A 144,179-nucleotide genomic window follows, 5' to 3' on the forward strand; every position below is an offset into this window, starting at 1 on the left:
AATAGCATAGTAATGGAGATGGATAAAATGGCAAGCTTAAGCATTAAAGCATGGCTCTTGGTTGGATTTGCATTCCATAGCCAAGAGTGTTGATGTAGGCTCTCACTTCTCACAAGCTTGGAGAAGGAGGTGGTGTTCCTTAACTTTCACCAAGTGAGAATAGTTCCACAAAATGAGTGTGTGTGTGTGTGTGTGTGTGTGTGTGTGGTGTATATTCCCCTAGCACTCCCCTTGCTTGCTTGGGGCGAGTTGCAACTTTTCCACATGCTGCAAGCTCATTGGACCCCTCTCCCCCTAGCCAATCACATGCAACATGCAGTCAAGTACATGGGTAGTCTTTTGACAAGTGTCCTCATTACCCCTTAGAGAGAGAGAGAGCTTGAAAATATCTAGATATTTGTTGGATGGAAGTAGAAGCTCATTGGACCCCTCTTTAGCCCAACCAATAGCATTCAAGCACACCATGTGGTTAAGCTTACTGAGAGTCTGACATGTGTCGCATGTGCCCTTTTAGAAAAGGGGTGCCCCTTGGGTGAGTGGAAGGTTAGGTCAAAGATTCCCCTAACTTTGCGACTTTTATGCATAGGAAGCGTCTCAAGCAACTTCCTTATTAAGTGTGTAGGGTCTCTTTTTTACTCAACCATCTTACCCCCCATGCACAAGAAGCTTCTCAAGCAACTTTCTCATTAAGTGTGTAGGGTCTCTTTTTGACTCAAGCATCTTACCCCCCATGCATAGGAAGCTTCTCAAGCAACTTACTCATTAAGTATGACAAGTACCTCAAGTACCTTGGTCATCAAGCATGACAAGCACCTTAGGTAGAGTTCCCACCTCAAGCTCATCCCTAGCTTGCCTAAGGTCAAAGGCAAGTTTAGGTCGGGTTCCCACCTCAAGCACAGCCCTAGCTTGCTTAAGGGTCAAAGACAAGTTTAGGTCGGGTTCCCACCTAAGCTCAGCCCTAGCTTGCTTAAGGTCAAATGACTTTTAACACTAACCATTGAAGGTCTTTAATGAAGCTTACCCTAAGGTCTTTTAAGCTCCATTAGATGCACATTGCTCTTTGATAGACTACCTCCTTTTGGACCCCTATTGAGATGTAAACATCTCTCCTCTTGGTCCCCTGCTGAGGTAAGTCTAGAAGCACTTATTGCACATTGCTCTTTGATAGACCATCTCGTTTTGGACCCCTATTGAGATGTAATCATCTCTCCTTTTGGTCTTGTGTTGAGATATGTCTAGAAGCACATGTCTCTATTCTAACTCTTGTTCCCATTTATCCTCCCACATTAAATGATTAGTTGAATATGATAAAATCATTTGGTAAAGTTAGATATTATATTTTATGACATTACCTCTCTCTTGAAATGATAGTCGTCCTCGACTATGAGGTAGAGAAGATAAAGCCTAGTCATTAGTCCATGTTTCTTAGCGGGTAGAGGATCCCTTTTTACCTTACGACATCATTCCAAGATGGATGACTAGTCCATTTGGTGCTTGGGAGATGTAGCTGCTACAAGCATGTCTGCTCTTTAGTCCATATCATACTTCCAAAGTAGAGTGACAAGTTCTACTTGGTGTTTGGGAGACGTCGTCACCACAAACATGATTCTAAGCAAGCATACTTTTAAATTTGTGCATAATAAAAAGAGAACTAGTCTTATAAGACAAAAACATTTTTCATATAAAATGCATTTTCATATGCTTACTCTAGTGCACATTGACAAGGTTCATATTATCCTTAAGCTAGGTTCTTTGCATCCATCTAGCATCTTTAAAAGAATAATTCTTAAACTTAATAAGATATCGTCGGATAATCTTATCGTTTCTTAATACCTTGTCTTCGTGTCATAGGATGGACTCAGGTTAAAGTACTTCTTCTTGATCTTTGATTTTTGGAGGGTCTGCAACAACTATTGCTTCTTTTGATGGCACTCCTTTGTAAGTCTTACATAGTCTCTCATGGAAAACATGGTGCATGAGCCAATGGTTGGGCAACTTGAATTGATACGCCATCTCATTGATTGGCTTAAGAATTTTAAAAGGACCATAGTATCTTTTTGCTAGTTTATCATCATACTCTTGGTGGTCCATAGGAATCTTGCCCGTAGTATGCCTCAGATAAGCCTTGAGAAACTTTAGCAAGACCCAATCATTTTCCTTAAAGACTAAGGCTCTTCTGTGCTTATTAGCAGCAACCCTTTTTGCCTTTCCTGTGAGATGGATATAACCCCTTTAATATTTGGAAAAGATTCTTGTAGGTCTCAGCTATATTCATCAACAAAACGAAGATCTTCCCATATACTTTAAGTAGTAAGGGACTTTTGGATCTTCCTTCTTTAACCTCAAAAGGTACTTTCCCCATAGAAGTATGTACAATATCATTGTACGCATACTCTATAAGAGGTAGGTACTTCTATCATTGAGAACATTGATCTACTTCCATGACATAGGCTTTTAGTAGATCAAGAATCGTTAGATTAATTATTTCACTTTGGTTGGATGATAGGCCGAAAGAGAAATTTACTCTACTTCCTAGATTCTCAAAGAGACCCTTCTAGAAATTACTGGTCATTCTAGGATCTTTGTCCGACACTATGGGTGTTGGAAATCCATGATGCTTGAAAATTTGAGATCTGAAGAGGGTTGCCATTTGATGTGCCTTAATAGTCTTTTTGACAGGCATAGAGTGTGTTTACTTGTTAAGCCTGTCGACTAAAACAATTCAAGTTGCTTCCCTTGATCAAATTTCAAATTTTGGTATACCACGCATTTTGGAACATACTCTTGTATGTTTACTTTTCATGGTAGACCAACAGAAATACATTTCTACTTCTTGAAGAGTAGATTATGGATTCCCTCTTTGCCCCACATAAGGAGAAGTATAGGATTCATACATGACTTTCTTATTGTATGGGTGAGTAACACATAGCCTATTGCCATTTGGAAGAAAACCATCCTTCAAGGTGAATGGTTCTTTTTTTATTCCCTATTGCAAAGGCTGTAACTACGTACTTAAAGTCTCGGTCAGTAGCAAACTCATCTATCATAAAAGATAGATCATTGTGAGTTGCCATAGACACCACATTTACCCTTAGTCATTGTGAAAGTGCATCAACCACTTGATTGTGCTTGCCAACAAGGTGAGAAATATGAAATTTAAATTGCAAAAGAAAATTTGCCCACCTCATTTGTTTGTCGGAGAGCTTGGTTTGGATCATGAAGTTCTTAAGGCTTGGTGATCCATTTGTAGGATGAATGGAGTCCCCAAGAGATAGTGTTTCCACGTGTTTAGGGCATGTAGAATAGCTAGTAGCTCTTTTTTGTATTTGCACAATACTCACTTATCAAAGTCAAGTCTTTGACTCTCATATGCTATGCCATGCCCTTCTTGAAGCAAAATAGCTCAAAGGCAATCACCACAAGCATCACATTGGACCTCAAATGGCTTTGAGAGATTTAGTAGTGTGAGCATATGTTGAGAGATAAGATTCTCCTTAAGCTTCTTGAACTTTTGCAGTCCATGAATACTTAACGTTCTCTTTTTTTTTAAAGTCATGTAATAGGCTTGCTATTAGCGAGAATTTTTTTTAATGAAGCATCTATAGTGTGTACACATACCTATGAAGCTTCGTACCTCCTTTAGATTCCTTGGATTAGGCCATCCTTTTATTATCTCTAACGTTGTTGGATCCATACGGGTGCCATCTTTAGAGATAATGTGACCTAAATATTGAATCTCTTGTACAAAAATTCACTTTTCTTTTGATTAATGAAAAGCTTATTCTCTCACACAACTTGAAAGATTACCTGGAGGTGTCACTTGTACTCCTCAAGAGAATTTGAATGGCCTGAAGATTTTTGTCCATCGTGAGTTTAAATGCGTATGGAGCATTTGTCAGGCCAAAATCTGGGACTTATCATATAGATCTTCTACCCGCGGCATGGAAAATCTATTTTTGATAGTAATCTTATTTAGTGCACTATAGTCGACACACATGGAATATGTGTCAGCTTTATTTTGTACTAAAAGCAATGGTGAACAAAACGGAGAGGAGCTAGACCTCACCATCCCTTTTTCCACCAATTCATGCACTTGCCTAATGATCTCCTCTTGTTGAGCTTGTGAAACTCAATAAGGAGGCTTGTTAGGTGGTGAGCTTCCTGGTAGGAGCTCAATTGCATGGTCATCATCCCTCATTTTAGACGTAGCTCACTAGGGATGTCATCAATGAAAACATCTTGGGATCCATTTAGGAAATTAGACAACTCTAATTCCTCTTGATTCCCTTTGTTGCAAGGATGTGGTGTTCCCCGACTCATTAGCATCTATGTACATCCTCTTTTCCCTGTAGGTGAAGTAGATTCTCCTTCCAAGGAAATTCATGTTGGAAGCCATGCGGTTAAACCATGGTGCCCCAACGATAACATTCTCATGTTTGAGAGGGGAGATGAAGAAATCCTTTTTCAGGAGAGAGGGATGGGTCAGGTCGATGCTCGGTGTGCAGGTTGACTAGTAAAGATCTGGCCCACCTTTTCATGGAATGCCCAGTTATAAAAGGCCTCGTAGGGAAAGTATGCAAGTGGGTCCAGAGAACATGGAAAATTAGTTTTTTCAAGACTGAACTATGCTTTGGAGGTAAAAGCTCAGGTAGTCCTGCACTCCTCGTCAGCACTCAGATTGTTAGATACTTCTTCTTTCATAATGTATGGCAAACAAGGAACCGCCGGGTTTTTGAAGGAGGATTTGAGGTGGCAAGCTTTGCAGAAATTATACAGGAAAGCAAAGTGCTAATATGGGCACTCGGGTGCAAGCATCATTCGGAGGATTGGTCTAGGACTACTTGTGCCTTGTTGTCAGCAGATGGAATACCTGGGACAAGGGCAAACCTTGGCCATCGGTAGGAGTGGCTGCCCTAATAGCCGTTGTAATTATGATTCCTAGATGTTGTCATGGCTTAACATGAGCATGACAAAACCTTGTAATTTTATCGGGTGCTCAATATAATTCACTCATAATTGTGAGTTTTGGAAAAAAAAAAACCTTTTTGTCCACATACCTTTAGACATGAAGCCTTAATTTTCCAATTAAGGAAGTAATTGAGACGTCTTGTCCCTTGATAGCTCCATTAACTTTCAATGCATCTCCCATCTCGTGGGCTTGTATGCCTAGCTTGGTGGTCAACTCCGGGGATATGAAGTTGTGAGTTGAACTAGGGTCAAACCAAATAAAGGCATCATGCTCTTGCATCTTTCCCCAAGCATAGGAAAGGAGAAATCCTTGGCAATGAGCATCCTCTTTTGGAGCTTCAAACATAGAGGCTCTAGGAGTCTCATTGCAGGAAATTCTCTTGGTGCAAGGACGATAACCATGGCCTTGCTCCCCACACTTAAAACATTTGTGGTCCTTCAAAAAAAACTTCTAGCTCTTTAGGAGAGAGTTTATATTTACCTTTGTAAACTTCCTTCTCCTTGGACCGATTATTGTTGTTGTTGAAATAGCCTTGGTAAGAATTTTGGGCATTGGTTTTCCTCTTGGCATCACTTTTGTCTTTATTTTCCATGGGCTTGACATTCGTCTAGCCCCTTGTTGGAAATTGATGCACGAAGCAACCATGGTGTGGTGGATTATTCTGGTGATAGAACCAAGCCGTTGAGAGTTGACATACTCGGCCATCTCTTTGGGTAATTTTGGACAGAATTGTTGCTTTTGCTCAGCAAAGTCTATCTTTTGAAAGATAGTAGCCTTGAGATGTAAATCCCAAAACTTGTCCACATATTTGTGGATAGACTCATGAGAGAGAATCTTTAAACTTCACCATTTGGTAAGCACTTTGTCCTTTGCATCACTTGCAAGGAATTGCTTCATGATGGAAACTCATAGAGTTTTCCATGTCTTTGGGGCTTCGTCGTTGCCACGAAAGCTAGCCCACCATTGACGAGCCGATTTTTGGAAGTGCATAACTACATGGAGTAGCTTGGAGGACTCCGTGAAGCCCTCGTCTCCAAAGGCCGCATCACATTGTTGGATGAAGGCCAATACTTTGTCGGTAGCACCAAAGGTGCCATCATAGGTGAGAAAAGAGATACTCTTTCCTCCCTCTTTGAACTTCTTGACCTTTTTTGTGACCTTCTCCATGCAGGGTAAGATTTGCGATGTCCTCCCCTCTTGTAGTCTCTAGGAGAATAACTATTGCTTTTGTCAGAAGAGGAGGAAGGTGAAGAAGAAGGAGAAGAGGGTGAACTCTTTCTTGCCCTTTTCTCTTTTGTTTCCTCTCTTCATTTTTGAAGTGACAAGGAGAAGGACTATGGGTTAACCATTTCCTTTTGGAAGGATTTGGCGATCATATAATCCACCATCTTCGTGGAGCCACATATTCTGAGGAACTTAGCGATTCATTACTTTCTTGTTCTTTGGATTCCTCCTCTCGTATGGAAGAGAGTCTTCTTTTGGGGGTCTCATCAAGAGGCCTCCTAAGCTCTCTCTCTCCTCTAGAGAGGAAAGGAAATCCCATAAGCACGAAGTTGTTGAGTAACTTCGGCTTGCAAAGCGGGGTTGCCCATTGCTTGTTGCAACCTAGTGACAAGATAATTAACAAACATGGGGGCATCATCATAAGCACCTTCATGTGCAAAATCAAAGTTATCAATGTTCATTCTAATCTCTTGGTTATTGTCAACCAGGTTAATTAAACTTATGTGTTTACTTAGTGTATGCTTTGGCAATTCAAAACATTAGTTGCTACTCCTCTTAGCCTTTGAAAATAGGCACTTAAGTATCTACACCCACAGCTCAAATTGGTTAATTATAGAGAGTAGTGGAGTGAGTCAACAAAACCGATAATAGATCCCAGTCCCACTTACCCTAATATAATTAACAAAATCAACCATTAATAGGCTACTTAAGGACCTCTCTTCTTAAGCAAGAAAAGAGAAACCAAATGCTTTGATACCTATGTAATGGAAATAGCCTATGAACTTTGAGAGTAGCGAAATTAGGAAATTAGGTGAAGCATTTTTGAGAGATTACTTTGTGAGCATAGCGGGTGAACTTAATTGATGGTAGCAATATAAACATGGTACTTAGTTAACTTGGCATGGACGATACTTTTGCAAGAGAGAGAGTTTAGAGAACATGACAATAGTTGAGGACCGGATTCATATGGAGCCGGTCCCCCCTCCAATAGGCATTTGTATTATAGTTTCTCCCATCAAGAGAGACTCGGTACAATACAATCTTTGTGTTCCTTGTGACCTACGTGATGCAATGAAGATGGAAAGCTTCATGCATCACAAGCATAACATAAACTTGCAAAAAGCATTAACTATCCCAAGCCTCAGTCCCAAGGCCTCAAACACCTTTAAAGGTGGATAGAGCTAGTGGGGAATGAGGGTAGGGAAGAGGAAGAAGAAACATTCCATAGGAGAAAGAAATAGTTCCTCACTTATCATTACTCTTCTTGCTAGCATACATAATAGCATAGTAATGGAGATGGATAAAATGGCAAGCTTAAGCATTGAAGCATGGCTCTTGGTTGGATTTGCATTCCATAGCCAAGAGTGTTGATGTAGGTTCTCACTTCTCACAAGCTTGGAGAAGGAGGTGGTGTTCCTCAACTTTCACCAAGTGAGAATAGTTTCACAAAATGAGTGTGTGTGTGTGTGTGTGGTGTATATCCCCCTAGCACTCCCCTTGCTTGCTTGGGGCGAGTTGCAACTTTTCCACATACTGCAAGCTCATTGGACCCCTCTCCCCCTAGCCAATCACATGCAGCATGCAGTCAAGTACATGGGTAGTCTTTTGACAAGTGTCCTCCTTACCCCTTAGAGAGAGAGAGAGCTTGAAAATATCTAGATATTTGTTGGATGGAAGTAGAAGCTCATTGGACCCCTCTTTAGCCCAACCAATAGCATTCAAGCACACCATGTGGTTAAGCTTACTGAGAGTCTAACATGTGTCCCATGTGCCCTTTTAGAAAAGGGGTGCCCCTTGGGTGAGTGGAAGGTTAGGTCAAAGATTCCCCTAACTTTGGGACTTTTATGCATAGGAAGCTTCTCAAGCAACTTCCTCATTAAGTGTGTAGGGTCTCTTTTTGACTCGACCATCTTACCCCCCATGCACAGGAAGCTTCTCAAGCAACTTCCTCATTAAGTGTGGAGGGTCTCTTTTTGACTTAGGCATCTTACCCCCCATGCATAGGAAGCTTCTCAAGCAACTTCCTCATTAAGTATGACAAGTACCTCAAGTACCCTAGTCATCAAGCATGACAAGCACCTTAGGTGGAGTTCCCACCTCAAGCTCAGCCCTAGCTTGCCTAAGTTCAAAGGCAAGTTTAGATCGGGTTCCCAGCTCAAGCACAGCCCTAGCTTGCTTAAGGTCAAAGACAAGTTTAGGTCGGGTTCCCACCTAAGCTCAACCCTAGCTTGCTTAAGGTCAAAGGACTTTTAACACTAACCATTGAAGGTCTTTAATGAATCTAACCCTAAGGTCTTTTAAGCTCCATTAGATGCACATTGCTCTTTGATAGACTACCTCCTTTTGGACCCCTATTGAGATGTAAACATCTCTCCTCTTGGTCCCCTTCTGAGGTAAGTCTAGAAGCGCTTATTGCACATTGCTCTTTGATAGACCATCTGCTTTTGGACCCCTTATGAGGTAAGTGTTTAATGAAGCTAACCCTAAGGTCTTTTAAGTTCCATTAGATGCACATTGCTCTTTGATAGACTACCTCCTTTTGGACCCCTATTGAGATGTAAACATCTCTCCTCTTGGTCCCCTTCTGAGGTAAGTCTAGAAGTGCTTATTGCACATTGCTCTGTGATAACAATGTGAGGGCTATGTGTATATCAAGGTGGCTTGTATGATCAAGCAATGGGAGACATTAACATAGGGAGATTACTAACTTCTCTAGAGCAAGGGCTCGACAGTCAGATGTGCAAGCTTCACATTATATTTCAAAGCCCACCTATACCAAAGGTATATTACTTGACAGAGCCATTGGACCCAAGAGAGGTAGGCGCCCATGTCTATGAGGGCGACCACGACATTGACGAAGGCTCCATCAAAGGATTAAGACTATTCTAGCATGATAGTGGAGACGTCCAATACGAATATTTACGAGGGCCGAAATTGCCGATGCTCTTCAGCCACGACCAATGCAATACTTTCCTCGATGCCGGGCATCCTTTGGCAATGATGATGGTTTTAGTTTTACACTTTACTTTACTTTCATTTTGTACCCAAACATTGTTTTAGATCCACCAAGATTGTATCAGTTTGGTCTCATAGGTCATTTTGGCCTTTTGAAGACTAATATAACATTTCATTTCATTTCTCTCTCTCACTCTCAGAACGATGATGAAAAAAAAAATGGAAGGTTTTGAGGCTAAGGTCCTCACACACACACACACACATTGTGCAGGTCAGTAATGGTGCAAGTTCTCTCTCTCTCTCTCTCTCTCTCTCTCTCTCTCTCTCTCTCTCTCTCTCTCTCTCTCTCTCTCTCTCTCTCTAGGAACATTAACTTCACAAACTAGTAATCTTTACAATTTGTTTATTTTTTTGTTGGCCAATCAATTGCTAATGTTGCAAATGGTGACGTAATTATCGATAGAATTATTAGAGTTGTAGAAGATGTCTGCACGAAGAAATAGTCCATAGCTAGACAACTCTGGAGCTTCACTTGGCCTCCACTCACTTTTGTACGCAAATGACTCTCTCTCTCTCTCTCTCTCTCTCTCTCTCTCTCTCTCTCTCTCTCTCTCTCTCTCTCTCTCTCTCTCTCTCTCTCTCTCTCTCTCTCTCTCTCTCTCTCTCTCTCTCTCTCTCTCAACGAGGATGAAAACGATTCTGATGAAAACATCGAAAATGAAAATCTCCGCAAATTAGACACTTTGTTCGTGCAATTTCACCCATCCAAATATTTGACCTAATATTTAGTTGGGTTGAGAGGAGCCAGTAAACAAGGGATGGACAAAATCGACCTGAAGAGCGCTTTCTTTAATGCTTGCAACACATGATAGCTCTAGGTTGTGACGAGCCAGTCGACGGCTCCGCTATTTTTCTACAGATTTGAAGAGCGCTTTCTCAATCGCTTGGAACTCATGACAAAGGAGATCAATTAAGCAGGATATGGGTACAAAGGACATGAGGCTTGATCGCAGTGAATTTAACAAAGGGGTCATCCGCATTAACAGAGAGGATGCCCCCTTGCCAGCTTGGTGCCTAGAGCATGTTAAAAAAAAAAAAAAAGAGAGGTTGTAATTTCATATGTTTGACCAAGAATGGGCATGATGTATTCAGGTAAGGGATCATCTGTTAACTGAGAGGACCCCCAATTGCTAGCTTAGTGCACTATCGATATGCTTCCCAAGAATGGGAGAGATGATTGTTCCAGGTCAAATTTTGCAAAAAATTGGGGTGATTTTATTATGCCTGACCGAGATTGGGTGAGATTATTTGGGGAAGGGGTCATCCGCTTTAATGCAAAGGAACCCCCATTGCCAACTATGTGTTTTTCCTTTGGGAACCTCCCCTTTCATGGCCAACCATTGTATCTATTAATGCGAGCCCGTCCCTGTCCAATGCGAGTTAGAATGATATAACAACAGCTAGCCTACCCCTCAGCTCACATGTCATGCATGCTTTGCCATACAATGTACTAATCCTATTGAGCTCTATCATATTCTAATTAGTATAGAAGCACATCTTTTTTAAAACAAATCATGACTATGTGAAGGCTTGATTATTTAGCTATGCAATTTCACAAACAACTTACAAAAGGAAACGATGTGCAACAAGCCACCATACGTAGCAAACAACCAAAGAAATTGACTTACTTCTGTATGGTTTGGTCATTTGTCAACGAATGAAACTATCTTACTTTTGAATGGTATAGGAAATAATGCTCAAATCACTCTTTGGGATGAAGAAGATACTTATACACACAGACGTTAGGATGCACAAACTACTCAAGTTTTATAATCTAAATTTTTCATTTTTGGCAAATTTCTTGATTTTGCAGCCTTTATGCTCCCAAGAAATGAAGGTGAAAGGCAATGAAATCTGGTTCTAAGGATATTTTCTAATTTTATATCTTGAACTTCAATTCATAAATTGAACAAATTTTTTGATTTTAACATCTCCTATAAGGAAAAAGGGTTATTCGCTCATATATGGATATGTGTATCAAACTCTGAGTGAAGAAGCGCAATTTGGGACCCCTGTGCACACTCACATTTATCCACAATTCAACCGAAAGATAGATTGGATACATCATCGCATGATGTACAAAATGTTAGCCAATCACAATTTGAGAGGTAGGATACCACTAATGATGTGGAGGTTGGGCATAGACTTTTTTTTGCCCGGTCACTTGATTTGGATTGTTAGGTGGATAAAGATACCAACCTACTATATGCAAGAAAATAAGATTAAGAAATGACCCAGCATAGATAAAAAAACTATAACCAAAAAGATTGCTTATGGCAGAAGCAAGTCTTGTGTAAAGTAAAACTTCTTTATCTACACTCCATATTTATTCACACAATAACCACCCTCATATATATGTAACTTTAAGATTTAGATACCTTTGTCCTCTCATATCTCATGCAAAATCTACAAGGTATGATTCAGCTAGCTCAAGCTCAACATCATGTTCTATCCTTAGATAATGTCTGTTCAGCTCTTGGCATGCATGCCCTAGGCCTCCACATCCAGCAAAAATATCTAAAATAGCATCCTTTATCTGTAAAAGTCCACATTAACCATCTGTGGAAAAAAAAGAATCTGAAAAATATCTCTTCCACAATAACAATTTTTTTGAAACCACAATGAATAAATATGATGAGTTTCTATCTCATCTAGAAAACATAGGAGACCTTTTTGTGCCACCTCAAATATAGTGTCCATCTACATAAGTGTGTGGAAATGGACCCTTGTTTCTATTCTCTACAATGAAATTTCTTAGACGATTGAATAATTTTTTTTGTGACCTCTTCACGTGCCTCACCATCAATTAGAGGAAGATCACAATTTTCTTGATAGAACGTAGTTAGTGCCAAAGTATACACCTACAATTACACTTATGCGCACCAATCTATAAAATACCACATATGTTGTCAATGAAGATTGGCACTTAATGATTAAAGAATGAAGTTAAAGGTTCCTACTAATTTTAAAATTAGGTGTACTTCCTTATCTTGAGACTTTAAAACCAATAGCGAATCTCCTTCTTGCTTCTTGTCAATCACCAAAAATTGACAGCTTACACGCACATGGAAAGATGGGATCTGTGATCAAGCTATCAATTAAGGAGCATAAATTTCTTTAGGATATTTTTCTCTCGATAATACATCTTCAAATATTTTTAAAAGAATCTCTCCTTTGTGCACACGTGATATTCATGCTTTCACACAATGATTCCCATCCCAAACTAGAAAATTTTCACCTTTGAGATACTCCCACTATGTTCCCTTGATTTGTGTCTCAAAGCTCTCATGTTGAAGAACCCAATTTGGCCCAAACTTTTGAAAATCTAGCTGTGTCACATCAAAGTAAATAGAGCTTCCAAAGCGAGTGAGGGAGACCAAAAAAGGGGCAGATGCATCAACATAACCATGGTTATCAAAGGAAACACAAAATTTCTCAACTTGGCTAGAGACCGTCTAGATTGCTTCATTAGGAATCAATCTACACAAAGGGATCAATGGATGAGAGTAGTTGTGCTTCACAATGAATATTGAAAACACATCATCTAACAATCCTAAATCAAGTGATTGTCCAAGAAGCCGTCTATGCCCAACCTCCACATCATAGTGGTATCTTGCCTCTCAGATTGTGATTGGCTAACATTTTTTGTAGTGGAGATAATAGTTGGGCATTGGGTGGTGATAGCATGGCGGTAGTTGGTTGCTCCCTATCTTGATCATCTCTATTGAGTTGTAGATGTGCAGGAGTCTTAGATTGTGCTTCACTCAAAGTTCAATACACATATCTAGATCTGGGTGAATAACCTTTTTTTGCTATAAGACATGTCCAAATCAAATATGTTTGGTCAATCTGTGAATTGAAGTTCAAGACATAAAATAAAAAAGAGACGTAAAATCAACCTTTATTTATATTCATTGCCTTTTGCCCTTGTTTCTTGGGAGCAATATCTTGTTTACAAAGTCTACAAAACCAAGAAGTTTATCAAAAATGAAAAATTTAGATTGTAGAACTTGAGTAGTTTGTGCATCCTCACATTTTGTGTGTATGAATATCTTCTCGATCCCAAAGAGTCAGTTGAGCATTATTTCCTAAACCATACAAAACTAAGACAATTTCTTATGTTTTGAATCTTTGTGGACTAAGATGTGATTGTGGTTAATTGTAATGAAATATTTCATCATGTGTTTTAAGTGGAGAAAAGATCGCGCAAATGAACCATTTAGCAATAAAAGCTCGTTGAAGTAAACTCGCAAAAAAACATCCCCTTATAGGGGGCTTTGTTGACAAGAGTAAAGATTCTAGCCAAAAGTATTGGCTATAACTCCTCCCTCACTTGTTCAAGGAGCGCCCCGGCTATAGGTGAGCTTGTAGGGAAGATCTGCAAATGGATACAAAGGACCTGGAAAATAGGATTCTTCATGAATGACTTGATCTTAGGAGGGATGATAATGAAAATCCAAGTACTAATTATCTACACAGCTGCTAGATTTTGTTACTATAAGAAAATCTGGAAGGCCAAAATTTTTTGAGTGTTTGAGAATGATATCTAACAAAAAGCTTTCACAGAGATTGTACAAGAAAGTGGGGAATTGATTGTCTCCATTGGTAAAACGAAGGACTGGGACGAGTGGTATAGGGCCATCAATGCCTTACTGCGAATTGTGCTAACCATAATAAGGGTAGTTGTTTGCCTCTTGTTGAGGCCAAATAGCTTATTGATGTTTTACGGAATCCTTTAAAGGCTCGACAAGAGCTTGGGGCTACTTTGTACATTTATTTTGGAGAATACAATACTCCCACTCACAATTGTGAGTTTGGTAAAAAAAAGGGATTTTAGTTTCCAAACTTTTTGCAGCAGAACTCCTCATTGCCTATGCCATTAGTTCCTCTATATTGTAATTGAGAATTAAAAAGTTTTCACACTTCGTGATTTGATCATTTGTTTGGCATGCTAAAACATTCATTAGAGGAGAAGAGACAAAGATGTACAATTTGTATTTAAATATTTTCTCATGCATACAATACAATTTTTTTTTGATAAAATTGCATACATGTAATATTCATTCATTGGAGGCTTTCTTGTTATCAAATCCATGATCCAGTTCCTTGAGCTCAGTCATAGCCCCTATGCATGAGAATTGCCCTCTAACCTCTTGGCACAATTTCTTCCAGATGGCATGGAGATGTTGCACTTTCCTACAAATTGCTAGCTAACTTGGATGCCTTTATTATTGGAGTAGCATAAATAGTGGGTAAAGACCAAGGAAGAAGATCTTATCACCAAGTGTACTAAGGCGCTCTGATTGGTAGCTTCCTCTCGAACACAATGGACAAGGAGACCAAGTTTGTACCAATAGCTACACATGGGTGTGCTTCCTCCGACCAAGTAGTATGTCATTCCCCGTGTATAGGGTAGGGGTCTCTCTCTCTCTCTCTCTCTCTCTCTCTCTCTCTCTCTCTCTCACACACACACACACACACACACACACACACATATGACTCACTTTTTTTCCCCTAGACCAATTATTCGAAACTAAAGTGTGGATAGTTAAGGACCAAGGTATCTTTATTACACTTTAGCTCAATCTACATATGCACAATGAATTTTTTCTACACACACACAAACACCCAGTCACTTTGTTTATGTAGGGGTTGAACACCTAGTAACTCTACTAGAAGCCTTTTAAAAGGCTATCCAAAACTCTAGATTTTTTTAAAAGGTATAATTTGCATGGGACTCTCTCACATAGCTTCTAAAATCCGCTAAACTTGCATACTTACTATCTTTACCAACCTGTGTATAATTTTATTTCTCTCCTATCTCGAGGGGGTCCACTATTAAAGAACCCTATAATATAACATGCGTTCGTAGGGTACTTAACAAACCCCTATATTAAAATGTTGACATGAATAGATTGGCCCCTCTTTTTTTTATGAATTAATGGGACTGTCTCCAACATGGATTTAAAAAGTCACACTTGTTAATAAATCTCTATACTCACGTAGTATATTAAAAATCCCTTTAGTTGAGCTCGTGTGGTATATTAATATGATACGATGGACCTCCCAAGCCTCCTACTTGCATGGTAGTTAGAGCGCCCTTTGAAAAATTCTACTACAACCCACGAGTAGCATCTTTAATCCTACCCTTAACACCTATCTAAAAATACTTCAACTAACTTTCTATTATTAAACTTCTAGCTTAGGTCTTAAGGTTAGTACATCACACATGTAGGCCTTTCTATGCTATTGGCCTCCCCTTTATCTCCATCCCTTCTCTTACTCCTCTTGCACCTCCTCCTACTATCAATAAAAGGATGGAACTTACGAAAACCTCCCAAGTATTTCTAATGCCTCAATTCTTGGCCTATGCTTGCAATTGTCGTACCTTGCCTACTTGGATTTCATTTTGTCATCATAATTAGTTGTGTCTTAACTACATAAGGATGGCCTATTGAAACTTCGCCATGTACCTCAAGTGGCCTAGGCTACCCTCCCTCTTACTTTCTTACTCAAGCTAGCCCTTTGTAACTCCAATGATAGCCTTAGGTGTTGTTTGAGCCTCGTTATGCCCACAACATGAATGGAGAAGCATATGATACTCCGTTCTCTTATGCACACTGCCTAATTAAAGAATTTTATTGTATTGCCTTACTATTTACCAGTGTCTATTGCTCAAACTTGCTATGTGGCTTTAGCCATGATTTCACTTGCATATACTAATGATGCACATTAAATTGAGCCGTTAGCCTGATTATAGGCCTTTCAAATTATTTCCTTACTATTTACAATTAGTTCTATGTTAATACTGGTCTACTTCTTAGCTTGGTTATCTGACAACTTATAGCTAGATTACACTAGCTTACTTGTGCCTCTTTAAATTGGAAGATTAGTATGCAATTAGTAGCACTACTTTAGTTAGCAATCCAGTAATTTGGTATTACAGAGGCTCCTATTAAGTCATGGCCTACCCGTTATCTAAGTCACAAATCTTAAAAGGAATTCTTTAAATCTTAGGACACCATATAACATGACTATTAAACGTTTAATTTCATGTTTGGGCTTTGCTAAAAAATGAAAACATCAGCTCCATTATTTCTAACTAGGATTCACTCATGGTATTCACCCATGTATTCATACCTAGAATCAAGATCTTCTTAAACATGGTATCATACTTGTACGTTAAATGCTTGTTTTACTCATAAATCTTCGTGTGCCACACACATCTTTTTTGTAATGTTGACTTGTAGGCAAGGTCTTCTATAACCAATCTTGGTTAAAAGCAAAGCTATTTGTCAATATAATATTAGTCCTATGGGACATGGTCCTTGGTTATTAAAGATTGGGTTGGGGGTCCTATGTCAGAGAATCTAACACTTACTTTTAGATTCAGTGGAATTTAACTATGAAAGGAGAGAGGTAGCAAGGAGACCATAGGTTGTGTCGGGCTGATTTCTTTACACAAACACACATTAGAACACTTAAACCATGCACATAATTCAAAGAGAATAACCAATTAAGATTGACAACTCGATGAGGACCGGGTTTGCTTGGAGCCAGTCCCCCCTCCAAAAGGACTTGTATTATAATCCTCTCAAAAGAGAGCTTTTGTCACAATACATGTTTGTGCTCTTGATGAGCCTTGCTTAGATCAAGAAGATGGTGTTCTTCAAGATTCCATGGTATAACCCTCCTTCCCAAACCCTAAACACCCTAGCGGGGAGAAAGGAAGTGCTTGGAACGAGGAAGATGGTGGAAAGAAGTATTTTTCAAAAAAGAAAATTGATATTCCATGTACACTTGCTCATGGGCAAGCTCTTACCATAGCTTAGTAATAGAATAGTAGAGATGGAGAAGAAGAAACTTTCATTTGCTTGTATTCACATCCATAGACAAGAGCTTGAGCATGGAGTCTGTCTCTAGAGAGAGAGAGAGAGAGATCTTTGCTAAACTTGGGCCAGAGAGAGTGTGTGAGAGGAGCAAGAGCCTCAAAAATGCAACGAGCCCTCTCATATATAGCTATGCAAGAGTGCAACTAGGCTTGAATTAGAACGTTTCACACTTGACCAATGAGATGGTAACACCTCCTACTGCAACTCAAGCATGCTCCAACACTTGGTTGGGTTTTCAAGCTCTCTACCCGTGGGAAAGATCTTTTGTAGCATGCAGTTGCATGGTAGTTAGCATGTTTCAGTTTGCATGGCAAGGAGTTTCTATATGTAAAGGCTTTGAATTAATCAAATCATATAGCGTTATTTTTACTCCTGATCTCGCTCTCTCTCGTATACTCTCTGCTCGTCTTCTTCTACATCCCTTTTTTCATGGCTTGATCTCGGCACCACCCCCCATAGCTGTTGCTCGCTCCAACAACTGGTATCAGAGCTAGCGATAGCTCCTTGGCAGTTCGGTGCTTGCTGCAGCAGGTGGTTCGTGTTGTAAGCCGACAAATCGGGCCTCTCAAAATGCTGCTAGCAAGTGGCAATTCCCAGGCTGATCTTGGCAAACCCAGAACCTTCACAAGGTGCTGCTCCAGGAGTTACACATAGCGACAAGCTCTCAGGCGGGAAGGAAGACTAACAAGCGGCAGCCAGGCGAGTGAGCAGTAAAGGCAGAGAAAACGCATGTCCTTGCCAGATTCCAAGCTAGGTGGGTCTAATCATGCTTGCGCTTGGAACAGGAGGGCGACTTTAAAGGGAAGGTAATCAATATACGGCGTTTCAGCACACCATCGCCTACAAGGTGCAGAGCCCAGGAGGGCGCATATTCTGACACTGCATGCATTGACGCTGCTGCCCGCTTCTCTGCAAAAAAATTTGCTAACCTTTTGTAGCTTTTCACACACATTTTAAAGTGGCCAATCTCTTTTGAGTTTTGATCTCTTCGACCAATCACCCCTTGCACCGAAGCCTCGATGCCGAGCTTGATGCTCCTTCAAGATGGCTACGGTACTAGTGTGCATATGCAACATAATGGCAGCCTTGGCTACTTCTTCTCGGGGTCCTCTAGCTCCACCATTACTCTCTCTCAGGAAGCTACTGTTCCAACAAGCTTGAGCCCTCGTGTCGCGGAGCAAAAGTTTGTTCGAAAGAATGAGATTAATGTGCACAAATCTATAGTGCATCCCAAAACAGAATCCAGAATACTATTTGGTTGCAATCAATCTCGTCCTCTGCAACACCAACAGATGGTATCAGTCAACTAGCTACTGCAGACAAAGTTGCAATATGCTTAGAAAGGTTGTCAATGCAAAGACGTCGACAAAACAAATGTTTTAAAAGTTTCCTATCACAGTTTTTTTTTTTGTTTTCAATTTTGTCTAGTATTAACACAACCATATAGTTTTTGTTCAAAGCCTTGTTTTCTTCATCATATGTCAGTCATGCCATGATAACAAAACTTTGTACGGGTTATAGACACTGCCACCACATATGAGTGGTAAGACCTCCCAATTTATCAGTTTTTGTTCTTAAGGCCCATTTTTGTTGCACTCTCATGAGGTTATTGGGTACACCATAAACCCAAGGTTTGGCAGTGAACCAAAAACTCCAATCAGTTTTGGTAGCTAACTTTTTTGGCCTACACCCTATCTGTTCAAGGGGGGGTTATTGTCCTAGCACCAGGTTATGGATAAACCATAAATCCTTGGTTGTGAGAGAACCTAAAACTCACGGTTGCCGAGTACACCAAAAACTCGAGGTATCATGAGATGCTTGTCCAGTTCGGGCTTGAGGGGGGGATTGTTAGGTATGTCAAGCCCGTGGGCATTGTCCCCTATAGCATGCATGTTAGCTTCAGTTAGAGCTCAAGTCTTGCATGGAAAGTTTGACTATTTATATACTGTAAGGTTGTTTTCACTTTAATCAATTCAATCAAAGCATGTGGTTTTTTTTTACTGTGCCGAATTCTCCTCTCTCTCTCTCTCTCTCTCTCTCTCTCTCTCTCTCTCTCTCTCTCGCTCGTTCAATCCCGCTTTTGCACCTTCTTTCTCGCCATGGCTTGCTGCAGGTGGTATCCTCCATAGCATGTGCCCAACACACTTGTCCTTCTTGCCTTGCATGCTAGAAACCCCCCGCTCCCCCCCTTCTTGGGACTCATCCTGGGAAGTGGACACACACACACACACACACACACACACGTACACACACACATGCACGCACTTGTTTAAGTTCACACAAAGCAAGCATGTGCTACCTTAGACATGCGGCCTTAATTTCAACTCATCATTCGCGCTTACTCCATAATCAATTTTGAGTTAGATACAAAACTTTTCCCTCTCCAGGCTAGAGAGAAAAAAATACTTGCCTAATGTAAAATTTTCATTTTGATCACTCTAAAATATCTTTAAGTGATCAAAATGAATTTTTCTTATTTTTTGAGTAATTTAGATCTATCAAAATATAAATTTGATAACAACAAATAATATCAACTAGTCTCATGGAACTCCTAGGAGAGCAATTGTGGCTCATTGGATTAAGCTTGCTAAATAAGGCCACGTGGCAAAGTGATTTTCCTAATTTTGATGAAAATAGGCTATAATTAGGGGGTCGCACACTTTCTCTCATCCGTGTATACGATTAAAGTGGGGGCATTAACTTGGGGAGCACACATAATGCCAATGCTTACATATCCCAGTTTGTAATGTAAATATCTTAGGTCGACAATGAAAGCCCTAGTTTTATTTACAGGACCCAAATTTAGATCCCAAAGTGGGCATCAAGGACTGATCATGGCGTCAGTTGGAACCCAAGGAATCTGTAAGGGTTTCATAGATGATACTCTATTTTTTTGTGAGGGTATCATGTCACCAAATTTAATTTTGATTTATTTAAATTATTTTTCTCTCTAGAATTGGCCATTTCAAAGAGAGAGAGAAAAAAAGAGCGAAAGGATCAAGATTATGATGATGGTTGTAAGGTGCATCTTGGACCTCTTATAACTTGACCATAGCTCTTGAGTTATGAGCCTTAAGGTTGAAACGGGTTTTGAATGCTTCCAAAAGTGTGTGGAAATTCCAACTAAAAGGGAGATGTTGGCTAGCTTCAACATGGCTTGAGGACCCCTAATTATCCATGCACACACATCTCGTAAGGAAGAGTGGTGGATACTCCGCAAGAGGAAAGTAGTGGGTAAAAAACTAAAGGATAGGTTTAGAATTGAGGACCCCTAATTATCCTTGCACACACACCTCGTAAGGAGGAGTGGTGGATACTCCTCAAGAGGAAAGTAGTTGGTAAAGAACTAAAGGAAAGGTTTAGAATTGTTTGAATTGCCAAAGAAGACCTAGTGAGACTATTTTCAAAATATCTCATGATAGAGAGCCAATATTTAAACCACTCAATGGACCAAAAATGATGAGATCTACAAATTTTGTGTCAAACATTTTTGAATAGAGGAGCAAAAGAGGGTAAAAAATGCAAATTATTGTTGCACAAGAGGCTGATTGCATCATGCAAAGCAAGGCTTCTTCCTCTCAAAAGTCTCACTCTTTTCCCTCTCGCCCACCAAGATCTCCATAGCTACTATGCTCTACTACGGCTCTCTTTGAGCTCTACGCATATATGGTGTCACATTTCATGTTCTAATAATGTCTACTAGTTTTTACACGAACATCTTTGCTCGCTAGTCTTAGAGAAGACAATGGAGAAGTTGTTTGTCATGCATGGAACTCTATAAGTAAAACTCTTTGAAAGAGAAGCATGCACATGTTTTTGAAGAGTTTTGTGTTTTTTTTTTTGTGATGCTTTTACAAGAGGAAGACGAGATGTCACGGAAGGAAGAAGATAACACTTCTTCAAAAGGAGGTCTCCATAAGTCTGTGTTTCTTATTAGAGAATGCCAAAACTATTGGCTTGATCAAAGAAGGCCATTATGTTATGTTGGAAAAATGAAAAGATCACCTTATGGGCACGTTGATGTATCATGATCGATTTAGCTTTGTTGAAAGCTTCTATAATATAAAAGACCCTATGGGGGAATTGTCCATTTTGACCCTCAATATTGCGTCATGTCTCTTTCTCTCTGTCTCAACAATTATGTAATTATGTTATGGATCTCTACTTATGGTTATGTTCAAGTGATAGTGGCAATCAAATTTTGTTACATATCACATCGCGCTCGCATGCGCGCGCGCGCACACACACACACATGCATACCTTGTATACATGTATAACATATGTATGGAGGGGGTGGTCAAACTCCAATCAATACTAGTCACACCCAAATTTGAAGTCAGACACTAAGACTTAGCATTAGTAATAGGACATTAGGCTAGGGCGCCTAGCAAGAGTGAAACCTGGCTATTATTTGTAGCAATACCAAAACTTAAGCAGGGCTTTCCAAAAACATTTTTCCTAATTGAAAAATAAGGACATAGTTCAAACTCTTCTAATTTTTACTTCAAAATTTGAAGCACTACCCAATAATTACACGAACTTGTCAAATTTTGTTGGTTTTCTTTAAGGCAGGCTCTAAATCTATACTCCATATCCTATTAGAAAAGCTTCAAACTCATGACAAAATTTTCTCTAGATTCCCAATCCTCTTCAAGGTGATAGAGGAAACACCTAAGCTTTTGGAAAATGGAACATCCCAAGGATCAAACTCAGACGCACGTCTAAAACGACCTTCCATTGCTAATGTACACCACTCAAGCAAATTGCCACGCTGTGTACGTTGGCCTAATTTTGATTAATAGAAAAAAGAAATCAGTCTGTACCTCTACTACGAAGTCACACTCTCCCCCATTGTGTTGCCCTTTATGGCCCTTCTCTACTGGCTATGAAACAATGTGCCCAAAGAGTTCGAAACAATGTGCTATCTCTCTCCCTGCATCATTTTTATCCTTCTCCTTTTCCTTCTTAAATGAAGGATGCCTCGCATCTTAGTTGATTCCACCTCTTTTTTGATAAATAAGATGAGGGGTCACAAAGGCCCGTTGAAGTTAAGGGGGGATGGGAGTAAGCAAGAGATGCAAATTAGCAGGGAAGGCAAGTGCTTGCACATTATCAAAGTACATTAAGGAGTCTTTCAAAGTATTACCGTAGTGTGTACAATTAGTTCTATGTTACTATTGGTTTACTTGCTAGCTTGGTTATCTGACAACTTATAGCTAGATTACAATAGCTTACTTGTGCCTCTTTCCAATTGGCAGATTAGTATGCAATTACTAGCACTAATTTAATTAGTAATGCATGAATTTGGTATTACATAGGCTCCTATTAGGTCATGGCATGCCCTTTATGTAAGTCTTGTATCTTGAAATGCATTCTTTAAATCTTAGAACACCATATAACACGACTCATAAATGTTTAATTCCATGTCTGGGCTTTGCTTAAAACTTAAAGGATCACTTCATTATATCTAACCACCTTTAATATGTGGTATTCACCCGGGTATTCATACCTAGTATCAAACTTTTCTTTTAAAAGGTATCATACTTGTACTTTAAATGCTTACTAATAAATCTTCGTGTGCCACACACTAGTTCTTTTTTATAAGGTTGACTTGCAAGCCAGGTGTCTTATACCAATATGAGTTATTTTTTAAAGCAAAGCTATTTGTTAGACAATAGTAGTCTTGTAGGACACGGTCCCCAGGCTAAGATAAGGCCAAAGCTAAGTTTAGTGCCAAAGCCAAGGCTTTCCTACAGATAGGGCTAGGGGTCGTATAAGAGGAGACAATTCGCTAGAGACTAGGCACGTTCAGAGCTTTGTGGATTTTATAGTGGTATCAAAGCCTCAACAACTCTTGTTGGCTCTAGCTCTACGCAAGAAGTCTCACCGGTTCTATTTTTAGTACTGGAGCTCATGTTCTCTCTCTCTCTCTCTCTCACACACACACACACACACACACACACACACACACACACACAAACACACATACACACACACACACACACATGCACGCACGCACGCAATGGGACCCAATTCTTACCAGGGGGAGGGGAGTCATCCTTGACCTATTTTGTTTGCAATGGGATTAGTGCTGGAACCGATAGTGCTGCCAGAGGAAGGTGCTAGTGAAGGACAAGAACGACAAATTAAACATGTCAATTTCTTGCCTTCTATACTTCAAGTTTACAGTAGATCTATTGGATAGTAGAGCACTATACTATTAGTCTTCAGTTTCATAATTTTCTATTGATGATCAAAACGAGATTTAATTGCTACTGAATTTTCATATGTAGGTCATCGACTAGATGTTGTCCAAAACAGCAACTCTTACATATAAAAAAGATGATTGCCTACAGTTGCCGGCTGCCCTGCGCGTGGCTGTCGCTGCCCTTGCCGAGGTCTCAATCGCCATCTCCCCTCGCTACTCCTCGACCTTGTGCCGCTCGAGCTTTACTTCTCCTCTGCTCTTTGCCTACTTCGACGCGAGACAGTGGATCTGGCTTATTCGGTATTTTTTTATCATTTTTCCCAGCCGGGTAGCCCTTACTAGTAAAAATTCACCGGTCCAGACTTGCCAATTGCTATTTTGGCATTATTAGTTTTGGACATTTAACAAAGTCTTTAGTACTTCGTGCTTTGATGTTGTCTTTGCAGCTCCTTACCTGTGCACTGAGTTGCTGCTGGCGCGCCATTTTGCACACGACGGTATCTCTGTCTGAGAGTCGCGGGCCTCCAGATAGCTCAGGAACTACTTGCCTCCTACCCCAGTGCCCGCTTACAGGGTCGTTCCAATCTTGATGCTGCGGCTTGGGCGAACACAATCTTCTGGTGCCCAAGTGTATGTCTGTTCTCTATCTGTACGCATGCATGTGTGTGTGTATATATGTGTATTTGCGTGCATATGTCTGTGTATTTGTCTTATGCCCATTTGAGTATGTCGATCTGTCAAGCTCAGATTTTGTGCAATTATAGTTTATCAGGTTGATGGATGCTCAGAGTTAGATTTGGAGGCTTAGAATGAGCTCATAGTATTTTTGTGGTGGACCGCTTTTATTTAGTGAATGCCGCACTGCTTGTCATCCCTTTTAGTTCACTTTTGCTTCTGTAGATTATTTGCCCAGATATTTACTTCTTTTGAGACGATGATTGCATATGTTGCAGCGTACGAGGCCCAAACACAACTTATGAGGTGATATGATTGCATTCTCTCTCTCTAAGTTACCTGCTGGGAACAGGCTGAGGAGCAGGGTGGGCAGCACATTCGACCATGACGTCGTTGAGCAGGCCAAAAAGAACGGGTACGCCTGCCGCTAGCTGGGATTTTGCAATTTTCTCGCCATTTAAAAACACACTAAGAGCCGGGCGGCTACGTCCCGTCGAAGGTGATTTTTTGAGTGAAACCAGGATCCCACCAATTTCGAGGGAATGCAAACAAAAAAGTTGGCCTTTTTATGTGATTTGACGGAGAGTTAATGGATGCATTCTCTCTGCATGCGACCATGCTCTAAACCCCATTATTCAACCGGTCACCAGCCGAGTACCGAGTTACTATGCAGAGTCTGCAGACTACAAAGAAAAGTGCAGAGAGAGTGCCGCAGGTGCTTGAACTGTCGTGATAGACACCTTGCGGCACAAGGGCGCACGAAACCTGCTGCCTCCCCCTCGTCATCAGCAAGCAGCACGCACATCTCTTCAGGCTTCAGCTGCCTACCTTGTGCTCATCAACGGCAGCCTGCAGGTTCTATGTAGCATGCATTTTTGCCATGAGGCTTGCGCCACTGGACCTTCCTGGTTAGTGCTGCTATTCACATGTTGATGGCCGCTCGGCGCTCGCTCTCACAGTCGACTGATGGTTGATGTGCAGAGTTAAGGTCCAGGGTACTGATTGCAGATGCTTTATTTTACAGAAACACTTAAAGCCAATTCAATCGCTTAGGAAACTCATCACTGGTTATGAATCCAAGCTGTTGAAAGTAATTTAGCCTTGATTGTGTTACAGGTAATTTGCACTACAACTGGAAGGCTCGCTTCAGCCTTCTCCTTGACAATCCACCCGTGCATCAAGGCACAAACTTGCACGAATGAACGACAAAGCGACAGATTGAGGGAGCAGTGAGCGAGCCATGTAGAAGCCTTGTGAGCAACAGAGCAGATGGCAATAGTCAAGCAGGTGTGTGAATGTTTTGGGGAGTATAAGGATAAAAATAAAAATAAATGATTTCTACACACATGTACATAATATGTACGTATACACATGTACATGTGGTTATGTAAATATGTATATATATATATTTCTATGTATGTGTGTGTGTGCCTCTATATATTTGTACAGTATGAGGGATGAGGTGGATGTAGCTAATAACTCTAATTGACGTGGAGCTACATGTGTGGAGAGTAAACCATGATATGCAAAAGACTAGCCTAGCGATCCATGGTACGATTGTTCTTTCTTTAGATGGGGATGTGGAGCCGGTTTTGGAGTCAGTTTCCGCAGACTACTTTAATTCTTTTGGTTCCATGTACAACAGACACGGTTGACAGTCTATTTGGTGGCTTCCTATAGCACCTTGTTATTGTCTTGCAGGGCTTTGGTGTAGGGTCTCTTGAGCTTGCCATGTTAGTTGTAGTCTCAGTATTGGTGTGCCTTTCTGTCGGATATGTTCTCGATTCACTCTGAGAGTGGGGTGATATTCTCTTGGGAAGTCTTCCAGATAGAGGAAGATCAATAGCAATTTTTACTTGTAGTTCTGATTAAGTTCCTTGAGATAGAGTTTGTAGTTTATTCATGCCACATGGTGGTTGTTGCAGTTCTTTGGTTCTTCGTCACGGCACGATTGATTTCTCAATGGCCTTGGTTGTCTACACTCTTTGGACTTCCCCTAGCAGCTTAGAGATTCTGGCATGTGGTATGTGATTGTAGGTGCAGATTTTCTACTCTTTTCCCAAGAGGCCTTGTGCCCTCCGAGAGCTCAAGGGGGTAGCTTTGTGTAAGGTGCAACGGAAGTGAATGTTGATATTGCTCAAGATGAGTGCTCCAAACTACTGTGCTCAAGGGTTCCTTTTACTCACAGAAGGGAGAGCCTTCCGTTCCTTTAGTGAGAGAGTGCAATGATCACAAACAAAGTGAATGCTACGGTGAATGAAGGTGCTGAGAGAGAGAGAGAGAGAGAGAGAGAGAGAGAGAGAGAGAGAGAGAGAGAGAGAGAGAGAGAGAGAGAATAGAATATTACACCAGACGGTTCTCAAACCCTCCTCCAAGGGTCCCCCCTCTCTATGGCGAGAGAGGTCTATGCTATAGATTGCACAAATCTAGTACATTGGTCTAGATGCAATGGACTTGCCGACGATGTCGACGACAATGATGACGAGGACGAGGATGAGCTGAAATATGAAAACACTAGGGTTGAAATGCTGAAATCTGCAAAACGCTGACTTTCTGCTCATCTGTGACACTGTGTCGGCGAGGACAGCAATGCGTCGAAAACGCAGATGCTGAAATCTGCGGACAGGAGACTGAACCTGGAAACGTTGGCTGACTCGACGGTACGACGAGGATCTGCTGTAGGTAGGTGAGATCTGCGAGGCTAAGGGCCGTATCTGTTGTGACTAAGTGTTGAAAACTGAAAACATTGATGTGCTGGGATTGATCTGACGCTGGAATTTGCAAACGCTAGGCTAGGTCTGCAAATTGAAAAACCCCTTACTGGATTTGTTACTGATGAAAACGCTAGGCTGAATCTGCTGCTGAAAACGCTAAGGGAGGAAATTTCCAAAACGCTATCTGCTTCTGTTGGTTGAAAACGTTAGGGCCTCCTGGCGGTCTTGCTGAGAAGGTGCACTGCAAGTTGCTGGAACTTCTTCTGCCTCTTTTGCTAAAAAGTGCTAGCGCTAGGTTTCTTTTATAGTGCCTTAGCAATTTGCCCTACTCACTTTTCCAACAAAAGTCACTTATTAAATAATAAGTGAAAAATGTGTATTTTGGGAAAAAGGGTTCTATGTATTGCAAAATGCTCATGATGGGTACTGAATGTCATGCTGATGATCATGCTGAGTGCAACCAAAGGATATGCAACTACTCTAAGTGCCTGGACATGCACGGCCTGCTCACAGGCTCACAAAGGTGCCTGAACACTTCCTAAGCTAACCTGAATCCTAGACTTGAGATAGCTTGTCTACATGCACATAGGGTTAGATGTGCACGTGACATCCCCTCCTTTTTAAAGTGAAGTACTGGTACCGAGCTGCATGGCTTCCTTGTAATCCGCCAACAACTCCTGGAATCCTGCGAAGAACTCTTCGCCGGCCCACTCTGATACGTGGGTCGTGCGATATTTGAAACTTCATGAAGGTCTGCAATGCTTGCTTCTTTGGACCGCGTTGAAAGCGACAAACTGATCTGTTGCGGCTTCTATGCGTGAACTGTGTTTATGGACGTAGTCCCCCTTCGTCAAGAATCTCCGAGGAGAAAAATTCCTGAAACCACTTCCAACACAAAATCATAATGATACCCATTCCATGTAGAAAAGACTTTTCTTTCTAAATGACTGGGCATGTAATGCAGATGAACAAAGTGACGGAGTGCCAAACCGTTCACCAAACACACGCAAAAAGTGTGATCAAAACTTGACTTTTCGACGTAAACCTATCAACTGTGGCAAATCACAACGGAAATGCCGATGCTTGATGGACAATCTTGCTTGTGCTCTTTCTGAGACTGTGTCATGCCAAGGAAGAGACATGTAAAAGCGATTGACAAAACGGACAATCGGTAAACAATGTGAATACCTTGAATGCAAACTTTTTTTCTTTTCGAGAGTGATCCGCATACACCCGTGCTCATTCGTGAGTGAATCATGTTCATTGTACAATACGACATGCCTATGAAAAGGTGTCACGTGCACATCTAACCCTATGTGTACGTGGACAAGCTACTTCATTACATGGGTTCAGTTCAATTCAATCAGCCTAGATTAGGAAGTGATTTGGCACTTTTGTGAGTGTTCGCAGACCGTGCATGCCCAGGCACTTAATGTAGATGCATATCCTCTGGTTGCACATAACATGATCATCAGATTTCCATCAGAACCCATCAGGAGCATTTTCCCTATTTTTGACATTTTTCACTTATTATTTTTAAGTGACTTGTTGGAAACTGGGTAGGGCAAATCCACTAAGCATGTATATAAGAAAACCCAGCGCTAGCACTTTCTGGCAGAGGAGGAAGAAGTGCATAGGCAGATGACTTGCAGCAGGCATCTCTCTCTCTCTCTCTCTCTCTCTCTCTCAAGGAAGAACCTTGAAGGCTTGGCGTTTTTCCAACAGAAAAGCCAGTGTTTTCAGCATTGATCCACCGGCCATTTTCAGCAAAGCACCACAGCGTTTTGAAGACAGCCAAACCAGCGTTTTGTAACAGCATCAAATCAGCGTTTTTGCACCTGCAGCATCTAGCGTTTTTGAGCAGCAAAAGCAGCTTTTTGCACTAGCAAGGGCAGCGTTTGCAATAGTAGAATTCAGCAGATAAGGAATAGCCCAGAAGATAGCATTTTCAGCCGTCGTCGTCGCCATCCTCGTCGTTGCCGTCGTCTTTATCCACTTTCTTTGTGATCACTTGCACTCTCTCATTAAAGGACGGAAGGCTCTCCCTTCCCCAAGTAAAAAGAACCTTGAGCACAATTTGGAGCACTCATCTTGAGCAAAGTTCAACATTCACTTCCGTTGCACCTTACATTGGTATCAAAGCTTTGGCAGTGTTCTGTATCACTCAAGGAAAGAACCACAAGAATTTTTTTTGCTTGTTGCGGTCGCATGTAACCCAAGTTCTCTTGGGCGTGTCGATTCCTAATCGTGTTTTTGAAGAGTGGCAGGAAACCCCATTGGCACGCGGTTGTAGTTCTCGCCATCTTTCCACCCGCAGACAGATGGACAATCTGAGATTGCAAATTCAGTCGTACTGGATTTATTGAAGTCTTACATCTCGGATCACAAGACTCAATGGGAAAAGTATTTGCCCTTGGTGGAATTTGCCTACAATAACACGATACGCTCTTCGACGGGGAAGGCACCATTTGAGATTATTAAGGTGCTCCAAAGGTTCCACCCTTCTTAAGCACGAAAGATATGAAGCCGACCAGTACACGAGGGACTTGGACACAACTTTTGCCAAGGTTCGGGAGGCTTTAGAGAAATCTCAAGAAAGACACAAAAAGGTAGCAGATCGACACCGTCGCGATTTAAAACTAAAGGAGAACGATTGGGTGCTCTTACGTTTTGGGAAGGCACGCCTGAGAAAGAAAAAGGGAAAGGAAACGGCTTTTTCCAAAGCTTAGCATGAGATACTATGGACCTTTCTAGATAACAGAAAGTATCAATGATGTCTCCTTTAGACTGAAGCTACCCGATACTTGGAGAATTCACAATGCTTTTCATGTGAGTTCCTTGAAGCCTTTTAAAGACGATGTGCCCGATGATGGGGAGCGAGATGAGCAACCCACCCGAAGTGGAGGAAAGCGAGGAGATACTCGTTCCAGAACAGATACTGGCACATAAAGATAGAAAGATAAAAGGCAAAGTGATAAGGCGGTTCTTGGTTAAATTCAAGAACTATCACGCATTGGATGCGAAGTGGATGGAGGAGGAGGACCTGACAGATACTCCTCAGATTGTGAACCTTTACCTTGAAGCATTCGGTTTAGCATAGTCTACTCCGATAGAACCCCGATTTCAGCATGGGTGCAGCGGGCTTGCACAAGAGGGGAGTCACTCTGCTCCTTTGTCAACAGATTGCCCCGATTTTTGATAATAGAGTCACTGATGTCATAGTAACAGGGAATGGCCGTTTTCAGGTCTCCGTTCCCCGTTCCCATTCCAAGTTCCCGTTCCGAATCCCCGTTCCGTGTTTCAAACGTGAGTACCCGTAACAGGGAATGGCATTTTGTTCGGCGTTCCCGTTCCGTGTTCCCGTTCCGGTTTCCCGTTCCTGGTAACTATGAAGTCTGATGTCCCTATTGGGTTTCAAGGATACTGTGAGCTAACAGTATTCTACTGTAATGACTTTAAGATTTGGAATTCTCGATAATATGATATTGATTTGTACTTGACTTGTTTAAGTGCAAAAACTAATAGACGAAATGATTGCAGCATTTCGGTTTGATAAATCTCTATAGACATGATTGCAATAAGGATTAGTTAATCGGGCATCTGAGAGGTCCCTACTGGATCTACATGCGATTGCTAAGTACGTTGCCGATTAATCATGGTCTGAGATTGGAATGATTTCTGAATGTGATTTGTCATGTGATGTGACCTATCGATTGGTACATGTGCTAGATGTGTTGTTCCTAGTGCATCGGTACTATCAATCAGTGTCTGCTAAGACAGTTTATGGCCTCTGTCTGTTTTGCAGGCGTAATAAAGGGCGATTACAATGCTTTCAAGAGGGGGGTATGTCACAAATGGGTGACGTGGCATGGCCTTGGACACACTTAAAAGTGGGGCAGTAGAGGACATACACACACCCCTCGGTTGGCAGCACCGAGCAACGCGGAAACAGTGCTAACGTGGCAGACCTAGATTTTTCGGCACGTTTTACACTGACAGGCTGACGTGGGAGCATACGGATCTCCTCAAATTACGGAGGCTGCTTTTCAGCGCTGGTTGTTTTTTTTGATAGTTTTTGGAAGCTTTTGAATTAACTGCTTTATTTGAGAATCTTTTGAGTTGAGAAGCTTTTGGGGCTCTGCTTTTGGGCATCCCTTGTAACTTATAAATAAGTGGGCAGGGCCCTCACTTCTCAGAGCATTTGGATGCAGAGTCTTAGAGTGAGAACCCTCCTACTTCTTGTACTTTGAACACAGATTAATACAACAAGAAATATCGAAAAGGACGCTAGTCTTTGGGGCGAATATCTCTAGGCACGGAACTCCGCCGGGCCGTGTCGAATCAAGTGTGAATTGTGAACTGTTTTGAAATGAATCTCTGCTGTGTCGCGGTAGAATCTTGACTTGGAGTGTCCAAGTTTGTTACACTCGCGTACAGGCTTGGGTGGTCTGTAGACCTAAGTGAGTCGTGCTGGAGAGATGAGATAGCGACAATATTTCATTGGAGGTAGACTATTGCTCAGAAATGAAAAATTTGCGTGTCGGAAATCGATGAGGTTCGACAAAGGATTTTGTTCGAATGCCACGATGTTCCTTGTGCTGGGCACCCAAGCATCGAGAGAACTTTGGCTTTGGTCAAGCGATATTGTTATTGGCCACGGATGCGCTCTTACATAGAGAGCTATGTGAAGAGATGCACTCAGTGTCAGGTCAATAAGGCAGAGTGCCTTAGGAAAGTTGGCCTGCTACATCCATTGGAGATCCCAGATGCCAAGTGGCAGAGTATTTCCATGGACTTCATCGTTGGTTTGCCAAATACTAGTCGGGGCAATGACGCCATTTGAGTTGTGGTCAATAGACTTACAAAAATGGTGAAATTTATACCAACGAAGTCGACAATAAAAAGCCATGAATTGGCAGTTTTATTTGTCGATCAGCTTTACAAGCTGTATGGTCTGCCAAAGGATATCGTCAGTGATCGAGATACTAAGTTCACTGGCCGATTTTGGCGAGATATGTTTCCTAATCTTGAGACAAAGTTGAGTATGTCGTCTTCTGACGATCTTGAGTCCGAGGGACAAACTGAGAGGATGAATCAGATGTTAGTGGACATGTTGAGAGCTTATGTCTCTCACAGGCAGTCTGATTGGGAAAGGTATCTTCCACAATTAGAGTTCGCCTACAATAGTAGCAATCATTGTGCTACTGAATTTAGCCCCTTCATGCTGATGTATGGATTTGAACCTAAATCCCCAACTGCTATTGGCTTAGAGAAAGTCAAGGAACGCCAAGCTCGTGATTTCTTGTACGACATGCAAGAAATGCTCGAATTGGCTAAGGATAGTGTAAGAACGGCTTGTGATCGAGTCACTACTTATGCTAATCAAAAGAGATCTCCCAGGATTCTAAAGGTGTGACAATGGGTCTATCTGAAGATACCTAGGGATTCCAAGACTATGCGAACAAGAAAGCATTATAAAATTTCAGCTAGATATTGTGGTCCATTCTTGGGCACAAAGAAGATTGGCCAAGCTGCCTCTAAACTGGCTCTTCCTTCGGATGTTAGTGTACATCCGGTGTTTCACATCGAGGAAAATGTATGGCAAGATATGCAAACTGAGTATATTCCTCGAGAACCAGAGGCAGTTTTAGATCATCGTACCCGTCATTCGCACCAAAACTTAAAAGTCTTATGACGAGTACTTAATTAATGGAAGGGTCAATTTGAAAGGTTCGCCACTTGGGAATCAGTTAGAGCATTGAAAGCTCAGTATCCCCACTTCATTGATGAGGACATCAATGGTTCTTAAGGGGGGAAGTATGTTATGTCCCTCTTACAGGAGAGGGGATTTAACCATTGATGAGGACATCAGTGGTTCTTAAGGGGGGAAGTATGTTATGTCCCGCTTATAGAAGAGGGGATTTAACCATTGATGAGGACATCAATGGTTCTTACGGGGGGAAGTATGTTATGTCCCGCTTATAGGAGAGGGGATTTAGCCCGTACGTCGTCAGGATGGTGGGTGTCCAGTGTCTGGGCGGACGTAGTGTGAACCCGGCTAGTGTGGTCGGCCATTATTATAAAAGGGAGGCCAAGGCCTCATTTGTAGTTATCGACCCCAGAGTGCGAGTGGTTAGCTTGCGAGGCTAGGAGTGTGCGAGGTCACTTCGAGGAGGTGAGGCCGGGTGGTATGGGATGCCTGGTCTTACAGGTGCACGCCTACGTCCTCGGATGCTAGCCCCAACACGGGGGAGCTGCCGGATGGTGGCTATGGTCGGTGGTTCGTCCGACGCGTGTGTGTAGGCGGTCTGTGTAGCCGGGAGATCCACTCTCGTGTGTTCGTTTCAAGGACCTTGTATCAACATTTGTGCAATCTAAAGCAAATACCTCTCTAGTGATAGAGAGGGGGGCGAGGGGGGTTTGGGACCCGATCTGGTGTCTGTCCTCTCTCTCTCTCTCTCTCTCTCTCTCTCTCTCTCTCTGTATCACTCACAGAACCTTCACTCAAAGTATCATTCTCTCTTTTCTCTCTAGTCTTTGCAGATCTCTCATGAAGTAAAGAGAACTCGCTCATTCAGTAAAAGGAACCTTGGATACACACTGAGCACTCATCCTAAGCATTTACCATCAATCACTTCCGCTGCACATTACAAGAGGAAGGGTTGACTCGGCAAGTGTTCTTACAGTTTTGGGATGTACTTAGGCTCGTTATGCTTGTTGGCTTACAACACATTTTTGACATATGAGAGATGCGTGCCACTATATGTTCAAGACTTGGTTTCTCTTATATCGAAAGGTGGAGATGTATTGTCCCTCTGACAGTGGAGGCCGATCACTCTCATGTCTTCTGTGTATAAGATCTTTGCTCGCATGATTAGTTGTAAGGTGCAACGGAAGTGAATGTTGAACTTTGCTCAAGATGAGTACTCCTAAGTGTGCTCAAGGTTCCTTTTACTTACGGAAGGGAGAGCCTTCCGTTCCTTTAGTGAGAGAGTGCAAATGATCACAAACAAAGTGGCAAACACTGTGAATGAAGGTGCTGAGACTGAGAGATAGAGAGAGAAGAATACGACACCAGAATGTTGTCAAACCCTCCTCCGAAGGCCCCACTCTCTATGGTGAGAGTGGTCTACTATTGATTGCACAAATCTGATACAAGGTGCTGATGCAAGTTCTTGAAGCTATGATGCAATGAGGTTCTAAGTCGGGTAAGACGGCTGGCTGAAAACGCTGGTTTTAGGTGCTGGAAATGCTAGTTCCATCTGCTGAACAAACGCTGTCTGCTGAAAACTCTGGACAGCAGGGCTGAAAAACGCAATTACAGCAGGCTGAAAACGTTGGACAGCAGCTGCAAAAATGCTGGCTGAATATTGCTGCTTGTTGGCGCTCATAGAAGGATCCAAGAACGCTAGGCTCTTGGGCTGAATTTGCAGAAAAAACGCTGGTTTCTTGGGGGGGTTCTTGCTGGAGAAGTCGCGCTAGAGGGCCTACTGCAAGAGATTTCGTGTGCTCTCCTTTGCTTCTTCTGCTTCCACTAAGTGACTCCCAGTTTCCTTATATATTAACTTAGCAAATTTGCCCTACCCAGTTTCCCAACAAAGTCACTTATAAATAATAAGTGAAAAATGGCTAAAATAGAGAAAATAGGTTTTGTGCACTGTAAAATGCTCCTGATGAATTTTGCTGGTAATGCTGATGACCATGTTGTGTGCAACCAGAGGATATGCATCTACTCTAAGTGTCTGGGCATGCACGGTCTGCGAACACTCACAAAACACTTCCTAAGCTAGGCTAACTGAACCCCTGTCATGAAGTAGCTTGTCTACGTACACATAGGGTTTTATGTGCACGTGACATTAGTATGCGTTTGTAACCATGTACACCTAATCTCGATTCTCATCCATGCTTCTCAGATAGGTTTTGTACAGGATCGATGCATTTTGGACATCTTTTCTTTCTATGAGGGGAGTGGGCTTGGGAGTAAGGATAGTTGAATCGTGCTTCTTGATTTTGAGAAGGCCTATGATAGAGTAGATTGGGGTTTCTTGGAGGGGACTATATAGAGGATGCATTTCCCTTTATCGTACTGCTTCCAATGCTATCACGCTTAGAGGCCATGTTGGACGGAGTTTCCCCTATCTCGCTAAGTCCCTTGGCAACTTCTTTTTAATTTTTGCTAAGGCCATGTTGCTTTTCTTGCACCGTAGGACACCACAGTTGACAGGCCTTGCGATGCCTTTAGATGACTCGCCATAATTTGTTGGATCAAGAGTATGCAGGCGATACTATGCTCTTTGTATGCTACACCATGCCCACTTTTGATAGTCGACGGGATGCCTCGCTACCTTTTGCTTGGCTAGTGGTACTCTCATCAACTGGTACAAGTGTTGTGGTTTTCTAGTAGGAGTTGATGAGGATCGTCAATGGGGTGTATAAGAAAATTTCACTTGGTTACCCAAAGGACAGACTTGAAGATATTTGGGTTTTCATGTTTGGCGTTGATGTGTTAGTTGAGAAGCAATTTGAGCTTGTTTTACAGTCCATTAGGAGGCAACTTTGCCATTGGTTTCCTTGTATTTGCCCTTGGTTGGCAGAGCCCTTGCAATCAATCAGGTTCCACTTGCGATGGCTTGGTTCACCACATGTCACATGACTTCACTTTGAGATCATGGCACATTTGAAGCGCCTAGTGTGTAACTTTATGTGGGGTGGCTTAGATGGATCTATTGACATATGGCTACGAGTTCATTGGGATAAAGCTATGTTACCTTGTTTTCACTGCAGAGGAGGCACCTCTTATGAGGTTGTGCATATGGCAAGGAAAGCCCCTAGTGAGTTGGACTTGGAGCTTGGTGAGTGGTAGCGGCCTTCTTTGCAGGAGGATGGCGCCCCTCTTTTCTTTTTTCGAGTACACTATCTCTCTTGGGATGAAACTTATCCTATGGACACAACACGTAGCTCATTGTCTACGTCAGTATGAGGTATGTCAAGATCAGCACATCTATCGTGCTTTTCAGCGACAGTTTTGGTCATGCATCTGGACCCTCAGGATCTGTTGTAGGATGTGCCATTTCACATAGAGGATAGTGCATATAGGATAGCTTGGTGGCACTTGGGCTTTGGTCACTGCTCATGATCTGACTTGTCAGAGATGTACTTTACAGCCGGAGTCTTTGAGGCACTGTTTCTGGATTTTTCCATACGCTCATCCAGTGTGGAGTGGAGTTTGTTGTTTGTTGATTAGAGTGGGCAAACATGATGGTTTCGTCACTCGTGACGTGGGGGGAAGTTGCATAGATTTTGCAATTTCCACGGTCACACCTTATCTAGGGCTTGCCGATAGATCCAGTCTTCACACTCACTTCACTAGGATATAGACCAGACACTCTACAAATGATTACAGATGCAGATGACCAGTTGGACTTCTACTAGCGAGATACAATTTTTACTATGATCTATACAATCACTCTTTGGACCATGTGAAAGGCTTGTTGTGCTCACATTCTGGGCTCACAGTCTTCCCCTACATCCACCACTTTGATAGTCATTTGGACTGAGATGTTGCATACTCTTCGTAGTTATTGGGATACTTCAGCAGGCTCCTCAAGGGAGTAGAGCGGCGTAGATGCTCCTTTCTTCACACATGGGCGAGATCTTCAATCTTTTTTAGTTGGGATCATGGTACTCACATCATATGGCATTATACACCTCCCTAGTGGTTCATTTTACATTCATCATACAAGCCACCTTGATATCCACATAGCCCTCACATTGTTATCACACTTTTGTACTTCCTCTGGGTGATAGGCCATTGAGCATCTCCAGAGGTCTTTTTTATACACATAATACAGCCTCCTTTGCACACACGCGTGCACACACACACAAAAGGAGAGAGAGAGAGAGAGAGAGAGAGAGAGAGAGAGAGAGAGAGAGAGAGAGAGAGAGAGAGAGAGTCGTCTTTTAACAAGTTGTGCATATGTTCTTTAACCAATTGTGTTGCTAATGCTCGTAGCCTATCTTTAGATAATATAGTTTGCATTTTGTAAGCTCCTTGGATGGACTTGACTTGTCAGCCGTGATATGGCCATTAGCTTGTAGTTTGGAATTATTGGTGTGCTACCTTCTTCATCCTTGTCCCTTTAGTTCTTTTTTCTTTTTTAACGTCTCAATGTTCAGCTTTGGGAAGTTTTGTTTGTGCAGGATTTCATGTTGTCTTGGAGAAAGTTTTGGTCCTTTTTGACATTGTTAGTGCATGTTGAGAAGTTGACTTGAATGGAGACAATTAAATTTTGTTTTGACGTTTGCTTTCCAACAGAAAGGCTTCTGTTGCTCATGGGTCATTGCCTTTGTTTGCAGATGTTACGGCGCATTATCTTTGAAGAGTCCAAGAGTCCATCTATCTTTATTTTTTCCTTAAAATTTTGTAAGTATGTGCTGATTTACTTTTATTGTAGGTTTTTGTCGTGCTCAAGTACAAAGTAGCTCTTCTGTAAACTTTATGTTGCTCCTATGAGGGAATTACAATAGGTTTTATACCGAAAGTGTCAATTCCTATGAATTTGAAAGTCAAAAATCAGTGTATAGGATGTCTGCAACCACTGAGGCTTGATTCTATGAATTTTTTGTTCATCCCATTATATCGTAATCAAATGCTTCATTTTATGGTATCTGTATGTATAAAATTGTGCCTATGCACAAGAACAAGAGTTATTTGGCTCTAGTGTGATGGCTTGAATTTTTTGAACAGAAAGTAGTCAATTTTACTCATAATTTTCATACAGGCTCCACTAGGGGACGATAAGATTTATTTTTAGGGAGTTTTCAAGAGCAGATCAACTATTGGGCATTGGCGAGGTTAGTGGGATGTTGGCGTTGATGGGTGTGTAGTCGTGTGGTTAACTACCATCAACTTATGAGTGTCTTTTGTGAATTTGTTCAATAACATGTGAAAACCATGTTTTCAAGAGTACGTAGATTGCACACCATGACGTTTTTGCAGTGGATTGATTTTGCACAAGTTTCTTATTATCATTTGTGGTGCATATTCCTCATCAAGTACCTCTTTGTTAATTGTTTCTTCAATTAATGCATGTCTTGTAGTGTGTGATAGCTACTATGGATTATCAGGCTGGGACGGAGTTGCAGCTTTATGGTTTACACATATACAAATTGGGCTGGTAGTCTACTTGATCGGCGATGTACCAGTAGATTTATGTTCGCACTTGGGCATGCTGCTATCACATGGATTAGCAAAAAGCATGCGTGTTGCAGTGGCAAATTGTGAGTAGCATGGCTGCAAATGCTACTTGGAGAGTTGGGGATACAGATTGGTTGTCATTTATTGTGACAACCTCAATATCATACAATTGGTGTGGAAACTAGCGTTCCGTGCGAGGATGAAGCACATTGAGTTTTTAGTTCATCCTCACCCTCTTTTGATAGCTCAGACAATTCCTCTACCTCTAAGTCTAGTGACGAGGATAGGAGGAGCAAAAAGAGGAGAAAGACTCAGAGACACAACAGAGGCAAGAAGAAGGCAAAGAAGAGCCGATCCCACAAAAGTGTGAGGGTAAGCCTAACTTGGGGCACCACGTGGGAATGTTTACTAGCCACCTAGGAAGAGATAAATTTTGACATGGTCCAATAGCAAAAGGATACAACCCATCTAACTAATTGTAAAGCACCGAGCCTATATATATTAGAGGCTATTTTCTAATGAAGCATTGCACTTTGAGTCCTATCATTGTGTTTATACTCTCTCTCTCTCTCTCTCTCTCTCTCTCTTCATTAGGGAGTACGCTTCCGCATCAACTAACCCATCAAGTGATATCAGAGCAGACGGTTCACACCTAGGCCTATTAATTACTGTTGCATTAGCATTCTTAATAATCCCACTTCCCAATCACCACTTGGGCACGAGCATGCTCCACTACCCTTTGGTGATTAGAAGAGGAGGAAGTTGCAATTAGAATTGATTTCTTTGTATTTAGTGCTTGTTTACAATCTTCAATCAGCCTTCACACTTAGTATGTTTTTTTCATAGTTTCGTCTCCAATTAGTTTTTTAATTATTTCATAATCCCCTCGCATTAGGAGGGTGGTGTGGGAGAAGCCCTTGCCAAGAGCTTTTTGTCGACTATCTCCTTACTCTAATTGGGCTCCATCGGTGCAATTAATTACTCGATTAATAAGTGTGTCATTACTGCAAAACTGTAGCTCAAAAGACTTTTGTGTGTGTGTGTGCGCGCCCTTTTGTGTTACGTGCAACAATACCCTTATCTATGTGAAACCTATGTGTCAGCCATGTGAACCAAAACATATAAAGTCTTTGTACAACCCCAAGTTTGGCTTAAGGGGGTGATTGTAATGGTAAGCCTAGCTTGTGGCACCATGTGGGAATGCCTACTAGCCACCTAGGACGAGATAAATGTTGGCATGGTCTAATAACAAAAAGATGCAACCCATCTAGCCAATAATTGTAAAGCACCAAGCCTATACTAGAGGCTATTTTCTAATGAAGCATTGCACTTTGAGTCCTCTCATTGTGTCTATACTCTCTCTCTCTCTATGCTCTTACTCTTGGCATAACCTAACCCTAATCACCATCTCTCTAACCCTAATCCTAACACCTTGGTTAAGCTAAGGCTTCACTCTCCAAAGCCTAATGCTAACCATTGGTGATTAGGGAATACGCTTCTGCATCGACTAACCCATCAAGAAGATCTTTTGATGGTTCGGATGAGGATTCTTTCTCCTCAAATAGTTCGGATTCTGATGAGCCGATGTTTTCCACCAAGAGGAAGTATTTGTACAAAGCCAATCAGTTGGATTTCCTTGAGGATAAGGGCAAGAAGCCTAAGGATTTCAAGGAGGGTTGGCAGACAATAAAGGTCGACACTTTCTCGGGCTTCAAGGATACCCACAAGGCCCTCGCTTTCATCCAACAATTTGATATAGCTTACTCCGGAGGACGCTCCAAGGTCCGGAGGGCGGCATCTTATCTCAAGTGGAATGCACATACCTGGTGGTCTATATCGCTTATACGGAGAGGCACCAACAAAGTGGCTACAATTTAAGCGTGTTTTTACTTCTTCATAACTCTGAATACTTTAAAGAGGGTAAATGTTACGGTTGTGAGAAACAAGGGTATGTGTGTGCCAGGCTCTAACAAAGCACCTAAAGAACAGTCAGAGGATAAGCGAGAGAGTTCTAGAGTAGCGGAGAAGCGAGCAAAGAAAGCAAAGACCAAAGCAGGATTGGTAGCAGATTTTTTGGGGATCGACCCTGAACAAATGGAGGAAAGTACGGAGCTCTGCAGAGCGTGGGGCAAAGTACAAGATCAAGAAGCCTTCATTTTCTTTGACGGAGGTGTCAAGGCCAGCTGCATCTCGATGGAATTACCGGCTCGACTTGGAATTACGCCAGATGAAATGGGACCTTTGACTTATGCAGTTCTAGCGGCACCAAGATGGGACGTTGTCATTACACCTGTCATAGGCAAACTTCGTTTGCATTGTGAGGGGTATCTAGGGCACGAGGATGTAATGTGTAGATTGATGGTGAATACTCAGGATGAGTGCCCAGTGCGTACCCATTGCCCAAGGTTCCTTTTACTGAATGAGAGAGTTCCTTTTACTTCATGAGAGGTGCAAATACTAGAGAGGAAAGAGAGAATCATATTGTGAGTGAAGGTTCTGTGAGAGAGAGAGAGAGAGAGAGAGAGAGAGAGAGAGAGAGAGAGAGAGAGAGAGAGAGAGAGAGAGAGAGACACCAGATGGGGTCCCAAAACCCCCTCTCTATTGCTAGAGAGGTATTTGCTTTAGATTGCAGAAATGTTGATACAATGGTCCTACATGTTGAGATGCTGATGGGATCTTGCGATAGGTGCTTGGATCTGCGAGGCGAAAGGCTGAAATGCAAAATGCTAGGGATGTTGAATAGGATTTGCGAATGCTTATGAGGCTATGGGCTGATTTGCTATTGCCGGTGTCGGCGATGGGCTGAAAACTGAAAAACACTGGCTGATCTGAGGGCTGAATGTGAAAACGCTAGCTGATCTATTGCGGAAATCTGAAAATGCTGGCTGATCTGGTACGATGGGTTGAATTCTGGTAACGCTGGTTGATCTGGTACAATGGGCTGAATTCTGAAAACGCTGGTTGATTTGGTGCAAAAACACCAGAGAGGTGCTGAGGTACTGCGGGTACTTGGTACTTGTATTGTAGGTACTGATTTATGCTTAAGAAGTGACCTCTAGGGTCACTTATATATGGGATTAAAGGCTCAGTCGGACAATGCATTTGAAAATCCCACGATTTCTAAAATGATGCAAAAATGTCACTTATTGATAAGTTGATGAACTACTAATAAGAGGTGATTCACATACAGATAAATACCTAGGCTTGGTACTAATGCAATTGTATGGGAACACTTTTCAATGCTTACTCATAGTAGACACTAGCTATGCTCATGTGCAATTAGAGGGTATGTAACTAATCTAAAGTGCCTAGACATGCATGTCTTGCTTACAGGCTCACCATAACACTCTCTAGGTTGTCCTAAACTCTAGAAATAGGAGTTAGCTTGTCCACATGCACATAGGGTTAGATGTGCACGAGACATCCCTCCCTTTTCAAGGTAAGGTATTGGTACCGAAGTGCATGGCTTCCGTGTAGTCCTCCAACAACTCCACGGGATCTGCAAAGAAATCTTTGTCAGCCCACTCTGTTGCGTGGTACTGTGATACTTGAATTAAAAAAAGGAATGTAATGCTTGCTTGTTTGGGCCGCGCCGAAATCGATGCAGGAAAATCTGCTTCGGCTCCATGTCTTTAACTTTGTCTATGATCTCGGGTTCATCTTCTTCTAGAATCTCCTTTGGAGGATCTCCCTGATACAACTTCAACTACAATTTCATTGACAAATCTTTTACTTTTTGGATGACTAGAAAAGGACTATCCTTTCTAAATGATTGTGGATGGAACGCAAACAAAAAATGTGACGGAGTGCCAAACCCTTCAACGAGTACATGCCAAAAACGTGATTTAAACTTCACTTTTCTACCTAAAACTATCGATTTTGGAAAACCATAAAGGGAATACCAATGCTTAATGGACAATCGTGCTAATGCTTTTGCGGTGACCGTGTTTTGCCAAGGACAAAATGTATTGACATGATCTATAGTGGTGAAACATTGTGTATTCCTTGAATGCAAACTTTCTACCCTTCCTAGAGAAATCTTCATCCTTGTGTGCTCATTCATCCATGAGTGAATCATGTGTGTTGTTCAAAATGGTCTTCCTATGAGAAGGTAACACACAAAGATGGTGACGAAAATAAAAGACTCAAAAAATGCATACTACCTATTCATGCGAATAAAAGATACTTTCTGAATGGGTACTGTGGACCTCGACTTGGGAGCCAAGATCTGTCTTCGTGACTGATCGTATCTGCAATTGGGTTAGCTTTACTAGGAACATAATCAATCAAACCATCAAATTGCTCACAAGACTAGAACCATAGCTTGACGGTCACTCCAAAATACACTAGGCATGGTGGGTTGGAGCCAATTGAGAGCTTGATGACCAATACTGACACTGGAATCTCTACCTTACACAAAATGCTTCTCAGCTTTAGAGAATGAATGACAGAGAGAGGTTCCTTTTCATGCAATGACTGATTCTTTTCTGAACTGTGTGAATGTGTACTGAGAGATACTACCGGATTGCGTGCTTTATCCTCTTTCAAAACATGAGAGTGAGAGATCAATGGCAAGGAAGAAATACTATGCTCACAACGAATAACCACATGAGAGACACCTTTAATAGAGAGAGTAAGAGGGTTTTCTTTCCAATTAACTTGTGGATCAAACTCACGAAGCCACTTTATGCCAGATATCACATTACAACCAGACAGAGGAGAAATAACAAACTTAAGACAAAACCTACGTTTTGAACTGAGACTGTTACTCTAGGACATTCATGCGTAAGTGAGGAGTGGATGCTAGCATCAAATCCAGAGAGCACAATGGGATCCGTTGGAGTAGCTTCTAAACGTGCGCTCTTCACAAGAGAATCACTAATCACATGATCCATACTACCAAGATCAAATAAGATCACAAGGTGCCGATTACTCCCATGACCATAACACTTCATGTGAGACTGTTACAGACTCGGACACTGCAAGTCAAGAATCAATTGCGACAGCACCAAATAACCACTTCAAAACAATTCACAGATCACAACAGATTTTCACTGGCCCGGCGGAGTTCCGTGCCTAGAGATATTGGCCCCAAAGACCGGCGCCCCTTTCGGTATTTTTGTATGTATTAATCAATCATCAAAGTACAAGAGAGCGGTTAGGGTTTCACTCTCAGACTCTGCGTCCAGATGCTCTCAGAAGTGAGCCCTAATCCACTAATTTAAAAGTTACAAGGGATGCCCAAAAGCAGAGCCCCAAAAGCTTAAAAATCAAAAGCAGTTTCTCTCTCTCTTAATGAGAGCAAAATAAAGCAGATCAAATCTCTCTCTCTCTCTCTCTCTCTCTCTCTCTCTCTCTCTCTCTCTCTCTCTTTTTCTCAAAGCGTAGCCAAAAAGCATGTGTAGCGTCGGTAGCTGCTTTTCTCAGCTTCCGCAAAATCTGGGATTCCGTACCTGCTGCCACGTGGCACTGGCGCCAGCCTTTTAGGGTTTCCAACCACTTAGGGTTTCAGCCAGCAGTTAGGATTAGGGTTTCCAAAAATTAGGGTTTTTTTGAAAATTAGGGTTTTTGAGAGAAATTAGGATTTGCAGGATTTTTAAAGTTTTTGACAGAAATTAGGGTTTCTGCTGTCAGTAGCCACGTCATCACTTTGTGACATACCTCCCTCTTGAAAGCATTGTAATCGACCGCGATTACGCCTGCAAAACCGACAGAAGCCATAAACCATCTTAGTAGACACTGACTGTTAGTACCTACGTACTAGGAACACACATCTAGCACATGTACCAAATCGACAGTCACAACACATGACATCACAGGACATTCAACATTCATTCGTATCTTAGACCATGATTTATCGGCAATGTAGCTAGCAATCGCATCTAGATCCAATCGGGACCTCATCGATGTCCGATTGACTAACCCCTATTGCAACCATGTCTATTCGAGATCAATCATACCAAAATGCTGCAGTCATTTCGTCTATCAGTTCCTGCACTCAAAAGAAGTCAAGAACAAATCAGTATCATTATCAGGAATTCCATTTCATAAAGTCATCCAGCAGAATACTGTCAGCTCTCAGTATCCCTGAAGCTCAAAGAGACATCAGTGACTTTAGTATCAAAATCAAGGCATCTGTTGACAAAGGAGCGGAGCGACTCCCCTCTTGTGCATCCCACTGCACCAGATCTCCGGCCAAGCTAAAATCTAGGTTCCGTTTGGAATAGACTATGCTAAACCAAAAGCATCGAGGTAAAGTTTCACAATCTGAGGAGTATCTGCTAGGTTCTCCTCCCCCATCCACTTCGCATCCAATGCAGGATAGTTCTTGAACTTAACCAAGAACCGCCTTCGGACTTTACCTTTAGTCTCGTATCTTTATGTGCCAAAAACAAGGATCTCCTCGTTTTCTTCCACTTCGGGTTGCTCATTAGGCTCCCCATCATCATGCACATCACCCTTAAAAGGTTTCAAGAGACACATGGAATGCATTGTGAATCCTTCAAGTATTTGGCAGTTTCAATCGGAAGGAGACATCATTTATCTTTTCAGTAATCTGGAAAGGTCCGTAGTATCGCATACTAAGCTTTGGAAAAAACCTCTCCTTTCCCTTTTTCTTTCTTAGGCGTGCCTTTTCAAAACGTAAGAGCACCCAATCATCCTCCTTCAATTTCAAGTCGCGACGAGCCGATCCGCTGCCTTTTTCTGTCGTTCTTGAGGCTCCTGCAAAGTCTCGCGAACCTTGGCAAAAGCCGTATCCAAATCTCGCGAATATTCATCCTCTTCAAATATCTAATCTTTCGTGCTCCGGAAGGATGGAACCTTCGCAGCACTTTCCACAATCTCAAATGGTGTCTTCCCCGTCGAAGAGTGTATCGTGTTATTGTAGGCAAATTCCACCAAAGGTAAGTTCTTTTCCCATTGAGTCTTCTTATCCGAGATACAAGACTCCAATTAATCTAAAACCGCTGAATTTGCAATCTCTGATTGCCCGTTAGTCTGCAAGTGGAACGATTAACGAGAACTGCAACCGCGTGTCAATGTTCTCCCAAATTGCCTTCAAAACAAACTCATAAATCTGGGGTCTCTGTCGGAGACAATTGTCTCAGACGTGCCATGTAATCGAAAAATCATCGTGATCATTCTGTGTTCTCGGGAGATCAAATATGAAATCCATTGCAATACTTTCCTAGGGGTGGGTGGGTATGGGTAAAGGCTGTAACAATCCGTGAGCCTTATGCCTGTTAAACTTGACCTTCTGGCATACTGCGCACAAACTCTTCCACATCCTTTTTATCTCTCTACCCCTTTCATGGTGGTAGCAATGCCGCGGTGACCAGTAAAAGGTGGACAGTGGCATTCAGTCATAACCTTTTCCCTCAACGGCTGTGTAATGCACAACATGGTTTTTCTCATCAAGTAGCCTTCTCGAAGGGAGTATCCTACTACTGTCTCCCCATCCCGTATCTGTGTGAAAATATCTGCAAAATCTGTATCTGTGGCATACTGATCGACCATATCCTCGAAGCTCCTATGATGTATCGCGGAAATAGCCAGAACCAATGGCTTCCGAGACAAAGCATCTGCCACCACATTCTTCTGTCCCTGCACATGGACAATCTGGAAGTGAAACTGTGACAAGATGTTCGTCCACCGCATCTGCTTTTCCGAAAACTGCTTCTGTGACAAGAAGTAGCGCAAACTCTGATGGTCTGTAAAGACGGTAAAATCCTCTTCGAGTAGGTAATGCCGCCACTGAGTAAGAGCATGGATAACCTCCAAAAGCTCTTTCTCATATATCTGTGCTGTCATCTCTAGGCTAGAGAACAATCGGCTCTCGTAAGCAATGACATGGCCTTCTTGCATCAAGACCGCACCCAGACTACGACCACAAGCATCACAATATACTTCAAATGACTTCTGCAAGTCCGACAAAGTCAAATCTGGTCCTGTAGTCAATTTCTTATCCCACGAGAAAGGGATTCCTTTCTGTATCAAGATATGCAAAGGGGAAGCAACCTCTGCAAACTTTCGTATGAACCGTCTACAGTACGAACACAGTTCCAAGAAGCTTTCAACTTCATGGACATTGTTCAAATCGGGCCAATCACAGATAGTGTCTATCTTGGCCGGATCCATTTGCACTCCTGTTGCTGAGACAAAGTGTCCAAAAAAAAAAAAAAGTATCTCTGAAGCATATGATCTCTGTGTTCTGCTTCATTCTTGGAGAAAACAATGATATCATCAAAGAAAGTGCCAACAAATAGCCTGTACTCTTGAAAAAAAATCCTGTCCATCATCCGGTTAAATGTCGCAGGAGCATTGGTTAAGCCAAAAGGCATCACCAAAAAACTCAAATAATTTAAAAGGTAGTCTGGAAGGCTGTCTTGTAGACGTCTCCCGTCGCGATTCGGATATGATGATATCCACTCTTCAGATCAATCCTGCTGAAGGACGAGGATCCTTGTAACCTGTCGAGTATATCATCGATCCTAGGAATCGGAAATCTGTTCTTGATGGTGATTTTGTTGAGAGCGCTATAATCGATGCACATTCTCCAAGATCCGTCTTTCTTCAAATCCAACAACAGTGGAGAGCAATACAGTGAAGTAGTATGCTGGACAAGACCCTTTTCCAAGAGGTCTTTCACTGGGTTCATAATCTTTTCATTCTGTACTCGGCTCACACAGTAAGGTGGCCGGTTCGGTGGCGTGCTTCCAGGTATGAGGTCAATGGTCTAATCTTCAGGCCCTCTGAAAGGCAATCGGCATGAGTGTGGAGAAAAAGCTTGGCGTTCTTTTGATCAGGTCAAAACATATTCAACCTTTATCCATCGTTCAGTTCTCTCCCAAAAGAATGAGTAAAGAAATTGAAGTTCATCAAGTACAATCTCTGAGCCCTTCATTTATCAAAGTCGCTTTCTCGGCCCGGTAGTCAACCACGGCGTAGTTCTTGTGGTACCAAGGGATCTTGAGTAGAATGTCACTCTCGTGCTCTGAACACCCCTGTCATTGCAAACGAAGTTTGCCAATGCTTGGTGTAATGGCAATATTCCATCCGGGTGCTAGTCGAACTACCTCCGCCTATGGCGTCAGTGTGTCGGGCGTAATTCCAAATCGTGCCGCCAATTCCAAGTGAAAAGAAGTTTGCCTTGGCTCCTTTGAAAGAGCTTCCTGATCCTTCACTTTACCCCAAAAGCGGCAAAGTTTGTACTTTCATTCATTAGATTTGGTGTAGGTCCCACGCCATGTGGTACCAATTCTCCTTTTCTATCTGCCTTTTCTGCCACGTTCCTCAGTTGCTCTCGAACTCTCAGGCCTGTCGTCGTCTTTATCATTCTGTTCTTGCTGTGCCTTTTTAGGGCACTTCGCGGAGATATGTCCATGTTCCCCGCATCCAAAGCACTTTCCCTCTCTGATGAAGCGAGCTCTCTCCTCAGGAGTAAGCTTGGGTCGTGCATCCTTTTTCTCTGGGTTGAATGAAGAGGCGGATAGAAAAGAGCTCCAGAATCTTTCACAATAAGCATTGATTGTATGGTCATCCGAAGATGGTTCCAAGCAGCTCGTACATCTCGTTCATATTCTTGCGTCAACCAAGAAGAAATAAAAAGCTTCTTAAATTTCAGCCATTTAACTGGCGCAGTCTTGTTTAAAAGAAGCGCGGACCACCAAGTACGAGCATTCCCCTTAAGGTAAGAGGCAACTCTCTGAATCTTGGAGTGCTCTGAACAGCGTCCTCCCACGAAAGCGATGTCAAACTGCTGTATAAAAGACAAAGCCTTCGAAGCATCTGAGTATCCTGAAAAAGTATCAAACTCGATCGAGTGGCCACCTTCCTTAAACTCTCGGACTTTCTTGCTTTTATCTTCGAGAAAGTCATATTGGTTGGCTTTGTAAAAATTCTTCTTGTTCGCATAAAAGTTTCCATCATCAGAATCTGAGCTGTCTGTAGACGAGTCCTCAGTAGAATTGTCAATCTTTGGGCGAGATTTAGCCTTCTTTGCCTTTTTCTTGCCCTTTCCGAAGCTTTGTTTCTTGCTTCGCTTTTTACCTTTTCTGTCTGCTTCGCTCGAATCTGAAGAGCTAGAAGAACTGTCAGAAGAAGAAGAAGAAGAAGAACTGGGTACTCCTTCAAATCGAACACGCTTCTTCTGTTTCTTTGCCTTGTCAAAAGTCGACTGACGACCCAAATATCCCGGGAAGTCAGTGCTTTTCTTCTGCTTTTTGCCGTGCTTTTTGGCTTTCTTTTGCGCGTCAATAAGCTGAGCAATCCGTGCATCAACCACCTCTTGTAATTCCTTCTCTGAATAGTGTTTGTGATCAGAAGGTTTCTTGAGAGCGGGTTTTAGGGGTGGTGTAGTGGTTTTCTGCCACTGCGCATGCACTTCCTGAAAAGAAGTTCCGCTCATATATTTTGCCAATTTTGGATCCTTCGCAAAATTGAGCATCATCTTTGCATCGCTGATCAATTGACGACGCTTCATCTCTCTTTGCTCCGCATGAGTAGGCCGAGGCGGGCCATACTCTTTGTTTGAATCTTCGTTGTGATCCCTGCCCGCATCTCCAGATGCAGAGGGAGTCGACTGATCCTTGCGTGAAGCCATAGGTGCCGCAGGAAAAAAATTGGGGATCGGATTTCCCGTAGAAGAGAAATCGGCCGTGTGCTGATACCACTATTACAGACTTGGACCCTCCAAGTCAAGAATCTATCGCGACAGTACCAAATAACCACTTCAAAACAATTCACAGATCACAATAGATTTGCACTGGCCCGACGGAGTTCCGTGCCTAGAGATATTGGCCCCAAAGACTGGCACCCCTTTCGGTATTTCTTTATGTATTAATCAATCATCAAAGTACAAGAGAGCAGTTAGGGTTTCACTCTCAGACTTTGCGTCCAGATGCTCTCAGAAGTGAGCCCTAATCCACTAATTTAAAAGTTACAACGGATGCCCAAAAGCAGAGCCCCAAAAGCTTAAAAATCAAAAGCAGTTTCTCTCTCTTAATGAGAGCAAAATAAAGCAGATCAAATCTCTTTTTCTCTCTCTTTTTCTCAAAGCGTAGCCAAAAAGCATGTGTAGCGTCGCTAGCTGCTTTTCTCAGCTTTCGCAAAATTTGGGATTCCGTACCTATTGCCACGTGGCACTGGCGCCAGCCTTTTTAGGGTTTCCAGCGACTTAGGGTTTCAGCCAGCAGTTAGGGTTAGGGTTTCCAAAAATTAGGGTTTCTGAAAATTAGGGTTTCTGGCAGAAATTAGGGTTTGCAGGATTTTTAGGGTTTCTGACAGAAATTAGGGTTTTTGCTGCCGGTAGCCACGTCATCACTTTGTGACAGAGACTCATCTAGATGATCATTAGAAACTTGGGGCGCATTAGTTTGCTCATTTATGCCACTAACAGAAGATGTGGGTTTTGTGGGTTCTTTGGATGCTTTCTTAAGACAATCTCTTTTCACGTGACTGTTAGTGTGACATTGCAAACATCTTCCTTCTTTTCCATAAAAAAATTATTCTTCAAGACTCAACCAACCTCTTACTATTCCTTGAGGAGATTTTTCGTCAGGTGTTAACTTAGGGATTTCCTTAGTTTTATACTTTCTTTGGTTCTCACTGTTAGGTAAAGAATTCTGTGCTCTAGGTGTAATGGAAGATTGAGAAGGCGAAGAATTACCATTCTTACCATTGTTCTTGCCATTGAGAAGGCGAAGAATTATCGTTCTTACCATTGTTTGTACCATTCTGTTGGTTTTGAGGGGTACTTGACTTCTTCTCCTTGGGCTTAGCTTTGTTGTGCTTCATGTCTTGCTCGAGAGTGATCCTGACGGCGTCATTGTAGTCAGTGGGCTTTAAGCTTTCACGTCGTATTTGATGTACTTGTCCAAACCAAAGAGGAAAATCTTCGTGCAATCCTCATCTGACTGGCGTAATTAAACACCTATCTACAAAATACGGTTAGAAAAAGACATAACTGGAGTGCCATTTTGCTCGAGGCCTCTCCAATCCTCTTTCAACCGATCAAGATATTGCAGTGGCATAAAACAAGCCTTGAGCTTGTCTTGGAAGTCGACCAAACTGAAGGGCAATGGCTCGCCATCCGTGGCACGATCAAGGTGCTCGGCCATCTGTGCCTCTTGCTAGGCCTAATACCAATTAATGGCATCACCCGACAAATACCTGGCAACAGTCAAAACTTTACTGTTATTGTTTTTCTTGTTAGTTGCAAAGTAAGCATTAAATTGATGCAACCAAGAATAAATCACAGAAGCACCCATCTTACCATCATACTTACTGAAAGTCAACTTCTCCGTGATTGGATTGTTGAAGTCGTCTCTACTTGTTCTACGTGATGACTCGTCAACCTCCTTCAATGGGTCTCTCTTTGAGGATAGCATTTGGAGGACCAAGTCTTGCATGCGTTGGTCTCGTAGCGCCTCATGCTCTAGCTCCATAGCTACCCTCTTTTCTTCAGCAGCTATACGAACAGTCACCACCCGAAACGGAAATGGGAGAAATGGAAACGAAAAAACCGGTTTTTCGGAGTTTCGCCCAAGGCAGAAACGGTTGAGAAACGGCACTTTTTATTTCAATTTGTAAACAATGTATTTCATAAACCAAGTAGCCTAGGAAGGGCCATAGGTGTATTCAGAATCGAAAAATGAGAAGACCTAGTTCAAAAGTTTCAAACTTAACGCTCAAACACAGACAATAAAGGGAAAAGCTGCATTCAACACTTGGTTTTGCAAAGCTTAAATGGCAAAGCCTAGAATGTATTGTGGGAGATAAGGCTGGAGCTGTGTGTCTCGAAGTGGCTCGACCAAAATGATTGCTTTGATTCCAAAAGGCCAACAAATCATCTTCTATTCTTCTTGCCATCGTTACATCACCGTGCATAGACTTTGCCACATACTATTGAAATCCCTTGTGCTCATCTGACAGAAATTGGTCTTCACTACCCCAAATTGCACCTTTAAAAAAATGACATTGTGAAACGCCGTTTCGGCCGGTTGTGACTGTATAATAATACGTAGAGCTTCGCGTTCCCTTGCTAGAGCCATTCTTTCCCTTTTGATTGTGGCCCATTGAGTCTTCTGATGTAGCATCATCTCCATCATGGACTTCATCAAAGTCTCCATAGAATTTGGTGTAATCCGTGGTGTAGATGGGGATGGAGGAGGATCTTGAAATGGTCCTCTTGGTGTAGGGACTTCTTCTCCAATTCCACTTTCATCACCTTCATGCACAATATCCATCCCACTTCTTGTGATGACCATGCACTGAGTACTGTGGTACTTGGGGTCTTTAGGATACTTGGGTTCTTGGGTTACTTGGGTTCTTTGTATTACTTGGTACTGCTTGCAATCTGCGTATAAGAAGGCTTCTCTCTTACCCAAGCTCAACTCCCTCTTGCGGGTGCACCCCTTGGCGGCCTTGCGCTCACACCAAAGTTGCTTTTTCCTACCTCATGTCGATTGGCTTGCCGCAATGTGCAAGGTGTGCTCTCAACGAGTGGAAAAGAGGAATGAGGGGAGGTTGGACATCCCTTCTTTTTTGGGTTACCTGTCACTCATAAAAAAACACAGATTAGAGATATCGACATGCCCAATTGGTCCTGCAGGGCAAGGACACGAAGATTCTTTTAGAGAAAGAATCTTTAGGTTCTTTTCTTGAGTGATGATATCGAACACTATCAAAGAGCTCTGATACCAATGTAATGTGCAGCAGAAGTGATTGATGGTGAATGTTCAGGATGAGTGCTCAATGGGTACTCAAGGTTCCTTGTACGGAATGAGAGAGTTCTTTTTACTTCATGAGAGATGTGCAAAGACTAGAGAGAAAAGAGAGAATGATACTGTGAGTGAAGGTTGAGAGAGAGAGAGAGAGAGAGAGAGAGAGAGGACTGACACTAGATGGGGTCCCAAACCCCCCTAAGGGCCCCCCTCTCTATCGCTAGAGCGGCATTTGCTATAGATTGCACAAATGTTGATATAATGGTCCTAGACGCTAAGATGCTGATGGGATCTTGCGGTAGATGCTTGGATCTGCGAGGCTAAAGGTTGACAATGCAAAACTCTAGGAATGTTGAATGGGAGCTGCCAATGCGATGAGGCTATGGGCTTATTTGCTATCGCCGATGTCGGCGATGGGCTGAAAACTGAAAAATGCTGGCTGATCTGAGGGTTGAATCTGAAAACGCTGGCTGATCTGGTACAATGGGCTGAAGTCTAAAAACGCTAGCTGATCTGATGCGGGAATTTGAAAACGCCAGCTGATCTGGTACGATGGGCTGAATTCTGAAAATGTTGGCTGGGTTGGTGCAAAAACGCTAGAGAGGTGCTAAGATACTGTGGGTACCGACTTATGCTTAAGAAGTGACCCCTAGCCTCTAGGATCACTTCTATATGGGATTAAAGGCTGGGTTGGGCAATGCAACTTAAAATCCCACGACTTCTAACAGTTTTGCACTCAAAAAAAATTGCATGAGATAGTACACATCAATCAGATTCAAGTTCGGGAATCCCCATTTTCAATTTCCTTATTCGTAAAGTCATACAACAAAATATTGTCAGCACAGCAGTGTCCCTGAAATCCAAAGGGAAATTAGTGACTTTATTCCATCTAGGTGATCTGTGACAAAGGAGCGGAGTGACTCTGTCACGAGTTATTAACCATGTCACAGAGATGTGGCAACTGCTAACCTTGGTTGTTGGTTTCTTTCCAATGGGGTTTATTCTATTTGTTTTGAGACCCTCTTTTTGAAGTAGCAAACGGTCGGACATTGTATGGCCAATGTGAACGGTAGATTCACCCGCAGACGGGAAGTGGTCGGCACTGGAATTCGTATGGTAAGAGGATGTCTAGGCTCAGAGCAAGATCATACACTTTAGCAAGTTGGTGGATACTAGGAAGTGAACTCAATTAAGGCGTAAAGTCAAGGTGGGACTACCAACAATAAGTATCCGACAGTTGGGCCACATTGCACTTTTGGATGCGGTCCCAATGAGGATAGATGGTCAGAAGACCAGTGGGAGCCCAACGGAAGCATCTCCTAAAATTTAGGGAACTGCTATTTTGGGCCGTGAAATGTGTTCGTGTCATTACCTCCGGTATGACTAGGGGAACATTTTACAACTCTGCCGCGAAGTCAACTGGGCAACCGATCAGGATATTTTTAAGCGGAGAACCCGAAACGGGAAAATGCTTGAAAATGCGCCAAGTGGCAAATTCTCATGCACTTGCCTCTTCCAGAAAAATGGGCGCTGAATTTTTAAGCTGGGAAGGCCTCATTATGCAATCTGTCACAGGTTAAGAGCTATGGAGTGCTTCCTTTCCCTCTCATGTACAGTGTGGTGCCAGGAGTGATGCCCTGCACGCTACACACTGCTCTCTCTCTCCCCTATGTGCAGTTATGTGATGCTCCATAAGAGGGCTATTCATTTGACTGATGTACAGCTGTGTGGGTTCATGCTTTCGTGCTGAGGCAAGAGCCTCCTTGAGGAGGAACAGGGGTAGCTAACTGCTACTCCAAAGCAGGCACTAGTGAGGGTCATAACCTCACCATACAGGTGCAAAATCAGCGCTGTGTATGCGCTGTAATTTGACTGTTTTTCAGCCATACGGACGCCAGGACACTTGGGAATCGTGCCCCACTGGCAGAGGACAATAAGGGGACTGTTTGGGACTGAAAACAGGGCAAAAACCAGTAAATACAGCGTGCTGAATTTAGTGTTTTTGGGCAGGAATCAGAGGGTATACGCCAGTGCAAGTGAGTTCTAGCAGGGGAATTGGTTTCGCGCAAGTTTTGGGGTTGTTATGCTGCCGAAATTTGGCCAAATCAAATGGTATCTAGGTGGATACACGTGAAGGATTCCCAGGACCTTACCTTGTAATTTACCCTCCTAAAGAATAAAGAAATATCGAAAGGGGCGCCAATTTTGGGGCCTACAGGTTGTCGGCGTCTGCTCGGAGCATTCTAGCTTCCGAGCCGTGTGTGTGTATTCAAGTGTTAATTCCCGTCGCAAGTTCTCTTTGCTAAGTGCTCTGTGTGTGTGTCTAAAGTAAAGAATTTCGGGTGAAAGCCAACGCCTACCACCCTACGGGCCGGTTTCATGGTTCCGTTGTCGGGACATCAATCACTTTTTCCTCAAAGAGTGAGCCTGGATTGTTTAGGGTAAAGACACAGAGTGCACGAACAAGGGGATTACACTATGGCCGACAAGGGGAAGGGAATTATGGAGGAGGGTTCCTCTTCAAAGGACAGGCAGGAGATTCCTATGGTTTTTGAGATTGGTGAGAGCTCACGGCCACGTCAGTCTATACCTCCTGTCAATGTGAATGTCCCTCCAGTAGTACAGGGCTTTATGACAGGGCAACTTGAGGATGATGCGTTCAAGATTCAGTTAGTTGCCGCGGTGAATGTCTTTTCGCAGCTGGTGCAGAATCCGAGGTTTATGGAATTCTTGCAAGCGCCACCAGTGCAGCAGCAAAATAGGCAACCTACACCGCGCACGGAGCTTGTTGATGCTCAAGCCCAGGTACTTCATGTGGCGCAAGAGGAAAGGGAACACTCGCATGTTGCGGAGTCGGGGGCTCCAAAGCAGGTTCCTCCCGTGCTTGAACAGGTGGCTAGAACGCCTATTCCACAGGTTATGCTAGTTCAGCCCGCCACCTTTCAGAGCCAGCATGCTGTCTTGAATGGACAGGGAGCTGGATACCAGGCTATGCACTCAGTTTTTCCACCACCCACGGTACATCCTGGGTATTTCGGGGGTGGATCAGTGTTCCAAAGTATGGCTGGTTATGTGCCTAGAAGTCAGCCGTACATGCCAGGAACAGTGTTCGGGGGTATGCAAGGCATCATGCCAAACCCCATGTATGGTAGTATCGGCATGCAGCAGGGTTTTCAGAGCAACCACGGCCAGTTTGGGGTGCCACAGGGTCATTTTGGCATGGCTGGTTTTTCTGGACAGCAGCCAGATATCGCACCTCTGACGCAAAATGTGAATGGCCAAGGCGTGCCGATGATGCCTAGTACAGTGTCCATGTTGCAGACCATTCCGTATGACAACTTGGGGGCACTAGAGAAGCCGAAGGCTTACAAAGAAGGTGGTGCAGCGGTAAAGTTCAGTACCTTCAGTGGTTTCGAGGATAAGACAAAGGCACTCACTTTCCTCCAGCAGTTTGATACAGCTTATGCGGGAGGGAATTTTAGAGAGGCCTCGAAGGTCAGGAAAGCTGCCACTTTCTTAAAGGACAATGCGCTTACATAGTGGACGACATTGTTAATGCAAGGACAGGCACCCGCCACTTGGGTTTACTTCAAGCAAATGTTTGCATCTGCTTGGCTATCAAATGAATTTGAAGCCGACGTCATGACAGATTGGCATCAGCTTACTGCAGCTTCGTGCAAGAGCTTGCTGGAGTACAATAGGAGGTTTTGTAAAGCATTACTCTCAGTGACCTCCTACAGATTTGTGCCATTGACAGAGCAGATAGAGAAGTACTGTTGTGGGCTGCCTAAAGGGCTTCGCGATTACTGTACAAAGAACAGAGTGGCTACTCTTACTCAGCTTATGGAAGTTGCGAACACTGGTCTTGCCTTGTTGAAAGGAGAGGACAGTGGATTTCCGAGCAATGACAAAGGAGGGCAGCAAAAGAAAAATTCAGCAAAGAAGCCCTTTGTGAAAACGGCTCCTGATGCGTCACAGGGGTCAGAAAAGGCCACCAAAGACGAGGATTCAGCCGGGACTTCTGGAGCGCAGGCAAAGAAACAGAAAAGGAAGCCTTTTGTGCGCAAGTCGCTCGAGGAAAAGAAGGTCCTAATGGCTGAGAACAAATGCTTTATATGCGAGCAGCCTGGTCACTTTTCTATCAATTGTCCACAAAGGAAAAGGCCAGCTGACTCAGAGGATAAAGAAGATCAGAAAGGCAAGAAGCCAAAACCCACGGCAGGTTTAGTGCCAGACATGGTGGGTGACAGGCCCAGCACAGATGCCAGTGAGTTATGCAGGGCATGGGGTAAAGTTAGGGATCAGACAGCACTCATCTTCTTTGATCCAGGTGTCAAAGCCAACTTTATCTCACCAGAGTTAGCTATGAAGCTGGGCATCAGAGCTAAAGAAATGGGGTACACAACAGAGGTAGGGTTGGCATGTCCTGGCCACTCAGAGTGTGTTACTCCCATCATTGGAAAACTGCGTCTGCATATTCAGTCGTATGTGGACACAAAAGAGTTTTACATCATGCCGCTGGAAGGTTGTGACGCCTTGTTGGGGATCCCGTGGATGTTCCGAGTACATGGAGTCTTGGATGCCTACAACAAAAAGATCACTGTACAGCATAGGGGCAAAACTCACATCTTGGATGTAAAGCTTAAAGGAGAGTCAGTCCCTATTGTATCTGCTTCTGCTATCACTTCTGTAATAAAGAATCATCTTTCTGTGTACTTGATTTTTGCACGTGATGTCTCAGATAGTGATCAATCAAATTTATCTGTGTTAGATAAAGAAAGGTCAGCATTTTTGCAAAAGTTTAGTGACTGTTTTTCTAAGCAGCAGAAAGAGATTATGGGCCAGGTTGAGGGGTTATTAGAGAAGGGGCTGATTCAGCCTATTCTTCACCCTTTTGCTCCCCAATGCTCCTAGTGCAGAAGAAGGATGGCTCATGGCGCATGTGTATTGATTACCGTGCGTTGAATAAGAATACCATCAAGAATAGGTTTCCTATTCCTCGCATTGATGATATTCTCGATCGTTTAGAGGGTGCTGCAATTTTCAGCAGGATAGACCTTAAGAGTGGGTACCATCAGATTCGTATAAGGCTAGAGGATGTGCACAAGATTGCGTTTAGAACGACATTTAGTCTTTATGAGTTTCTAGTGATGCCGTTTGGGCTAACAAATGCTCCTGCCACGTTCAACAGAATGATGGACCGGATTTTCCGCTCGCATCAACAGTTTGTTGGAACGTTCTTCGATGACATGATAGTGTATTCGAAGAATGAAGAGGAGCATAGGCGTCACTTGACCATTGTGTTTGAAGAGCTGCGCAGTCACAGGTTACTTGTCAATCCTAAGAAAAGTGAATTCTTCCTCGAAGAGATCCACTTTCTGGGCCACATAGTCTCAAAGGATGGTGTTAGAATGGATCCCGCAAAGGTCGAAGCTATCAAGACATGGCCAGACTTGAAGACTGTGCACGATGTCAGAAGCTTCTTGGGATTGTGTTCCTACTATAGAAGGTTTATCAGAAATTTTGCAGAGATAGCATCGCCTCTTCACGCATTGCAAAAGAAAGAGGTCACTTTCAGATGGACCCAAAAAGAGATTTCAGCTTTTAGTCTCTTAAAGGAAAAGTTGACTTCAGATCCAGTTATTGTTTTGCCAGATCTCAGGAAGTCATTTGTGGTCCAGTGTGACGCGTGTGGCAGTAGCATCGGAGCAGTGCTAATGCAAGATGGACGAGTAGTAGCTTATGAAAGCCGAATTTTGCAAGGGCCAGAGAGGACTATGCAAGTCTATGAAAAAGAGCTCTTGGCCGTGATTCATGCGCTTTCTAGCTCGAAGCACTACCTCTTAGGTGCTAATTTTGTTGTCCAAACAGATCATCAGACCTTGCGATACTTCTTGACACAGTCAAAGTTATCTGAAAAGCATATGCGATGGGCAAACATTCTTTCCATGTTCCACTTCCAGATTATGCATGTGGAAGGCAAGAAGAATGTTGTGGCTGATGCGTTATCAAGAAAGCCACAAATTTCAGCTGTATCAATTCCTTATCATCATGAGTTAGATGACATGAAGGAACAATATACTGCTGATGAAGATTTTGCAAGGATCTTTGAACAGTTACAAGAGGGGCAACATCACGAGCACTACCTCCTCAGAGATGGTTTTATGATGATGCATGGCAGACTTTGTATCACTAGGCCACTGCGACATAAGGTCATGGAAGAGAGTCATGTCCCATCGTATGCAGGGCATCGTGGCATTGATGCAACAGTTAAAGTGGTAGAGACGTTCTTCTATTGGCCTACCTTGAGGAGAGATGTGGATGTCTTTGTGCGAGCATGCATAGTTTGCCAAAAGGTCAAGTTTGACAGGCAAAAGGCACCAGGGTTGTTACAACCACTGCCGATTCCGGATAAGCCATGGGAAAGCATTGCTATGGACTTTATCTTTGATCTTCCAAGGACGCCAACAGGGAATGATGGTATATGGACCATTATCTGCAGGTTCAGCAAGCAGGCCCATTTTATCCCTGTCAGGAAGAAGATAAAATCTGATCAGATGGCACGCTTGTTCATGTACAATGTGTTTAAGTACCATGGTATGCCACAATCGATTATCAGTGATCGTGATCCTCGCATGACCAGTTTGTTCTGGAGAGGATTGTTTGAGAACATGGGCACTACGCTCAAATTCTCGTCTTCGTTTCATCCACAAACTGATGGACAGTCAGAAGAGGCGAATTCTACCGTCTTAGATCTGCTGAAATGCTATGTGTCAGATAATAAGGGCAAGTGGGAACAGTATTTGCCTATGCTTGAGTATGCGTACAATAATACGGTGCATTCGTCTACTGGCAAAGCACCTTTTGAGATTGTTGAAGGCGGCAAAAAGGTTCCTCCCATTTTGCATACAAAGGACAAGATCTTTGAGGCAGATCGATATGTTGAGAACATGGATGAGATGTATAAGAAGATTAAAGTTGCCTTGGAGAAGACCCAGGCAAAGCAGAAAAAGGCTGCTGATCGTCACCGTCGTGAATTGCTGTTATCACCTGGTGATTGGGTTCTGTCAAGGTTCGAAAAGGCAAGGTTAAAGAAGATGAAGGGCAAGGAACGGCTGTTTCCTAAGCTCAGCATGCGTTACTATGGGCCTTTTCAAGTGCTTGACAAGATCAGCGATGTGGCTTACAGGCTGAAATTGCCTGATGCATGGAAGATTCATAATGCGTTTCACGTGAGTCTTCTAAGACCCTTCGTGGGTGATGTGCCAGAAGATATGCCAGTTGAGGATCAGTCAGAAGTTGAGGAACTTGATGAGATCCTGGTACCTGAGCAAGTTTTGGCACATAAGGACAGAAAAGTTACAGGACAAGTTGCAAGACGCTATTTGGTGAAGTTCAAGAACTATCCGCCTATGGATGCAAAGTGGATGAAAGAGCATGAACTGTCAGAGTCACCAAATGTATTGCAGCTTTACCTTGAAGCCTTTGGGTTACAGCCTACTTATGCCCCAATCCAACGTGTGCAAAGGAGGGGTAATGATAGAGCTAGTACATCAAATGTACATATGAATTCAGTGCCATAGATGGAAATGGCAAAAGTATGAAGGTCTCATTAAGTCATTTGTATCTATGTATGTTACGACCTTTCTTGCGGATACATGCGATGATAAAAGAGTGTTAATAGCACAAGGTCATCAATGGCGTGTATTTATGGTATGCAATCGAGGACGTTTGCGATTTCAAGAGGGAGGTATGTCACGAGGACGTGGCAGTTATTAACCATGTCACAGAGATGTGGCAACTGCTAACCTTGGTTGTTGGTTTCTTTCCAATGGGGTTTATTTTATTTGTTTTGAGACCCTCTTTTTGAAGTAGCAAACGGTCGGACATTGTATGGCCAATGTGAACGGTAGATTCACCCGCAGACGGGAAGTGGTCGGCACTGGAATTCGTATGGTAAGAGGATGTCTAGGCTCAGAGCAAGATCATATAGGTCCCCCCGTTGCACTTAGCAAGTTGGTGGATACTAGGAAGTGAACTCAATTATGGCGTAAAGTCAAGGTGGGACTACCAACAAAAAGTATCCGACAGTTGGGCCACATTGCACTTTTGGATGCGGTCCCAATGAGGATAGATGGTCAGAAGACCAGTGGGAGCCCAACGGAAGCATCTCCTAAAATTTAGGGAACTGCTATTTTGGGCCGTGAAATGTGTTCGCGTCATTACCTCCGGTATGACTAGGGGAACATTTTACAACTCTACCGTGAAGTCAACTGGGCAACCGGTCAGGATATTTTTAAGCGGCGAACCCGAAACGGGAAAATGCTTGAAAATGTGCCAAGTGGCAAATTCTCATGCACTTGCCTCTTCCAGAAAAATGGGCGCTGAATTTTTAAGCTGGGAAGGCCTCATTATGCAATCTGTCACAGGTTAAGAGCTATGGAGTGCTTCCTTTCCCTCTCATGTACAGTGTGGTGCCAGGAGTGATGTCCTGCACGCTACACACTGCTCTCTCTCTCCCCTACGTGCAGTTATGTGATGCCCCACAAGAGGGCTATTCATTTGACTGATGTACAGCTGTGTGGGTTCATGCTTTCGTGCTGAGGCAAGAGCCTCCTTGAGCAAGAACAGGGGTAGCTAACTGCTACTCCAAAGCAGGCACTGGTGAGGGTCATAACCTCACCATACAGGTGCAAAATTAGCGCTGTGTATGCGCTGTAATTTGACTGTTTTTCAGCCATACGGACGCCAGGACACTTGGGAATCGTGCCCCACTAGTAGAGGACAGTAAGGGGACTGTTTGGGGCTGAAAACAGGACAAAAACCAGTAAATACAGCGTGCTGAATTTAGTGTTTTTGGGCAGGAATCAGAGGGTATACGCCAGTGCAAGTGAGTTCTAGCAGGGGAATTGGTTTCGCGCAAGTTTTGGGGCTGTTATGTTGCCGAAATTTGGCCAAATCAAATGGTATCTAGGTGGATACACGTGAAGGATTCCCAGGACCTTACCTTGTAATTTACCCTTCAAAAGAATAAAGAAATACCGAAAGGGGCGCCAATTTTGGGGCCTACAAGTTGTCGGCGTCTGCTCCGAGTATTCTAGCTTCCGAGCCGTGTGTGTGTATTCAAGTGTTAATCCCCGTCGCAGGTTCTCTTTGCTAAGTGCTTTGTGTGTGTGTCTAAAGTAAAGAATTTCGGGTGAAAGCCAACGCCTACCGCCCTACGGGCCGGTTTCAGACTCCCCTCTCATGCAGTCCCGCCTGCACCAGAATTAACCCTACTGACTTGTGGGATCTTTCGGAATAGTCGCAGCTAAGCTGAAAGCCTCAAGGTAAAGTTCCAAAATTTGAGGAGTATCTGCTATGTCCTCCTCCTCTATCCACTTTGCATTCAATGCCGAATGGTTCTTGAATGTCACTAAGAACAACCGAATCACTTTACCTTTCGCTTGTCTTTCTTTGTGGGCCAGTATCTGTTTCGGAACAAGTATCTCCTCGCTCTCTTCCACTTCAGGTTGCTCATCTGGCTTCCTATCAACTGACACCTTACCCTTAAAGGGTTTCAAGAGACTCACGTAAAAAGCATTGTGAATCTTTTAAGTGTCTAGCAACTTGAGTATGAAGGATACATCATTTATCTTTTCTTGAATTTGGAAAGGGCCATAATACCTCATGCTAAGCTTTGGAAAAAGCCGCTCCTTTCCCTTTCGTTTCCTTAGGCGTGCCTTCTCAAAACGTAAGAGCACCCGATCATCTTCCTTCAACTTCAAGTCGTGTCTATGTCTGGAAGTGAAACTGTGACAGGATGTTAGCCCATCACATCTGCTTTTCGGAAAGCTGCTTCTGTGACAAGGAGGAGCGTAAACTTTGGTGATCCGTAAACACTGTGAAATCGGCTCAGAGTAAATAGTGCCACCCCTGTGTAAGAGCATGAATCACTGCCAATAGCTCTTTCTCATATATATGTGCTACCAACTTTGCCGCCACTGTGTAAGAGCATGAATCACAGCCAATAGCTCTTTCTTATATATATGTGCTACCAACTCTGGCCGTGAGAACATCCTGCTCTTGTAAACAATGACATGGCCTTCTTGCATCACAAGCATCACAATAAACATCGAATGGCTTTTGCAAGTCTGGCAAAGCCAACATTGGTCCGGTAGTAGTATTCTCTTTGAGCGTCTGAAAAGCGGTCACCTCTGTCGGTCCCCACGTGAAAGGGACTCCATTTTGAGTCAGTAAATGCAAAGATGAAGCTATCTTTGCAAACTTCCGAATGAACCGCCGATAGTAAGTGCACAAGTCCAAAAAGCTTCGAACTTTGTGAACATTCTTTAGTTCAGGCCAGCTGCGGATAGTCTCAATTTTGGTCGGGTCCATCTGCACTCCTTCCGCTGAGACGATGTGCCCCAAGAAATGTATCTCCAGTAAGAAAAACTCACTCTTTTTGGTATTGATAACCAATCTATGCTTCCGCAATGCCTGAAAAACCTGTAGCAAATGATGTCTGTGCTCTGCTTCATTCTTGGAGAAAACTATAATGTCGTAAAAGAAAGTTCTCACAAAAGATCGATACTCTCGAAAAATCCTATCCATCATCCGATTAAATGCTGTTGGAGCATTCGTGAGTCCAAAAGGCATCATCAAATATTCATACAAACCAAAAGTTGTCTGAAAAGCTGTCTTGTAGACATCCCCTAGAGCAATTCAGATCTGCTGATATCCACTTTTCAAGTCAATTTTGTTGAAGCAAGAGGATCCCTAAAGTCTGTCGAGAATTTCATCGATCCTTGGGATAGGAATCGGTTCTTGATGGTGATTTTATTGAGAGCTCTATAATCAATGCACATTCTCCAAGATCCGTCTTTCTTGAGCAGTAGCAAAACCGGAGAACAATAAGGTGAGGTTGGATAAGACCCTTTTCTAGAAGTTCTTTTGCTTGATTCATTATCTTTTTGGAACTTGTCTTAGTGCCAATTTGAAATGTTTGACTCTGGTTTTAATACTGGTTTCAATAATTGGTGATTTTATTCTCGAGTCGAGTAGTAAGAAATGTTGTTTTGGTATTGTTTGAACCTTCGAATGACGCAAACGGGATGTCTAGGGTGCGTTTGGTTGTGTGCTTGAAAATTATCGTTGTTGTTACTCCCGGCCCCGACCTGGATGGTTATGCTGGAGGAGTATTAAGAAGTCTGAGCAGTGGTTACTCTCAATACCTCCAAACGACGTAGGTTGCGGTCTGGGGGGCGTTTGGTTGTAAAAGGCCTCTATCTCTCCCAGCCCGGACCTTTTTAGGTTATGCGGGAGGAGTGATGAGGGAGTCGTTGAATATCTCCCGGGCCGGTGTCACCAGGAGGTGTATTTTTCCTGTTGCCTTCCGTAAATAAGTATTAGATATATTTATTTTATTTTTACTTGTTTGTCCCAAAACCCTTGAAAAGGTGCAAGTGGACATTGCATGGCCAGTGTGAAACGGCTGCAGCCAAATGGGTTTCTCACATCGAGGATCTAGTTCGGTCAGACAGGGACTGCCCGGGCCAGTTAGCACTGAATTCTGATGAGTATGGAAGCTCGTGTGCGCCAAACTGGAATCTGGGCCACTCGTCAAGTCACTGCAACTTTATAAGTTGAAAGGGGCGAGTAAATTAACCCACATTGTAGATGTTGGTCAAATGGTAGTCTTCAATGATGGTCAGGAGACCGATAGGGACGCCATGGAAGCATCTCCTAAAATTTAGGGAACTGCTATTTTTGACCGGAAAATGTGTTCGCGTCATTAGCTCTGGAATGACAAGGGGAACATTTTATTGCTCTGCTGCCAAGTCAACTGACGCACCAGTTGAGATATTTTTAGCAGGGAAAGCCCAAACTCGGAAACTGGGCGACGTGTCAGCCTGTGAGCGATTCTGCCACTCTGGGAGGCAAAAACGAGCTGCATATCAACAAAGGGGGCGCCATTTTCAGCCTCAGGTGGATTGTAGCAAGTACAGAAGCTATGGAATGCTTACCTTGCCCTCTATGCACAGTATGGTGACGGGAGTGATGCCCCGCACGCTACATACTGCTCTCTTTCTCCCCTACGTACAGTATGTTATGCCCCACTAGTGGGCTTCTCATTTGACCTATGTACAGTTCTGGGGGTTCATGCGCGTTTGCCAAGGCAAGAGCCTTCTGAACAGGAACCGGATTAGCTAATTGCTAATCCCCCATAGGTACGCACAGTTCCATCACGAAAGATTGCGAGTTTGGAGAGTTTTCTCGCGTGAAAACTCGTCCAATTCACAGGGGAACTGTCCCATTGCGTGCGGGAGCCCTTGGGACACGCGTAGGCGTGTTCGCTCCGCTAAAAACGATCCGAAACAGGGAATTACAGCCTGCTGTGTTTTTCTGCAGGTTTAGGGTTTCGCACCTAAACTGCAAGGGAACATCGTGGTAGCCTCGTGAGAGCCTTGGGATGCGTGTACAGGCTTTTGGGCTCCCGGCAGTGAAAAACAGAGAATTACAGCCCGCTGAATTTCTGTGACAGCTCACCAGAAAGCTTCCAGATATCGAGGGAATCCGTCCTAGACAGGTGTTTTTGACCTACAGGGGTTTTTGCGTCGTTATGTTGTCGAAATCCGGTCGAAAACCTGCGTTTTCAGCCCTCGCCAGGTTTGGACAGCTTTGTGAAAGCTTGTGCTAAGTGGTCGGATCGTCTACCTTAATTTGAATAAAGAAATACCGAAAGGGGCGCCAGTCTTTGGGGCCTACAGGGTGTCGGTCTCGTGTGCGCAGTGACATTCTAGTCGCTGGACGCAACTGTGTTCTCTTCCCTTCTCAGTGCTCTGTGTAAAGTTAACAGGTAATTGAAATAGTACCGCCCTCTACGTTGTATAGGCCGGTTATACCCGGACCTTGTAAGGTTATGTGGGAGGAGTGTTCATCGGCAACTTTATGTTTCTATGTCTTGTAACATGCATATGTGAGCATTTGTGTTGCATTGTGATGTGCCAACCACTGAATATTCCTAATTGGATGAGATTGCCTGGGTATGTAATTTTAGTGCATCAAGACACCTGTGGAAGATCAGTGCGGTGTGGGTGTGATGGCTAATTTTACTATGCCGGAATATCAAGAGTTCCGATATGGACGAAAGGAGAAGCCAACTCCTTGATCAAAAGAGCCGAAAGGAGAAGCCAACTCCTTGATCAAAAGAGTCGAAAGGAGAAGCCAACTCCTTAGCAAAAAGAGCAAACTTATTGTCCATCAGAATGTCCCTTGGAATGACCCTCAGAAATTTTTGAGCTAACTTGAGTTGTTTTGTAGATATGCTGTAATCTACTTTCTTTCAAGAAGGGGGGATGTTACATAACTGCTGACGTGTCAAGTCACTGAAGAATAGAGCCAACCTTCAGATCACGGCCGAGGGGCCTAAACCCTAAGAAGAACAAGCAATATCAGAAGAAGAAGTCCTACCAACTTATGGGGACCCTGTTTGATGGGGCCCAAGTGACATAATGACATTAAAATAAAGTAGGACCCACACACACATGTGGACTAATGACGTGGAAGCTGTATGGACATCCCTGAAATTCCGCTGATAGTGTTGATGTGGCAGATTTTCGCAAAACGCGCTGGGAGACTTTGGGCATTGCTTTTGGGCCAGATACTTTTGTGTTTGAAGGCTTTTCATGTCAATTGCTTTTGGGGCCTAGGGCCTTTAAATATGAGGCCACGGGCTCATACTCTGGCATGCTTCCTGGAGAAGGTGCAGAGTCTGAAGTACCGGCGGCTTGTACTATGTTGATGCAATATAAAGAAATACTGAAAGGGGTGCCAAGGTTTGGGGCCAATACTCTCTGGGGTGGAATTCCGCCTCTCTCTCTCTCTCTCTCTCTCTCTCTCTCTCTCTCTCTCTCTCTCTCTCTCTAGTTGTTATTGAAGTGCTAAAAGTCTGTTCAGTCTGTTCTTTTCTATTGGCACCTGGTGCCCGTTTTGTGACATTGATCTTGTGCAATCGCCTTTGCCACCGCCGTTGCCTCCACCTCCCCCACCACCACGGCCACCAAGCTACAATGGTTGGAGCCCATATGGATACCCTTATTATCCGTACCCGGGATACACGCCTAACCAACCAAAAGATTTCAAGGATGGCGGCACAACAATCAAATTTTTCACCTTTTCCGGGATGAAAGATCAGAAGAAAGCATTGCAGTTCCTACAACAATTCGACGACATCTATGCTTTGGGAAACTATATAGAAGAATCCAAGATTTCTCGAGCAGCGGGATTTCTTAAAGATAATGCCATGCAGTGGTGGAGTTCCATCGCGACGTAACTGCATGCTCCAAGGACCTGACAAGCTTTCAAGACAATATTTGCACGCAATTATATGACTTCTCTCTTGGGTGACTTGAAAATGCTTGCCGCAGAGACCATGGACGACTATAACCAAAGGTTTCTCGACGTCTACCTTCTAGTGTCCTTCTTTAAGTTCATTTCCTTGGAGGACCAGTGCGAGCGATACACCATTGGACTACCATCACCGTTGCAGGAATATTGTCTATCCAAGCAAGTCTCAACCATGCAAGAACTTATGGACCATGCCGCGATCGGCTACAAACTGATGAAAGGGAAAGTTGGAGTTTACCACAGAACCAACTCTGGTCACCAACCAAAACTCTCGGCAACAACGAACAAATTCTTGGGAGTCTTGTAAAACCCAACCTCAAAGGCCTCGTCTGACACAGCGTCAACGAGAAACCCTCTTATAAGAAGCTCGATGCTTCGAATGTTTTCAAACAGGGCATACATTTATTACATGTCCTGAGTGAACGTCGACGTCTTTAGAGCAACCATATGCTCCTATGACAGAACGATCCGCAGGTCCATCTCCAGCAAAGAGAGCTAGACCTGCTATTGGACTAGTCCTTGATATCTATGGCATACCCCTTGAAAGTACAAATGAATAATGTCGAGCATATGGCAAAGTCAACGGCTTGAAAGTCCTTATTTTCTTTGACCCCGGAGTTACAGAGAACTTCATCCGTCCAGAAGTCTTGAAGCAGATGCACTTTGACTATGGTGCAACGGGTGGAGAATCAGAAACTGGTACCGCTCATTGGTGCTCTTCCAGTGACTATCCAAGATTATCATGGAAAAGTTGATTTCCACATTATGAAGTTGGGTAATTGCGACATTCTCTTAGGCATGCCTTGGCATGACAAGAATGATGCGATTCTCCACATCTGGAACCGAACCATTACCCTAATGTAGAAGGACAAGCCAATCGTCCTCAAAGTTCGGATGTCCGAACAAAAACCTGAATGGATTTTCGAGTTGTTTTGTAGTTAGATACTTTTGAACCCTGTTTTGTAGTTAGATACTTTTGAACCCTGTTTTGTAGTTAGATACTTTTGAACCCTGTTTGAGGAAGTATTGTTTGAAATGGATGGTATCTGTTTTAAACTTGTCTTGGTGCCGATTTGAATTGTTTGACTATCGTTTTTAATACCGGTTTCATTGATTGGTAATTCACTCCCGGGTGGAGTAGTGGGAAATGTTGTTTTGGTGTTGTCTGAACCTCGGAACGAAGCAGACGGGATGTCTGGGGAGCGTTTCGTTGTATGCTTGAAAACCTTGGAACGACGCAGACTGGTGCTTGGGGAGCGTTCCGTTGTATACTGGAAAACCTCCAAACGAGATAGACGGGATGTTTGGGGAGCATTTGGTTGTATGCTTGAACCTCCAAGCGACGCAGGCTGCCGTCTGGGGAGCGTTTGTTTGTACCAGTCTTCTGAACTCATGGCCCAGACCTTTTTAGGTTATTTGCGGAGGGAGTGACGAGGTAGTCGTTGAGTAGCTTCATACGGCAGACTGTCTGTCTCGGGGGAGTGCTCATCGGCGCTATTCGTTGTGTCTTGTAACATGCATATGTGAGCATTTGTGTTGCATTGTGATGTGCCAACCACTGAATTCCTTTTTGGACGAGATATTTATGGGAAGTCAACGACCCAGGATATCAAGCGTTCCGATCTGGAATGAGACTCCTTATTGGATGAGATTCTTTTGGGAAGCCAACGACCTAGGAACTCAAGAGCTCATCGCACTGATGATGTGGTAGTTGTACGAACCTCCATGTTTTACGCTGCTGACGTGGTAGGTCGTACGGATTTCCGCAAATCGCTTTGGCAGCTTTAGCGCTGGCCTTTGGGGCCCATATGATTTTAGACTTAAAGCTTTTTATGTAAACTACTTTTGGAAGGCCCAAGGGTCTATATAAGAATTGCCAAGGCCTCAGTCTCAAGAGATGAGCTTGGGAGCGCTGTTGAGATGAGGACCCTCGAACATTTTACTTTTTGAAGCATTAATAACAAAGAAATACCGGAAGGGGCGCCGGTCTTTGGGGCCAATCTCTTTGGGCATAGAACTACGCCGTGCCGTGTTGTCTCTCTCTCAAGTTTTGTCCAGTCTTTCAGTTTTCTCATGTGGTAGATTTCGTGGAGTGTCCAAGTCTGTTACGTCTGCTCTTTCCTCAAAGATGCTTGTTCCTATTGTTGCTGCCAAATAGGGCATTCAAGCTTTATATTTCCTTTCTCTCCACAGTAGAAACATCTTCCTTCTTCCTTGAAGGTTTGTACTTGGACTGGCGAGAGATATTTAAGCCGCTTACCGGTGCCCTTGGCTTCTTAGGCTGATCAGAGTCCTCAAGGGGACACTTTCTGCCTTGGTTGCCATGATCGTCATATACTACCCTTTGCCTTGTAGGACAGGTGCTTTGTTTCATCCTTCGAGGAGTTCTTATAGAGTGTAGGTCTTCAACAATGATTACCAATTCCATCATCCTTTGAAGAGTACCATGGGGATAGACCTTTTCGAACTCGTTTGAAATCTTCATGAAAGGGGCGACTTTCAGAAGAACCGACCTTTACTTGTCAACATAGGCCGTGACTTTCTCATTTTTCCTTCTGGGCCAGCCAATCCCATTTTTTCTGGATATCCTACTCGAAGTCGGACAGAAGGAATTGTTCATAAAATTCAGCTTTGAATTGAGTCCATGCTCTGGCATGAGTACAAGCGTAATCGCAAAACGCTTCACCCTAGGCTAAGGCTTCACTGAAATGTTTGACTGAAACGCCAATTTTGTGTATGTATAGAGTTATGTATAGACAGATTAGGTGCTTACAGTGCAATGTATATGTGCACACATGTTTGCCCAATGAGCTATCTTAATAAAGATATATAATATAATTTGTACATGGTCAATTACAATTTAGCACTATAAGCCTCACATGTAGACAAGCGTACATGACTATGTTAGCTCATGTGATGTCTGTGCAATCAACAAGCCAATCAAACATGCTACACTATTTAGGATAGCAACCGCATCCAAGTGGGCAAAGTACATTGTGGAGTACTTAGAACAAGTAGTTTTACGAGAGAACTTGAGCAGAGTCAGATTATGCTTCAACAAGAAGCCGAAAACTATGCTATCATCAAAAGCCACCTTTATCGAAAAGGAATAGATGAAAACTTAAGAATTATGTTGCAAAACATGAGTACCTGCCTATTCTTGAGCAAGCACACGCCGGTCCAGTTGGAAGACACTTTTTGGCATACAAAACCATGAAAGCAATACTCCTAGCAAGAATCTGGTGGCCTACTTTATTGATGGATGCCAAATATTACGTGAGACGATGTGATGCTTGCCAATGTCCTAAAGTACCAACTCGACATGATGGCATGATGTTGCGACCAATAATGGGAGCACGCGCTTTTGCCAAATGGGAAATAGACTCTCTAAGTCTCTTGTCACTGTGAAGAGAGAGAGAGAGAGAGAGAGAGAGAGAGAGAGAGAGAGAGAGAGAGAGAGAGAGAGAGAAGAAGAAGAAGAAGAGAGATGAGAGATACAAGAATAAGTCCCGTTTTTGTTCACCAATTACTCTACATGACAACTGTATACATGAATGCATGTAAGGTGAGCAAGAAAGAAAGGGAGCGAGGACAAAAAGGACCAAGAATAGTTGCTAAGTAGAGACACATGCTATTTCAACCTTGAAATAGCATATACATAATTAATAAATAACTTGTTAATGGCCAAATTCTCTAAGGAGATGAAAAAAAAAGACGTTTGACTCTAGGCGTTTCATGTGCAAGGTGAAACGTTTCGGCCATTTCACCTGTTTCTTGTTTCAGGCCTGCTGAAACGCGTTTCACGATTACGTTGTCAATGAGAACCTTCCAGAATCTTTGCCAACCACCAGTTCCTTGCTGTCTCCTTGAGATACATCACCCGATTTTTCGGTGAAGTTTCCATTTGCAAAAGCAACTTCAAATTGTCTGATAAAAGACATTGCCTTTGAGATATCTCTCCATCCTGTGTAGCTGTCAACTTGATGTCCTTGTCACCAGATTTGAAAACTCGCATCTTGTGGTGACACTTGTGGTTGTCCTTTTTGAACGTGGGCTTTTCTTTAGTGTTATGAAAAGTAGTAGTAGGCTTTCTCCTCTTGGAAGAGGTTTTAGATATTATATGAGAAACTAGAGGAAGCATAGTGAGGAGAGTATGACGGGGAAGAGATAGAGACATCTTTACTTTCATTCAACAGAGAGAGTTCTTTTTTCTTGCTTTTGCTCTTTGTAGGTCCTTTGTTCTAATCCGGAGATCCTTTGTGCATTGCTGCACCTCTTTTTGCGTTTTCCTCTTGCGGGTTGTTACCATCGGCAGTGTTTTCCTGATGTCCATCTCGGTCTGTTCCTTCGGTTTTTTGAGTCCATCGAAAACCTTCTGGACAATTGGTAGTGTGTCACAAACTGATGACGTGGCATTTGGCAGACAAGCCTTGCTGACGTGGACAGCCTTGTACGGATAGTGATGTGACAGACAATATGAATTTTCTGACAGTGCTAACGTGGCAGAGTGTACGGACTTCCACGTTTTACGCTGGTTGCTAACGTGGCCTGGTTGTACGGATTTCCGCAATTAGTGTTGTTTGCTTTTTGCTGGCAAATTTTAGCCAAGTTGCTTTTGGAAGCTTGCTTTTGAGTTTAATGCTTCTAGGGCTCTGCTTTTAGCAACCCTTGTAAACCTTTATAAGGGGGGCTCACTTCTTAGAGCATCTGGACGTAGAGTCTGAGAGCGAGCACCTGCGGGAAGTGTACTTTGCTCAAAGATTAAGATAAAAGAATACCGATAGGGACACCAGTCTTTTGGGCCAATATATCTTGACACTTAACTACATCGGGCCGTGTCGACTCTTAAATTTGTGTAGTGTTTTGAAGTGAATCTCTGCTGTGTTGCAACAGAATCTTGACTTGGGGTGTCCAAGTTTGTTACAATGTTATCAGAGCACGGTCGATTCTCTTCTACCGGGAAATCCGATCCTTTTTCTAGCGACACCTATGGATTCCGAAAAGAATCAATTGACCTCTTCTGCAACCATCGAGGTGGGAGGAGGCAACACGGCAAAGTCAAGCGATTTAGCAGAAGATGAGTACGGACCACCTCGGCCTACACAATATGAACTTTTGGAGATGCAATGTCGACAATAGGTTGACGAGTGCACAAAGTAGATGCTTCAGTTTGCTAAAGATCCCTAGTTTGAAAATTTTTTGGCCCAGCAGTCCATGGCGGAAGTGCGTACTCAATGTCAAGAAGCCACCGAACCACCAATCGAACCGGCAATCAAGAAACCTCCTACTTCGAGGATGTTTACTGAAGAAGAACTTCAAGAGGTGGTTCAGACCTAGATCAGTCAGCTTTTGGACACGAAGAATCAATTGAAAAAGCAATCGAAGAAGCGCAAGAAGGGGATTGACTACCCAATTACTTGGGCCGTTAATCTTTTTTTGCATCTGCAAGAAAGAAGAAGAAGCGTGTATGTTTTGAAGGACTACCCAGTTCTTCTTTCTCTTCTTATGAGAGTTCTTCTAGCTCTTTCGACTCGGATGAGGATGACAGAAAGGGCAAGAAGCAAAGCAAAAAGCAAAGCTTTGGAAAGAACAAGAAAAAGGCGAAGAAGATCAGATTCCGACCAGTTTTTGATAGCTCTACGGAGGAGTCATCCTCTGACAGTTTGGACTCCGACGACCACATGTTTTATGCAAAAAAAAGAACTTTTACAAAGCCAACCAAAGAGGGTGGACAATCAATAAAATTTGAGTCCTTTTCAGGATTCCGAGATGCTCCGAGGGCTTTGGCCTTCATCCGACAATTTGACATAGCCTTTTCTGGAGGGCATTACTTAGAGCACTCCAAGATCAAGAGAGCTGCATCATTTTTAAAAGGAAATGCTTGAACATGGTGGTCCACTCTTCTTCTGAGGAAAAAAGCCCCAGTCAAGTGGTTGAAGTTCAAACGGCTCTTTATTTCTTCTTGGTTAACCCAGGAGTACAAACGAGATGTAAGAACTACTTGGAACCATCTTTGGATGACCAAGGGTGATTCTTTGTACGCTTATTGCGAGAGGTTTTGGCATTCTTTTCTACCGATCTCTTCCTTTAAGAAGGTCACTTTCAAGGAACAGATTGAGTGGTTTTGGTGCGGACTCCCTACAGAGATCCTAGATTACCACCTTGAACAAAACTCTGAGTCTATACAACAACTAATGGGACATGCGAAGCGGGGATTCTTGATATATTCAGGGAATTTGACTTACCCCACTGATGAATTTTTGACTCAAAGGACCAGACAGACCTCGAACAATGAAAATAGGAAGAAAAAGAATCCCCAGGAAAAGAGAGATAGATGACCCGGATTAACTCTTAGAGAGAGGGATAACTATCTCAAAGAGGGGAAGTGTTTTGGTTGCGGGGAACAAGGGCACATCTCCGCAAAGTGCCCCAAAAAGGCACAATGAGGACAAACTGAAGACAAGCTAGAGAGTTCTACATCAGCGGAGGAACGTGGTAGAAAAGGCAAGATGAAAGCAGGACTGGTATCGGATTGCATGAGAACCGACCCAAGCCAGATGGATGAAAGTACAAAACTTTGCCACGCTTGGGGCAAAGTGAAAGATAAGGAAGCCCTTATCTTTTTTGATGGAGGAGCCAAGGCCAACTTCATTTCACCTGAATTGGCGGCGCCGCTCGAGATTACGCTCAACAGGATGGGGCCACCGGCGGAGGCAGTTCTAGCGGCGCCCGGATGGGATGTAGCCATTTCAATTTATGCCTATCATTGGCAAACTTTGTTGTTTGCATTGTCAGGGGTATTTAGGGCACGAGAACTTTTACATCATGTCTGTGGAACAGTGTGACATCCTCCTAGGAATCCCTTGGTACAATAGTTGAGCACGTCGTGGTCAACTATCTTGCCAAGAAAGCGACTTTGACAAATGAGAAGGGCGGAAAAGTTGTACTAGATATAAAATTGAAGGGCGAGTGCGTCCTTGTTGTATCGACTTCGGCCATTTCAAAATTAATGAAATCAAGTCTTTTTGTTTACTCGATCTATTTGAAAGAATTGAATGATGAACATCGAATGAACATGTTTGAACTAGACAAAGAACGACAATATTTTTTGCACACACATACCGACTGTTTCTCAGAAGTCCGTCCAGGCGAGTTACCCCCATCTCGTCTTGAGGACCATACTATTGATGTGATTTCTAGAAGCACACCACCAAACCAACCACCTTATCGTGTTAGCCGAGCTCACAATAAAGAAATCATGAACCAAGTGGAAGACCTTGAAAAAGGTCTCATCCAGTCGAGTACTTCACCCTACTGCACTCCGGTTTTACTAGTACTAAGAGAGACGGATCTTGGAGGATGTGCATCGACTATAGAGCTCTCAATAAAATCACTATCAAGAACAGATTTTCGATTCCGAGGATCAATGATATTCTTGACCGACTACAGGGATCCTCTTGTTTCAGCAGGATTGATTTGAAAAGCTGATATCATCAGGTCATAATTGCTCCGGGAGATATCTACAGGACGGCCTTTTGGACAAGCTTTGGTTTATAAGAATTTTTGGTGATGCCTTTTGGACTTACCAATGCTCTAGCGACTTTCAACCGAATGATGGATAGGATGTTGCAAGAGCATCAATCTTTTGTGGGGACTTTCTTTGATGACATTATACTTTTCTCCAATGATGAAGCAGAACATCGACACCATCTACTACAGGTCTTTCAGGCATTGTGTGATCACAAATTAGTTATCAATGCCAAAAAGAGCGAGTTTTTCTTGCCAGAGATACACTTTCTAGGACACATCGTCTCAGCAGCAGTAGTACAGATGGATGTGGCCAAGATTGAGACTATCCGCAATTGGCGAAACTTGAAAAATGTTCATGAAGTTAGAAGCTTTTTGGGCTTGTGTTCTTACTGCCGGCGGTTCATTCGGAAGTTTGCTTCCCCTTTCCACATATTGACTCAGAAAGGAGTCCCTTTCTCTTGGGGACCAACAGAGGTGACTGCCTTTCAGACACTTAGGAAAAACTAACTACTGGACCAGTGTTGGCTTTGCGAGACTTGCAAAAGCCATTCGAAGTTTATTGCGATGCTTGTGGTCGTAGTCTGGGAACTGTCTTAATGCAAGAAGGCCATGTGTTTGCTTATGGAAGCAGAATGTTTTCAAGGCCAAAATTGATAGCACAGATTTATGAGAAAGAGCTATAGGCAACTATCCATGCTCTTACTCAGTGGTGACATTACCTACTTGGAGCCGATTTCACGGTCTTTACTGATCATCAGAGTTTACGCTACTTCTTGTCACAGAAGCAGCCTCAGAAAAGCAAATGCGGTGGGCTAACATCTTGTCACAGTTTCACTTCCAGATTGTCTATCTTCAAGGATAGAAAAACTTAGTGGCAGATGCATTGTCTAGAAGCCCCTAGGCTTGGCTATTTCCGTGATTCATTATAGAAGCTTCGAGGATATGGTTGATCAATATGCCACAGATCCGGATTTTTTTGATGTGTTTACTCGGATACAGATTGGGAGATAGTGCCAGGGTATTCCTTACGGATGGCTACTTGATGAAGAAAACAATGTTGTGTGTTCCACAACCGTTGAGGAAAAAGGTACCTTTTTCCTCGAGTGCCATTGTCACTTTTTACGGGTCACCGTGGCATTGACACAACCTTGAAAGGTGTGGAGCGTTATTTCTTTTGGTCGAGACTCAAGAAGGATGTGGACGACTTTGTTCGCAATTGTTTAGTATGCCAGAAGGTCAAGTTTGACAGACATAAGGCACATAGATTACTACAGCCTTTACCCATTCCCACCTGCTCCTGGGAAAGTATTGCAATGGATTTCATTTTTGATCTCCCGAAGACAGATGGCATTTGGACTGTCATTGACAGATTTAGCAAGCAAGCTCACTTCATTCCAGTGAAGAAAATAGTCAAGCGGTTGCAGTTCTCATCATCATTCTACCCGTAGAGGGATGGGCAATCTGAGATTGCAAATTCAGTTGTTGTTCTGATTTATTGAAGTCTTACATCTCTGATCAGAAGACTCAATGGGGAATTTTTTTACCTTTGGTGGAATTTGCCTACAACAACACGGTTCACTCTTTGACGGGGAAGGCGCCATTTGAGATAATTGAAGGTGCTCCGAAGGTTCCACCCTTTCTCAACACTAAAGACAAGATTTTTGAAGCCGACCAGTACACGAGGGACTTGGATACTGCTTTTGCCAAGGTCCGGGAGGCTTTAGAGAAATCTCAAGAATGACATAAGAAGGCAGCAAACCAACATCGACGAGACTTGAAATTAAAGGAGGACGATTGGGTGCTCTTACATTTTGAGAAGGCACGCCTAAGGAAATGAAAAGGAAAGGAGCGGCTTTTTCCAAAGCTTAGCATGAGGTATTATGACCCTTTCCAGATTAAAGAAAATATAAACGATGTCTCCTTTCGACTCAAGCTGCGCGATACTTGGAAGATTCACAATGCATTCCATGTGAGTCCCTTGAAACCTTTTAAAGGTGAGGTACCAGTTGATGGGGAGCCTGATGGGCAACCCTAAGTGGAAGAGAGCGAGGAGATACTCGTTCCTAAACATATTTTGGCACACAAGGAAAGAAAGATGAAAGGTAAAGTGATTTGGCGGTTCTTGGTTAAATTCAAGAACTATCCGGCAGTATTTTGCTATGTGACTTTATGAAACGGAATTCCCGAAATTGAATATGATTGATTTGTACTCTCTCATTTGACTTGTTTGAGCGCAGGAATTGAAAGACAAAATGACTGTAGCATTTCGGTCTCATAAATCTCTATGGACATGATCGCAATAAGGATTAGTTAATCCGGCATCAATGAGGTCCGGGATGGATCTAGATGTGGTTACTAAATACATTGCTGGCAGTCATGGTCTGAGATTTAGAATGAATTTTTCTATGATTTGTCATGTGATGTCCTGTGATGTCAAGTGATGTCCTCTAATGTCGTGTAATGTGACTGTCGTCTTTGTACAATTGCTAGATGTGTCGTGTCTAGTGTATTGGTACTTAGAGTCGGTGTCTACTGAGACAATTTATGGCCTCTGTTTGTTTTGCAGGCGTAATCAAGGGCGATTACAATTCTTTCAAGAGGGGGGTATGTCACAAACTGATGACGTGGCAGCACCCTGGCGGGCAAGCCTTGCTGACGTGGACAACCCTGTACAAACAGTAACGTGGCATATAGTACGGATTTTTGGATTCTGCGTTGATAGTGTTGAGGTGGCAGTGTGTACGGACTTGTGTGTTTTACATTGGCTGTTGACATGGCCTGGCTGTACGGATTTCCGCAATTAGCGTTGATTGCGTTTTGTTGGCAGATTTTAGCCAAGTTGCTTTTGGAAGCTTGCTTTTGAGTTTGATGCTTTGGGGCTTTGCTTTTAGCAACCGTTGTAAACCTTTATAAGTGACCCAATGGGGGCTCACTTCTTAGAGCAACTGAACGCAGAGTTTGAGAGCGAGCACCCGCGGGAAGTGTACCTTGCTCAAAGATTAATATAAAAGAAATACGGAAAGGGACGCTAGTCTTTGGGGCCAATATCTCTTGGCACGGAACTATGCCGGGCCGTGTCGATTCTTAAATTTGTGAAGTGTTTTGAAGTGAATCTTTGATGTGTCGCGAAAGTATCTTGACTTGGGGTGTCCAAGTTTGTTACACAGCATTAGGAGCTGCTGCAATTCCGCGAGTTGAACTCGTACTTGCTGAAGTTCTTGTTCAATGGGTCTCCCTAAACGCTTCATGGTTCTTCCCGTTCCTTCTCAGAATCGTTCTCCTTTGCAAAAAAAGAGAGGCGACTGAGCTCTGATTCCACTATCACAAATGGGAGCGCGCATGAGCAATTTATAAGCTGAAAATAAATAGAAATTGACGGAGAAAGAAGATCGACGTAGTACGGGGGATGAGAAGAGGAGCTGGTCCCCCCCTTTAAAGAGAATCTTTATTATGAGGAGAATCGTTTTTGACAAGCACAAGAATCGGAGTAAACCCCTCCATTCTAGATCTCAAACTCGATGGTCGTTCCTTCTCGTTTGGGAACCCAAGAAACTAGCTCTCAATTCCGTTAGCTTCCGGTTTGTACTCAGAGCGTAGAAGCTCTGCAAACCGTTCATCCGAAATCCTCGAGTGTAGGCCAAAGCCTCCTTGCTTCTCTTCCGTGATGATGTACCTACAAAAGCACAATCACAATGGCCAAGAAGCGTAGATCTTATGTACAACCAATACATGTTGCTCCTAGCATGGAAAGCAACCTCCATCTCCTTGTAGTAGCGCTGGCTCAACAGGTACGAGTGAGGGGCTCCCTACTGCTTTTTATAGGCCCTGGGCAGTGGCAGGAATGGCAGAGGGGCTGGCGGCTTTGCTCTGCCAGCAATAACAAGTGGAGGTCCAGCTAAAATAGAGAGAGGAGAGCGAAAAAAAGGCCTCTGGCCAGTTCTAGAGAAAGGAGAGAGAGATTGCTGGTCGACTGCTGTTTTTAGCCAGCAAGGGGGTGCCATCTTTTAAGTTGATTTATTTTAATAAGTCGGCTGCCCACTTATTAAGTGGGCAGCCGGTCACTTATTAAAATAAGTGTGAACCTATTCAAAAACTCGGTAGAAACTTATAAGCTGAAAAGTGATGCTACACAGCACTCCCCAGGCGTCCCTTGATGCAACTGCATGCACAGATGCAATGTAGTTATAGATTTTCTTGCGGGAAAGGATTTGCTCTCCTAGAAAGCACTCAAAAACATCTTGCTTTTTATTGAAAGCTTCTCAAAACCAATCTTTATTCACGTGCTTGGGTTCTTTATTCATCTGCTGGCATCTTTATGCGTAATTCTTACCCAGTTCGGATTTCCTCCTCAGATAAACGGATCATTCCCCTATTCAGTGCTCTCGTCACCCATCTTATGACACATCAGGAACATCCATTACCCGGAACAACTCCTTCGTGATGCTTAAATGTCACGCATCATATGACACATCAAGGATGTCCGTTCCTGATGGCTTTTATCAGTTCTTGTAGATCTACAGTTCCTAACTTAACAATTAAAGTGCACACATATAAATGTCATAGTTTCATCAATTAGAAATCACTTATAAAATAAGAAAATAGTCAATTTAGCAACATAGCAAAACACCAGATGTTAAGTCATCATTGGAGGAAGAGCCAACTTGTAGGCAACAAGGCCAATCTTGTTTGTGAATAAAGGTGGACCACAAATTCAGCTTCTAGCGCTGTCCAGCTCAGTCAGTCTTGGAGTCCTTAATATATTGATCCGTTGTCCAATGTCAAGAGTTCTTGGAAATGTATTTCCATTAACATATATGGGAACTCGATCACAGGTTTTCCTCCCTGATTTTTTGACTAACTTCAGCATTTCCTGAATGTCATACGAGAAAGTACGAGCTTGCTGGTCTTGGTCTTTTGAAGCACACAATAATCCATCCATAGGCATGCTTGTGATCTTGGTCTGCCTTGGGCTTAGGTCTCGTTTAGCCATAGTGGCTCCTTCGACTTGAAAGCGATTCTTCGAACACAATGCTTCAGTTTTCCTACACTGTTTTGTATTCGAAAAAGCTACTGAACTAATCTTATCTATATCTGCAGGCTCTTCAACTAATGATTGCAATGGCACAAGAAAGCATCCAGTTTTGTCAAGAGAACAACATTCCAGTGACACAGGTGCTGGCTATGAAGCGGCACATCGAACCTTGCAGATCTATTCTCTGTTGAAGCAGGGTCTAATAGAGAGAGCTTACCATGCATTCAAAGAAATGAAGGCCATGGACATGGTAGTTACAGGAGAGGTACTCTACATTCTTGTTAGTGGACTGGCCTTAATAGGACATTTGGAAGATGCTTACAGAGTCTGTGTTGAACTGAAGGGAATGGGCACCCTACAGAAGAAAGCCATTTATGGTGCGCTCATCACTGGCTTTAGCAGAAGTGGACATGTTGAACAGTTTGAGAAATTTTGTCAAGAAAGCCAAGCATCAGGTGTGAAAATCTCAATGAAGGGTTATAAAGCTATGGTGAATACTTTAGTCAAATCTGGCCTTGCAAGAAAGGCATACGATCTTTACTTAATGATGAAAGTGAAAGGGAGACGGCCAGATTCATTCATTCTGGACAGTTTGATATTTGCTTGGTCAGAGGGTGGTGAAGTTGATATTGCATACTTTTTGTTACAGGAGCTTAGGTCAAGGTCAGGAGCGTTGAGGCCTGAATTATTCAATGCTGTGATGAGGGGCTATGCATTTGAGAAGAGATTTGATGGTGTTTTGAAAGTACTCAAGGACATGGAGAATGACGGTGTGCCGTATGATCTGGTGACTTATAACACGCTTATTGACATGCACGGGAAAATCGGTAAATTGGCTGATGCTTTACGGCTCTACAGGGATATGGGTGAGAAGGGCATTGTTGCAGATGTATTCACCTTTACCACTCTGATTGATGTTTTAGGCCGGGCAAATATGGCAGACGAAGCTTATGAGATTTTCAAGGACATGAAGGAACTTGGTGTTAAAGCAAATGTGATAACTTATAATACCTTATTCAAGGTACTGGGAAAATCTGGACACATCCAAGCCGCCACCTTGATTGTTGAAGAGATGGCTGGACAAGGTGTCACTCCAGACGCATTCACTTTTGCATCACTAATAGATAGTCTTGGAAGGGCTTCACGGTTTACTGCGGCAAGAAGCTTGTTTGAGCGAATAAAAAATAAAACGGGTGTTGTGGATGTGGTCACATATACTGCTCTTATTAAAGCAATGAATAAAGCAGGGCAAGTGGATGCCTCTCTTGAGTATTTCAAGGAGCTGAAAGCAGGTGGCTACCCACCAAATTTAATGGCCTATTCCACTTTGATCGACGGGCTTGCCAAGTCGGGGAGGCTTAAAGAAGGATATTTCTACTTCCGAGAAATGGAGGGCTTGGGTTGTCATCCTAATGTGATTGTTTACAATACCTTGATCCATAACTTCGCAAAAGCAGGCAGGAAGGATGTCGTTGGGCAACTCATGGCACATATGGACTTCAAAGGAGTGGAGCCTGATCCTTACACATACGGTGGCTTGATTGATGGGTATGGTAAGTCGGGGAATATTCAGGAGGCCCAAGAGATATTCAAGGGCTTGAAGCAAAGAGGGACTGAATGTTTGAATGTGGCTGTATGTAACTCTATGCTTACTGCTTTACTACGAGAAACTCTCATTGATGAGGCTTTGGAGCTATTTTACAAAATGCCAGAGTTTGAAATCAGTCCAAATGAGCGGACTTACAAATTGATTTATAGTCCTGTAAAGTTTGCAGGCAGGTTTAGGGATCTGGAGAGAATTAGGGAGCTACAGCAAATGGCATTCGGACATTAAGTTCATGACTAGATTTGCACATTCTGAAGGCTGTTTTGTGCAGGTTGGTGTATTTAACATGCTGCCTAGGGTCCGGATCTTGGATCTGAGTAGATCTTGCATAAATGCCTTCATGTCATTGGAAGAAATGAGACCTTTTGTGGCATTCCTTCTTCGCTCATGGTTGTGGGGATGACTGATTTTTAGTGAATCAGACCCAACATGAACAGGCTTTGCTCTTCCGAATGTGATCTCCATAAGATCTCAATTATTGTCAACCTTCCGAAGCCAGCTAGCCCATGGGATGTTCATGGGCCATTGCCGCTACCATTGGAGATCGTCATTATAACATTTCATCTCTCTCTCTCTCTCTCTCTCTCTCTCTCTCTCTCTCTCTCTCTCTCTCTACACACACACACGTACGCCTTTTGGCTTGTAGGCTACATTCCTTTGCATGATTAAGGCATTCTCACTGCTGACCTCTGACTATTCTCCACAACTGATCTAATTTTTTAGTTGCAGAGCGACAACTCCAACATCATGACCTTCTGTCATTTCATTTGATCTCTCTCTCTCTCTCTCTCTCACACACACACACATTCAGGGTTCGCTTTGCCCTTTCTTAGTGCCAAGGTTAAGGGGAAGGACCAAACCACACTTTTGTAAGAAAAAGTGGAGATGGAGTCACCATTATTCCATAATTGTAAGTCCAATGCATTACTATTATGTTACCTTGTTAAGAGGCACCCTTAGTAAACGCCACACCACCTAAAAAGAAGGAATAAAACAACCAAACTACCTTGTTACGAGGCAACCTCAACAAAGGCCACACCACCTACAAAGAAGGAAAATAACAATCTAACTATGAAGGCAAGATTGTGAAATAGGTTAATGATATGAGCAAACGTTCTTGCATTGAAGATGAGTGGGACTAAGAGGTATGTCGAAGCTATAGTGCAAGAGCAATAAGGGAAATACAAATAGAAGTGCCAATGCAAGGAGATGTAGACAAAGTTACAACAAGAATCCACGATAATCTATGTCTTATGTTTCTACAATGCCATTTTTTCTTTAACTTAATATGTTCGTGAAATTTTTAATTCATTTTGCTTCTTTGATTCGATTTTTGGCCCATTTTTTCAACACTATGATATGTTTCGTTCATTCTCCGAGATGGGCTGAATAATTGTTTAACTGTCCAACTCCCAAAAAAGGACTTATTAATTCCACAATGAATGTCATCTCTATAGTTTATTGAAAACTTGTCCTTATTGACTTGAGTTGAGGTCTATGTGTGGACTTGGTAGCTCTAGATTAAAAGCTTCAAAGTGACATTTCCTTAATTTGATTGTAGTATTGTTGGTGCAAATCCCAAGCTTTAAAGTTAAAACATCGGGAGGACACTTCTAGCTTTCATATTTATGGCTGGTAGATTTAGAAGTATGAGATGAAGTAAATATGCAAGTTAGGCCTCATAAAATTTAAGTAAACCGTAATATTCTTACCACCATGATGAAAGAACAAGAAGCACTAATAGTGATTAGAGTGTTGTTGCTATATTATCCTTAATTATTGCTAAAATTGAGAGAATCGCAACAATAAATAAATAGGAAATGGAAGAACTCAACTTTACACTTATACTTCATTTTAGCATAGCAACTTTACTCATACACGGTGCTAGTTCTTGAATTGTCTATTTTTTTAAAATTTTGCTGGTTTATTATGAGATAATCAACTAATAAGCAATCCAATGTATGAGATAAGTTACTCAATTTTACCAATATGAAAGGATTAGTTGTCCATATAGTGTTAGTTATTGACACTGAGTTGGTAGCCCTAATAGGGTTTCTAAAAAATTACTAGTCACTTCTAAGATCCCTTCATCCTAAGGACAAAATCTATCTTCTTAATTTAAAATTAGAACTTTTGTAAAGTTTGTATAAGTTGCTTGTAGTAATCTCCTGAAATTGACACAATGGTACATTTAAACAACAAAATTGTGAGGGTACAACCCCTTTATCATGTACACTTTATATTAAGAAAAAGAAAAAAGAAAAAGTACAAGGATTCTTCACCCTATACTTTGATGGAATATCTATGACAAGGGATAGCTTATAGAATTATGAAGGTTTACTTTGAATCAATTTTTTTTTAAAATGAAATTTTCATAAGTTTGCTAGCCTATTATTGATGCTTTCAAAGCTATTCTGGCATTAGAGATAGGTTTTGGTGGTAGAATTTGATACTTTGCTCACATACATAATCATGGAAAGCATAAAAATTTTCAAAATAGACCACATTAAGAGAACTAAGGAAGCTTTTATGAAGTGGTAAAATTGCACATTTGCAAAAACTTAGCTCACATATATAATCATGTAAAGCATAAATTTTTTCAAAAAGGACCACATTAAGAGAACTAAGGAACCTTTAATCAAGTGGTAAAATGCACATTTGCAAAAACTGATTCAAATAAAAGGACCTTTATAATCCTTTTAAACTCATCCACATAAGGTCAAGTTGGAAATCCATCATGAAATTTGGATATAATCCATGATTTGACCATCATTCTTGTGCCCAAGGGCATATGCTCGAGAAAACACGCCTGTTTTGAAATTAGCTTGATTTTGGAATACTCAAATAAAAATGTATATGTGTTCTTGTAGAGTGTATATCAAATTTGGTGCCATAACAATCAAGAAGAATAATGTTGTGATACTAAGTTCATGGAGTGAAATTGCATTTACTGTTGAAAAAAACACTCGTGCTATATTCGCCATAATAATCAAGAAGTAATGTTGTGATACTAAGTCCAAGGAGTAAAATTGCATTTAATTTTGAAACAAGGTGAAAGTTCACTATGGCCTACATAAGGCTATAAGAAGAATTAAATAACAAAAGGTTTCTTTGTGAGAGAAATAAGAAAGTTACACTAATTTTGTAAAACATTTGTTATCATAATAAAATATTATGTTTCTAAAAAAAAGTGTGACAATAAACTATTTAAACTACAATTTATTCCAAAAACATAAAAATAATATATGAAAAACTACTTGGAAGCATTGTAGCAAATTGAGAAAAAAAAGGTGAAAGAGGATGGGAAAGATTGTGTGTGACCCAGTATTCAATGGTCCTCTTTAAAGAGAGAGGTACACAAATGTCAACACCTCTAGTAAAGACGTAGAAGAATTATTAAAAAGAAAAGTTTTTTGCCATGTGGCACTAATTCGTAAGCTTTATCCAATGGTCCACAATTGCACCAAAAATCCAACGCCTTACTAAGGACTCCTTGTGTAGTCCAAAAATAAGTCAAGTAAATATCCATGCTATTCACTTGACTTATTTTTGGACTACATAAGGAGTCCTTAGTAAGGCGTTGGATTTTTGGTGCAATTGTGGACCATTGGATAAAGCTTGTGGATTAGTACCACATGACAAAAAACTTTCTTTTTTAATATTTCTTCTAGGTCTCTGTGAGAGTTATTGATATTTGTGTGCCTCTTCTCTTTAAAGAGGGCCATTGAATATTGGTTTATTATAGCTAAATATTATGAGGAAGTCGTTTAATTGTACTCGCATGTGAGCAATAATATCACAAAATAACATGAGTGATAATATAAAGATTAGATACATTCAACCCTATGCCTTTGAATGATAAAATATATCGATCTAATAAACTTATGGAACACCCACTATGTTCAAATGTGAAATGTAGTGATAGCACGCTTTGTGCAACAAGACAAGGGCTAAAATGCCTGGTATGTCTCTAATCAACATTGATAGGTTCATAGACTTTTTTGCCTAATGCAAAACCACTCAATTCAACTGGTGAACTATTTTTAACAAGTAAAGCACGAGGACTTCCAAATGAAGTGATCTATATCCTAGGGTGATCCCTCATCAAAAGATCCCTAGAACACATGCGTTCAAGAGATAATTAATAATAGCCCAATATACATGTTATCTTTGCAATGTGGGCCTATTTTAAATAAAACCCAGCCCCCTCTAATGTATACGCAAACAAATATAATTTGGACTATTAATCATCCTCTCGGGTAACTCACATTTTGAAAAGTGACTGCCCCAAGATCTATATACATCCTCAAAGTTTCTTTGCTTAGAGGTGATTACAAGGGGAAGAAATACCACGATCAATTGTAAAGGAGGAAGGGATCGTTGATGTCATTCTAGGTTCAATACACCTTTTTGAAGGCTGTCATACCAATGGTAACCTTGTAGGCAGTTTTATCAGCCCATAATGATGTTTGGAGTTTGGCATGCCATTGATGTGGATCTTTCTGAATAATCCTTGTGAGAATAGTCTTAATGATCTTGTTGCTACTTTTTGCTTGACCATTGTACCTTGGATAATATGGTGTTGATTTCATGTGCCTCACTAAAAAGATCTCAGTTAGGATCTGAATTGTTTCATTTATGAAATGGGCTCCGAAACCATCTCAATGGGATAGCCATATCTGCAAATGATATTCTCATACAAGAAAATAGTTTTTGATCTGGCATTGTTATTTGGTAAGGCTTTAGATTCCACCCACTTCGTGACATAATAGTTGGTCAAAATGATGTACCTTTTCTTTCTAAGAGTGACCTTCTTGAATGGCCCCATAAAGTCTAACCCCCACTTCGTATACACTTTTGAGTGACTGAACTAGAGTGAGAGGTGTCATGTCAGCTATTGTTGGCCTTCCCATCATCTGACAAATGTCATAGGTCTTGCAAAATGCTTTGACATCTGCCATCATGGTTTGCCACTAGAGGCTTGCTTGTAAATTTTTCTTATAAGTGATGTTTGTGGAGAAATGTCAACCTGTATCTCCACTATGAGCCTCAATGATAACTTGCATCCTTCCTTGCATTAGTCGACACATTCAAAGCACACCATCAATACCTAATTTGTAAAGGGCTCCTCCAATGATGGTAAACTTCGGACTCTTTATAATTAGTGCCTTTTTCTTTGCTTGAGACAAGTCCTCTGGAAATCCTCCATTCTAAAGGAAATCATATACTTCTTGCCATCATGGATCTGGTCCATGTTTAGCTGTGCTTTGAAACAATTCAACATCTATTGAGTTGTCTCTTAATTATGTTTTCAAATAGCCTTCTGTGCTTCTGGAAAGAAAATCAGCACCACAATGGGTTCTCCCTGGTTTACAGAAGATCTTGAATTCAAATTCCATTAAAGACATCATCCATCTAATTAGTCTTCCCTAAATAATGACCTCGTTGATAAAAAAATAGTAAAGCCTCATGATCTACATAAAAGTGAAACAATTTTCCCAATAAATAATTTTTGAATTTGGGGGCACTAAACACCATTCCCAGTGCTTCTCTTTTAGTGGTAGAGGATCCTTGTTTAGCCACCCTAAACCTGCGATTGGTAAAGTAGACTGGGTAGTCTGCCTTCCCATCAGGTTGGGCTAGTATAGCTCACATGAAAGCTCACATCCCAATATGTCTGACAAAAAACTACTTCATGTTGATTGAATCCTTTAAACACTAGAAACTTTGCTCACATTCCTAGGTCCAAATGAACTTATGGCCTTTTTTGGTTAATTCATATAAAGGAAGTGCTTCGGCTTGCAAACATATGAATAAAACTTCTATAAAATTATGTACCCTAGAAAAGAGCTCAATTCAAACATTGTTGCTAGCAGTTTGTCTTGTTGAACACACTTAACCTTGTCACTAGACATTTTAATACCATTTTTGAAAATAATATGTCCCAGAAGCTATTCTTTCCAGACCATGAATGCTGACTTGAAGGGATTCAAGCATATTCTTTTCTCTCTACACCTCTCAAAGACCATCTCCCAAACTAAGAAATGCATTTTCTTTGTAGAGAAGATGGTAAAATCATATATAAATATGGCCAATAATTTGTGCAGAAATTCACTGCATATCTCCATCATGCATGTCTAAAAGGTTGTTGGAGCATTGCAGAGACCAAATGTCATTACCAGATACATAAATTCTCCCCATTCAATGATGAATGTGGTTTTGGACCAATCTTCATGTGCTATCTTGAGTCGATTGTAGCTATTGTATCCATCCATAAAACTGTACATTTCATGCCCTGCAATCTTGCCGAGTAACATGTATGTAAAGGGTAGTCGAAAAAGGTTCCTTGATGGTTTGAGAATTTCACTTTCTGTAGTCCACACATACCCTCGGTTTTCCATTCTTTTTAGGGACTACCACTATTGGAAACAACCAGCCCATTTAACAACATAGTTGGAAAAGACATTTCTCGCAAAGTCACTTGGGAGTTCATCTAGACGATCAAGGAGAACCATCTAAAACAAGACAGGGAGAGAGAAGATAGTACACATAAATACCAAAATTGAGTCAGTGTTATTTATTCATCAAAATTTGATTTTAATGATTTCTTACAACATTACAGATGTTTTGGGGCTAACTCTCTAAATACTCTCTTAACTCTCATTGCTGGAAATTCTCTTAGACCTCTCATACAACATTGTGGTCTATAGTTATCCTCTAGTGTTTCTTTCCCCATAATGACTGCAAGTGCTTCAAACTTCTAGGCAACTTCATCAATTCTGAGCATTTGTGAGTGCATCGCCAAGTAATAGTAAATATCTCCTAGGCCTAGCACATCCTAAGTTGGAGTAGCCTAAGGTTGGCAAACCAATCCCTTGGGCTATCATCAATGTAGATAAAGAATTGGCAAAAGGGTTTTTGGTTGCGAGTGAGGTAATTATGGTCAACACTCTTCCAACAAGTTGTGATTCCTAGTGTTACAAAGACTTTGGTCTCGATCTCAAGATAAAAGAGTTCCCTTGCATCCCTTGGTAGCCATGTCACCATATTGTTGAACACTATAGCCAAAACCTTGTTCTGCTTGCTAAAGCATTCGGATGTCATCTTAGGAGCCATTTGTTAACTACAAAACAAACATTCAAAGAAATCTTCAATACACTTGTATAACACTCCAAGAAATTCATTGTAACTTTGTACCACATAAATCCACATAAGAAAATAATTCAAACAGTTATCACCAATAAATGTCACTCATAGATGCATCAAAATACATTATTGTTTCTCAAACAGCATGCATGAATGTGTGCATGATGCATAACTAATGCGAGTAGTAGCAGGATTCATGATACCAGGTGAGAGGTACCCCTCCCTAGGAAAGCGTAAGCACTTGCCAACTGAGCCCTTGATGTATCTCAAGATGTACTTCACTGCTTCCCAATGCTTTTTGCATGGATTTTTCATAAACCTGCTGACCACATATGCAATGTCTGGCCGTGTGCTAACCATGGGGTACATGAGACTGCCAACTACCGAAGAATACGACACCTTTACCATCTTTACCTTTTTAGCACCCGATTTGGGACAATCATGCTTGCTAAGTTTTTTGTATGCTATCATTGGGATACTCAATGCTTTCCCTCCTTGCATACTAAAATGTTCCAAGACCTTGTGGACATACTCTTCCTGTGAAAGTTCAAGTATACCACGTTTGGATCTCTCTTTATACGCATACTAAAAAAGTGATGTGCATTGCCAAATCTTTCATAGCAAAATTCTTGCTTAAGGCATCCTTGAGAAGTGCAATCTCATCTTTTGACTTCCTGGCTATGAACATATCGTCCACATGCAAAATGAGAATGATGAGGGAACCATCATTTCAATATCTTTGTGTACAAGCAGTGATCCTCTTGGCTCCATATCTGACCTTGGGACTGAATGTACTTATCAAACTTGATGTACTATTGCCTTGAGCCTTGCTTTAATCCATACAAATCTTTCTTGACTCTACATACCAGCTATGCCCTTGTTGGCTTCTCAGGCTTTATCGCAAAGCCCTCTGGTTGTTTCATGTAAACATCCTCTTTAAGATCCCCATGAAGAAACGTTGCCTTCACATCAATTTGGACCAATTCCAAGTCCTCAATGGCTACTAGTCCAAGCACAAGACACGAGTCATCTTGACCACTGGAGAAAAGATTTTATCAAAATCCACGCCTTTCGTTTGCTTGAACCCTTTAGCAACCAATATTGCCTTAGGCTCGAGATCATCTGTGATATGCTTCTTCTTGTACACCAATTTGCATGGAAATGTCTATTATCCGCAAGTAACTCCAAGTTTCATTGGCTAAAATTGAGTTATACTCAAATTGCATAGCCTCTTCCTACTTCATGCTATCATCCATTTGAATGGACTCTTTGTAGCAGGTGGGTTCACCGCAATCAGCAACAAGTAATCTAATCTTGGCTCAAAACGCTCAGGTGCATGAGATGTATGAGTAGATCTCTGAAGTGTCTGACTGCTGGATTTCGCTCTCTCTGGAGCAACATGTGTGTGTGTACTAGTGGAAGGTACATCACTTAGCACGTCCAAAATTCTGTGTAACTGGTGGTGAGGAGACATCCTCAAACCGTACTCTGTGATAATGTCTTTCACGGGCTTTTTATGCATCTTAAACTCATTGAATATCACATGTGAGCTGCATATGACCTTCTTTGATTCCAAGTGCCAGAGACGATATCCCATCTCTCCATCTACACAATATCCAATGAAGATGCACTTGTGTGATCTAGGGTCTAGCTTTTGTCTAAGCGCTTTTGGCACATGTGAGAATGCCGCACACCCAAATACATGTACTTTGTCATAAATGGGCTCTTTGCCTGTCCACATCTCGTGCGAAACCTTGTACTTTAGTGGTGTACTAAGTGACCGATTAATCAAGTAAGCAACCGTCGTAACAGCTTCTCCCCAAAATTCTTGAGGTAAGTTGGCCGTAGACAACATAGAAATGACTCGTTCCTGAATGGTTCTATTCATTCTCTAAGCCAAACTATTTTGAGCAGGTGTGTAAGGAGTGGTAAATTGTCTTTTAATGCCTCTTTTAATGCAAAATTCCCTGAACTCAAAGGAGATGTACTCACCTCCATTGTCATTGCACAAAGCTTTAAGCTTTCTACCGGGTTGGTTCTTGACCAATGCTAAGAACTTCTAAAAGACACTAAAGACGTCACTCTTTTGCTTCAAGAGATAAAACCACACCTTTCTAGTAGAGTCGTCTATGAATGTTAGGAAGTATAACGCTTCCCCTAGAGACTTGACTGGCATAGGTCTGCACAAGTCGCTATGAACAAGACCTAGAGGACTCCTAACTCCTTATCCAAAGGTGTTGATGTCAACCTAGCTTGTTTGCCATAGATACAATGCTCATAAAGAGAAGTTAAAGTAATCTAACATAGGGATATTTGCCTATTTGGCATATGCTTTGGTGCCACAAACACAATGCAAAAAATTGGATGATAAGGTTGTCAAATGTATTTTTGTTGGTTATAGTGCTGAAAGCAAAGGTTACAGGTTGTATCATCCGCAAACAAAACGTATTCTGGTTTCACGGGATGTAGTGTTTGTGGAAGATTTTGTTCAGCCCTTGCTGTCATGTACTAGAGATAGTAATGTAAGTCACAGGACATTTACGACACTTTGTTGCCTCTTTTCAGTGGTGGAAATATGAATGTAAGTTCTAATGAGGCAAATGTACAGCCTATGGGGGTTTCTGAAAATGTTACAGATTAGCCTATTACTGATGCAGATGTACATGATGTACTTGATGAGGAAAGGGCTGAAAATGAGAGGCTAGAGGTATGCCAAAATGGCTGGTGCACACTTTGCATGACAGTAAATTGGATGCACCTTTGTGTAGTCGTACTCATTTAGGCTCTCGCCATGCATCTTATGCATCAAATTGTTATGCTTTGGTTGTGTCTAGCTTACATGATGTTGAGGAGCCTCTGTCTTTTGATGAAACACAAAATTCAAAAAATTGGATGGCTGCCATGCAATCAAAATATGATGCACTTATAGAAAATGACACATGGACTTTATGTGATTTGCCTCCTGGAAAAAAGGCCATTGGTACGAAGTGGGTTTACAAGTTGAAACGCATGTTGGATGGTGAGATCGATTGCCATAAGGCTCGACTTGTTGCAAAGGGTTATGCACAGCAAAAAGGCATAGATTATGAGGAGACTTTTTCTCCCACTTGTCGTATGACTACTGTGCGTTTTCTATGTGCATTGGTAGCTCATTTTGGTTGGGATGTACATCAATCAGACATTGTTACTGCTTTCTTGAATGGTGACATATTTGAGGAAGTTTATGTAACGCAGCCTCGCGGTTGTGCCATAAAAGGACAAGAGGACAAACTGTGCAGATGTAAGAAGGCTTTGTATGTGTTGAAGCAATCTCCTCGTGATTGGTATGAGAAAGATGACACTCATTTGGTCAAACGAGGCTTTCGTAACAGTCCAACAGGAAGCACATTGTATGTAACGAGTGAGGGTGATGTAGTTCTCATTGTGGTTCTCTATGTCGATGATTTGTGTGCGTGTATATCGCACGTGTCAATGCAAGGAACTTGCCGATACACTGTGTGCAAGCCACAAATGGCTCCAAGCACACAACATGCCTAAACTAGCAAGCTCAAAGATGGCGTTGGTGTGTCACTCACCGCTCTACGCTTCCTGTCGTGGAGGATTCCTCGCCGCGAAGAAGAGGGAGACGCAGCTACACCGCGCTCAACCGCCTCGCCGCCGTCGTGCCGCCGCAATGCTCGATCTCGCTCTCTCTCTCTCTCTCTCTCTCTCTCTCTCTCTCTCTCTCTCACGCACACACACACACACACACACACAAGGAGATGAAGAAGAAGAAGATGGAGATGGAGCAAGAGCACTCTTCAATCGCACAAATGAGAGAATGAGTGAATTTTAGGTTTAGTTGACTTTTATATGAGCTTGCCCCATTCACACTTGGGTGCCCATGCTTAGCCAACTAATCCCTTGAATGTTCTAGTTAGAGTGTGCCTCTCATCGGCGATCACTCTTACCCTTTTCCTATTGGACTGACAAGCTCGGTACCTGACTCTACCAAGTAAATAATACAACGTCCGTCGTAGGTGATAGGGTGTCCGTGAGCCGTGAGGGTTAACATGCCCCCCTTCCTGATGTAGATTTCGTCCTCGGAAGCTATTGAGTTGAAGCTCGTTCGACGAGGTGGAATAGCATTTGAGATGAATATCCTTATCCTTCTTCAGTCACTACAAAGTCAAACAACATTGGCACAGTAATTGCATTCTCATATACAATTAAAAAGCATATGCAGTTTTAGGTAGACAAGTTGATTAGTAGCAAAATTTTAAACCATTTATCAGCAATAAACATTAAATTGCAATTTAATCAAACACATAAACAACTGTAAAGGTAAAAAATTAAACAAGTATGGGGTCGCTAATTTAATGGTCGAAAGGCACTAAGGATTGACTATTAATACCATGGGTAAGCTTCTCAATTTTCTCTGGTCAATTAAGTTGTTTAATCGCGAGAGCCAAGTATTTTATGTTCGAGGGCTGACTAGAGGCTATACCTAGAAGACCTTGTACTTAAGCTACGATAAAAGGAATTGCTCATGAAATCATCACTTGATTTATTTTCTTTTCTTTGACCCCCCAAAGTCTTGTCACAGTGATTCAATTTTGATGTGTGTGCTTATTTTGTATGCCTTGGGTTTTTTGCTTTTCAAGGAAAAGCGCCCACACTAGGAACCTCTAGGGCTCTAGTACCATAGGCGATACATGTGAGTGAAGTACCAAATCAAGCTGAGATTTCTCTTCCAGCTTAAAATTTTACATTGTGACAGTTTGATTATTATTTTTCGTTCGTTTTCAGCATTTTAATTTTGTAACTTTGGGGGGTCATGTAACACTGTTACACCTCCCCAGGCTCATCACACTAGTAAACTCTCTTTATAATACTTAAGCTAAAGGTCAATAGGGTCAAGCCCACTAGAAAGCTCTAGTACATTTCACACAATGCTGCCTAAATCGGATTAGGAACCTAAGTAGCCATTGATTATTAGGAAGGTATTCCCCATGGTATTAAGAGAAGATCTCTAACACTTAGCTTGGTCAAACTAGGTTAGTCAGACTGCTTGATTTTTAAACCTAGACAAGTGATTATGACAAAAAATTACATTGAATTTAATGTTTTATACTAAGAAAATGCGTTGGATATTATGCTACCAATCACAATTAAAGTAGACAAACATGGATGCAAAAAGATAAGGGGCAATGCGAATGGACAAGAAACACCAGTTTGTGTTGATGGTCGCGCTTGATTTGAAGTGTGAACAAGAGAAAGATTCCATGAAGGTCCAAATCCTAACCACAACAACACGTTTCTGTACACACTAGGAAACACAAAGAATACCTCTAGGAGGCACATCAGTGGGAAAAAAGAACTTTGCTAATCACTAAACTCTAAAACAGAAACACTCCTATCGTACTAATGTTACCTACCCTCCATCGCTCGAGTGATGAGGATCAAAGGTGTTTGATGACATAAGTTTCTGTTTCAATGTACCGGATGTGAATGTGTATGTCCGGGTCAATGTTTTGGCTTTTATTGTGCATACTTGTTTGCTAATTGCTCTTGCTCTTATTATTTTTGTTTTTTGTGAGTATAAGGCTTTATATATACATTCCCTAAGATTGGAAGATTGAGAGGTCAGGGAGGAAGGTTGAGAGGGAAGCAAGTGAATGATGACTTTCAGCAAACACTCCCCCCTTCCTTGGGTAGATCATACCGTTTGAAATGTGACCCTTTGAAACCAATTGTTCCAGTTGATCAGAGGTGAGGATTTTTGCCCCATCAGTTTTCTATTACCTTAGGTGTCTCATCGAGTTGCAAGGGTGGTAAGGTACTCTCCTAGGATCGAACTTGAAGTGGTTCATCAGGTGATTCTTGAATACTGGCAGGTGTGGATTCCTTTGTAGCTTCATGGAGGTCCACTATTGTAGGTGGAGGCTGTGGAGAAGCTCTTACCTCTATGGATGCATTACATGAGGAGCTAGAAGCTTTATTCGTTTTTTCTATGGTTGAGTTGAGCAAAACAAGCCTTTCTCGCTTGGGAACCCATACTAGCTCCGGATCCGGTGTATAGTGTTCTATGATTTTTCCTTTCCCATGATCTTTCATCGGCTTTGTCGTGACAGGGTTTGACTCACATAGGTCAGGTGACAGGTAAGAACACAATCTACGTTTTGGTACCCATATTTGATCATTTCCTTGATAGTAGCCTTGGGCTTCCAATAATCGTTTAGGAATCCAACGCCATGTTTCCTTACATTTCTTGGGGCTCGTGAGACGTTTCTTACAAGGCTTCTGTTTTTTAGCACTAGCTATGGTCGCTAAAGAAGCTTTAGGGACCCACGTTATCTGAGGATGAGTCTTGTCAGAAGCTATATACATTGCTTCTAGCATATTTAAAGGTACGAGTGGTGGCATTTCATCGCCCTCAGGTGTTACCTAGGTTGTCCCCCTGTTTCCCCAAGTGTCTATGGTTGCTACTAGGTGGACCCAATCCACATTATTCGACTCAGTCATCCCACGTAGTACATCCATATAAGGAGAATCTTCCCCAACATCAGTGTCCTCTTTACACGTGTAACAATACTGCAATGGGGCCGAGTGAAATGTGGTGTCAGATCATGATCAATTATAAACGTGTTTCCTAGAGGATGTGCTCGACCAATCACAAGATCCACTCGAATGATAGAATCTTAGAACTGCAAGTAGACATGGTTTTTAGACCAGTCATGCACCATTTTTGCTTCCCTCATGAAAGGACGTCCTAAGATCATCTCCGATGCCATAATGTGCTTAGAGAAATCCATAATAATGAAGGTAACTCTTATTTTATGTCCAAAGACCTTGATCTTGAGATCTTCTAGCATCCCAATAGGTTTAACAATAGATCCATTGGCCATCTTCACTACTATAGTTGTGGTCGCAAGGTGAGGTCTTCCCATAGTTTCCCAGCAATTTTTAGTCACAATGCTAACCCCAGCGCCACCATCAAGGATTCCCTTCACAATTAATCCCTTAGTAGTAATTGGTTTGGTCGCATTGGATTCATCACCCTCAAAGTATTGTCCCAACTTGTTAACATGTATTTCTATAACAAGGTTCTCATCTAGGTTGGGTTGTGGATCTAAGTGTTCCTCCTCTATTGGCATCTCCCCAGCTCCATCCATCTAGGCAAATTGTGGTAGCCCAAACTTCAGTTCTCCATTGAGGAAGGCTCGAAGAGCTGAGACAAGCTCAGGGTCTTTATATAGTTTGGACATGATGGTGGTTCTAACTTCTGAAGACATGAAATCCATCAATTTGGCAATGTTTAACGGCACCTTTTGGCCTTGAGTCCCTTGACGTGGAGAAGATGGGATATCCATTTCTTCGATAGGATCAAGTAGTCCCTCTGTAAACATTCTTTCCATCAAGAAGTGAGTACGTCCACATTCCCATGACTTTAAGTCACTTTCTTCTTGGATGACACTAGGTATGGCTAAGGGTCTATGGACTTCGTGAGGTTGTTGTTGCGTAGGGAACACGGTGTCTGTAATCTGGATCTGCCTAGGTGCTAGTTCTAGATCCCTTTGGGTATCTTCTACCAAACTCCTTAATTACTTGACTCCCTCAATTCCTCTGTAGGGTTTGGATAAGTTCCTATCTTCTTCTTGAATCGTGGCCATTGTGGCTCATGAAGATCTTCCTTGCTGGTTTCTATCTTAGTGGTCGTTTTGGTCTCCATGGTTTCACCTGAATCAGAATCCTCTTCAGCGTCATTCATATATACGGGGTCGTCACCAATCCCTATGTTGGTCTTTGAACTGGGGTCTGACTTCACTGCTTTTTGCGATCTCTTCCTTCGTGTTTTCTTCTTTTTTTGAGATTGGGCAATTAATTCCATGTCTCTTTCCTCAAGAATATAATTTTGTTTTTGGAGCATCGATCGTGTGAGTACGTTTACTGGTACCACAGGTGTACTTTGTGATGGCTCCTCGGTAACTTCAATCAAGTTTAATGGCGTGATCTTCGGTGCATTTGGATTATTTGGACATTGGGCAATCAAATGATCTATGCCACATCGATTACACATGAGTATTGGCATTGTAGACGTGCTCGCTTGATTGGTTTGCATTAGTGTGGCGTTCTTTTGTAGCCTAATAGGACACTCGGCTACACGATGTGGACCTCCACACTCATAGCATTGAAGAGGTGGTCTCTTAGCAGTGTAATTGATATTTTGGCCTCTTGCCGCAAGAGCAGCTACTTGATATACAGGTTTGACTTGTCCCCAATAATCCTCCATGTAGTATTGTGGAATTTCTTCAAGCACATCCATCGCATAGGCAATATTAGGATCTATATCTTCCTCACAGCCTTCCAAACAAGCAATAGATGACTCATAACCACAGAAGTGATTCTCGGATGTGGTGGTTGCGGTCCTAGCATTGGAGGTGGTAAGGGTGTTGTTTGAACAACATTTTGGGCCCTAGGGACCATGTGTTGTGATGTTTGTTCAAGAGGTGGGGCCGGCATCAATGCAGGCACTCGAGGTGTGTCTGTCCATGCTAAGGTTGGTATATTGGCCATCGTGTGCTTAAATACTATGCAATCCTTAGCTTGATGACCATACCTTCCACACGCATTGCAGTTCCCATTGAATTTTATTCTAAAAGTAGGGCATTCATTGATACTATGCGGTCCATAGCATACTGAGCACCATTGTTGCTCCCTTCTTGGATACATATGATTGTTTTGTGGAGCATGATTGTCTCTAAGACTCTCTTGAATAGCCTTGGTGAGATATGTTAAAGTCATCTCAAATATCTTTGGCTCTTTATTCTAAAAGTAGGACATTCACTGATACTATGCGGTCCATAGCATACTGAGCACCATTGTTGCTCCCTTCTTGGATACATATGATTGTTTTGTGGAGCATGATTGTCTCTAAGACTCTCTTGAATAGCCTTGGTGAGATATGTTAAAGTCATCTCAAATATCTTTGGCTCTTTATTCTAAAAGTAGGACATTCACTGATACTATGCGGTCCATAGCATACTGAGCACCATTGTTGCTCCCTTCTTGGATACATATGATTGTTTTGTGGAGCATGATTGTCTCTAAGACTCTCTTGAATAGCCTTGGTGAGATATGTTAAAGTCATCTCAAATATCTTTGGCTCCTTAGCAATAGGCTTTAGGGTCATTGGTTGATGCCCTGATGCTTGCGAGCTAATAGATTTAGGCTCAACAGACACTCTTTCTCCTTGAATCATTAAATTATCCTCCAATTGGATCGCATTAGTGGTGACTGCTTCCCAAGTGGTGATACCTCTAATGACTAGGCCATTGTAGATATCCTCATGTCGTAACCCCCTAATGAATCTATCAAGCCATTGGTTATTGTTGAAGCGCTCATTTGGATTACAACGAGAATTCAAATGCTTCAAGCGACTAATAAAGTCTCTCACCGACTCTCCTTCCTCTCATTGGGCTTTCTGGAGCTGAGAGGCTACACCCCAAAGTACTCCCTCTTGTATGTATTCTTTCAAGAACAGTCTCCTAAGAGTAGGGTAAATCGTTTTTTCTTCCACCCTTAGGGTTCTATGCCAATCCCCAGCCTTTCCACTTAAGGTTAGGCTTAAAGCATTTCTCTTATGCAGGTCATTGTGTTCTCCTAGAGAATCACATATTTGTTCAAACACTTTGATATGCTTTCTCACATCCCTGTCTCCACTAAATTTTTGTGTGAGCATGGCTATTTGTACTACCTTACTTCTAGGCTCTCTATTATGCGTGTTACACATATTCTCAGCAATAGATCGACCAATAGCTTGAGCAAATGTTGCCAAGTCACCTAAGTGAGCAGGCACCGTGGGTGAAGGCGCTCCAGAGACTACATGTGGAGTAGGTATTGGCATTGGGCTTGGCGCATAGGATGTTGGAATTAGGGTTGCAGAGAAACGCACACAGCTTGGAGAAGATGAAGGAAGCTCAAGGCACACAATAGAGAGTGTATAACTTAGTGTGCAATGGAAAGATGGATAGCCCTAAAGTGACGGGCGTATATACAATGCTCGGGGGAAAAAACCTCCTAAAGAGGAAAAAAATGCCCCGGAGGTCCTAGTGTGTTCACACACATCACTACCACATGTATATGGTAACAAATCCCCCCTGGACTGATGCGGTGAACGAGAGCTGGCACATGAGTAAAGGGAAGTGCCATGCCCTGAGGACATGATCAGTCCACAAAGGGGAGTAAGCCTAAAGCTTTGCGGAAAGCTTCAAGCTTCTCAGGAGACAATGCCTTTGTGAAAAGATCTGCAAGGTTGTCCTGTGCTGGCACATAATCCAAGCTGATCTCTCTTGCTGAGAGCCTCTCCCTGACATAGTGGTAATGCACCTCAATGTGCTTTGTGCGAGCATGAAAAACTAGGTTCCTCGCAACTGCCAATGCGCTCTGACTGTTAGTGTAGATAGTGTTGGCAGTGTCCTGTCCAACACCCAAATCATCCATAAGGCGTCTGAGCCATACACATTCAATCGTAGCTGTGAAGACTGCCCTGTACTCAGCCTCACAACTCGAAGTGGCCACAGTAGGTTTCTTCTTGCTCAACCATGATATACATGAACTGCCAAGCATGAAACAAAAACCACTTGTGGACACTCGTGTGTCAAATCAACCAGCCCAATCTGAGTCCGAAAAAGCATGTAAGTCTGGCGGCAATGATCCCCCCTTGGGATAAAACAAGCCAAGATGTAAAGTGCCACTAAGGTAGCGGAAAATCCTCTTGAGAGCCTGCCAATGCTTAGACCCTGGGCTATGCATAAATCTGCTGACCTGTGAGACTCAAACTGAATATCTGGCCTTGTGTTGCATACATAAATGAGGCAGCCAACAGCAGTTTGATAAAGAGTGACATCAGCAGGATCGCCAGCATCATGTAGACTCAACTTCAAAGCTATTTCCATGGGAGTGGCAATAGGTTTGCAATCCTCAAGTCCAAACTTACATAGCAATGTCTCTATGTAACTTTTCTGACACAAGGCAATACCACCATCACACTGCTTAAATTGTATACCCAAGTAATGATGCAACAGCCCCAAATCTTTCATCTTGAAAGTAGCATTCAAATCAGCCTTAAATTCAACAATATGTCTCTCATTTGGTCCGTGATTAGCAAATCATCAACATAAAGAACCACAATGAGAAGTACATCACCCTCACGCTTTACATACAATGTGCTTTCTGTTGGACTGTTACGAAAGCCTTGTTTGACCAAATGAGTGTCAGCTTTCTCATACCAAGCACGAGGAGATTGCTTCAACCCATACAAAGCCTTGTTACATTTGCACACTTTGTCCTCTTGTCCTTTTATGAGAAAACCGCGAGGCTGCATTACATAAACTTCCTCAAATATGTCACCATTCAAGAAAGCAGTAACAATGTCTGATTGATGTACATCCCAACCAAAATGAGCTGCCAATGCACATAGAAAATGCACAGTGGTCATACGACAAGTGGGAGCCAAAATCTCTTCATAATCTATGCCTTTTTGCTGTGCATAACCCTTTGCAACAAGTCGAGCCTTATGGCGATCAATCTCACCATCCGGCTTGCGTTTCAACTTGTAAACCCACTTCGTACCAATGGCCTTTTTGCCAGGAGGAAAATCACATAAAGTCCATGTGTCATTTTCTATGAGTGAATCATATTCTGATTGCATGGCAGCCATCCAATTTTTTGAATTCTGTGCTTCATCAAAAGACGGAGGCTCCTCAACATCATGTAAGCCAGACACAGCCAAAGCATAACAATCTCATGCATAAGATGCATGGCGAGAGCCTGAACGAGTACGCCTAGACAAAGGTGCATCCAATTTACTATCACGCAAAGTGTGCACCAGCCATTTTGGCATACCTCTAGCCTCTCATTTTCAACCCTTTCCTCATCAAGTACATCATGTACATCTGCATCAGTAATCGGCTGATCTAGAACATTTTCAGAAACCCCCATAGGCTGTACATTTGCCTCATTGGAACTTACATTCTTATTTCCACCACTGAAAAGAGGCAACAAAGTGTCATAAATGTCATGTGAGCTTACGTTACCTTCTCTAGTACATGACAGCAAGGGCTGAATAGAATCTTCCACAAACACTACATCCCGAGAAACCAGAATACGTTTTGTTTGCGGATGATACAACCTGTAACCTTTGCTTTCAGCACTATAACCAACAAAAATACATTTGACAGCCTTATCATCCAATTTTCTGCGCTGCACTTGTGGCACCAAAGCATATGCCAAATAGCCAAAAACACGCATGTGCTAAATAGAAGGCTTTCTATCATGCCATGCTTCATATGGAGTAATAAACTGCAAAGCTTTCGTAGGACACCTGTTAAGTACATAAGTGGCACACATGATGGCCTCAAGCTAAAAAGAATGTGGCAAAGCTTGACTTTTGACCATACATCGTGCCATTTCCGTCAGTGACCTGTTTTTCCTCTCAAAAACACCATTTTGCTGAGGTGTATAAGGCACTGTACATTGGTGTTTTATCCCACGACTAGCAAGAAATGCATTAAATTCATGAGACATATACTCGCCCCCTCGATCGGAACGGAGGATGCCCATAGTACATTCGAGACATTTTCAGCCATAGCCAGAAATTGTTTGAAGCACATAAAAACTTCGGACTTCGCTTTAAGCGGGAATACCCATGCATACCTGGAGTAATCATCAATGAAAGTCACGAAGTACAAGTAATTGCCCAAGGACAGAGTTTTCATGGGCCCACAAACATCACTATGCACAAGCTGCAACCTATATGTGGCCCGAACTGACCCATCCTTTGGAAACTTAGAACGCTGCATCTTACCCAAAATACAGCCTTTACAAACATGTTTGACAGGTGCTTCAAGAGGCGGCAAAGAAGCAACCATATCAGATTTCTGCAAACGCAGCAAACTGGCAAAATTCAGATGATCAAAACGTGCATGCCAAAGTTTTGCATCTGAAATAGCCCTTGAATCTGCAACAGTATTTGCAAAATTTTGTCCACACTTGTCATACAAGGTGAGCTTATACAGCCCACGGCACAAAAGGCCAGATGCAACAATTTCATCACCAAAACGGAGATCATGAACTGTACATCTGTCATCCACAATTTAACTACAAGTCCAAGTCTAGCAAGTGCGGATACAGACAAGAGATTCTTCTTGATCCCAGGTACATAAAGTGCATCAACAAGTGTGAAAGAACTGCCATTAGCAGTAGTAAGCACAATCTTTCCAACTCCCTGAACTGGATAAGAGGCATTGTTGGCACAAGTGACTGAATTTCCATGAGGGACAGACTCGAGAGAGGTAAACAACTCACGATGTGAGGTAATGTGCTTTGTAGCACCACTGTCCAAATACCACACAGGTGAATCTGCAGCAACTGACAAGCATGCATCATGGACAAGAGGATTGTAAGTGCACTCTGCGCTAAAAGCCCATTCTGCATCAACATCAGCATTACAGTCTCCTTTCACAGACGACTCAACAATGGCTGCATTTGTAGTGGAACCAGCATTTGCAGTGGAACCACCCTCTTTCTTCTTAGCATCTTTGGCCTTCAACTTAGGAGACGACTTGATCAAGTGATCATTAGCTTTACAATAATGGCAACGCGTCTTCTTTTTGCCCTTATCACCAAAATTTCCAGACGAATTGGTGCCAGTAGAAGCATTAGGAAAAGAAGTTTTGCTACTCGCAGCAAAACCATAAGAAGTAGCTGCATTGCTGTTACCACCCTTTCTTTGAGAAGCAATAAAAGCCTGTTCAACTGCACGCTGCCTAGTCCTGTTTTTTCTGGAAAGTGACTCTTGCAACAACAATGTGCATAATGCATCAAACTTGACAACTTCAGGATTTCCTTGGGTCTAAGTCTCCAAGTACTAGCAAAAGTCTGGTAAGAATCTGGTAAGGCATCAAGAACAGTCTGCACAAGGGAATTGTCTGAAATGACTTCACCTACAGAAATAAGTTGCTCATTGATATCCTTGACACTAGCAAGGAAAGTGTCCATATCATCTTCCTCATGCATAATCTTTGACTCTAGCTCTTTACGCAGCAAAGCAATTTTAGCCTCATTGTGACTTGCATAAAGACCTGCCAAAATATCCCAAGCCTGTTTTGCAGATTTTGTTGAATGGATGTGAGGAACAATGGTGCGGTTCACAGACAACGCAATCAATGCATGAGCCTGCGCATCCTTAACATCCCAATGAGCTTGTTCTGCCGTAGGCAAAACAACTCTAACAACAGCAATCCTTGCAGCAAGACCTGCAACATTCTCAACATCGCCTACATCCTCAGAACCAGGACGTACATCAATGCCCTGCACAATATTCCAGACACCCTTTGACACAAGAACGAGTTGCATCATATAATCCCACATAGGTTAATTGTCCCCATCCAACCTGTCCTCAGCAGCAAACATCTTGAACACATATGTGTTGTTGTTGTCAGCCATGGTAAATGCTGCACCTGATGTGAAAACTGTCTGAAAATAGGAGAAATGGAGCGAGAACAGCACGTGCTATATAGCACAAACCGTAGAAGACTATAAGGCACCTGTTATGCAGAAAATGACACTGACAAAAATTCTGCACAAAATGACGAAATTGCCTGTGCAGACCTGCCTGTAGTGGAAACGGAGGCCGAAATGAGCCCAAATCGAAAATCTGAGCAGACCAAGCTCTATGAACTCTCCCAAAGTATTTGTCGACCTGCGAACGCTCGCCAAAGCTCACTGAAATCGGAGGAAGTGAGCAGGCGTGTACTGGAGCAGTTGGCGACTAAGCCCGAGAGGATGCAACCTACTCTGATACCAATTGTTGGAATTAGGGTTGCATAGAAACGCACACAGCTTGGAGAAGACGAAGGAAGCTCAAGGCACACAATAGAGAGTGTATAACTTAGTGTGCAATGGAAAGATGGATAGCCCTAGAGTGATGGGTGTATATACAATGCTCGGGGAAAAAAACCTCCTAAAGAGGGAAAAAATGCCTCGACGGTCCTAGTGTGTTCACACACATCACTACCACATGTATATGGTAACATAGGAAGCCCTTGGGTTCCACGTTGGGTACGATGTTGTGCCATGTGGTGGCCCAAAGTTCATATGTGTGGCCCTAGGCATAGCAGACATCGGATGTGACATGCTAATGCTAGCCGATATAGTCCCATGAAAATAAGAACTTGGGTGTTGTGGTTGTGGAGCATAGGTTGTTGAAACAATGGGAGGGGTAGGGACTACATGAGTACGAGGACCCATGGGTGTATACGATTGGTACACACTTGTAGGTACTGTTGCAGGCATTGAGCTACCATGTAGTGGTGCTTTACTAACAAATGAGGTCAGTGGCGTGTTTCTCGGCATGCCCATCATTGGGGTAGGCATGGTAGCCATGGTGTCATCAAGAGAAAGATGAGCTAGACTTGGAAAGGTAAAGTTATCACTTGTGGGCTCAGATTACATTGAGACCACTGGAGAAACAACATATGGAGGATCCATCGGACTTACCGAGGGAGTCTCCATTTGCGATAAGGTTGGATGTTTAACCTTTCTTGTATCTAAGAATCTCATGAGACCCGTTAAAGGCATGTTGATCCCCTTGTTCTGTCTCTCTAACTCAATGACCATATGGATGACCTCACAAACACTTTGTTGTTGATCCTCTACACTAGTAGCACCCATTGTGGATTGTAGGACATCTAACCAACCCACGTGATAGGTGTGACCTGTGTATAGGTCGGTCAGAGTTTCTGTTTGTAGTTCGTAAAAAGTTCTCATTTAAGAACACTCCATCTAGGATTGAGGTTCTAGGGATGTCCTTTGAGCTAGATACAATGTTGCTTTCTAGGGGTTGGCCCTTAGCGGTTGCTAAGTCAGAAGCACTCAATTGCTCTCATAGCAAAGATATTGACATAGGAGCTTTTGCTTTTAACTCTCTTCGTTGCTCCACCTTGCGTAAGCTCTCGACTTCCTTTTCCCTCGCTGCAAGGATATACCGCTCAACCTCTTGCACTTCGGCAAGGCTTCTACCATCGGGTAATATGACCTCAGAGGGAAATAACTTTGAAGAGTCAGGAGGTGCAATGAATGAAGTATTCACATGCACATTCTCTAAGGGCATAGGGTCTATGTTGGTCATGAATGGAGAATTTACTTCCCCACCCCCCTCATTTACATCATTAACTCCATGTTCGGAGCGAGTGGCTCTACTAAAGGTTTCCTTCAAGCGGCTAAGCACGCTCAGCCCTGACCATGGGCCCATGGCATGCATGTCTTGGCTTGAACTATCAGGATTAGGCATTGGGAAACCCTCCATGACGTCGTAGTCAGAGGAAGAGTCAATAGCCGCTATGTTCGGGTCTTGGTTTGTACTACCTTGGGTCCCCGCCGAGGGCCCGGAACCTAAAGTAGGTGGATATTGAGAACTCGCATACGTCAAAATTCTCTCTAGTTGCTCCGTATCTTGCACACTACCAGAGCGCAGATGCATGTGTCTTTGGCACCCTACAAGCGTCGGCGAATAACCTCGAAGGTTAACCGCTTACTTTTTTAAGCGTCAGTTTTCACTCGCGTTTTTTACATTTTTAATGATCGATTTTTTTTATTAAAGTGTGTGATAGCTCAAAACGAGCGTATCACTCAGAGGATCGCGGTGTGCTTTACAGCACAACGTTCGGTCACATGAAGCTCCGTTGGTCCTCAAAAAAGTCGATTTTCAGCTACGTGTGAAGCTAAAATTCGTAATTTTAAAGGGCGATAGATGCCTAAGCCTAAGCGTGAGCTTGGGCTTGGGTCTAGGCTTGGGTCTGGGAGATATTCCCGATCCCGGTCCTACCTTTAATTTTTTTTTAATTAAAAAAAAAAGGATAAGGTCGCCGCGGCCTGCGCGAGAGCACACACACACTCTACCTACCTACTTCCAACTAATACACCTACTGTTACACACTAACACACTCTATTAGCTCTCACATATCTACTTCCTACTTACTGTACATTACATTACACAGAATTAACAACCTTAATACTAACACCTTACACAGAGAAAAAAGACCGTACCTTTGAAAACTCCATTAACAAAAAAAAATACACAGTAGTAACACAAAATCCTTCTTCTCAACAGACACACCCTCCTTCCTTACCTTTGCTACAATTAAAATTGCACCACAAAAGAAGCACAGAGTGCCATTCAAGCTTAGTGTATGGCATTCCCCGGCAACGGCGCCAAAAATGTGCGCGTATGTCACACGTGTCAATGCAAGGAACTTGCCGATACGCTGTGTGCGAGCCACAAATGGCTCCAAGCACACAACAAGCTTAAACTAGTAAGCTCAAAGATGGCGTTGGTGTGTCACTCACCGCTCTACTCTTCCTGTCGTGGAGGATTCGTCGCCGCGAAGAAGAGGGAGACGCCGCTACGCCACGCTCAACCGCCTCACCACCGTCGTGCTGCCGCAATGCTCGATCGCACTCTCTCTCTCTCTCTCTCTCACGCATACACACACACACACACACACACAAGGAGATGAAGAAGAAGAAGATGGAGATGGAGCAAGAGCACTCTTCAATTGCACAAATGAGAGAATGAGTGAATTTTAAGTTTAGTTGACTTTTATATGAGCTTGCCCCATTCACACTTGGGCGCCCATGCTTAGCCAACTAATCCCTTGACTGTTCTAGTTAGAGTGCGCCTCTCATCGGCGATCACTCTTACCCTTTTCCTATTGGACCGACAAGCCCGGTACCTGACTCTACCAAGTAAATAATACAACGTCCGTCGTAGGTGATAGGGTGTCCGTGAGCCGTGAGGGTTAACAATTTGCTGATCACTGGACCAAATGAGAGACATATTGCTGAATTTAAGGCTGATTTGAATGCTACTTTCAAGATGAAAGATTTGGGGTTTTTGCATCATTACTTGGGTATACAGTTTAAGCAGTGTGATGGTGGTATTGCCTTGTGTCAGAAAAGTTACATAGAGACATTGCTATGTAAGTTTGGACTTGAGGATTGCAAACCTATTGCCACTCCCATGGAAACAGGTTTGAAGTTGAGTCTACATGATGCTGGCGATCCTGCTGATGTCACTCTTTATCAAACTGTTGTTGGCTGCCTCATTTATGTATGCAATGCGAGGCCGGATATTCAGTTTGCAGTCTCACAGGTCAGCAGATTTATGCATAGCCTAGGGTCTAAGCATTGGCAGACTGTCAAGAGGATTTCCCGCTACCCTAATGGCACTTTACATCTTGGCTTGTTTTATCCCCAGGGGGGATCATTGCCGCCAGACTTACATGCTTTTTCGGACTCAGATTGGGCTGGTTGTTTTGACACGCGAGTGTCCACAAGTGGTTTTTGTTTCATGCTTGGCAGTTCATGTATATCATGGTTAAGCAAGAAGCAACCTACTTTGGCCACTTCGAGTTGTGAGGCTGAGTACAGGGCAGTCTTCACAGCTACGGTTGAGTGTGTATGGCTCAGACGCCTTATGGCTGATTTGGGTGTTGGACAGGACACTGCCAACACTATCTACACTGACAGTCAAACCGTATTGGTAGTTGCGAGGAACCCAGTTTTTCATGCTCGCACAAAGCACATTGAGGTGCATTACCACTATGTTAGGGAGAGGCTCTCAGCAGGAGAGATCAGCTTGGCTTATGTGCCAACACAGGACAACCTTGCAGATCTTTTCACAAAGGCATTGTCTCGTGAGAAGCTTGAAGCTTTCCGCAAAGCTTTGGGATTACTCCCCTTTGTGGATTGATCATGTCCTCAGGGCATGGCACTTCCCTTTACTTGTGTGGCAGCTCTCGTTCATCGCATCACTCCAGGGGGGATTTGTTACCATATACATGTGGTAGTGATGTGTGTGAACACACTAGGACCCCCGGGGCATTTTTTCCCTCTTTAGGAGGTTTTTCCTCCCGAGCATTGTATAGATGCCCATCACTCTAGGGCTATCTATCTTTCCATTGCACACTGAGTAACACTCTCTCTATTGTGTGCCTTGAGCTTCCTTCGTCTTCTCCAAGCTGTGTGCATTTCTCTGCAACCCTAATTCCAACAATAATAAGAGGCAGTGTCTATGTGTATTATAGGCGACCTTATTTTCCTAATGCACCGGCTGCCTCAAATGGTTACATGCATGATAAGCGCATTGATCTTGCACAAGTCTATGGGTGGGTTCAAACCGAGCGCCAAAAGAAGCAACCCCTCTCTCTTCTTCCACCACCTTCAATACACACAATGCGCGGGAAAGCACTTAACTTGTGCGTTGTTAGGGTAGTGTGTACGCCTTCCATTGGGTGAACCCAAGGTGACCCGAGCTGACTGCTCCTTTTGTCTTCTGGGTGGAAGCTCGTTTCTTTCCCAGAAGGTGCAAGCTATGTGATCGGCCAATAATGACCATATTAGAAGCACGACCCTTGCGGCCGGGGCCCTTTCCCTCCCTCTTCGGCTGCTCAGTCCCAGTGATAGGATTGGACGCCCATCTTCCCTTCTTAGGGCCTCTAACCCGTCGTATGAAGTACTACCGAATAGGGACTTTATCTTTTGACGGGTTTGAATTTTTTTTTGTCTTTCACTAAGGAAGGTAGAGTTTTATTTGAATCTGTCTTTGGAAGGGCTATCCAAAAAAATGCATGTCAAAAACCGATTTCTTTTTCAAGGGCCTTGAGTCACTCTTGACATGCATTTAAGTGCCCATTCAAACTTCACCAACTTGGGCAACTTTCAAGGGCAAGGACTCTGAGTCTCTGATCATTGTCATTGTCAAGTGATCAGCGATTCGCAGTGCCCACTGCCCACCGATTCACTAAATCCTGATTCACACGAGCCGGAGCTTGGAAAAGGCGGGTGAGAGACAAAGACTCAAAGACTACATCTAAAATTTAAAAGTGAAGAGTCGACTCATGAGTTGTTGTGCTGCTGCTGCGCAGTGCGGCCTGCCTGGTCCTAACTTGTGCGTGATCTGACTCAAAGGTGATGAGATAGAGGGAGCCACTGAACTTAGCAGCAGCTTGTAGCCATTGAAAAACCTACTTCGGTTGCTATGGCCTGCACCTACAAGATCAAACATGATGTCACCCTTCCCCCAATCCTTTCCGGCATCCTTGCCCCATTCAAGATAGACAGGTATGAACACCTTTTCTTTGTTTTGGAATTGTCTGCTGTTGTTGCTGTCGAACACAAAAAGCTTATTGACACCACAATTTCCAAATTGAGCAAGAAAAGAAGGGAGCAACAATCATGATTCGCTCACACTTGGGCTACAGAGTCGAGACTCCGAGTAGAGAGTCAACGCAAGTGTTTTAACTTTTGGGAGGGAGCCTGCCAGCCTAAAGTTTGCATGCACATTGCAATTGCCAATACCCAGGTTTCTCTTCTTTTGGTGTGAGCATACAGATGGCCAACAACAAACGCAAAGGAAAGAAGCAAAGAACGATGGAAGAAACGCTTGGTCTTCATAGTCCACTTGCGACGAATGCATGCTCACTTCCATCAACAAACACAAGCTATGGTATGGGTGCGGGCTCAACTGATACAATTGGTGCATCCACTTGAGCTCCAACTGAACAGGGGAGTGAAGGAAAGAAGAAGTATAAGCGTGTCTTTCTTCAAAGTTGGAAGATAGATTACCCTTGGGCGTTTCCAATCTTGAAAAAAGCGGGAAAAGAAAGGGTCAAATGCAGGTGGTGCATCCTTGCAAAAAGAAACACTCCCTTTGCTAGACCAAGAGGAGCTTCAACGAAGCAGAAAAGTGCTTTGTTTGATCTCAACAACTCAAACGAGGATTGAGAAAGAGAAGAGATCAACAATTCCCATGGAGAAGCACATTGACACAATGGTAGATGAAGAGAAGCACAATGATGCAAACCATGTGGTATGTGCTACAGAGGTATTTGCCATTGGAAAAATTCTCATATCAATGCAGCTTTCATCGCTTCCTTTGGACTCCTAACATGCTAATCACTAGTGAATACTCAGCCTACACTAGTAAAGATGCAGGGATACAATTTGCAAAAGCATTCAAGAAAGTATACTGGGATCGTTTGAAGAAGGAAGCCAACGAAAGTCCTTTCTACTCCATTCAGATTGATGAAAGTACTGACATAAGTTGTCAACAGTACATGATTGTATATATTACTTATTTGCAGGGTTCCGGAAATGGTTTAATCACAACCAGCTTTTGTGATCTTTTGCAAGCTGAAAATAGTGATGCGGAAGCATTGTACAGTGTGCTAGTTTCCTTTATGGAATCTGCTGGTTTGTCAAAACAACTGATGATTGGGATTGCGACAGATGGGGCAAGTGTTATGACGGGATCTGCAATAGGTGTAGTAGCAAGATTGAAAAAGGAAATTCCGCATCTATTAAGCTTTCATTGTGTTGCACATTGGGAGTCACTTGCAGCTGGGGATGTTTTCAAGGTTTATCATGAGTTCAAGATCCTAGATAAAATCGCCAGGAAGTTTTATGAGTGGGCATGCAAGTCAACCAAACGTCATAGCATTCTTGCTAATGCTGTCAAAGACTTTGGTCTTGGTAGACATGGGAAGCTCAAGCTATTGAAGATGCATGATATCCGTTGGCTTTCAAAAGGCCAGGTCATGGTAAGACTTGTGCGGATTATGCCAGCATTGTTGACAGTTTTGCAAAAGGAGGAACATGAACTTTACTTGTCGCTAACAAATTAAAAAGTTCAATTTCTCATGCACTTTTTTGCTGATGTTCTTGGAGAGTTAAATATTCTCAGTTGCAAGCTACAGGAGTAGCATCCAGACGTATCTTCTATTGGGAATCATTTAAAATCAGCTGTGGAAGTTTTGCGAGCATCCTTTCTTGGTGGTGGCATGTTTGGGACAGATACAAAGCATACCTCTAGCTTTATCAAGATGGTGTATGAGCAAAATGGTGCACTATGTTTTAAAGATCTTACAGGTTCAGCTCACTACCATGGTTTGCATCTTGGGCCAATGTGGGAAGGAGATAATATAAATCCACAGGAAACTGTCAGCCAGGTTATCAGTAAGTTGGTCTTAATGTGTTCCTCATATGTAAGCAGCTTGATTATATCTTTAAGGAGCCGCTTCAAGGTAGATTTCAGCTTCTTTGAGGCAACAAAGTATTTCAGTCCAAAAGACTACTGTGAGGATTTGTTGAAGTTGGAGGATGCATCAGTTGTGTGGCTTGATGTTCTATGCAAACACTTTGCCGAAGGATCTATGACATTGATCGATAAGGTTGAGTGCAAAAGATCCTTCATCACAAGGATGAGAAATTGTTTTCATGGTCGGAACATGCACTCAGCATGGCAAGAGTGCTACAATCATATGGAGTGGGAGCAATCATTTCCTTCCACAATGGTTCTTTGGCTGATCTTGCTTGTGTTACCTCTTTCGTCAGTAGCATGTGAAAGGGGGTTTTCCAAAATGAATAAGATCAAAGACAAGTTTAGGAACAGATTGTCATTGGACATGTTGGGACTTGTCATGATTGTTGGACTAAATACGCCAAAGCTTAAGCAGCCGGAAGAGGTGTCATGGGACGAGTGCTTTGAAGCTTGGAGGTAAATGAAAGATAGAAGACCAGCACACATGAGGACAACATCTAGTTCACAAGCTTTGAAGGAGAAGTTTCTTTTTGTACGACGACGGATCTAAACTTTTGTCTTTCTATCATGGAAACTTGTAGATCCATATACGTACAACATATGTATACGAGACTATCCATGAGGCAGCTTTGTAGTTTTGTATTTTGACATCTCCCCATTTTGAAATCAAAATATCGGCATTATGTATTTGTTTTATTGTATATTTTGTTCATTGTGTAAGACCATGTTGTCATCTATAACTTGCTAATAATATGAGTTTGGATGTTGATATGACCGATTTTCCACTAGGGCCACTAGTATGGGATATCCAACGCCACATTTTTTTGAGCTTGCTGCTTGGCTCAAGACTTTAGTATTTTGAGTATGGTGTGAAGGTCTTACCTTATCTACATGCCTTGATTAACGTGCATTGCTTAAAGCTGATGCTTTTACTTCTTTTCTAAGATATTTGGATCAAAGTCATGAAGATTTCACAAAAGCCGATGTGCGACAATCACCTTCAAATGTTAGGTAACTTTGGCCAATATTTCTATGAGTGTTGCTATTTGTAAGATTGTATTATGATGTATGTCTCACGTCAGTCTGCAGATCATGCTTTTGAGGAGAAAGTTGACATATTATCACAACTCAGAATTCACGACGTGCAAGATTGATGCATAATCTTCGACTTCAAGTGGAGCCTACATGCACTTCTCCAACTTTTTATTACGCTTGCCAAATACATTTTGTTATTTATCTTGTCAGTGGTGTGGCTTTCCTTTGAGTGGTGTATGGACTGATCAGAGTAACTCTACATGTGGCAGCGGCCCGACGATCGGGAGAGACAGAGAGAGAGACAGGCAACGAGCCAGGGTTGAGTATTGATTGCGGGGTCCGACGTTGACGGCCGGGTCCGATCCGGGGTCGACCGTTGGGTCTGGAATAGGGTCGGGTCAGGGCTTCGATCCCGGGCTGGGTTCAATCCGGAATCCGGGGTCGACCACTGGGTTGAGTATTGGGTCTGGTCACTGGTCAGGGCTTCCGTCGGGACTCAGGTACCGGGTGCGGGGGTTTAGTACAGATCCGATCGGGTTGCCTCCGGGACGTTTTCCTCATAGTGCCGCCGTTTTGCAGAAGCGGATGAATTCCGTGACATGGGCAGATACTCACTAGCCCCATCAGAGCCTCTGCTGAAGCCTTTGGAAGAAACACAACCCATTTAGCCGACGTAGATTACATTGAAGGGAGTAGGCTGCAGCGTCCCGGAGGCAATTACAACGAAAACTTGAAGAGTAGACTAGCCTCCAACTTGTCTTCTGAAGGGTAGGCTCCTTCTCTTGGTAAGGGAAAGCGTTTGGAGAACCCATCTACTAACATAATATGGCGGAAGGGCTCCCCTTTACACGTGTCGCAATCTCCGACCTGAAGGCTAAAGTCCAAAAAGAAAAATAGCTCAGTTGCACGCGATAAAGAGGGGGAGAGGGGGAGAGAGAGAGGCCGCCTTCGGAGGCCGGCTGTTGAAAGAATAGGTTGTCCGTCCAATCCTATCATTGTAAATTGACAGTCCATCCCTTCTTGAACGAAGCCACTTATCGTTTGACACCTGGCGCCACGTCGGCTCAGGCGAAATTGGAAGACCGGTTTTTGCTCGTTGTTTGTGTGTTCGGGCGGCAGAAGCCATAGGGCTATCGGCTGGTCTGCAACGTAGCTCATGGAGAAACTCCATTTCCAGACGCAGGATTCCATTGCACGTCCGCCAAGTCAGTTCCCTCTTTTTCTTCATGTTTTCCGGAACTCGCAGCAGCTTAAACACAATTGTCGAACTTCTCAGTTGGAGACCTCGTCTAATGAACTCTCTGAACATGAGATACGTCAAGGATTACAAGGACACAGTGCTATAGCCATCAGGAGGTGTGATATTTTTGCTTCTTCTCCCCTTCGACATGCTTCATTCGATGGCTGCTCCACCTTCAGCAAAGATAGGTTTTATCTGAATTCAGATACTCCCTTCGATCCTTCTTCCAACGCTATGGCTAGTGAAAAGTTCCACTCTTGCGCCTCAAATGAAGCTACTGTTGATGTTCTGAACCCGGCGCACCCAACAAGGCATGTTGAGAATACTACAGATGAATGGGGGCGCAATTATTTTGCGTTACAAGAAGGCATGAACCAGAAGACTTGGACTGGGGACGGTGGTTTCACATCCTTGACCGAAATGGAGGCCAAGGATGGCTTATCAGGTGCTGGATTTATTACTACCTGTTCAGCAGTGCATGATTTTTATTTGCAGGCAAATCCAGTGGGGATGGTTGCTATGGATGGAGTGTTACCAAAAGTAGGTACATGCGCTGCTACTTCTCATACTCATCTAATGGAAGAAAATAATGTTTTTGATCTCCCTAAGGAGGAGATTACAGATTTTACCAGCCTCACAGATCCTTCTTTTCCTTGTGAGGGTGATTATCTTGATGTTTCTACTCCATTTGCACCAGAAATGGTCAGTACTGTGTACAAAGCCGGTAAGTTATTGCCATGTGAGGCTGTGAGAGGAGACCAACACAATTTATCGTCTATGCATGGCATCCATGAGGATTGTGCTGCCTCATTGTTAGGAGGTAATGCATCAGTCGTGTCTCCGGGTAGATCTTGTGCTTCTATAGTTGACGAGCAGGGTACAAATTATGATACAAACTTCATGCAAATAGAGGAGCTTAGATGTGACACTGGCCTGACTTTTAACAGAAACGACTTTATCGGTGCCCGCACTTCCAAGGAGGTTGCGCCACTGGTGGCTTATGTTGGTACACCTATGGTAGAGCAGCCAGTTTTTCCTGAAGATCCGAATGCAGGCATCAATGGTGCAATCTTCAATGCAGACACTGACTCATTGTCTTATAACCAGCGGTGGCGTAGGCGCTTTAAAGGAGTCTCTAGTTCTTGGCAAGATCTCTGGCAACTTCAAGAAGAAACCAGTCATGAGCACAGGAATCAGTTTTTTTCCAACTCTAACTATGATGATGTTATTGGGGAGGTTCTCAATGTTGCTAAATGCCTTCCTAAAAATACGACACTGCAAGAGCATTTGCAGCCTTTCTCAGGTCGCATTGATCACCTTTGTGGTAATGCCATACTCTACAAACTGCAAAAAGAGCGCCTTTTTCTGTCTGCCTTATCCTTTTTTGACTGGATGCGACTCCAGACCCCATGTCTCTTGAATTCTCGAAGTTTGTGTACAATATTCACAACTTTAGGACATGCTAACATGGTTGATAGGGCTCTCGTACTTTCTGACAATCTGAAACACCGGAAGGAGCTATGGTGTGCAGAGGTGTTCAATGCTTTACTCTCTGCTTTGTCAAAATATAGCAGGTACATGACTCCAGATTGGCATCTTTCCTGTTTTTAAGTCACCTCAGGTTGTCTTGACACGTTTCAATAATTTCGCACAGATGCTTCATGATAGAAGAGTGCGCAAAACCTGCCTTCTAATAACCGTTCGATATCGCTTGTTGAGATTGTATGCAGGTATGATGAGGCTTTAGCAGTGTTTCAGGAAATGTCGAGCATGAAGATTCAGCCTAATAGTGTCACATTCTGTATTATACTGAACTTGGCTCTCAAGAGTGGCTCTAAGGTGGAGGTCTTGTGGCAGATTTTTGTTGATCTGGAGAGTCAGAAGGTTTTTGCTGGGCATGAAGTCTTTGGAGTACTGATAAAGGCTTTTTGTCAAGGAGGACTGCGAGATGAAGCTCTCAAGTTGCTCTCGATGATGGAAGGGAGAGGTTTGATTCCTAATAGCGTCATTTATAATACACTTCTGGGAGCTTTTGCAAAGGCTGGTATGCTGGAGGAGGCTGAAGGGCTAGTTTCTGAGATGAAGGGAAAAGGGATTCGTTTGACAGTTGTCACTTACAACATATTGATTGATGCATATGCAAGCCTTCGGAATTTTGAGGTAGCAGAGGGGATCTTACAAGGAATGCTTGATAAAGGGCCACAACCTAATGTCACATCTTTTACAGCTTTGATCGCGGCCTATGGCAGGAGCAGTCTCAGTGAGAAAGCAGCTAGTGTGTTTTTGCGTATGAGAAAGATTGGCATTTCTCCCAACACTGTTGCCTATACAGCTCTCATCCATGCATATGCAGAGGATGGTTGGCATACTAAAGCGGAGTTTGCGTTTGAGAATATGATCAGAGAAGGATTTCATCCGACCGTGGAGACTTACACTTCACTGTTACATGCTTTCAGGCAGGCTGGTGATTTGGAAAAAGTTAAAAGTATATGGAAAAGGATGCGTCTGCAATCGAATATAGGCACAAGAGAAACTTTTAATGTGCTAATGGATGCCTGTGCTAAGCAGGGAGATTATGCTGAAGCACGGAATGTTATGTATGAGTTTAAGAAAGCTGGGTATGAGTCTGATACAAAAACCTACAACATGCTTATCAATGCCTATAGCCGAGGAGGTCAGCACTCCAAAGCGCCTGAAATTCTAGAAGAGATGCATAAGGCTGGATGCACTCCTGACTCTTTCACTTACACCACCCTTATATTTTCTTTTCTTCGCGTACGAGACTTCACACTAGCCTTTGAATACCATGATAAGATGTGTAGAAGCAATCAACTGCCAGATAAGTTCACTTATCAGAAGCTGAGGGCTCTTTTGGATGAAAAGTATGAGATAAAAGTTGAGAGGAATATGAAAGCTGCCATAGGTGCTCAAAAAGAAGAACATGGGGATGAGAAAGGAAAGAAAACCACCAAGTATTTTAGGAAAAAGAAAAGACAACCCAGCAGCCCAAGTCACAGTAAAGGCATGAGTAACCGCAACTTTTGGGACAAATCAAGGAAGGCTTAACGTGGTAGCTTGAACAAATGCAGTTGTTGGTTGTGGTTAAAAGATGTCAAAGGCCAAGGGACCGAAAGCTCTTTCCTGTAAATTGAAAAGCTCTCAAGAGTGTGACCTGACAATGTGCTGTATTTCACACAAGTGCTGATTGGCGGTCTCCTTGGTTTGGTGGTAAGTTTAGGGCGTTTCTGTTTCTAGGTGTTTTTAGGCTAATTGTGTTTCCTTCATTACCGCTCTTTGGCGCCACAGTTATCAAGTCCTTGCGGTCTAGTATCAAAGAATGCGTGTATCCATGCCTATAAGCATATTGACATGTTATTAGAATAATGTGTTTAGAAAGCTGATGCTGTCCCTTGTATTGGCTTGATTCAAGTGTGCGGGATTTGGTAAACTTGACTACGCAGGGTAGTTGCACAAAGTTTGGACTGCAGCTGCAATGGTCTCTGGGTGGTAGCTGTGACCCTATCCAGATTGTGAAGCTATCCAACCTTTGGAGTGTTTGTGAAGGTACTGGATATTCTCATCAAAAGCCAATAATCTTTGCTGTTTTCTTATGGCTGTTGAAACTTTTGATGCCTATATCCCCCCTCCTTGCGCTCGGGGTCAAAAAAAAAAGGGGAGAAAACAAAGAGAAAAAATCTCACACACACAACAACAAGAAGTTGATATTCTTAAGATTTTTTAGCATGCACATGCACACGCACACGTGTTGAAGTTGGTTTTAAACATGAGAATCATTTTGTGCAATGTCACTTGTCTTCTTTGTGATTAAGCATTCTAGGCCATGAAACAAGGTTCTTCTTGATTAATTAAGCTTCTTTAAGGCATGGGAATTTCTTGGTGCAATTCCTTAGTACTCATCGCAGGCTATGGAACATCGTACTTCTTGACTGGTCAATGTAAAATGCGCCCCGTACACAAAATTATCCGTAAAGGTAGGAATTTGGACTATTTATTTGTGTGCATAAAAGATCCTTCTATGAATTATAAACTTGCCTGATGGGCTACTTCAACCTTTACCACGAGGGAAACTGCACAAAGAAGGGGGACAAAGGAGAAACAAAATAAGCAATGGCATCAATGGCATCACGAAGTGGGAGAAGGGAGCCAAACAGGGGGCCTGTAATGCCTATGAAGACAATGCTCCACCATGAAGCAAGGAACTTTCTCCCACAGACAAAAGAATGCCCATTGATGCCTCTCAGCCCTATTTGAGCTGCCCTGGATGTATCATACTGCCCTACTGCCCTCTGAGTGTGTGGATCAACTTGAACCAGAAAACCTAGACAGCCAATCCAGATGGCTTGAGGTATCCCTTGAAAACACGGAAGTAACGAGCTCTCCATGTAAATCAGAGACCAAGACTGCTGAAACAACTGCCAATGAATCCCAACCAGCCAATGGCTTTTCGCCATCTCACATGCACACACGTCCACCTGTCCGGGTGGACGTGTGTGACAGAGGACTGAGTTGGCCCAAAGTTTTAAAACCAGGCCATTTAATGTGAAACCTGTATAAGAGTTTAAAACTCTTATAGAGAGCTTAAAAACCCTTAGAGACTCATTTTTGAAGTTGTCTGCTCCTCTCTCCCGTTTGCTTGCGCTCACACTCTCTTGCCATTACCTGCACATCTCCGGATGGTCCTGCGGACACGGAGAGCCTTTTGAAGATTAACTTATTGCGAAGGAAAAGTGTAAAAAGGCCCATTTTCACATGGAAAGTCCATTTTCCATCGAATTTCATCATGGATTGTGCACAACGTGAAGATACACAAGGTAATACCCAAATTCGGTTCAAGCTCTATACACATGGATTACAAGTACTTTCCAGAGCCTCAATCAATGCATAACTGCGCTTGAGAGTACAAATGTTTGAATGAACATTCTTGTATGTTCTCTCGAAGGAGCCATGCAAGCATTTAATGCTCGTGTGGTCGCTCTCAAAAATATGGCTTAGTCGACGAATGTGCGTGTTCTTGAGAACGACATCTATCTTCAGCAATTGCAGATGCAAATTGCTACATTTGGGTGCTTTCAGAGTGGGCCACTACGACGATTCTATACAAAAAATACTAATTTCTCAAGGGAAGAGAAAGAAGTTACGGAGTTGGTTGCAAACAATTGGCTTCATCAGTGGACTACATACCATAGTCACAGGGGATGCTCATTTTTGGGTTTCCCGTCCCCACTTGCTGTCCCGCCCTCTTTTTCACAAAATCCATTTGAGCCCTGTTTCTCGTCCCCCGTCCCAACTCCTCGGGGCGCGTTCCTTGTGACTATGCTACATACTTTGAAGTTTGATCTCCATAAAGAGCATTATGAATGGAGGATTAAGACGATTCCTCTTTATTTGCGTAGTAAGGTGCTTACTTGGTGGCGTGATATGACAGAAAAGCCTACGACGTGGGTTGATTTTTGCTTTAAATTCAAGAAGGATTTTGCAAAAATGAATCCTCTGAAGGCCTATGCCAAGCTACAGTCTTTTGATGAAAGACTCGTCCTTTGACAAGTATATTACTGCTTTCAAGGAGGCACTCACCTTTTGTAAGGTGGGCTCTACGCATGCTGTGCATGTCTGTTGGGTCTACATGAAGATTATCTCTATGTATATATCTGTTGGATCAACATGAAGAATATCGTTGAGCCTTGATTATGGATAAAGGCCGGTAGATGTTGAGGATGCTGTGGCAAAGACCAGAACGTTCCATTTGATAAATGGAGTGAATTATGAGAAGAAAAGAAATTTTGATCACCAATCCGGCAAGGGTACTTGGAGGAAGCGGCCTTGATTCCAACGAAAGTCCAAGTCACCGTCTAGACCTCCTCTCAACATCGTCTTTCGTGGTGCCAAAGAGAAGAAGAAAGCTAGGAATGATGTCATTGCTGATGCAGTGAAGAAGGGAGCTTGTTTGGCCAAACATGCCATCAAATTAAAGATTGCCCCAAAAAGAAGACTAAGAACCCCCAAGGATGCTCTTGCATAGAACGGTACAGGGACACTACTAGCAAGGGAAGGACAAGGGCGAGACATGCCAACCGGTGGTGGGAATCTATGGTAAGTCTTTTTTTTGTTCTTTCTTTTGGATTCCCGTGTGTTGAGATTGATGCTAGCGACAATCACAGGGTTGCATGGTGTCTTTGTTTATCTTTAAGGTGCAGTGGAAGTGAATGTTGAAGATTGCTCAAGATGAGTGCTCCGAACTGTGCTCAAGGGTTCCTTTAACTTACGGAAGGGAGAGCCTTCCATTCCTTTAGTGAGGATTGCAATGGACACAAACAAAGTGGATGAACATTGTGAATTAAGGTGCTGAGACTGAGAGATAGAGAGAGAAGAATACGACACCAGAATGTTGTCAAAACCCTCCTCCGAAGGCCCCACTCTCTATGGCGAGAGCGGTCTACTTATGATTGCACAAATCTCTACAATGCTTGGACTTGCCGACGATGTCGACGACGATGAGGACGACGACTAGACGGGCTGAAATCTGAAAATGTTAGTGGCTGAAATCTGCAAATCTTTATCTGCTGAATTCTGACTCTATGTCAATGACAATGTCGATGGCGATGATGCAACAACGACGCGCTGAAAATGCAGATGCTGAAATCTGCGTTTTCCGGGCTGAATCTGCAAACTACGCTGGATCTGATCGTGCGGCGAGGATCTGCTGCGGGAAGGTGAGATCTGCGAGGTTCGGGACTTCTTCTGCGGTGTCTAGGTGCTGAAAACTGAAAACGCTGGTGCTTACTGAGGTTTTGTCGCGATGAATCTGCAAAACGCCAAGGCTGATGTGCAAACCAAAAACGCTAGGGCTGGTTCTGTCCTGTTGGAGAAAATCTGCTAACGCTAGGGCTGATCTGTTGTGTTGCTGTGGAATCTGCTAACGCCAGGGCTGATCTGCTATCTTTCTATTGCCGGGGCTGATCTGCAATGCAAACGCCAAGGCTGATCTGTCATGCAAAAACGCTAGGCTTTCAGATGGGCTGAAAACGCTAGGTCTGTTGCGGAAAGGTGGTCTTGGTGAGAAGGTGCCTGTTGAACGCGAAGTTCCTGCTGCCTCTTCTCCAGAAAGTGCTAGTGCTAGGTTTCTTATATACAAGCTTAGCAAAATTGCCCTACCTAGTTCCCAACAAAAGTCACTTAAAAATAATAAGTGAAAAATGTCAAAAATAGGGAAAATAGGTCTATGCACTGTAAAAATGCTCCTGATGGGTTCTGATGGAAATCTGATTATCATGCTGTGTGCAACGAGAGGATATGCATCTATTCTAAGTGTCTAGTCATGCACGGTCTGCGAAAAGTGCCAGAACACTTCCTATTCTAGACTGACTGAACTGAACTAAACCCATGTCATGAAGTAGCTTGTCCACGTACACATAGGGTTAGATGTGCACGTGACATTATCTCTCCATTACCATTGATGCTATGAGGGTGTCCTCGGGAGATGTACACCGCAGACATGGTACCACCCTCCGCTTTGCGAAATGGTGAGTGTATTTGGATTCCATATGGAATAGTCTGATAGAGAGAAGATTTTTTTTGCGCTGCCCATTGTGTTGGTATACACGGGTGTAGTCGAGGAGGCTCGCCCATATGGCTGCCCTAGGTGGGCAGCTCTTGGAGTTTGTACACAGAGGGATGGTCATGTTTGTTGGTGGTGTCACGAGGCTGTGGCAAACCACTAACTTTAGTTGTTGGTTTCTTTCCCTTGATTTTTAGTTAATTTTTGGGACCCTCTTTTTGAAGTCACAAATGGCCGGATATTGTGTGGCCAGTGTGAAATGATCCACGACCGAGAGTTTCAGCCACAGTCAGGAAGGATAGGTCGCCACGAGATGGTCGGGCTAGTTGGCACTAGAATCCGGGCAGTAAAAGGGTGTCTAAGCTCAGTTCATAGTCATTTAGGCCCCTCGCTACACTTTATAAGGCGGTGGGTCCTAGGAATTTAACTCAAAAGAGGCAAAGTGGACAATTGGCGGTTGCAGATGCAATTGCCAATCTCATCTCAAGACGGGGTGCCCAAACAGAGAGAGGAGGCTGATTTTTGTTCAATAAGTGAGCACAAGTGTGTGTGAGTAGTGGATTACCACTTTAATGGAAAGCTTTCCTTCTCCCTTGTCTTATGTGGCGCGATGATTCCGCTCTCGCGGACCTCTCTCCCCCTTTGTTTACAGCCACCCCTGTCTGTATCTTTTGTTGATTTGAATGCTCCACAAGGTCAAGTGTCACGTGACACATCCAACCCTATGTGTCCGTGGACAAGCTACATCATGATCAGGGTTCAGTCAGTCAAGTCAGTCTAGATTAGAAGTGATCTGGCACTTTTGTGAGTCTATTCGTAGACCGTGCATGCTCAGTCACTTAGTGTAGATGCATATCCTCTCGTTGCACACAGCACGATCATCAGTATTCCCATGAGAATCCATCAGATTCCATCAAGGGAATTTTCTAGTGCATTTAGCCTATTTTACCTATTTTTGGCATTTTTCACTTATTAATTTAAGTGACTTTCCAACAAAAGTAGATAGGGCAATTTTGCTAGGTTTGTATATAAGCAAACTAGAGCTAGCACTATTTGGTAGAAGAGGCAACAGGAGCCAAGCTCAGCAGGCAACTTCTCAACAGGACCTTGGCGGTCTCCCCCACCAAGCAAGAAGAGCATCGCCAGAAGACGTGTAAGGTGCAGCGGAATGAATGTTGTATTTTATCAAGATCTTTATTTGCTCAAGGTTCCTTTTAGTTCTTAGGAAAGGAGAGAGCCTTCCGTCTTATGGAGAGTGCTATGATCACGAACAAAGTGAGTGGATATTGTGCGTGCAAGTGAATGAGAGTGAGAGAAGGAGAGAAAAGAGATACGACACCCGAGAGGTTGTAAAACCCTCCTCCGAAGGCCCCACTCTCGTCGGCGAGAGTGGTCTAACTTTAATTGCACAAAGGTGTACAATGATGATGCATGGACTAATGCAAATGGGGGCTATGTCGATGACGACGATGATGACTTTAGGGCTGAATGTGGTCCTCTTCTATTTGTTGTCCACAAGGGGGGAAAATGCTGAGGTTCTGGGTGATCTTGGGGCTGATTCATGTGGCTGAAAATCCCTGTTTTTGTCGAGTGGTTTAGGCTGAATAAAAACGCTGAAGACAAGGGTCAGGGCTGCGTTTTTAGGTGGCTGTCGCAGGCTGAAAACGCTGAAGCTCTGCAGGGGTTTAGGGCTGCAATTTAGCACTGCCGTATCTGCTACAAAACGCTGCTGTGCTGCGTCTTTCAAGGGCTGGAAACTGAAGTACAAACGTTGGTTTTGCTGCAGGGCTGAAGTGCGTTTTTGTGGCTGAAATTGCTGAGGGTCTGCAAGTATGGCTAGCGTTAGTAAAACGCTGATGCTGTTGCTGGTAGGGGATAAAAACGCTAGGCAAGCTGTACTTGGATGGCGATGGGCTGAAGCTGGGAAAGCACCAAGGGAGGGAGAGAGGCTAGTGATTGGAAAACGTTGGCTTGATGGTGGATTGGCCTCGCCAAGGTGACTTGGGGAGGGTCTTGCTGAGAGAGGGAGGGAACACCTGTTGCTTTGGAAAGCCTGCTGTGCTCCTTGCTCATCTGCCCTATTGTGCTAACTTGGGTTTGCTTATATATTAACTTACCCAATTTGCCCTACTAAGTTTCCAACAAAAGTCACTTAATAAATAAGTGAAAAATGTTAAAAATAGGGAAAAATAGGATAAAGTCACTTGAAAAATCCCCAAACTGACTCTGATGGAATCTGATGGAAACGCTTATGCTTATGCAGTGTGCAACTAGAGGATATGCATCTACACTGAGTGACTGGGCATGCACGGTCTACGAATAGACTCACAAAAGTGCCAGATCACTTCTAATCTAAACCGACTGGACTTGACGGAAACCCTGTTATGGTGTAGCTTGTCCATGGACACATAGGGTTGGATGTGTCACGTGACAAGACCCCTTCCACTAACGTTTTTGGAACTACACTAGCCTGGCGTTTTGCATCAGCACCATCGCTAGCAAGTCACAGCATATAGTGTTTTTGCATCAGCATCCTCGCCAACAGAACCATCAGCCTAGCGTTTTTGGTCCAACTTCAGCCTCTGGCGTTTTGGGTCCCAGATTCAGCGTTTTCAGATTCAGCAAGGCAGCGTTTTCATCATCAGAAGACCTGCAAGATCAGCCCTAAAGGGTAGCAGATTTAGCCCGGTAAGAACCTCACTTTCAGCCTTAATGAACCTCAGTTTTCAGCTCTAAACCTGCTGATTTTCAGCGTCAAAGACCCACAGAAAACAGCCCCAAAATCAGCGTTTTTGGACTAGTCGCAGATTTCAGCCCATGGCGTTTTTGGACAACAGTAGAAAGATTGCAGATTTCAGCCCTTAGGTCGACTTCATCATCACCGTTGTCATCGTCGACATAGCCTAGACTTGCATTAGTCTCATGCATACCATTTGTACCAGATTGTGCAATCATAAGTAGATCACTCTCGCCGACGAGAGTGGGGCCTTCGGAGGAGGGTTTTACGTCTCTGGTGTCGTATCTCTCTTCTCTCTCTATCTCTCAGTCTCATACACTCGCACGCACAGTGTCCATTCACTTTGTTTGTGATCATAGCACTCTCTCATTAAGAACGGAAGGCTCCACGTTTCATAAGAACAAAAGGAACCTTGAGCACAGTTCGGAGCACACATCTTGAGCAAAGCGCAAACATTCATTCCGCTGCACCTAACATTGGTATCAGAGCTTTGGCAGTGTTCTGTATCACTCAAGGAAAGAACCACAAGAATCACAAGTTTTTTTTTTTGCTTGTTGCGGTCGCACGAACCCAAGTTCGCTTTGGCGTGTCGATTCCTAATTGTGTTTTTGAAGAGTGACAGGAATCCTAGGAAAGAAGGGCTTATCCAGCCTCCTTGTGTCTCTTTTCACTCATTGAGAGCGGACCGTGTACTTAGCGGCCGGCCAATCGATGTGAGGTGGGAAAAAGCAACCTTGGTGTGAGCGCAAGGCCGCCAAGGGGTGCGCCCACGGAAAGGAGTAGAACTCGGGTGAAGAGAAGATCCTTCTCAAACGCGGTTTGCAAGCGAAAGAAAACCTCAAGAATCTCAGGAACCTCAAGACCCTCAAGCTCCCAAGAACCCAAGACCCTCAAGAACCCAAGTTCCTCGTGAACTTAAGATCCAAAGATCATAGTGTATGGTCATCACCCGAAGCGGAATGGATACTTCGCATACAGGTGATGAGCATGAGAGAGGCGACGAAGAATTTTCTCCACCAAGAGATTTTTCCGACCCTCCCCCTTCGCCATCTACACCACAAAGTGTACCAAACCCTATGGAGGCAATGGTCAAGCAGATGATGGACATGATGGCCAAATAAGAAGAGACTCGCATGAACATGATGGCCCAACAACAAGAAGCGAATCGAATTGCGTTGGCTCAACAAGAAGCAAATCACATTGCTTTAGAACGGGAACGCGACGAACGAAAAGAACAAAGAAAAGAGGAAGCGGCAGCACGAAGCGCAGCGTTGGGGGCCGAGCGTGAAGCTCAAAAGGTGGCCTTGGTGGCCGAGTGTAAAGCTCAAAGAGTGGCTTTGGAGATCGAGCGTGAAGCTTAAAGAGAACTACGCACTCAAGAATTGATTCGACAAGTACTTGCCTCGAAATCCGAACCAGCCAAAGATCGTGGGAGTTCCTCAAGTGGCGCAAGCCACGATGCGGATTCCAACCATCCAGTCACAGAGAAGTTGACTTTCAGTAAGTGATGGTAAGATGGATGCTACGGTTATTCATTCTTGGCTGCATCAATTTAATGCTTATTTTGCGACAACTAAGAAGACAGGAAATAGCAAAGTTTTTACGGCAACCATGTACCTTGCCGGTGATGCCATCAATTGGTACCACGCATGGCAAGAGGCACAGTTAACCGCGTACCTAGAGGAAGCGGATGAATTTACGCTCCTTTCCTTGAATTGGGCTGATTTCCAAGACAAGCTCAAGGCGTGGTTTATGCCACCTCAGTACCTCGCACGATTGAAGGACGATTGACGCGCTCTCAAGCAAAATGGTATGCCGGTTATGTCTTTTTCTAATCGTGTTTTGCAGCTAGGTATCCAATTACGCAAGTCGGATGATGAACGCAAAGAGGCATTCCTTTTTGGGTTAGACGACTATATTAAGTTTGATGTAGAAGTCCTCCACCCAATCGATCTCAACAAGGCGGTAGCGATTGCTCTCGCACAGGAGATGAAGCACAACAAGGAAAGCCTAAGGAGAATAAGACTTCCACAAGTACCTCGCAGACTTCTCATAACCCTCAGAACGGTAAGAATGGTAACTCTTCTAACCAATTTTCCAACAGTCTCTCAGAAAAGAATTCTTCCAATGAATCTAAGGGTAAGGCTAACACAATTGCTAAACCTAAGCTTACTCTAGATGAAAAGATAGCACAAGGAATTGTAGGAGGATACATCACGTCGGAAGAGCAAAGCACTTATTCTAAGGAAGGTCGTTGTTTTCATTGTCACATTAAGGGTCACATAAAAAGAACATGTCCTAAGCTTGAATTGAATGAATCTAAAGAATCCACGAACCCACTTCCTCTGTCAATGTAATTAATGATAACGCGAGTGTGTCCCAAGTTTCTCATGACCCTCCCATTGATGATTCTCATTAAATGTTACGGTCATATGACGGGGCAGCGTTTTGTCATATTGTTTGACCCAGGTAGTATGCATGATGTGATCAGTCCCCCTCTTGTTGAGAGAGCCCCGCCTAGAAGTTAGTCTGAGATCTCCTATCGAGGTCTCTGGCTTTGTTCCCGGTATGGACGCTCTTATCACGGAGGAGTGCCTTGATGTGTTGTTTGCAATTCAACAAGCTGCCTTCACTAAAAGATTTGTTGTCTCTCCTCTCTCAGGATGTGATATGATTTTGGGCATTCGATGGTTTCGTGATGCAAACCCTCTCATTGATTGGGAGGCTAACACTTTCACTCTCAATGCCAAAAGTGATTCTTCCATTGTCATTCATGGAGAGGACATTGTTCATTCTCTATCTCTCATTGCTAATATGCAGGACAAGATTGAACGGATTCATGAGAAGGAGACTCTCTCAGTCTCTTTTTCTCCAAAACATGACACACAGGATGTGCATGATGATAAGCATGATGATTTGAATGACAATGATTTGCATGATGATTTGAATGATAATGACAGGCATGATGATTTGCATGATCAAGATGTGATTTCTCACAAGCATGATGATTTGCATGAAGAAGATGTGGTTGTTCACAAGATGGATAAGTTAGTGAATGCTTTTTCTAGCGAAGATAACCTCGTTGTAGATACGATCAATCGCGAAGAACCGATCTTGGCTTTCGAGTCGAGGTCCAAAGAACCCCCACATGACGATTCGATCATTCAGGAAGAACCGATCTTGGCTCTCGAGCCTAGGTCCACAGAAACCTCACAGGAAGTATTATGTGTTCGCATGATTGATATGCACGCATTGTTCGAGTGTTTCATTTGTGATCGTTTCCTGTATTTTAGTCAGCGTCTTTATGTGATCCCTTTTCCTAGGCATGACATATTGTACGTTGAGCACGTTTCACTCATGAATGAGCATGAATGTATGCGGATTGTTCGTGAAAAGCTGAAAAGTATGCATTCAAGGAAGTCACATTCCATGTCTCTCCCTTGGCATGACACATTTGAAGAAAGAGCACATGAAAGTATGAGCACGAAGCATGGGCATTTCCGTTGTGAATTGCCACAGTTGATTGCTATAGATCATAAGAGAAAGATTCGATCTCATTGTTTGCATATGTTTGGTGAATGGTTTATCACTCCGTCTCTATGTTCATCTACATTGCATACACAGTCTTTAGAGAAGATAAGATTTTTTCCACTCACTTTACATGGAATAGGTATGTTCATGGTTTTTTGTATTGGAAATGGTTTCAGGAATTTTCAGCCATGGAGATTCTTGAAGAAGAAAGAAGCATTACTCTCGACGAAGTTGAAGCATTAAAGGAGCCACAGCAGACTTTGTGTCGCTTTCGGCGCGGCCCAAAGAAGCAAGCGTTGCAGACCTTTATGAAGTTCAAGTACCGCACGACCCACACATCAAAGTGGGCCGGCAAAGAGTCCCTTCCAGGATTCCGGATGCTATTGGCGATCTCCCTTGACGCCATACTGTTTGGTACCAGTACCTCACTTTGAAAAGGAGGGGATGTCACGTGACACATCCAACCCTATGTGTCCGTGGACAAGCTACAGCATGATCAGGGTTCAGTCAGTCAAGTCAGTCTAGATTAGAAGTGATCTGGCACTTTTGTGAGTCTATTCGTAGACCGTGCATGCTCAGTCACTTAGTGTAGATGCATATTCTCTGGTTGCACACAACATGATTATCAGTATTCCCATCAGAATCCATCATATTCCATCAAGGGGATTTTCCAGTGCATTTAGCCTATTTTACCTATTTTTGGTATTTTTCACTTATTAATTTAAGTGACTTTCCAACAAAAGTAGGTAGGGCAATTTTGCTAGGTTTGTATATAAGCAAACTAGAGCTAGCACTATTTGGCAGAAGAGGCAACAGGAGCCAAGCTCAGCAGGCAACTTCTCAACAGGACCTTGGCGGTTTCCCCCACCAAGCAAGAAGACCATCGCCAAAAGACCCCTTCCACTAACATTTCTGGAACTACACCAGCCTGGCGTTTTGCATCAGCACCATCGCTAGCAAGTCACAGCATATAGTGTTTTTGCATTAGCATCCTGACTATCAGAAACGTCAGCCTAGCGTTTTTGGTCCAACTTCAGCCTGTGGCGTTTTTGGTCCCAGATTCAGCGTTTTCAAATTCAGCAAGGCAACGTTTTCATCATCAGAAGACCTGCAAGATCAGCCCTAAAGGGTAGCAGATTCAGCCCGGTAAGAACCTCAGTTCAGCCTTAATGAACCTCAATTTTCAGCCCTAAACCTGCAGATTTTCAGTGTCAGAGATCCACAGAAAACAGCCCCAAAATCAGCGTTTTTGGACTAGTCGCAGAGTTCAGCGCATGGCGTTTTTGGACAGCAGTAGAAAGATTGCAGATTTCAGCCCTTAGGTCGACTTCGTCATCACCGTCGTCATCGTTGACATAGCCTAGACTTGCATTAGTCTCATGCATACCATTTGTACCAGATTGTGCAATCATAAGTAGACCACTCTCGCCGACGAGAGTGGGGTCTTCGGAGGAGGGTTTTACGTCTCCGGTGTCGTATCTCTCTTCTCTCTCTATCTCTCAGTCTCATACACTTACACGCACAGTGTCCGTTCACTTTGTTTGTGATCATAGCACTCTCTCATTAAGAACGGAAGGCTCTACCTTCCATAAGAACAAAACGAACCTTGAGCATAGTTCGGATCACTCATCTTGAACAAAGCGCAAACATTCATTCCGTTGCACCTAACATTAAGAGTATATGACCGGGCAACTAGACGAGGATGCGTTCAGGACATAGTTGGTTGCCGCTGTGAATGTGTTTTCTCGGTTGGTGTAGAATCCTAGGTTTATGGAATTTCTGCAAGCGCCACCAGTGTCACAACAAACAAGGCAACTGTCTCATGCAGCAGAGCCTGTTGAGGCTCAAGCCCAAGTCCCTTGTGCGTCTCAGGAAAGCAGGGAGTACTCTCATGTTGCGGAGTCAATTGGGGCTTCAAGACAACTTTCTTTTGTCCACGAACAGGTGGTTAGGACGATTCCACAGGCTTTGCCAGTTTAGCCAACCTCTTTTCAAACTCCAAATGTTGCATTAAATGGACAGGGCACTAGTTTACAGGCTATGCAACAGGTTTTTCCACCACCCACGGTACATCCTAGGTATTTCGGGGATGGATATGTGTTTCAGAGCATGGCTGGTTATGTGCTTGGAAACCAGCAATATATGCCAAGTGTTGCTAATTCGACTATTTTCTTATTTTTAATGATTAATCTCTTTTTTAGAATATTTTGTTATGTGCACTAAGAACTGTTAAAAGATTGTAGCTACAGGAACTGCCATCAAGAACGGACAAACTCTGAGGTGTCATTTGATGGGTGACGGTAAACATCGCGAAGAAGTTTCCATAAGTTCGGTGCAAAGGGCCGGGTTACGAGTGCCCCTGATGCGTCACATGATGGGTGACGGGTGTATCAGTAAGGGGGTATCCCGTAGGCTAAGGAGGAAATCCGAATTGAGTAAGAAAATACGCGTAAGACGCAAGCACAAGAATAAAGATGGGTTCAATGAAGCTTTTTACGAAAAGCAGGAACAATTGCGGGAAGGCATACGCTTTCCCGCGAGGAATCTATGTTTGCATTGCATTCGTGCATGTGGTTGCATCCAGGGACGCCTGGGAAGTGTTGTGAAATGCATTGGTTTTAACTTATAAGGTTTTATTGAGTTTTTGGGCAGGTTCAGACCAATTTTAAAATATGCCGGCCGCCCACTTAATAAGTGGGCAGCCACTTAGAAGATAAAGCAATAAAACCAGCCAGCGAATTCTCTCTCCCTATTTCGGGTGGAACAGCGCGAAAAAAAAAAAAAAAAAAAAACCGGCCGCGATCTCTACGCGAGCAGCTATTCGTGCCGTGGCCAGGGAGCTATAAAAGCACCACATGCCCTCACTCAAAGGGGGTACCAACGTCAGCAAGAGAAGACTCTGCCGCAAGAGATCGCGAGACTACGAAGCACGAAAGTCGCTTTTCCCGCTCAAGAGCGACAGGTATCTATTGTGGATTCGCCATACGAATTGTTGTCGCGTGTTTGTGTGGTTTGTTTTGCAGGAATCTCTCGTCTTACGGGAAGGCCCTTCACGGGAAGTACGGCTTCACGCCTAAGTCACTTACGGGAAAGTACGGCTTCGCGCCTAAGTCCCTTACGGGAAGGAACGGCCTTGGGCCCAAACCCTTTACGGGAAAGCACAACCTTCGGGTCTAAGATTACAGAACGGAGGGGTTTCCTCGGGTTCTCGTGCTTGTATACGAATTCTCCCTGAATAAAAGAATACTCTTAACGGGGGGGGACCAGCCCATCTTCTGGTCCCCAATACTGTGTCGATCTTCTCCCTTCTCTCACATTTGCAAAGTATTTTAATTTTCAGATTTTCAAGTGCTCGTGTACGCTCCCGTTTTGTGACAGTGGTATCAGAGCTCGGACTCCTCTCTTTCTCTGCAAAGAAGGACGATTCCGGGAAGAACCATGTCGAGCCGAGGGAGAAGCGTTGAAGAGGAGCTTCAACAAGTGCAAGCTCAGCTTGCGGAGTTGCAACAAATCTTACTGTTGCCAGACGTCCAAAAGCTTTTGGGCGGAATGAAGAAAACGAATGGAACTGATGCAGCCAAGCATCCAGACAACACTGTTGGCGTGAGACCACAGGAGGCAAGAGAAGAAGAACGTGCCGAGGTGCACAAAGGATCTTCGGATCGGAATGAACGGCCTACTTCAAGGAAAGGCCAGGAAAAAGCGCTCTCTCTGCTAGACGAGAGCAAGGACATCTCTATCTCATCTCCATCTTACTCTCCTTATTATACTTCTACTTCTCGATCATCTCGTCAGAAGGAGGAAGCCGCTACTACTACTACTCTTCATCAACCTAAAGATAAGCCTCGATTCAAGAAGCATGGTCGCAAGTCTCAACATCGCATGAGAGTCTTCAAATCGGGCGACAAGGACATCAAGTTCGAAACCAACAATGGACGGAGAGACATCTCCAAAGCACTGTCCTTCGTCAGACAATTTGAAGTCGCCTTTACCAATGGGCACTTCACAGAAAGATCCAAATTACGCCATGTGGGCATGCACCTCAAGGAAACGGCAAGTAATTGGTGGCTAGCCAAGATTCTGGAAGGTTCTCAGGCCAGAACTTGGGAGAGCTTCAAATCTGAATTTTATGAACAATTTCTTCCGCTTGACTTCGAGCAGGACATACGGAAGGAATGGGACTGGCTTGCCCAGAAGGAACATGAAAGAGTAACGACCTATGTGGACAAGTATTGGTCGGTTCTTCTGAAGGTCACTCCCTTCATGAAGATTGCCGACGAGGAAAAGAAAAGAAAGTTCGAAGCGGGTCTCCAACCGCAGCTTCGAAAGAGTATGAAGGTGTATCCGCATGATACTCTTCAAAGGATGATGGAGTCAGCAATCATTGCTGAGGATTTGCACTCAACTGGGACGCCCAGAAAGATGGAGCATAGCACTTACCGTGCAAGACAAAGAGGGGTCTAAGATGACCAAGGGGGCCAAGGAAGAAAACGTCCTCCATCTAGAGACGATGATCATTCTAAGAAGCCAGAGGGCACTGGCAAGCGAACTAAGTATCTTTCTCCTACTCAACTCCAAACTTTCAGAGAGGAAGGAAGATGCTTCTACTGTGGCGAGAAAGGACATATGAAACCGGACTGCCCTCTAAAGCAGCAACGGCAAGAACAAGCTTCTGCGAGGCAAGAAAAAGCAAGGAAGGAACCCGCACCGCCAAGCTCGAACTCAATTCCAGATGTTCAAGGAAACACAGAAACGGAGAAAGGAAAGCGTCAACTTCTGAAGGGCTGGGGGTCTTTGAACAACCAGCGAGTACTGATTCTTTATGATCCAGGATCCACGGATAACTTCATCTCCCTGGATACTGCAGAACGTTTGTGCCTTACATCGGCTTAGCTTGGCACAACGGTTACATCCGGATCGGCATTCGAGGGGTTGACAACCAATGCAACTCCCGTGCAAGGACAGCTCAATCTTCGGATTGGGGAGTACAAGGACCGCGAATCATTTTTGATGGCACCCATCGAGGGATGTGATATCATCTTGGGTATGCCATGGCACTTTCCATGACACCTATTCCCGATTATGTGGAAAAGACCCTCACTTTTGATCATGGGGGTAAGAAAATAAAGATTCAAGCTGATGCAGGAGATTGGCAGTTCCCAATTGTAAGCCATATCTCCATTAAGAAAGAAATGAAGAAGTGTGTTTCTGCTTACTTGATTTTTGCAAAGGATAAAACTAGTAGGGACTCTCTCTCTAGTCTGGAAATTAAGCGTCTTCAATTTATTGAAAAGTACAAGGATTGTTTCACGGAAACACTTCCTGAAGAACTCCCTCCGGTACACCCGGAAGATCACCGCATAGATCTCATACCGGGTAGCTCGCCTCCCAATCAACCCCCTTATCGGGTAAGTCTTGCTCAGCAAGAGGAAATTCTGAAGCAAGTCAACGAGCTTCTAGAGAAAGGGTTAGTACGGCCCAGTGCTTCACCCTACTGCTCTCCAGTTCTACTGGTGCAGAAGAAAGATGGCACGTTTCGAATGTGCATAGACTATCGGTCTTTAAACAAGATCACGATCAAGAATCGCTTTCCGATTCCCCGGATTGATGATATACTTGATAAGTTGCAGGGTGCAAGTGTCTTTAGTCTCATAGACTTAAAGAGTGGGTATCATCAGGTACGGATCGCCCCTGAGGATGTCCATAAGACTGCTTTCCGCACAACCTTTGGATTATGTGAATTTTTGGTAATGCCTTTCGGCTTGACCAATGCTCCTACGACGTTCAATCGCATGATGGACCGCATTTTCAGCCCGTATCGAGCTTTTACGGGAGTATTCTTTGACGACATACTCATCTTCTCTAAATCAGAAGAGGAACATCGGAAGCACTTGGAATTAGTGTTTCAAGAATTGCGAAAGCATGAGTTGCATGTGAATGCAAAGAAGAGCGAGTTCTTTCTCTCATAGATACACTATCTTGGCCATATAGTCTCTCACAATCAAGTGAGTATGGATCCTGCCAAGATCCGAGTGGTAGAAGATTGGCCTATTCCCACTACGGTACATGATGTACGTAGTTTCCTGGGATTAGGTTCATATTATCGAAGGTTTGTCCGAGGATTTGCTCATGTAGCAGGACCACTTCATGACTTGACAAAGAAGAAGATTCCTTTCAGATGGGGATCGAGACAACAAGGAGCTTTTGATCGGCTCAAGTACTTGTTAAGCCATGGGCCTATTTTGATAGTGCCTGACTTAAGAAAACCATTTGAGGTTCACTGCGATGCTTCAGGCGATTGCATCGGAGCAGTGTTAAACCAAGAAGGTCATGCAGTGGCCTACGAAAGCAGACGGCTTAAGGATGCAGAGTTGCATGCATCAATCTACGAAAAGGAACTCACGGCTGTGATTCACGCCTTATCCAAATGGAAGCACTATCTTCTAGGAGCGGATTTTGTGATCAAGACTCATCACCAGAGTTTGCGGTATTTTCTTACGCAAAGGAAACTATCTGAGAAGCAGATGAGATGGGCAAACTTTTTGTCTATGTTTCACTTCCAGATCCTTTACACGTCTGGGAGTAAGAATGTGGTCGCAGACGCATTGTCTAGGCGGCCAAGGGTGAACGCTATCACTTCGGTGTATCACCAAGAATTAGAAGCACTACCGGATTTGTATCCGAATGATCCAGACTTCTCCACCATTTGGGAAAAGCTACATCGTGGAGAGAATGAGTTTCCCTATTCCATTCGGGACGGTTATCTTTACCACCATCAGGCCATATGTGTGGCGGAACCATTAAGAAAGAAGATCATGGATGAAGCACACGCTTCGCCTTATGCGGGTCATCGGGGTATTCTCCCTACGACCTTAGCAATGGAAAGATATTTCTTTTGGCCTAGCCTTAAAGCAGACATTGATAAGTATGTCAGGGAATGCTTGGTTTGCCAAAAAGTGAAGTATGATCGGCATAAGACGCCTGGGTTGCTACAACCATTGCCTGTGCCTAATGAACCCTGGGAAAGTCTTGCCATGGACTTCATCATGGACCTCCCTAGAACTCAGACTGGAAATGACGCGATCTGGACCATTGTGGACCGGTTTAGCAAGCAAGCACACTTTATACCAGTCAAGAAAACGATAAAAGCAGATCATATGGCTAGGGTCTTTTTAGCACAGATCTTTAAGCATCATGGAATGCCTAAGTCTATTGTGAGCGATCGAGATCCTCGCATGACAGGAAATTTTTGGCGTGCCTTGATGGATAATCTTGGTACAAAGCTGAATTCCTCATCTGCCTACCATCCTCAAACGGACGGGCAAAGTGAGATAGCCAATTCCACAGTATTGGATATGTTAAAAGCTTATGTGTCAGACCGGCAATCTGACTGGGAGAAATATTTGCCTCTTGTTGAGTATGCGTATAACAATACCATACACTCATCGACGGGGAAAGCACCTTTTGAGATTCTCTATGGTAAGCCTTTGCTTCCACCCATCCTTTTAACTAAGGATAAGATCTTTGCAGCAGATGAATTCGTCCGGGATTTGGACACAGCCTACGGGCAAGTTAGGAGAGCTATTCTACGCTCTCAGGAAAAGCATAAGAAAGCTGCAGACAAGCACAGAAGGAATCTAGACTTAACAGTCGAACAGTTAGTCTTACTCAAATTTGAGAAGGCAAGACTTAAGAAACAAGCGTCTCATAAGGGGAAAGTGGTAAAACTTTCTACCCGTTATTATGGGCCGTTTAAGATCACTGAGCGAGTGAATGATGTCGCTTTCCGATTAGAGCTACCGCCTAATTGGAAGATCCATAATGCTTTCCATGTCAGTTTACTCCGGCCGTATGTGAGACCGCCTCCAAGCCAGCCTAGTGCTGAGGAACCTCTTGAGGTTGAGGAAACAAAAGAAATACTCCAACCGGAGCAGATAGTAAGTCATCAGGAGCGGCCTCTCAAATCCGGAAAGATAACATGGAAGTATTTGGTTAAGTTTAAGAACTACTCGAATCTAGATGCTCAGTGGTGGATGACTACAGTTCAGGTCAACTGGTTAGAAGCCAGAGGGATGTTGCTAATTGGACTATTTTCTTATTTTTAATGATTAATCTCTTTTTTAGGATATTTTATTATGTGCACTAAGAACTGTTAAAAGATTGTAGCTACAGGAACTGCCATCAAGAACGGACAAACTCTGATGTGTCATTTGATGGGTGACGGTAAACATCGCGAAGGAGTTTCCATAAGTTCGGTGGAAAGGGCCGGGTTACGAGTGCCCCTGATGCGTCACATGATGGGTGACGGGTGCATCAGTTAGGGGGTATCCTGTAGGCTAAGGAGGAAATCCGAACTGAGTAAGAAAATACGCGTAAGAATGCAAGCACAAGAATAAAGATGGGTTCAATGAAGCTTTTTACGAAAAGCAGAAACAATCGCGGGAAGGCATACGCTTTCCCGCGAGGAATCTATGTTTGCATTGCATTCATGCATGTGGTTGCATCCAGGGACGCCTGGGAAGTGTTGTGAAATGCATTGGTTTTAACTTATAAGGTTTTATTGAGTTTTTGGGCAGGTTCAGACCAATTTTAAAATATGCCGGCCGCCCACTTAATAAGTGGGCAGCCACTTAGAAGATAAAGCAACAAAACCAGCCAGCGAATTCTCTCTCCCTATTTCGGGTGGAACAGCGTGAAAAAAAAAAAAAAAAAAAAAACGGCCGCGATCTCTATGCGAGCAGCTATTCGTGCCGTGGCCAGGGAGCTATAAAAGCACCACATGCCCTCACTCAAAGGGGCTACCAACGTCAGCAAGAGAAGACTCTGCCGCAAGAGATCGCGAGACTACGAAGCACGGAAGTCGCTTTTCCCGCGCAAGAGCGACAGGTATCTATTGTGGATTCGCCATACGAATTGTTGTCGCGTGTTTGTGTGGTTTGTTTTGTAGGAATCTCCCGTCTTACGGGAAGGCCCTTCACGGGAAGTACGGCTTCACGCCTAAGTCACTTACGGGAAAGTAAGGCTTCGCGCCTAAGTCCCTTACGGGAAGGAACGGCCTTACACCCAAGCCCTTTACGGGAAAGCACGACCTTCGGGTCTAAGATTACAGAACGGAGGGGTTTCCTCGCGTTCTCGTGCTTGTATACGAATTCTCCCTGAATAAAAGAATACTCTTAACGGGGGGGGACCAGCCCATCTTCTGGTCCCCAATACTGTGCCGATCTTCTCCTTCTCTCACATTTGCAAAGTATTTTAATTTTCAGATTTTCAAGTGCTCGTGTACGCTCCCATTTTGTGACACCAAGAACAGTGTTTGGGGGTATGCAAGGCATGATGCCAAACCCCATGTATAGTAATATTGGCATGAAGCAAGCGTTTAAGTGCAACGAGGGCCAGTTTGGGGTGCCACATGGCAATTTTGGCATGGCTGGTTTTTCCGACCAATAGGCACATATGGCACCAGTGATGCAGAAGTCAATGGCGAAGGGGCGCCAATGATCCCTATTACAGTGCCTATGTTGCAGACAATTTCCAATGACAATTTGGGAGCCAAGAGCCTACAAAAGAAGGTAGTGCAGCTGTCAAGTTTGAAACTTTTAGTGGCTGTGAGGAAAAGGCAAAGGCTCTTACTTTCCTCCAGTAGTTTGATACAGCTTATGCAGGGAGGAATTTTACAGAGGTCTCCAAGGTTAGAAAAGCTACCGCTTGAGACATTGGAAGGACGGGCTAAGAAAAAGAAAAGGAAGCCCTTTGTGCGAAAGTTGTTCGAGGAAAAGAAGGCTTTAATGGCTGAGAACAAATGTTTATATGTGAATAGCCTGGTCACTTTGCTGCAGATTGTCCACAAAGAAGAAGACCAGCGGATTCGGATGACAACGAGGACAGGAAAGGCAATAAGCCCAAACCCACGACAGGTCTAGTGCCAGATATGGTGGGTGATAGGCCAAGTTCAAATGCCAGTGCGTGATGCAGAGCGTGGGGTAAAGTTAGAGACCAGACAACACTTATCTTCTTTGATCCAGGTGTTAAAGCAAACTTTATCTCACCAGAATTGACCATCAAGTTGGGCATCAAGCTGAAGAGATGGGGTACACAGCAGAGGCAGGGTTGGCATGTCCTAGCTACTCAGAGTGTGTTACTCCTATCATTGGAAAGTTGCATCTGTATATTCAATCATACGTGGACACTGAAGAATTTTACATCATGCCACTGGAAGGGTGCGATGAAACCGGCCCGTGGGGCGGTAGGTGTTGGCTTTCACCCGAAATTCTTTACTTTAGACACACACACACAGAGCACTTTGCAAAGAGTACCTGTGACGAGAATTAACACTTGAATACACACACGTCTCGGAAGCTAGAATGCCCCGAGCAGACGCCGACAACCTGTAGGCCCCAAAATTGGCGCCCCTTTCGGTATTTCTTTATTCTTTAGGAGGGTAAATTACAAAGTAGAGTCCTGGGAATCTCTTTACCTGTATCCCACTAGATACCATCTGTTTTGGCCAAATTTCGGCAGCATAACAAGCCCAAAACTTGCGCGAAAACATTTCCCCTGCTAGAACTCACTTCATTGACGTATACCCTCTGATTCCTGCCCAAAGACAGTAATTCAGCACGCTGTATTTACTGGTTTTTGCCCTGTTTTCAGCCCCAAACAGTCCCCTAACTATCCTCCGCCAGTGGGGCACTATTCCCAATGGTTCTGGCGTCCGTATGGCTGAAAAACAGTCAATTTACAGCGTCTACGCAGCGTTGAAAACGCATCTGTAAGGTGAGGTTATGACCCTCACCGGTGCCTGCTTTGGAGTAGTAGTTAGCTACCCGTGTTCCTGCTCAAGGAGGCTCTTGCCTCAGCACAAAAGCATGAACCCACACAGCTGTACATCAGTCAAATGAAGAGCCCTCTTGTGGGGCATCACATAACTGCACGTAGGGGAGAGAGAGAGCAGTGTGTAGTGTGCAGCGATGCGCTGCTGGGAATCCCGTGGATATTCCCTATACATGGAGTGCTAGATGTCTTCAACAAGAAATTCACCCATCTCCCTTCAACATAGGGGCAAAACTCACATCCTGGATGTAAAGCTTAAAGGGGAGTTTGTCCCTATTGTATCTGCTTCGGCTATCACTTTTGTAATTAAGAATTATCTCTGTGCGTACTTGATTTTTGCACGTGATGTTTCAGATAATTGTCAGTCAAATTTATGTGCGTTAGATAAAGAAAAGTCGCCATTTTTGCTAGAGTTTAGTGGCTGTTTTTCTGATTCAGTACCGTCTCGGTTGCCGCCAGAGAAGCCTGAGGAATTATGTGATAGATTTGCTGCCAGGTTGTAGCCCACCAAATAGGCCTCCCTAAGGGTTAGTGCGGCTTAACAGAAAGAGATTATGGGCCAAGTAGAGGAGCTAATCACCTACTTGTCTACTCGCTCTACTTCAATTTTATTCAATTCCTTGTGAGATTCTGCGAGAATCTCTCTTTCCTTTCAAAGGAAGATTTATTTATTGCTCTTTCAAAACGAAACCTGAGTTTTGAACTCTCACCTATTAGACATCGACCTGATGGTTAACCCCCTGTAACCACTCCACCAAGTACTCGACCTGATGGCAACGCCTACCCATGTAAAAAGAGTATAACTCTCCGGCCTGCCTCGCTAGCTCGCCTGCCAGCGCTCGTACTCCTTGCTGTGTTGCCTGACCTGCATCATACTCTCTTGCATGAAACTCTCTTGCTGTGTCGCCCAGCCTGCTCATACTCCTTGCTAGTAAACTCAGGGGACGGGCCGCAGTAAACTCAGGTTCATCTGGCGATTTCAAATTTTACCAATGCTGGAGCATCGCCCTTGATTCTCCGCTTCATTTGCTTTAAATAAATTGAATCTCCTACTAGAGAAAGGGCCGATTCAACCTAGTCCTTCACCCAAGTGCTTCTAGTGCAGAAGAAGGATGGCTCTTGGCGCATGTGTATTGATTACCGTGCGTTGAATAAGAATACCATGAAGAACAGGTTTCCTATCCCAAGGATTGGTGATATTCTTGACTGACTAGAGGTTGCTGCAATTTTCAACAGGATAAGCCTTAAGAGTGGGTACCATCCAATTCGTATCAGGCCAGAGGATGTGCACAAGACTGCGTTTAGGACGACATTTGGGCTGTATGAGTTCTTAGTGACGCCGTTCGGTCTTACAAATCATCTTGCTACGTTCATTAGGATGATGGATCGAATCCTCCGCCCACATCAAAAGTTTGTTGGCACATTCTTTGATGACATGATAGTCTACTCAAAGAATGAAGAGGAGCATAGGCGTCACTTGACCATTGTCTTCGAAGAGCTATGCAGTCACAGGTTGCTTGTTAACCTAAGAAAAGGGAGTTCTTCTTGAAAGAGATTCACTTTCTTGGCCACATAGTGTCAAAGGATGGTGTCCGAATGGATCTTGGCAAGGTTGAAGCAATTAGGACAAGGCCTGTCAGGTGCAGCGGAAGTGTTTATGAATTTAGCTCGGATCTAGTACTCCGCACAAACACGAGGACACTTTACATCACTTGAAAGAACTGAACTGAACTGAACTGAAAGAAAGAGAGAGATGAGAGAGAAAAGAGATGACGGATCCTGGTACTCAAGATTTGGGTTCTCGTGTATCCGATGTCGATCTTCCTTCAAAGACATGGCAATGAAGATGGGATCGGTTAAGTCCATGGTCGGGATTCAAAGATTCTTTCAGGAGAAAAAAACTAGGAGATTGGGTTCTTGGGGTTCTTGAGTTCTTGAGGTTCTTGGTTCTTCTTGAATTCTTGATGGTTCTTCCCTTGAGTTTGCGAAGCCGAAGCACACACAGAGCTCTGATACAAATGTCAGGTGCAGTGGAAGTGTATATGGATTCGGTTTGGATCTAGTACTCCACATTGAAACGAGGGACACTTTACTTCACTCAAAAGAATTGAACTGAACTAAAAGAAAGAGAGAGACAATAGAGAGAAAAGAGACGACACAAGGATGTCGGGTCCCAACCCTCAAGGGCCCCCTTGCTCTGTTGCCAGAGCAAGTATTTTCTTTATTCTTGCACAAAAGCTCAAACAATGACTGAATGCTGAGATGCTAATGCTAATGGGTATTGATGCTGGGTACTGATACGGGGTACTACTGGTTCTATGTCGAAGTTGATGACAATGATGACGATGTCAACGACGACGATGACGGTATCGATGACGACGATGACCGTATCGACGACGACGTCAAGATCTGAACTGCTAATTACTGAAAATTGGAAACGCTAGGTACTTCTGCTAGAGATCTGCAACTGCGGCGGTATTGCAGCGAGGCTGCAACCGCCAATGCATGCAAAGCTGAAATGCAAAAACGTTGGCTGATCTAGGCTGAATTTGCAAAGCGCTAGTGGCTGCTTTGGGCTGAAACAAAATCGCTAGGCTGATCTGCTACTGATGGTCGATGCGGCGAGGATCTGCAACCAGGAAGGGTGTGGTACGGCGAGGTTCAGGGCTGGTCTGAAAACGCTGGTTCTAAGGGCTGAAATCGCAGGTCTTCATGGGCTGAAAACGCTGGTCTCCATGCTGAGAAAACGCTGGGATGTTGGCTATCTTCTTACACAGTTTGGTGCATCGCCACTTTCCCGGGTTCTCTGCCTTCTACAAGTGCTGGCCATGCTCCTTATATAGGTTGAACTGGCTGGGTCGAGCAAGCTACAAGAAGACTCCATGATTCCATTAAATTGCCCCCAAGTGTCACTTATTAATTAAGTGACTAAAATAAGAGGTGGTTCACGCGGCACAAAATGCCTACATGGTAACATGCTGTACTGTGCAAGAGAGGATATGCAAGTGCGACCGGCCTGGGCATGCACGTCCTGCTAGAGGCTCACAAAGGTGCTAGGCTTAGTCTTAAGCTACTGGGTCATGCTAGACTGTGGCAGAACATGTCCACGTAGCGAAAGTGAAGTGCGCATGTGACAAGGCCAGATTTGAAGACTGTGCATGATGTCTGTAGCTTCTTGGGATTATGCTCTTACTAGGAAGGTTTATGAGGAACTTTGCGGAGATTGCTTCACCCCTTCATGCTTTGCAAAAGAAGAGGTAATGTTCAAGTGGACACAAAAAGAATTCAGCTTTTAATCTCTCAAAGGAAAAGATGACTTCGCATCCAGTAATTGTTTAACCAGTTTTCAAGAAGTCATATATGGTCCAGTGTGATGCGTGTGGCAACAATATTGGGGCAGTGTTAGTACAAGATGGTCGGATAGTAGCTTATGAGAGTAGAATCTTGCAAGGGCCAGAAAAGAGTGCAAATCTATGAGAAAGAGCTACTGGTCGTGATTCATGCGCTTTCTAGCTGGAAGCACTACCTGTTAAGTGTTGATTTAGTTGTCTAGACAGACCATCCGACCTTGCGTAGTTCTTGACGCAATCAAAGTTATCCGAAAAGCACATGCGATGGGCAAACATTCTCTCTATGTTTCACTTTCAAATCAAGCTTGTTTTGGAGAGGCTTATTTGAAAACATGGGCACCACGCTCAAGTTTTCCTCCTCATTTCATCCACACTGATAAACAGTCAGAAGAGGCTAATTTTTTTTTGTCCCCCGTGAAAAAGATCCTTCTATTAGTTAATGAAAACTGCCCATAGGGCTACAACCACCTCCATAATAGAGGGCTACAACAATCAGGATGGGGAGACTCTCCCAATGAAAAAATAGCATATGTACACTAAGGCTAAATCAAGAGATGGGAGGAGGGAAAAGCCACACTGGTGGACGGTAGTGCCATCTGAGCACACCCTGGACCATGGTGAAAAAAGGCCCAGGACACCAGATGTAACAGACTTGGACACTCCAAGTCAAAAAAAATCAATCGCGACAGCACCAAATAACCACTTCAAAACAATTCACAGATCACAATAGATTTGCACTGGCCCGGTGGAGTTCCGTGCCTAGAGATATTGGCCCCAAAGACTGGCGCCCCTTTCCGTATTTCTTTTTATATTAATCAGTTCAAAGTACAAGAGAGTGGCTAGGGTTTCACTCTCAGACTCTGCGTCCAGATGCTCTGAGAAGTGAGGCCCTCACCACTAATTTAAAGGTTACAAGGGATGCCCAAAAGCAGAGCCCCAAAAGCTTTTAAAAATAAAAAGCATCAGTTCTCTCTCTCTCTCTTAGAGAGTCTCTTTAAAAAAAAAAAAAGCAAGTTCTCTCTCTTTCTCATGGCGTAGAGAAAAAGCAAGATTTGCGTCGCTCGTCATTAAAAAAAAAAAAAACCTCCGCGATTTCCGGAATTTAGGGTTTTTGGCAGAAATTAGGGTTTGCAGGAATTTTAGGGTTTCTAGCAAAAATTAGGGTTTCTGCTGTCTGCCACGTCATCACTTTGTGACATACCCCCCTCTTGAAAGCATTGTAATCGATCGCGATTACGCCTGCAAAACCGACGAAAGCCATAAACCGTCTTAGCAGACACTGACTGTTAGTACCTACGTACTAGGAACACACATCTAGCACATGTACAAAATCGACAGTCACATCACACGACATCACAGGACATCACCAGACATCACATGACATTCAACATTCATTCGGATCTTAGACTATGATTTATCGGCAATGTAGCTAGCAATCACATCTAGGTCCAATCGGGACCTCATCGATGTCCGATTGACTAACCCCTATTGCAACCATGTCTATTCGAGATCAATCAGACCAAAATGCTGTAGTCATTTCGGCTATCAGTTCCTGCACTCAAAAGAAGTCAAGAACAAATCAGTATCATTATCAGGAATTCCATTTCATAAAGTCATCCAGCAGAATACTATCAGCTCTCAGTATCCCTGAAGCTCAAAGAGACATCAGTGACTTTAGTATTAAAATCGAGGCATCTGTTGACAAAGGAGCGGAGTAACTCCCCTCTTGTGCATCCCACTGCACCAGATCTTCGGCCAAGCTGAGTTTCTGGGTTCCGTTTGGAGTAGACTATGCTAAACCAAAACATCGAGGTAAAGTTTCACAATCCGAGGAGTATTTGCTAGGTCCTCCTCCTCCATCCACTTCGCATCAAATGTAGGAAAGTTCTTGAACTAAACCAAGAACCGCCTTCGGACTTTACCTTTCTTCGTATCGTTATGTGCCAAAATCTGTTCAGGAACAAGGATCTCCTCGTTTTCTTCCACTTCGGGTTGCTCATCAGGCTCCCCATCATCAAGCACATCACCCTTAACAGGGTTCAAGAGACTCACATGCAATGCATTATGAATCCTCCAAGTATCTGGCAGTTTCAATCGGAAGGAGACATCATTTATCTTGTTAGTGATGTGGAAAGGTCCGTAGTATCGCATACTAAGCTTTGGAAAAAGCCTCTCCTTTCCCTTTATCTTTCGTAGGCGTGCCTTCTCAAAAGTAAGAGCACCCAATCATCCTCCTTCAATTTCAAGTCGCGACGATGGCGATCCGCTGCCTTTTTCTGTCGTTCTTGAGACTCCTGCAAAGTCTCGTGAACCTTGGCAAGAGCGTATCCAAATCTCGCGAATATTCATCCGCTTCAAATATCTAATCTTTCGTGCTCAGGAAGGATGGAACCTTCGCAGCACTTTCAACAATCTCACATGGCGTCTTCCTCGTCGAAGAGTGTATTGTGTTATTGTAGGCAAATTCCACCAAAGGTAAGTTCTTTTCCCATTGAGTCTTTTGATCCGAGATACAAGACTTCAATAAATCTAAAATGAATTGGCAATCTCAAATTGCCCGTCAGTCTGCAAGTGGAACGATGACGAGAATTGCAACTGCGCGCCAATGTTCTCCCAAATTGCCTTACAAAACAAACTCATAAATCTGGGGTCTCTGTCGGAGACAATCGTCTCAGACGTGCCATGTAATCGGAAAACCATCGTGATCATTCTGTTTTCTTGGGAGATCAAAAATGAAATCCATTGCAATACTTTCCTAGGAGTGGGTGGGTATGGGTAAAGGCTGTAACAATCCCTGTGCCTTATGCCTGTCAAACTTGACCTTCTGGCATACCAAGCAACTGCGCACAAACTCTTCCACATCCTTTTTGAGTCTCGGCCCAAAGAAGTATCTCTCTACCCCCTTCATGGTGGTAGCAATGCCGTGGTGACCAGTAAAAGGTGGACAGTGGCATTTAGTCATAACCTTATCCCTCAACGGCTGTGTAACGCACAACATAGTCTTTTTCATCAAGTAGCCTTCCCGAAGGGAGTATCCAGCTACTGTCTCCCCATCCCGTATCCGTGTGAAAATATCTGCAAAATCTGTATCTGTGGCATACTGATCGACCATATCCTCGAAGCTCCTATGATGTATCGTGGAAACAGCCAGAACCAACGGGTTTCGAGACAAAGCATCTGCCACCACATTCTTCTGTCCCTGCACATGGACAATGTGGAAGTGGAACTGTGATAAGATGTTCGCCCACCGCATCTACTTTTCCGAAAGCTGCTTCTGTGACAAGAAGTAGCAAACTTTGATGGTCTGTAAAGACAGTAAAATCCGCTCCGAGTAGGTAATGCTTTAGAGCATGGATAACCGTCAAAAGCTCTTTCTCATAGATCTGTGCTGTCATCTCCGGCCTAGAGAACAAACGGCTCTCGTAAGCTATGACATGGCCCTTGCATCAAGACCGCACCCAGACTACGACCACAAGCATCACAATATACTTCAAATGACTTCTACAACTCCGGCAAAGTCAAAATAGGTCTCGTAGTCAATTTCTCTTTCAATGTCCGAAAGGCAGTCACCTCTGTGGGTCCCCACGAAAAAGGTACTCCTTTTTGTGTCAAGGTATGCAAAGGGGAAGCAACCACTGCAAACTTTCGTATGAACCGCCTGTAGTATGAACACAGTCCCAAGAAGCTTCTAACTTCATGGACATTCCTCAAATCGGGCCAATCACGGATAGTCTCTATCTTGGCCAGGTCCATTTGCACTCCTGCTGCTGCTGACACAATGTGTCCCAAAAAGTGTATCTCTAGTAGGAAAAATTCACTTTTCTTTGCATTAATCACTAACGTGTGATCTCGTAATGCCTGAAAGACTTGGAGCAGATGATCTCTGTGTTCTGCCTCATTCTTGGAGAAAACAATGATGTCGTCAAATAAAGTGCCAACAAATAGCTTGTACTCTCGAAAAGTCCTGTCCATCATCCGGTTAAATGTCGCAGGAGCATTGGTTAAGCCAAAAGGCATCACCAAAAACTCAAATAACCCAAAAGTCGTCCGAAAAGCTGTCTTGTAGACATCTCCTGGCACTATCCTGATCTGATGATATCCACTCTTCAAGTCAATCCTGCTAGAGCACGAGGATCCTTGTAACCTGTCAAGTATATCATCGATCCTAAGAATCGGAAATCTGTTCTCGATGGTGATTTTGTTGAGAGCGCTATAATCGATGCACATTCTCCAAGATCCGTCTTTCTTCAAAACCAATAGCACTGGAGAGCAATACGATGAAGTACTAGGCTGGACAAGACCCTTTTCCAAGAGGTCTTTCACCGGTTCATAATCTTTTCATTCTGTACTCGGCTCACACGATAAGGTGGCCGATTCGGTGGCGTGCTTCCAGGTATCAGATCAATGGTTTGATCTTCA

General features: G+C 43.2%; 2 protein-coding genes and 1 pseudogene across 7 annotated transcripts; all 3 read left to right on the forward strand.

Annotated features, from left to right (window-relative positions):
* Positions 1 to 23,728: 23,728 nt before the first annotated feature.
* Positions 23,729 to 80,745, forward strand: LOC147438230 (uncharacterized). 4 transcript variants are annotated; one of them, XM_086487533.1, is made up of 6 exons: positions 23,730 to 23,938; positions 24,262 to 24,978; positions 25,100 to 25,270; positions 37,054 to 37,120; positions 78,634 to 78,833; positions 78,912 to 80,745. In XM_086487533.1, exons 3-6 carry the CDS (start codon positions 25,253 to 25,255, stop codon positions 80,400 to 80,402), a joined length of 1,776 nt encoding a protein of 591 aa, XP_086343659.1. In that variant the 5' UTR covers positions 23,730 to 23,938; positions 24,262 to 24,978; positions 25,100 to 25,252; the 3' UTR covers positions 80,403 to 80,745. The 4 variants fall into 4 exon arrangements, with proteins under 4 accessions (XP_086343655.1, XP_086343656.1, XP_086343657.1 ...); XM_086487529.1 differs by having other exon boundaries at positions 23,729 to 23,938; positions 78,634 to 80,745; XM_086487530.1 differs by having other exon boundaries at positions 23,729 to 23,938; positions 24,262 to 24,971; positions 78,634 to 80,745.
* A 28,177-nt stretch (positions 80,746 to 108,922) lies between these two features.
* LOC147438231 (uncharacterized) lies at positions 108,923 to 109,542 on the forward strand (annotated as a pseudogene).
* A 2,029-nt stretch (positions 109,543 to 111,571) lies between these two features.
* On the forward strand, positions 111,572 to 125,775 carry LOC147438232 (uncharacterized). 3 transcript variants are annotated; one of them, XR_015184957.1, is made up of 4 exons: positions 111,572 to 113,310; positions 113,467 to 114,964; positions 115,198 to 115,300; positions 125,757 to 125,775. XR_015184957.1 is itself a non-coding variant. In XM_086487528.1 (2 exons), the coding sequence occupies exons 1-2, from the start codon at positions 111,653 to 111,655 to the stop codon at positions 114,800 to 114,802; spliced, it is 2,994 nt and encodes a 997-aa protein (XP_086343654.1). In that variant the 5' UTR covers positions 111,572 to 111,652; the 3' UTR covers positions 114,803 to 115,132. The 3 variants fall into 3 exon arrangements, 1 of the variants encoding a protein (XP_086343654.1); XR_015184956.1 differs by lacking the exon at positions 125,757 to 125,775 and having other exon boundaries at positions 115,198 to 115,540; XM_086487528.1 differs by lacking the exons at positions 115,198 to 115,300; positions 125,757 to 125,775 and having other exon boundaries at positions 113,467 to 115,132.
* The last annotated feature ends 18,404 nt before the right edge of the window (positions 125,776 to 144,179 follow it).

This window comes from Adiantum capillus-veneris, chromosome 17 (assembly GCF_014529385.1).
Source record: "Adiantum capillus-veneris isolate H3 chromosome 17, ASM1452938v2, whole genome shotgun sequence".
Lineage (NCBI taxonomy): Eukaryota > Viridiplantae > Streptophyta > Polypodiopsida > Polypodiales > Pteridaceae > Adiantum > Adiantum capillus-veneris.

Bases quoted from the DNA above. Each gene is read 5' to 3' on its own strand.
- LOC147438232 (XM_086487528.1), top strand. From the start codon at position 111,653: ATGGAGAAACTCCATTTCCAGACGCAGGATTCCATTGCACGTCCGCCA. The intron at 113,311-113,466 runs GTACATGACTCC...GATTGTATGCAG, and splicing joins GCTTTGTCAAAATATAGCAG to GTATGATGAGGCTTTAGCAG.
- LOC147438230 (XM_086487529.1), top strand. The intron at 37,121-78,633 runs GTAAGTATGTGC...CTATATCTGCAG, and splicing joins TATTTTTTCCTTAAAATTTT to GCTCTTCAACTAATGATTGC.